General features: G+C 44.6%; 1 protein-coding gene and 3 non-coding genes across 6 annotated transcripts; 3 read left to right on the forward strand and 1 right to left on the reverse strand.

Moving 5' to 3' along the window:
• The first annotated feature begins 632 nt into the window (after window positions 1-632).
• LOC100090352 (neuropeptide Y receptor type 4-2-like) lies at window positions 633-37,289 on the forward strand. 3 transcript variants are annotated; one of them, XM_029059484.1, is made up of 5 exons: window positions 633-781; window positions 3,935-4,025; window positions 5,551-5,650; window positions 8,474-8,594; window positions 35,827-37,289. In XM_029059484.1, exon 5 carries the CDS (start codon window positions 35,930-35,932, stop codon window positions 37,067-37,069), a length of 1,140 nt encoding a protein of 379 aa, XP_028915317.1. In that variant the 5' UTR covers window positions 633-781; window positions 3,935-4,025; window positions 5,551-5,650; window positions 8,474-8,594; window positions 35,827-35,929; the 3' UTR covers window positions 37,070-37,289. The 3 variants fall into 3 exon arrangements, with proteins under 3 accessions (XP_028915317.1, XP_028915318.1, XP_028915319.1); XM_029059485.2 differs by lacking the exon at window positions 3,935-4,025 and having other exon boundaries at window positions 640-781; XM_029059486.2 differs by lacking the exons at window positions 633-781; window positions 3,935-4,025; window positions 5,551-5,650; window positions 8,474-8,594 and adding an exon at window positions 20,131-20,259.
• Window positions 37,290-51,774: 14,485 nt separating this feature from the next.
• Window positions 51,775-51,912, forward strand: LOC114810634. Its single transcript, XR_003758329.1, has one exon. It is a non-coding gene; the product is annotated as a small nucleolar RNA SNORA7 (small nucleolar RNA).
• An 8,111-nt stretch (window positions 51,913-60,023) lies between these two features.
• On the forward strand, window positions 60,024-60,161 carry LOC114810658. Its single transcript, XR_003758353.1, has one exon. It is a non-coding gene; the product is annotated as a small nucleolar RNA SNORA7 (small nucleolar RNA).
• Window positions 60,162-92,010: 31,849 nt separating this feature from the next.
• Window positions 92,011-92,148, reverse strand: LOC114810549. Its single transcript, XR_003758245.1, has one exon. It is a non-coding gene; the product is annotated as a small nucleolar RNA SNORA7 (small nucleolar RNA).
• Window positions 92,149-108,978: the final 16,830 nt, after the last annotated feature.

Consider the following 108,978-nt stretch of genomic DNA (forward strand, 5'->3'; position numbering starts at 1 on the left):
ACTTAACTTCTCTGTGCCTCAGTCACCTCATCTGTAAAATGGGGATTAAGACTGTGAGCCCCACATGGGACAACCTGATTCCCGTGTGTCTACCCCAGCACTTAGAACAGTGCTCTGCACATAGTAAGCGCTTAACAAATACCAACATTATTATTTTTAAGTCACTTCATTTCTCTGGGCCTCAGTTTCTCATCTGTAAAATGGAGATTAAGACTGTGAGCCTCATGTGGGACAACCTGATTACCCTGTATCTACCCCAGCGCTTAGAACAGTGTCTGGCACATAGTAAGCGCTTAACAAATACCAACATTATTAAATGGGCTTTCAAACATGGGAAAAAGAATTCCAGAAAAGAGAAAAACAAATGATCATGTAGACATGCTCTGTGTGTGTGTGTGTATGTGTGTGTGTGCGCAGGAACGCATATGCGAATCAGGAAAAAAAACAGTTAAGTGTGATTAACTGCCTGAGACAATATATTACGAGGAGTGATTCTCCACTCTGGTGGAAATGGCTGGAACACAATATTCTTGTTCTAATGACATCAAGGTTGTTCACTCCCACCAACCTCTTCCTTATTCTCTCTGTGATTGGCCAACCGAAACCTCCTCAAATGTGGTTTACAGTTGTTTCAGAATAATCTGATCATTTCAGTAGAACTCTTCCTTCCTCCTTCTCGCTTACAGATATTTTCCTCAGTCCCACAACAGGCTCTTAACTTCCATCAGCCACAAATTTCTAAACACTCGTCCTCAGGGAAGCACCAAACTATCTCAATATGGTAAGTCACCTATGGATTTCTTTGATAGAAGGGCTCAGGAATAGCCTTCAGCTTAAGTTTTGATACTCAGTGAATCATGCTATATATTGGGAGGAAGGGAGGAATCTGAAGATCGACAATCCTGTGGGAACGCTAATCTCTTTGAAGTATTTAGAAATCTCACTTGGCAATTGGATTAGAGATGAAGTGGGTTTTGTGGGTCTGAAATATGTTATACGTCTTCACGAGGAGGAATGAAGCGTGTCACAAAATCATTCTGGGAAACACAATTGAGAGGATTCAAATTTTTTTTGACAGAGGAATGCTCTGGGGTCATACTTGAGACTAAATGAGATTATGGGAATCTGGGAAGTCATAATAAATAGGGCTGAGTCAGTCGGTCAGTCGAGAGGAATGGAGATTCTTGAGGTATCTCTAGACTGTAAGCTCGTTGTGGGCAGGGAATGTGTCTGTTATATTGTTTTCTGGTGCTCTCCCTAGCATTGAGTTCAATCATTTATTCAATCATATTTATTGAGTGCTTACTATGTGCAAAACACTGTACAAAGTGCTTGGGAGAGTACAGTAATAATAATGATGATGTATTTGTTAAGCATTTACTATGTGCTGAGCACTGTTCTAAGCGCCGGGTTAGATACAAGCTTATCCCAAGTGGGGCAAACAGTCTTAATCTCTATTTTACAGATGATGTAACTGAGGCACAGAGAAGTTAAGTGACTTGCCCAAAGTCACACAGCTGACAAGTGCAGAGCGGGGATTAGAATACGTGACCTCTGACTCCCAAGCCCATGCTCTTTCCACTAAGCTACACTGCTTCTCAATACAATAATAATAATAATTATAATGATGGTTGTGGTATTTGTTAAGCACTTACTATGTGCCAGGCACTGTACTAGCTGCAGGGATGGATACAGGCAAATCGGGTTGGACACAGTCCCTGTCCCAAATGGGGCTCACAGTTTTAATCCCCTTTGTAAATTCCAAGCGCTTAGTGCAGTGCTCTGCACATAGTAAGCGCTCAATAAATACTATTGAATGAATTTTACAGATGAGGTAGCTGTGGCACAGAGAAGTGAAGTGACCTGTCCAAGGTTACACAGCAGTCAAGTAGCAGAGGCAGAAATAGAACCCATGACCCATAACTCCTAGGCCGTTGCTCTATCCACAACAAGCATATCCCCTGCCCACAATGAGTTACAGTGCCCTACACACAGTTAAGCGCTCAATATATATGATTGATTGAAGTACCATTCAAATGTTGAAAGCCAGTTCTAGAATTGAAATAGCACTAAGGGAAAAGTAAATACTGCAAATGTAGCACTAGGAGAAATTTGCAGAACCCTGTTACAAGGTGTCCAAAGAATTTGCAAAACGAGATGGACAAGTTTCGAAAGACAAATTTAGAGTCAGCAGACCTAGGTTCTGATCGGCTCTGTCAGTAACTGCTGTCACTTAACTTCTTTGTGCGTCGATTTCTTCCTTCCCAAAATGGGATGAAATACCTCTTCTCCCTATCATTCACTCATTTGTTCACTCACATTTATTGAGCGCTTACTGTGTGCAGAGCACTGTACTAAGCGCTTGGAGAGTACAATTCAGCAATAAAGACAATCCCTACACACACGAAGTTTACAGTATAGAGAGGTTTACACTCAATCAATTGGCGATATTTATTGAATGCTTACTGTGTGCAGAGCACTGCACTACGCTTATGGGAGGGTAACCATGAGATCTGTGTGGGACACAGATTATGTCTGACCTGATTGTCTTATATTTAATCCAGTGCTTTGTAGAGTCCTTGGCCCATACTAAGTGCTTAAAGAGCACAGTTATTATTAAAACTATTATTATTATCATGATTATTATTGGATCTCTACCAAGATTCAGAGGCTCAGAAAACCTCGAGGGATAAGGCAAAGTTTGGTTACTTGAATCGAGCTTGATCTTGGGTCAATTCTGGGATATCGCTGTCAGATGCCAGATCATTTAGGGAAGAAAGAATGGTGATAGAAGATGGTGAGAAGGAAATGGGAATGGAGGAGTGAAATGGGAAGAGAAGAATGAGTGTGGTGGCATTTGGGAAATATCAGGAACACTTTTTTCTCTTTTAATAATAATAATGTTAATGATGTTGGTATTTATTAAGCGCTTACTATGTGCAGAGCACTGTTCTAAGCGCGGGGCTAGATACACGGTAATCAGGTTGTCCCACATGAGGCTCACCGTCTTAATCCCCATTTTACAAATGAGGTAGCCGAGGCACAGAGAAGTTAAGTGACTTGCCCACAGTCACACAGCTGACAGATGGCAGATACGGGATACGAACCCATGACCTCTGGCTCCCAAGCCCGTGCTCTTTCCACTGAGCCATGCAGGTATCGGTTGAGCGCTTACTAGGTGCCAGACTATACTAAGCACTGGGGTAGACACAGTCCATATCCCACTTGGGGCTCACAGTCTTAATCCCCATTTTAACAGATGAGGTAACTCAGAGGAGTGACTTGCTTAAGTTCAAACAGTAAACATGTGGCAGAGACAGGATCAGAACCAAGATCCTCTGACTCACAGGTCTATGCTCTTTCCACTAGGCCAAACTGCCTCCAGGCAGTTTGTGTCCTCTAAGCTAAAGCTGTAAACAATAACAGTCACATTCCATGAATGGAAAGAAATATAGGCATAGTGGTTAGAGCATGGGCCTGGGAGTCAGAAAGACCTGTGTTCTAATCCCGGTTCTGCAATTTATTGGCTGCGTGACCTTGGGCAAGTCACTTAACTTCTCTGTGCCTCAGTTACCTCATCTATAAAATGGGGATTAAGACTGAGAACCCCATGTAGGAGAACATGATTACCTTGTATCTACCCCAACGTTTAGAACAGTGCTTGGCACATAGTAAGGACTTAACAAATACATTATTATTAGTAGTAGTAGTAGTAGTAGTAGTAGTACAGTGCCTGGCATGTAGTAAGCATTTAACAAATATTATTTTTTAAAATCCCTCCAAGTACAGTATTGCTGGGAGAAAAGGGTTCCAGTCTCTTTCTACCTTGGGTGTAATAATAGGAGCTTTATTATTTGAGTTTCTTATAATCCGCTTTCTGTATTAACATTTTTTCCATTTTAATCCCCATCTTCTTCATCCTCCTGGTCACTAGAAGCTCATTCTAGTTGTCTTTACTGTCTCCGTGAGAACCACCCCAGTATATCTAGGCTGCACCTTCCACCCCTTAAAGCTAAATCCAGCAGGTAAGAGCAGAAAATCTCATTCTCACAAGGGTGTCTACAATGTACTCTGCATGTGCTGGTTCAGCTTACCCATCGTCATCATTAACAGTATTTATTGAATCCTACTGTGTGCACAGCACTGTGGGTGGCCATTGGTCTACTTTCTAACAGTTTTGTTTTCAGCTGCTCTGTCTCCCTTCTGGTAGAGACATGGCATCAGTCACCATTATGGCCACGATTTTAATTTTAAACCCTCAGCCTCTCTCCTGTCATTGAGTTCCTTGCTTTGGAAGTGGCTCCCGTGTTAAACAGGAGCCTGGGAAGGGAATACAATTGTTCTGGAGCAACTGTGTTTGTGTGTGTGTTTGTGTGTGTGATGGGGATTGAGACTGGGAGCCCCATATGGGACAAAGACTGTGTCCAACCTAATTTTCTTGTATCCACCCCAGCGCTCAGTACAGTGCCTCACACATAGGAAGCACTTAATAAACGCCACTGTTATTATTATTATTATTATTATTACCTGTGGAACCAGGAATAACACACATGAAATTATGTGTAACTCCAATAATAATAATAATTATGATTCTTGTTAAACACTTGCTATGTGCCAGGCACTGTTCTAAGCACCGGAGTAGATACAAATCAATCAGGTTCATTCATTCAGTTGTATTTATTAAGTGCTTACTGTGCACAGAACACTCTACCAAACGCTTGGTAGAGTACAATACAACAATAAACAGACACATTCCCTACCCACAGTGAGCTTACAGTCTACAGGTTGGACAGGGACTCTGTCCCACATGTGGCTCACATTCTTAATATCCATTTTGCAGATGACAATAGCTGAGGGCCAGAGAAGTTAATTGACTTTTCCAAGGTCACTCAGCAGACATGTGGCAGAGCTAGGATTAGAACCCAGGTCCTTCTGACTCCTAGGCCCATGACCTATCCACTAAGCCACTCTGCCTCTCTATCTCCACGTCTCCTATCTTAGAATGACTGCACTGGCCATCCAAACTCTACCCTCTATCTGGGAATTTAAAGCAAAGTGAAAGTGCCTGCTCTCAAAAAGTCTTACAGTCTACTGGAAGAGATGAGTGGACATAAATGGGCCAACATTCATTTGGTATAAAGCAGAGATACCAATGATAAAAATAAAGGTAGGCAGTTACGTGAGTAATTAATTCAGTGAAATAAATAGATACACATATGAGTGCTAGGGCTGTGAGGAGAATTAAGCCCATTTTCAGGCCATGGCACCTGTTTACTGAGGCTGTTCTACCTGGGGAAGCAGCATGGCCTAGTAGATTGAGCACAGGCCGGGGAGTCGGAAAGACCTGGCTTCTAATCCCGGCTCCTCCACTTGTCTGCTATGTGACCTTAGGCAAATCACTTCACTTCTCTGGATCTCAGTTATCTCATCTGTAAAATGGGGATTGAGATTGTGAGCATCACACGGGACAGGGACTATATTCACCCCAGTGCTTAGTACTGTAAGTTCTTAACAAATACCACAATTATTAATATTATTTTTTGCATTTAGAATGTTTCAGTAATGGCAATCTATATACTTTGGGAGAAACTTGGATGCATGACTGCAACCTCTGTACATGTAATAAGGACAACGTGATTTGCTGCCCCAAGTAAGTTCTATAAACACTGAAATCTTGCATTTTTCTTTGGTAAAGTGGTTGTCAATTTTTATGCCCTTCAGCTCTGAGACAAAATTTTATGAGAAACAGTAGGCACAAAGAATCTTCTACCAGGAATCAATCAATGGTATTTATTTAGCACTTATGGTGTGCAGACCACTGTACGAAGCACCTGGGGGAATACACTATAATATATTTGAAAGATACGTTCCCTGTCCACAACGAGCTTACAGTCTAGAAGGGGACACAAACAGAATAAGCGATGGATATATACAAAATTGCCGTGAGGCTGAGGGTGGGGTGACTATCGAGCACTTAAAGGAAGCAGATCAAAGGGCATAGGCGACACAGAAGGGAGAGGGAGTAGGAGAAAAGAGGGTTAATTAGGGAAGACCTCTTGGAGAAGGTGTGGTTTGCTTAGTTAGGGAAGACCTAGGAGGAGGTGTGATTTTAATAAAGATTTAAAAGTGGGGAGAGTGATGGTCTGCTGGATATAAAGGGGAAGAAGTTTCAGGTCAGAGGTAGGACATGGGTGAGGAGTTGGCGGCGAGCTAGATGAGATCAAAGTAGAATGAGTAGGTTGGCATCAAAGGAGCCAAGTGAGCCTGCTGGAGTGTTGTGGGAAATCAGCAAAGTAAGGTAGGGTTGGGGAGAGCTTAAAGCTGATGGCGACGGGTTTCTGTTTGATGCGGAGGTGGTTGGGCAACCCCTGGAGGTTCTTAAAGAGTGGGGAGACATGGACTGAATGGTTCTGTAGAAAGATGTTCCAGGCAGACGGGGAATGAGCAAGGAGGCTGTGTGAACTTGGGCAGGTCACGTAATTTCTCTGGGCCTCAGTTACCTCATCTATAAAATGGGGATTGAGATTGTGAACCCCATGTGAGACATGGTCTGTGTCCAACCCAGTTAGCTTGTATCTACCCCAGTACTTAGAGCAGTTCTTGGCACATAGTAAGCACTTATCAAATACCATCACTGTTGTTATGGTGATGTTGCAAAAGTTGAGCTGACAGGATTTGGTGGCAGATTGAATAGGTGGGTTCAAAGAGAGAGATGGGTCGAGGATAAGGCCAAGGTTACAGGCTTGTGAGATAACACCACCGGGTGCTGTCTACAGTCATGGGAAAGTCAAGGGGAGGATAGGGTTTTGTCACGAGCCACCGTCTGGTACCGACCAGAACCTTCCCGGAACAGGGAGCCTCAATGACACATAGTAGAGTCAAATCACACCACCGACCACCATGGCTACTGCGGAAAGTTTCGTACTTAGTTTTACCAGTGTGCAAAGGAGTGACACGTACACACACTCGCTCACTCCACCAAGGGTCCGATACCAGTCTGTTGTCTTCTTTCTGCTTCCAAGTGCTGCTGCCTTCTGCTGCTCCTCCTGCTTTAATACTGCTTATGCTTTAATGCTACTCTCCTCCTTGCTTCTCTCCATGTGCTTCTTCATACGTCCATGCTACTTCAGCGCATGCCTCCTCGCGATTCAAAACGAGCATCTTTTATCCATCTTAGGCGTCCTAGCTGTGGCTCTACATGGCAGTCATTGGAGAAGCAGCGTGGCTCAGTGGAAAGAGCCCGGGCCTTGGAGTCAGAGGTCATGGGTTCGAATCCCGGCTCTGCCACTTGTCAGCTGTGTGACTGTGGGCAAGTCACTTCACTTCTCTGAGCCTCAGTGACCTCATCTGTGAAATGGGGATGAAGACTGTGAGCCCCACATGGGACGACCTGATCACCTTGTATCCCCCAGCGCTTAGAACAGTGCTTTGCACATAGTAAGCGCTTAACAAATACCAACATTATTATTATTATTAGTCCAGACCCATTATCGGGTAGAGCAGGGAGAGAAGGCCACTCCTCTCTCTGGCTTCTGCCCCCACAGGCTGATATCACCTGTCTCAGGTAGAATCTACGAGTGCCTTCGCTAGTCTCTTCCTTGTCATTCATGGGGTCATGGACAGTCACTAATAAGTCAGCTCGTTGCCGGGGGGGAGGATGCTGAGTTTAGTTTTGGACAGGTTAAGTTTGAGGTGTCAGTGGGCCATCCGGGGTATGAAGACAGGAGGAAATAGGAGACTGCAGAGAAGGAGAGAGATCAGGGCTGAAGAGGTAGATATGGGAATCCTCCACGTGGAGGCGGTAGTAGAATAATAATAATAATAATAATAATGTATCTGTTAATTGTTTCTATGTGCCAAGCACTAGCCATGGGCACGAATGAATTCTCCCAGGGAGTCGGTGTAGATGGAGAATATTTAGGCAAACATTTCTCTAACTCCCAACCATTCTTCTGATGGTGGATTCAGGAGTTGCCTAGTATTTTCCTGCAGAGTGCAGACTGCACAGTGAAGACTGTAGTATATAATATTTACCTTATTTCTGATATCTAGGGTGTTACTTTTGTAGTTTTGGACAGGTTTGACAAGCAGCGTGGCTCAGTGGAAAGAGCACGGGCTTGGGAGTCAGAGGTCGTGGGTTCTAATCCCGGCTCTGCTGCTTGTCAGCTGTGTGACTTGGGCCAAGTCACTTAACTTCTCTGTGCCTCAGTTACCTCAGCTGTAAAATGGGGATTAAGACTGTGAACCCCATGTGGGACAACCCAATTACCTTGTATCTAGCCAGCGCTTAGAACAGTGCTTGGCACATAGTAAACACTTAATACCAACATTATTAGTTATACATTGTTGTACTGATTGGCCTTGTTTGACAGTGACCTGATATGCTAACAGATATCTTACTGGAAATCAAGTTAGTGGTGTTTATTACTGAAAAATGCTCACCCTATTCACTTTTGAATTTTCTCCCCGACAGATACTCTGCACCCTCGAGTTTTGATGAAGAAATGTGTGAGCCTATTTTTAACACTATGACCTGCACTTTCAAAGTTGTGAAGAAAAACGACCATTCTAAAAACTGTCCATTCGAATCTAACGTAGGTTAAGGTTTCCAAATTTCTCTCATTTGATTAACCAATCATAAAATTTTTTTTAAAAAATTCAGTGAATCCTGATGCTTCTATTGCTGACATTGTTAAGGGCTTTATAGTTTAGCTCTGATTCTAAATGGCATGCATTTCACAACTTTCTTTTTCGATCCTATTAAAAAACCCAATTTTAATCAGCCGCTATCTTCCTTGGGCACTGGAACTTGGGGTTAAATAAATTAAGAAGCAACATCAAAAGCTTCTTGTCTCATACTTTAAGGACATAGCATTTGGATTTTTAAGGGGAGTGCTTAGTACACTCCTTTGCACACAGTAAGCACTCAATAAATACCATTGATTAAAATACTATTGATCAAATACGTCTTTCTAGGGTTTCATTCCTCTTTGGTTGAAGGGAAGACAGTGATAATAGCCCTAACAAAAATGATAGTAATAATTACAAGCTCACTGTAAGCAGGGGGCATGTTTAACAGTTGTGTTCTTTTGTACCCTGCCAAGTGCTTAGTACAGTGCTCTGCAAACAGTAAGCCCTCAATAAATACCATTGATTGATTGATTGATTAATGAATTGCTTCCTATATGATATACACGAATGAGGAGTGCGTTTGTGTATCTGTAAAGGCACTTTTAGGAAGGTTGATCACATTATTTTTATTTTAAACTGGACAACATCCCAAGTTTGTACAATTCTCACTTACCACCAGGTGAGAAAATGGATGTTAGGAATGTGGAACTAAATTCCTCCAGCATTTTGGAACGTGGGTACTGTGAGAAACAGCATGGCCAAGGGGAAAGGGCACAGGTTTGGGTCTCTGAAAACTTGGATTTTGATTCTAGCTCTGCCTCTTGCCTGTAGTGTGACCTTGAGAAAGTCAGGTAACATCTCTTGGCCTCTGTTTCTTCATCTGTAAATAAGAATTAAATACCTGTTTCCCCTCCCCCTTGCACAGTGAACCCCATGTGGAATGGGTGCTGCATCTGATCTGAATGTATTGTTTCTACTCATGCATTGAGCATAGAGCTTGGCACATAGGTCTTAACAAATGCCACAGTTATTATTATCATCATCATTATCATTGTCTCTCAGTTCCATGGTGGCTGCACTGAGAAGATTTCAACTGGACATCAAAGACCAAGCATTTGGACTGAGCAAGAGAGGATAGTTCAAGAGTGACTCACAAGTTTGATGGAGATAGTCCAAAATACTTCCCTTAAGGGGTAATTCACTTTCTCAATCAGTGGTAATTACTGAGAGCTTACTATGTTTAGAACACTGTTCTAAGAGCTTGGGGGAGTACAATACAACAGAATTAGCAAACATGTTTCCTAAAAATAATGACTTGACAGTCTCCCACATTAATCTGTAAAATCCTTGAGGGCAAAGGGTTTTATCTACCAACTCTATTGCACTGTACACTTCCAAGTGCTTAGTTCAGTGCTCTGCACATAGTAAGCACTCAACAAGTACTATTGATTTAGTGACCAGGGATATTTGTAAATTTTTCTAATATTATCCAGATTATTAACATAAAAAACTAGGTCTATCCTGAGTAAACCAGGGCATTTTTCCAGTCTATCCCCAGGTGCAAGAGAAGGTTTCCCTTACACTCCACTGACTGGACATAGTATAACTAAGGGTATACAGTGATGGAAAATATGTAAGTTCTAAGAGTGGCTACTGTGTTGATATGACCCAGAAGCAGCAGAAGCAGCGTGGCTCAGTGGAAAGAGCATGGGCTTTGGAGTCAGAGGTCATGAGTTCGAATCCCGGTTCTGCCACTTGTCAGCTGTGTGACTGTGGGCAAGTCACTTAACTTCTCTGTGCCTCAGTTACCTCATCTGTAAAATGGGGATTAAGACTGTGAGCCCCACGTGGGACAACCTGATTCCCCTGTGTCTACCCCAGTGCTTAGAACAGTGCTCTGCACATAGTAAGCGCTTAACAAATACCAACATTATTATTATTACCCAGGATAATGGATCAAAGATAGCTTCTTGGAGGAGGTGGGATTTCAGGAGGGTTTTGATGATGGGGGAAGATGCATAGTTCTGTTCCTCCCATGAGCCTTGCTGTTTTTTATGGTTTTTGTTAAATGCTCATGTGTCAACACTGTTCTAAGGGTTTGAGTAACTACAAGTGAATTAGGTTGGACACAGTCCCTGTCCTGCCAGGAGGTTAACAGTTTAAGCGGGAAGAAGAACAAGAGAACTGAGGCAGAGAGAAGGTAAGTGAGTTGCCCAAGGTCACACAGGAAGCATTTGGCAGAGGCAGAATTAGAACCCAGGTTCTCTGACTCCCAGGCACATGGTCTTTTCACCAAGCCATGCTGCTTCTTTGGGGGTATGTGTCAGGTGGTCGATGACTACAGTGGGTGGCCAGTACAAGTGGGAATTCATTTCTGTTGCAGTTGAACCCTTGACCGAGTAAATACTTGTCTTATGCTGTCGAGTTGTTTCCGACCCATAGCGATGCCAAGGACACATCTCTCCCCGAAAGCCCCACCTCCTTCTACAATCATTCTGGTAATGTGTCCTTAGAGTTTTCTTGGCCAAAATTCAGAAATGGTTTACCATTGCCTTCTTCCAAGTGGAAAACTTGAGTCTCCGCCCTCAGCTCTCTCCCATGCTGCTGCTGCCCAGCTAGGTGAGTTTTGACTTGTAGCAGATTGCCTGCCACTCGCTAGCCACCGCCCAATTGAGGAATGGAATGGACAGGCCTCTGCTTGACTCTCTCTCCCATGGTCGAGACTGGTAGGGTAGTGGAAACTCTCTAGGTGCAATCCTGAGACGTGAAGTGAGTACTAGTTTTCTCTTTGATGATGATGATGATGATGATGATGGTATTTGTTAAGCACTTACTCTGTGCCAGGCACTGTACTAAGCACTGGGGAGGATACAAGCCAATCAGGTTGGACACAGGCCCTGTCCCCCGTGTGGCTCATGATCTCAATTCCCATTTTACAGATGAGGTAACTGAAGCGAAAAGAAGTGAAGTGACTTGCTCACGCTCACACAGCAGACAAGCGGAGGAGCCAGGGTTAGAACCCATGACCTTCCGACTCCCAGGCCAGGGCTCTATCTACTATACCATGCTGTGCATGTGTGTGTGCCCGTGTATAATCTAAAAATTCAGAGTGACCTCTACCATAGGTAGGGCACTGGACATTCAGCATTCCCTCCCAAATTCAGCATCCAGCCCTTAAGGAGCCAGACCCTTAGATGAACCCCCAAATATGCCCCAGGTTCTATTCCCAGCATTGCCACTTGTCTGCTGAATTACTTTGGGCAAGTCACTTCACTTCTTTGGGCCTTAGTTTCCTGTTCAAGATGGCTTGGTCAATCCACCATCCTGGAAGCAGAAGACTGAAACAGATGATTGCATAGAGAGGGAGATGTCAGTCTCTGTGATTCAACAAACAGATTTCCAAGGAAAAGGGGCATTTTAAGAACGTCTGATGTCTAGACAACAGCTCTCCTCATCATCAAAGCCTCCTGAAATCCCAACTCCTTAAGGAACCTTAACAAATATTATTATATTATTGTTGTTATTACTGGGAGCAGGGGCTGTTGTCCAGGAGGGGAAAACAGGCAGTGGAAAGGAGCAGGTGAGGCTGGGATTGGGCAGTAGTGTAAAACTGGAAACTCTTAGGGGGGAGATTGGAATCGATAGATCAATGAATCAATCATAGCATTTACTGAGTGCTTACTGTGTGCAGAGCACTGTAGTAAGTGCCTGGGAAAATGCCTTAGTATAGTGCTCTGCACATAGTAAGTGCTCAATAAATACTATTGAATGAATCAATGAATACAACAGCCTGGGAGCCAGAGGGTCATGGGTTCTAATCCCAGATCTGCCACGTATCTGCTGTGTGATCTTGGATAAGTCACTTCACTTCTCTGGGCCTCAGTTACCTCATCTGTAAAATGGGGAACGAGACTGTGAGCCCTACATGGGACAGGGACTGTGTCCAACCCAATTTGCTTATATCTACTCAATGCTTAGTTCAGTGCCTGATACAGAGTAAGCATTTATCAAATACCATAATCATCATCAACAGAGTTGGTAGACATGACCCCTGACCATAAGGAGTTTACAGTTTACAGGAAATATGCTGGGATCTGAGGAAATTATGAGGACAAGAAGACTGTGTCTGGTCGGCTTCTACTGTATCAAACCCATTGCTTAATGCACTGCCTGGACCATAGTAAGTGCTTAATAAATAACATACAATAATTAAAAATAGAATTGCAGTGGGTTGCTCCAGGCATGATGTTTCTTCCCAGGCACTGTGTATTCAGGTGCCAAATAACTGATTTATCAATAGTATTTTTTGAGCTCCTATTTTGTGCAGAGCACTGTACAGTGTTTAGAATAACATAATACAGGAACAAGATGCAATCTCTGCTCTCAAGAAGTTGATGATCTAATTTAATGAGAGAAGGAAGACAATACTGAAAGATCGATGTGTGGATGACTCCGCGCTTCAACAGTAGAGTATGTTGATGTATGGAAATGCAGAAGTAAAGAAAACAAAACAACCACTGAGAAGCAGAGAAGCGGCATGTCCTAGTGGATAGAGCATGGGCCTGAGAGTCAGAGGACCTGAGTTCTAATTCCAGCTCTGCCATTTGCTTGTTGTGCGATCTTGGGTAAGTCACTTAACTTCTCTGTGCCTCACTTACCTCATCTGTAAAACGGGAATTAAGTCTGTGAGCACAATGTAGGACAGGGACTGTGTTCAACTTGATTATGTTTTATCTATCCTAATGCTTAGTACAGTGTCTGGAACATAGTAAGCGCTTAACAAATACCATAAATACACACACACGATTCTAATCCAGCTCTGCCCCTTGCTTGAAGTATGAACTCAGGCAACTCTCAACTTCTCTGTTCTTCATTTTCCTCATTTGTAAAACAGGGATTCAGTACCTGCTCTCCCACCCCTTTAAGACTGTGAGTCCAGTGATGGATAGAGATTGGGTCCAAGCTGATGAGCTTGTATCTAACCCCATGCTTAGTACAGTTCTTGGCACATAGTAAACACTTAAAAGATACCACAAGTAAAGGGAGCTTTTTACTGGCAGGGGTGAGAAGGAAAGGGAAGGCCCAGTAAGGCAGAGAGAGGGTGGTGGTTGTCGCTGTTATTCACAATTTTCTTCTCTACAGGATTGAGGACCGTCTGGTTCTCAGGTAACTTGGAACCAGTCCAGACCCCTGGGGTCTGTTACTGAGGGTAGACCACCCGGGAGATGAGGTGCGGGGAGGCTTTGGGGTCTACCAGTGAAAACAAGTCTTCTTTGTCTGCAAGGGAGGGACACAGAGCCAACAAATTTGCTGTTTCTGGCTCCTGGTCAGGCAATAGAATATGGGTGAGGGAGAACTGAGCCAGGGTTAGCTTCACTGCCTTAACTTGGGCAAAACAGGATATGTCCTTTCTATAATATTTGTCCTTTCTCCCAATCCTCTTCACTCTCACCCTTCCTTCTTCTGTTCTCTTCCTTGGTCCTTCTGTCCTGTCCCTCTTTTTTCTTTCATTCTACTGCCTGCTTTATTTATCTGTCTCCTGCAATTCTCCCTGGTCTCGGATGATAGCATTGCTATGGAATTTCTTTTTATATACCACATCCTCTTCTCCTTACCCAAAATATGAACAGAATCACCAGTATTTATTCTCCAGTGTCTCCTGGATACTTATAATGGGCATTTGGGATGTAGAAGAAGATGAAAACAGGGTGCTCATAATCTAACGGGGAAGAGAAGTAGACATAAACGGATAAATGTCTAGCAGTTAAGAGTAAAGGAGTAATGCTATAAATATTTAACAAGAGTGGATAAAAAATAATCCAGAAAAATACTGAAGAGTGGTGATTTGATCAAAGAGCTTATGCACATATCTGTAATTCATTTATTTATAACAATGTCTGTCTCCTACACCTCTAGGCAGTAAGCTCATTGTGGGCAGGGAATGTGTTTGTTTATAGTTGTACTGTAGTCTCCCAAGTGCTTAATATAGTGCTTTGCACACAGCAAGTGCTATAAATAGACATAAATGGATGCATGTCTAACACTTAAGAGTAAAGGAGTATAGCTATAAATATTAAACATGAATGGATAAAAAATAATCCAGAAAAATACTGGAGTGGTTATTTTACCAAAGAGCTTATGTACATATTTGTAATTCATTTACTTATAACAATGATCGTCTCCTGCGCCTCTAGACCGTAAGCTCGTTGTGGGCAGGGAATGTGTCTGTTTATGGTTGTATTGTATTCTCCCAAGGGCTTAGTAGAGTGCTCTGCACACAGGAAGTGCTCAATAAATACGACTGAATGAGTGAATGAATGCTTCTCATAATCATCACTATCATTATTATATTACTTATATCACTATTATTATTATTATTAACTGGATCAGTGGCCAACCAGTAAGTGGATGGAAGATACGCATTTTTGGATAGTGGAAAATGAGGTTCCCAAAAGTGAAGTGACTTATCCACTGGCATTCTATACACCAGGGGAGTTGATTTGATCCAAAAGATGATCCTTTTCTATTTCTCTAAGAGGCTAGTGCTAGGAAGCCAATGATACAATGCAAGATGGTTGAAACTTTTAGATGGCTTGGTTCATATGGTTGAACCTCCCTTGGAATCTGATGGTTACGAGAGGTGTATGGTTTTGAAAGGCTTAATTATCTGTGACTATATAGATCCATCTCTAGACTAGAGAAAAAGACCTACAATTCTATCAGAGCATCATCGATCACAGCGACATGCATCCAAGCTAACATCCACTTGTCTTGGGCAAGTCTTTTCTGTGCTTCAGTTACCACATCTGTAAAGTGGGGATTAAGACTTTGAGCCCCATAGGGGACTGTTTCCAACATGATTAGCTTGAATCTGACCCACTGTTTAGTAGTGTCTGGCACATAGTAAGTGCATAATAATAATATCAATGATAATAATGGTATTCAATGATAATAATGGTATTTGTTAAGCACTTATTATGTGACAGATACTGTACTAAGTGCTGGCGGGGATAGCACGGAGTAGTGGATAGAGCACAGGCCTGGGAGTCAGAAGGTCATGGGTTCCAATCTCAGCTCTGCCCCTTGTCTGCTTTGTGGCTTTAGTTACTTCATCTGTAAAATGGGAATTGAGACTGTGGGACAGGGACTGTGACCAATCCTATTTGTTTGTATAATAATAATGATAATTATGGTATTTGTTAAGTGCTTACTATGTGCCAGGCACTGTACTAAACACTGGGGTGGACACAAGCAAATCAGGTTGGACACCGTCCCTGTCCCCATACAGCTTTTAGAACAGTGCTTGGCACATAGTAAGTACTTAACAAATACCATAATTATTATTTTACAGATGAAGTAACTGAGGCACAGAGAAGTGAAGTCATTTGCCCAAGGTCACACAGCAGATAAGTGGCAGATCCAGGGGTAACAATAATAATAATAATAATGATGGTATTTGTTAAGCACTTACTATGTGCTAAGCACTGTTCTAAGCGCTGGGGGGGAATACAAGGTAATCAGGTTGTCCCACGTGGGGCTCACAGTCTTAATCCCCATTTTACAGATGAGGGAACTGAGGAACAGAGAAGTTAAGTGACTTGCCCAAAGTCACACAGCTGACAAGTGGTGGAGCTGGGATTAGAACCCATGACCTCTGATTCCCAAGCCCGTGCTCTTTCCACTGAGCCACGCTGCTTCTTAACAAATACCATAAAAAAGTACCTGAGACTTGGTTCGATGCCAAATGAATTAGGACTTCTACCTGAGTTCAGATGGCATGTTACATGTCATCATCATCACCATCAATCATCAGTATCCACCCGGAAAAATCCATAAACTGCTGAGGTCCTTGCAGTGAGATGTTGAGTCCAAAGTATTATTACTACGTAAAGGTAGAGAAATAGAATGTGCCCAAAGTGCCATCTCTGTCCAGTGGAAACGATTATAACCTAAGGATTTCTAGGCTCAAATTGATTTTTTCCCAAGTGAAAATGGTTCTGTAACCTAGGCACAGCCATGAGCTGAAGGGGAATATTGGCCTGTTCTTTTGAGGGAGATAGCAGAAACCTGTCTCTGCACTCTCTGTCTAGGAGATATTGCAGAGAAGATGAGAGGGGCACAGGTTGGCCCAAACCGGTACCTTTTTAATTCATATTTCTGCCTCTTTGTGAAGTGAGAGGATTTTCTTCTTTTGAAAATAAATGGAGACCTCCCCTTTTAGCCCTGGACTGTTGGATTTCTTAGGGCCCTTGCAATAAATCGTGTTCCGTCTTCTATACGATTTCTTCTTCCCTCGCTACTCACTTGCAGAAGTCAAAGTCATTTCTTGTCTCCTTCACCAAATCCTGAACTGGCATAAACCTAAATGAGCTATTTCTATCTTAGTACAGTCCTTAGTACAGCGATCTGCCCAAAGTAAGCACTCAATAAATACGATTGATTGATTGGTCGATCTGCATATTTTCTGCAGTTAGCCCGGTGCGATACAACAGGCTAACTACTTGGGAAGTTGAAAATACAGAAATAGAGAAATACAGAAAATACAGAAGTGGCCCAGGCCCAGTTCATAAACAGAAAAGGGAAAACAGGCAGAAAAATATTTACAAATGATCAGTGACAACAACGGCACAGGGATCAGTCTGTTCTATTAGATCACTTCACTTGTCTGTGCTTCAGTTCCCTCATCTGTAAAATGAGGGTTGAGACCGTGAGCCCCATGTGGAACAGGGACCGTGTCCAACCCGATTTACTTGTATCGTGTTCAACCCGATTTACTTGTATCCACCCCTGCACTTAGTACAGTGCCTGGCACATAATAAGCATTTAACAAATACCACAGTTATTATTATCATTATTATTAGATCCTTCTGGGCAGGAAATGATTCTATCAACTCTCTTGTATTGTTCTCTCCCCAGGTTTGAGTTCAGTGCTCTGTACACAGTAAGTGCTCAGTAAATATCATAAAAAATTGGTATTTGTTAACCACTTACTCTATGCCAGGCACTGTACTAAGTGCTGAAATAGATACAAGCTAGTCAGGTTGGACACAGTTTTACAAGGGACTCAAACTTTTAATCCCTATTTATAGATGAGGTAATTGAGACCCAAAGAAGTGAAGTGACTTGCTCAAAGTCAAACTGCAGACCAAGTGGCACAACTGTGACTAGAACCCAGGTCCTTCTGATGCCCAGGCCCATGCACTATTCATTGGGCAACACTACTTCTTTACTGAATGACTGATTAGTAATATTTATAATAATTATTATTATGATGGTATTTATTAAATTCTTACTATGTGCCAAGCACTGTTCTAAGCACTGTGGCAGATGTAAGTTAATCAGGTTGACCAGTCTTTGCCCCCCATGAGCCTCACAATCTACATAGGAGGGAAAACAGATATTGAATCCCCATTTTAAGCACTTAACAAATGCCATAATTAGCTTACAGATGAGGTAACTGAGTCACAGAGAAGTTAAGTGGCTTGCACTAGATCATGAAACAGACAAATGGTGGAGGTGGAATTAGAACCCAGGTCCTCTGAGTTCCAGACCTGTGTTCTTTCCACTAGACCGCAGTGCTTCCCACACTACTTGATTGCTCAGTTGCTCTTCTCTAGCAGCCTGGGCAAAATTGGATTTCCCAAAAGGCCAATTAAAGACCTATGTCAGGGGGTGAACACATCAACAGGACAAGAGACTACCCTTACGTGCAAACAATGTAGCATGGAATACTGATCAGACCCAGGAAAAGGTGAGGCCCACTGGTAAGAGCACGGATCTGGGAGTCGGAAGACTGGGATTCTAATCCTGCCTTCACCACTTGTCTCCCGTGTGTGACCCTGGGCAAATCAATTACCCGCTCTATGCCTCATTCGCTCATTCGTTCACTCGCTCACTCATTCGTTCACTCATTCGCTCCCCTGGCTTCAACTATCATCTCAATGTGGATGATTTTCAAATCTCCATACCTCATCTCTCTTCCTTCTGCAGTCTCGCATTTCCTCCTGTCTTCAAGACATCTCTACTTGGACATCCAGCCTTCACCTCAACTTAATGTGTCGCCAACAGCAGTCTTTCCACCCAAACCCTGCCCTCTCAGTGTCCCATCACTGCAGACAGCACCACCATCCTTCCTGTCTCAAAAGCCCGTAACCTCGCAGTTATTCTTGAGTCCTCTCTTTCATCCATCCACACAATCTAACATAAATCCTGTCAGTTCAACCTTCCCAACACCACTATAATCCACCCTTTTTTCTCCATCCAAAGTGCTTCCATCTTAATCTAAGCACTTTTCTTAACCCACCTTGATGACAAGATCAGCCTCCTTGCAGACCTCCCTGCCTCCTGCCTCTCCCCACTCCAGTCCATACTTCACTCTGCTCCCTGGATCATTTTTCTATAAAAACTTTCAGTCCACATCTCCCCACGCCTCAAGAACCTCCAGTGATTTTCCCTCCACTTCTATATCAAACAGAAACTCCTTACCACTGGCTTTAAAGCACTCAATCACCTTTCCCCCTCCTACCTTACCTTGCTACAACCCAGCCCACACACATTAATGACAATCCTCTAATGACAATCTACTCACTGTACCTTGAACTTGTCTATCTCACTGACGATCTCTTGCCCACATCCTGCCTCTGGCCAGGAATGGCCTCCTTCCTCATATCTGACAGACCATGACTCTCCCCACCTTCAAAGCTTTATGGAAATCACATCTCCTTCAAGAGGCCTTCCCTGACTTTCCCTCCTACTTCATCTCACTACTCGCCTACTACATAGATAACTAGCTACGTACAGACTGTAAGCTCCTTGTAAGCAGATATCATGTCTACCTACTCCTTTGAATTGCACTTTTACATTGTTCTGCACACAGTCAACATTCAATAAATCCCATTGATTATTCTTCCCCACTGCTTTTCCACTTTGTTCCTATAATAATAATTATTATTATTATGGCATTTGTTAAGCCCTTACATGTGCCAGGCACTGTACTAAGCACCGGCATGGATACAAATTAGGTTGGATACAGTCCCTGTCCCACGTGGGTTCACAGTCTCAATCCCCATTTTCCAGATGAAGTAAATGAGTCCCAGGGAAGTGAAGTGATTCTGCCAAGCAGATAGGTGGCAGAGCCAGGATTAGAACCCATGACCTTCTGACTCCCCGGCCCATGCTCTACCCACTAGGCATGCATGTTTCTCCCCGCGTGGACCTTGCACTGGTCCGCTATAGAGCTCGGTGCCCCGCATATAGAAGGCAGAAAATAAATACCAACGATCGATCCGATCGGTTGGGTTTATTGCCCTTCTTCTTCAAAACTTCATGCCTTATCTCTGCTGCTGTCGTTTGGCCGGACTGTGTGAAATACATATCAACAGAGGGAGCCAGAACTTCAAAGGTGAAATACAAGCAATGCCCCACTCAGCGTCTGAGAGAGAAAACGCTGTCCAAGCCACTTGTCGAAGCAGAGGGAGCAGAGCTGGTCACTGGCAACATGTAGCTCAGGCTCCAGGTTCCAGGCTCCAGGAGGGGGTCTTAGCGTCGCTTCAGGTTCCTGAGTAATCGTAGCCCACTCCAGAGGTGACCCATCCACCCTAGCTTATCCTGTGTTGCGGACGTGAGCCGGTAAGATTTTCTATTTCTTTGCAAGGTGTGGGTGGGAGAATGGCAGTATTTTCTCATTTTGATTTTTCTACTTGGAAAGGCTTTATTCTTGGAGGAATTTCGCGGTTTCACTGCCTGCCAAAAACCTACCTGTGAATTCACTTGAATCCATTCGTGTGGATTTATGGGTGCAACTCTGTCACCTTCCTTCTACAGAATTTAATAAGAACATCCTAATAATCAAATTAACTGCCACATGAGTTCCCACACTCATTGACGCACACGTACACATTTGTAAAAATTTAGGGAAATGGTAGCACAGAGGGACATTTTCTTTGGCTAGTATATTTAGACTGAATGTCATACAAAAGCTTTAATAACCTTGCTAGGAAATAAAATACTCCTAATGTTATCTTTCTGACCTGGCACTCAACTGTTACAACTGATCCTGAGAAAAATATTAACTAGTGAATTATTAGCAGTGATATGAATAATGATTCTAACAGCACAGACGAAGGATTGGAGCCTAAGTGTGTCTGTATTTTGATCCTCATGAAGGTTACCCTGGAAGGCAGCTACCCAACTGAAGTAGAATATGGAGAGATGGATGCTGGGCAGCATGGAGAGGTGGCTAGAGCACGGGCCTGGGAGTCAGAAGGTCATGGGTTCTAATCCCGTCTCCAACACTCGTCTGCTGCGTGACCTGGGGCAAGTCGCTTCACTTCTCTATGCCTCAGTCACCATATCTGTAAAATGGGGATCGAGACTGTGTGCCTCATGTGGGACAGGGACTGTGTTCAATCCAATTTGCTTGTGTCCACCCCAGCACTTAGTACAGTGCCTGGCATATAGTAAGCACTTAACAGATACCACAATTATCATCATCATTATTACCGCAGTCCATCCCCAGCCCTTCTGCCAGGTGCCTGGGAATTCTGCAAGCCCTGGGATAGCTTTCCCTGGTTTCCCCTTACGGTAGCTTCTCTACAGTAGGTTGAGGGGACATTTATCAAACAATGAATTGTATTTGTTGAGCACTTACTATGTGCAGAGCACTGTACTAAGTGCTTGGCAGAGCATGATCAAACACAATTAGCAGACACGTTCCCTGCCCATAATGAGCTTACGGACTAGAGGGGGAGACAGACATCAAAGTAAATACTTTATAATAGATAAATTAAATATATAAATTATATCTTTATAATAATAAATTATAAGTACAATTCCAAGTGCTGTGGGTTATGTTCGTATAATAATAACCCCAAATTCTGTGGGGTTGGGGCAAATATCAAATGTCCAAACCTTCCAGATCAAAGTGCATAAGTGATGCAAAAGGGAGAGGGAATGGGGGAAAAGAGGGCTTAATATTAATAGGGGGAGGATCTCTTGGAGGAGATGTGACCTTAGCAATGCTTTGAAAGTTGGAAGTGTGGTGGTCTGGCATATATGGAGAGGGAAGGAGTTGCAGGCTGGAGATGGGGGGCAGAGAATTATATTAATGCCTATCTCCTCCTCTAGACTCACTGTGGGCAGGGAAAATGCCTACCAAGTTGTACTCTTCCAAGCACTTAGTACATTACAGTGCACATAGTAAGCACTCAGTAAATATGTATGATTGATATTACATCACCAGTGGTCAGGAATATCATGTCCTGAGGAACCCAGGATTTATTAATTAATTATGGCACTTGTTAACGATAGCGGGAGAAGAACTGCTTGCATTATCTCCCGGGAAAATTCTAACGGGCCTCAGCACCAAGGAAGACAAACGGAGAAATCAAAACCCTGATGGAGATGTGACAAGGGAGACATATACTAGGACCTTCTTCCTTCAATAAACGTTATGCAATTAGGTAGCTCAGTAAACATTTGATCAATAAAGAGAAAGGTTGGAGCCTGCCCATTTGATCCTTTGTACTCACCAAAGTGTTTGCTCAACATTTATGACTTGGCAATGGTGCGTGTTGGGAAAATACAGAGACTAGTTTATTGGCTATTTATCTTGCATTTATACACTGTGATAATAGCACTGTGATAATCTGAAGCCAGCATTCTCCACGTGCCTCAGCTCCGCTCTGAGACTGGAGCAGCTCTTTGGAAACTTCACTGACTTCTAAAGATCACTAGGGCAATGATGAATCCCAGCAAGCCTTTGGGTCAGCTGGAGGTGTCTTCCTGGAAAGTGTTCCTTAGAGGGAAACATGCACCCCAGAAGAATATTTTGAATAGCTTATGAATAACCTTTGGAAATGATCCTCTTAGAAGTTGAACTGTCAGCTTGCTGGCTGCTTGGCTTCATCTTCTGCTCACTGCTAGCAGGCTGCCCTGCCAGATAGAAGATTGCATACTTGCTCTTACTCCAAGTGGAATTTCAGTGGCAGCAGGAAAACCCATTATTCCAAGGGAAGCACAACTCCTCCAAGAAGGCTTCCCTGACTAAACCCTCTTCTCCCATTCCCTTCTGTGCTGCTCTTATTTACTCCTTCATTCATCCTCTTTCCCATCCCCTCAAGCACATATGTATATATCTGTAATTTATTTAATTAATCTATTTGTTTCTTTATATTGATGTCTGTCTCCCCAAGACTGTAAGCTTTTTGTGGGTAGGAATATGCCTGTTGGTTGTTTTATTGTACTCTCCCAAGTGCTTAGTACAGTGCTTTGCCTACAGTAAGTGCTCAATAAATATGATTGATTGAAATATGATTGAATGAAGCCCTTATCCAGGACAGATAGAAATTTGTGTAAATTGCCCTCAAGACTGTAAGCTTCTTGTGGGCAGGGAACATTTCTACCAAGTCTACTAGAAGCAACACAGCCTAGCGGATAGAGCACAGGTCTGAAGTCAAAAGGTCCTGGGTTCTAATCCCTCTCTGCCACTTATCTGCTGTGTGACCTTGGGTAAGTCACTTAACTTCTCCGGGCTTCAGTTACCTCATCTGTAAAATGAGGTAAAATCTGTTAAACTCTTAGTAGAGTGTCCTGCACATAGTAAGCGCTCAATAAATACTACTGAATGAATGAATAAAATGGGGATTAAGACTGTGAGCCCCATGTGGGACAGGGACTGTGTCCAACATGATTATCTTGCATCCACCCCCGTGCTAATACAGTGCTTGGCATGTAGTAAGCGCTTAACAAATAACACACAAAAAAAGGTTGTGGAAGTTTGAAAAAAGCCCTTTGAAGTTTATCAAGATTTATAAGGTGAAATTTTGGACCACTGTACTTGTTTCTGGATGGGTCCCTGACATTTACCATCACCGAGTAGTATTTAGGGAAGCAGCATGGCCTAGTGGCAAAGGCACGGACTTGGGAGTCAGAGGACGTGGGTTCCAATTGCGGCTCTGTCATTCGTCTGCTGTGTGACCCTGGGAAAGTTACTTAAACTTCTCTGTGCCTCAGTTACCCCATCTGTAAAATGAGGATTAAGACCGTGAGCCCTATGTGGGACAGGGACTGTGTCCAACCTTATTACTTGTAGCTCTCCAAGTGCTTAGTGAATAGTAAGCACTTAAGAAATACCATAATAATAAGTATTGTTATTACTATTTATTGTAACAATAATAATAATGGCATTTGTTAAGTGCTTACTATGTGCAAAGCACTGTTCTAAGTGCTGGGGAGGATACAAGGTGATCAGGTCATCCCACGTGGGGCTCACAGTCTTAATCCCTATTTTACAGTTGAGGGAACTGAGGCACAGAGAAGTTAAGTGACTTGCTCAAAGTCACACAGCTGACAGGCGGTGGAGTCGAGATTTGAACCCATGACCTCTGACTCCCTAGCCCGTGCTCTTTCCACTGAGACACACTGCTTTTCTTGATCAGCTGGAAGTGTCTTCCTGGAAAGTGCTCCTTTGAGGGAAACATTCGCCCTGGAAGAATATTTTGTGTAACTTGTGAATCACCTTTGGAAGTGATCCTCCTAGAAGTTGTGATGGGAGGGCAGTGGTCTGAGGGATGTGAAAGAGGAGGGAGTTCCAGGCAGCAGGGAGAGCATCAGAAAGAGGTTGTCAGTGAGATAGAGGAGAGAGGGACTTAGTGGAGTCTTCGAAAGACAGTGGGAAGGCATAGCTAGAGAGTTAGGAGGGATGCCAGGAGAGGTCACTGCCACTGAAACCAAGTTTAGATAACATCTCCGGGAGAAGGGGGCAGTCCACCGTGTCAAAGGCAGTTGAGAGGTTGAAGAGCACTAGGTTAGAATAGAGGCCATTGGATTTGGCAAGAAGAGGACTGTCGAAGAGAAACAGTTTCCTGAGTGATCACTCTGTGTCACGCACTGTGCTAGGCACAGGCCTGATACAAGTTAATCAGGTTGAACACAGTTCCTGTCCCACGTGGGGCCCACAGCCCGAGCAGAAGTGGGATGAAGCATAGAATCCTCAGTTAAAGTTGTGGGACTTGAGGCACAGAAAAGTTAGGGGACTTGACTCATTCATTCATTCAATAGTATTTATTGAGCACTTACTTATGTGCAGAGCACTGTACTAAGCACTTGGAATGTACAATTCGGCAACAGATAGAGACCATCCCTGCCCAATGACGGACTCACAGTCTAATCTGGGCAGATAGACGGCAGAGCAAATAGAACGAAACAAAAACGTCACGCAGCAAGTTGTGGGCAGAGCTAGAATTAGAACCCAGGTTCTCTGACTCCTAGGCCTGTGCTCTTTCCAATAGAACAACCTGTTTCCCTTCCCAGAAGCAGCGTGGCTCAGTGGAAAGAGCCCAGGCTTGGGAGTCAGAGGTCATGGGTTCGAATCCTGGCTCCGTCCCTTGTCAGCTTACTGTGGGCAAGTCACTTCACTTCTCTGTGCCTCAGTTACCTCATCTGTAAAATGGGGATTAAAACTGTGAGCCCCACGTGGGACAACCTGATCACCCTGTGTCTACCCCAGCGCTTAGAACAGTGGTCTGCACATAGTAAGCACTTAACAAATACCAACATTATTATTATTATTATTCCCTGCTATATCATCTTGGGCAATGCTTAACTTCTCTGTGCCTCAGTCTCCTCATCTGTAAAAGGGAGATTCGATATCTGTTCTCCCTCCGACTTAAACAGTGAGCCCCCACTGTGTCTGACCTGACGCTCTTGTACCTATCCCAGCCCTTAGTACAGTGCTTGCCACACAGTACTTAATAAATACCATGATCATTATTAGTGAGTATATTTGCTTTTATCATTTTAAAAAGGAAGTCAGGGTTCGGGTCACCACTCAGATATAGAGAAGCAACGTGGCTCACTGGAAAGAGCACGGGCTTTGGAGTCAGAGGTCATGGGTTCGAACCCCGGCTCTACCACTTGTCAGCTGTGTGACTTTGGGCAAGTCACTTAACTTCTCGGTGCCTCAGTTACCTCATCTGTAAAATGGGGATTAAGACTGTGAGCCCCACGTGGGACAGCCTGATTCCCCTGTGTCTACCCCAGCGCTTAGAACAGTGCGCGGCACATAGTAAGCGCTTAACAAATACCAACATTATTACCTGGTTCCTAATAGTGAAGCTGTCCTTTCAGTACTTTTGCAGAGCAGAGAATTCTCCTGTGATCAGAGGCACCTCTGGGCTTCTTCTAATCCCTGTCTTTTTGTTGTCACGCTCAGTCAATCAATCGTATTTATTGAGCGCTGACTGTGTCCGAGTACTATACTAAATGCTTGGGAGAGTACAATAAACAGACATATTCCCTGGCCACAACGAGCTCTAGAGGGGGACACTGACAATAATATAAAGAAATAAATGACAGACATGGACATAAGTGATGTGGGGCTGGGACGGGGTGATGAATGAAGGGAGCAAGTCAGGGCGACGCAGAAGGAAGATGGAGAAGAGGAAAGGAGGGCTTAGTCAGGGAAGGCCTCTTAGAGGAGTTGCGCCTTCAATAACGCTTTGAAGGAGGAGAGAGTCATTGTCTGTAATCGGTCCATCGCCCTCCAGCTCTTCTCTCATATATCGTTGTCCTTGCCTCATATTTTTATGTTTTTGTATTAGGCATCTGGCACCAGCTCACTATCCCTCACTGTTTTCTTAAATCTCTCACCCTCTGACAGCCCCTTCCCTTCCTCCTTCGAGCACGCACAAGCCTCCTCCAGACGACATGCGCGCTCTCTCTCGATCCCAGCGGGGCTGCCAACCCTCCGTAAATTCTGGCAGCTGTGCCCGTCACAGCAGCTGCCAAAGGGGCTGGAGCTGAGTCCCCTACGGTTGCCAGACACCATGCAAATTCACCCACAGGCAGTAAAAAGGAGCTAACATTGATCAAGCAGCATGACTTAATGGTTAGAGCACCGGCCTGGGAGTCAGAAGGTATGGGTTCTAATCCCGGTCCCGCCACTAGTCTGCCATGTGGCCTTGGGCAAATCACTTAACATCTCTGGGCCTCAATTATCTCCTCCATAAAATGGGGATTGAGACTGTGAGCCCCTGGTGGGACAGGACTTTGTCCAACCTGATGTGCTTGTATCCATCCCAGCAATTAGTACAGTGCCTAGCACATAGTAAATGTGCTATTGATGCCTGTCTACTTGGTGTGTTTTGTTGTCTGTCACTCCCCTCTAGAGTGTGAGCCCATTGTTGGGTAGGGATTGTCTCTATTTGTTGCCAAATTGTACTTTCCAAGTGCTTAATACAGAGCTCTGCACACAGTAAAGCATTCAATAAATACGATTGAATGAATGAATGACTGAATGAAATGCTTAAAAAATACCATAATAATTATCAGGTCCATAAAACCTGTAGAAATATTTTTATTTCGGTGAATGCTGTGGCGGAGGGCATTTCACTGTGTCCCTGCACCGGCCTTGCCGGCCCAGATGTCAGAATTCAAGGAGGGTGGGCGGCTCTGCCAGAAAAAGGAGGAAGCAGCACATCGCTGCCTCTGCTAACGAGGTCCAGAGAGACTCTTGGGGCCAGGATGGGAGCCATTCCATAGGACACAGTTCCACTACTGCTTAGTTGATGATGATGATATTTGTTAAGCGCTTACTATGTGTCAAGATCTGTTCTAAGTGCCAGGGTAGACACGAGGTAATCAGGTTGGACACAGTCCCCACCCCACATGGGATGCCCAGTCTTCATCCCCATTTTACAGATGAGGAACTGAGGCACAGAGAAGTGAAGTGACTTGCCTAAGGTCACACAGCAAAGTGGCAGAGCCGGGATTAGAAACCAGGTCCTTCTGACTCTCGGGACTGTGCCCTATCCACTAGACCATGCTCTTTATCTTTTTTAAGGTTAGTCAGGGGGTTCCAGCTGCGTGATTTTCTTCGCTGGGAGACTAGAAACCAGATGATTTCCAAGCACCAAGCCGACCTCATACACTTCAAATTTATCCTTTCCTGCCTTAACTCTGCCCTCTCCTCCGCCAGGCAAAACTTCTTCTCCTCCCTCATCGACACCCATGCCCATCACCCCCGCCAATTGTTCCGGACCTTTAACTCTCTCCTTAGGCCCCCTGTTCCTCCCCCTCCCCCATCTCTCACCCCCAATGATCTGGCCACCTACTTCATCACAAAAATCAACACAATCAGGTCTGAGCTCCCCAAAGTCACCCCTCCGCCTCCCCCCTCTCCCCCCACCAACCCTCTCCCCTACTTTCCCATCTTTCCCTGCAGTATCCTCAGAGGAGATGTCCTCCCTCCTCGCAAGTACCACCCCCTCCACCTGCGCCTCGGACCCCATTCCCTCTCACCTTATTAAAACCATCGCCCCTGCCCTCCTCCCTTCCTTAACTTCTATTATTAACCACTCAATCTCCAATGGCTCCTTCCCCTCTGCCTTCAAACATGCCCACATCTCCCCATCCTAAAAACGCCTGATCTTGACCCCACTTCCCCTTCCAGTTATCGCCCTATCTCCCTACTACCCTTCCTTTCCAAAATCCTAGAACGAGTCGTCTACAATAGCTGCTTAGAATTCCTTAACTCCCATTCTCTCCTGAACCCCCTCCGATCTGGCTTCCGTCCCCTCCACTCTACCGAGACTGCTCTCTCTAAGGTCACCCGTGACCTACTTCTTGCCAAATCCAATGGCTCCTACTCCATTCTGATCCTCCTTGACCTCTCTGCTGCCTTTGACACTGTCGACCATCCCCTCCTCCTCCACACCTTATCTCACCTTGGCTTCTCGGACTCCGTCCTCTCCCGGTTCTCCTCTTACCTCTCTGGCCGGTCATTCTCGATCTCCTTCGCTGGCGCCTCCTCCCCCTCCCATCCTTTAACTGTTGGAGTTCCTCAAGGGTCAGTTCTTGGCCCTCTTCTGTTCTCCATTTACACTCACTCCCTCGGTGAACTCATTCGCTCTCACGGCTTCGACTACCATCTCTACGCAGATGACACGCAGATCTACATCTCTGCCCCTGTCCTCTCCCCCTCCCTTCAGGCTCGCATCTCCTCCCGCCTCCGGGACGTCTCCACCTGGATGTCGGCCCGCCACCTAAAACTCAACGTGAGCAAGACTGAGCTCCTCATCTTCCCTCCCAAACCCAGTCCTCTCCCAGACTTCTCTATCACCGTGGATGGCACGACCATCCTTCCCGTCTCTTGGGCCCACGATCTCGGTGTCATCCTTGACTCGTCTCTCTCGTTCACCCCACACATCCTATCCGTTACCAAGACCTGCCGGTTTCACCTTTACAATATCGCCAAGATCCGCCCTTTCCTCTCCACCCAAATGGCTACCTTACTGCTATGGGCTCTCGTTATATTCCGGCTAGACTACTGGGTCAGCCTTCTCTCTGACCTCCCTTCCTCCTCTCTCGCCCCGCTCCGGTCTATTCTTCACTCCGCTGCCCGGCTCATCTTCCTGCAGAAATGATCTGGGCATGTCATTCCCCTTCTTAAACACCTCCAGTGGTTGCCTATCGACCTCCGCTCCAAACAAAAACTCCTCACTCTAGGCTTCGAGGCTCTCCATCCCCTTGCCCCTTCCTACCTCTCCTCCCTTCTCTCTTTCTACCGCCCACCCCGCACGCTCCGCTCCTCCGCCGCCCACCTCCTCACCGTCCCTCGGTCTTGCCTATCCTGCCGTCGACCCCCGGGCCACGTCCCCCCGTGGTCCTGGAACACCCTCCCTCCTCACCTCCGCCAAACTGATTCTCTTCCCCTCTTCAAAACCCTACTTAAAACTCACCTCCTCTGAGAGGCCTTCCCAGACTGAGCTCCCCTTCTCCCTCTACTCCCTCTACCACTCCCCCTTCACCTCTCTGCAACTTAACCCTCTTATCCCCTCATTTCCCTCTGCTCCTCCCCCTCTCCCTTCCCATCCCCTCAGCACTGTACTCGTCCGCTTGACTGTATATATTTTCATTACCCTACTTATTTTGTTAATGAAATGTACATCGCCTCGATTCTATTTAGTTGCCATTGTTTTTACGAGATGTTCTTCCCCTCGACTCTATTTATTGCCATTGTTCTCATCTGTCCGTCTCCCCCGATTAGACTGTAAGCCTGTCAAATGGCAGGGACTGTCTCTATCTGTTGCTGACTTGTTCATTCCAAGCGCTTAGTACAGTGCTCTGCACATAGTAAGCGCTCAATAAATACTATTGAATGAATGAATGAATGAATGATTAAGGGTAATGGTGTGTTTATTATGGGGTTTTATTCTCCTTTACTAATAAAAAGATCTGTTGGGCCACATAATAATAATGACAATAATGATGGTATTTGTTAAGTGCTTACTATGTGTCAAGCACTGTTCTAAATGCTAAGGTAGATACATGCTAATCAGGTTGGACAGAGTCCCTGTCCCACATGGGGCTCAGACTCAATCCCCATTTTACAGTTGAGGGAACTGAGGCCCAGAGAAGTGAAGTGACTTGCCCAAGGTCACATAGCAGACAAGTGACAGAGCCGAGATTAGAACTCAGGTCTTTCTGACTCGAGTTCAACAGAAGGAGCTTGAAGTGAGCGGAAGTGAGCTTCTTGGCATCTTGTAGGCTCGTGCTGGGGGTGACTACCAAACTGAGCTGAGGACAAGAAATGTCCTGGGAGAAACACAAATTCAGATAATTTTCTCAGGTCTCCACTGAACTCTGCGGTGGGACTCAGATATATAACTGACTGGAAGAAGAGAGGCTGAGGTTAATGGTCTTCTCTTGGCACATCAGGTCTGACTTGGTACTCTCTTCTGTTGAAGTGAAACTATCAGGAAAAGGTAAAATCAAAGAGGAAGATACCAAACTAATACAAAGGAGGCAATCTTAGTGGGGAAGATGGGGTTTGGATGCATATCCAGTTTTGTAGCAGTATTATTAAGAGCTTATTGTGTGCAGAGCACTGTACTAAGCACTAAGAGAGACAACACAGGAAGGAATTAGACATGCTCCTGTATCTCAAAAAGGGAATTCTTAGTACAACAGATATTTGTAGAAGCAGCATGATGTGGAGGAACGAGCACAGGCCTGGGAGTCAGAAGGTCATGGGTTCTAATCCCAGCTCTACCAGTTGTCTGTTGTGTAACCTTGTCTGCTGTGCAAGTCACTTCACTTCTCTGGGCCTCAGTTCCCTCATCTGTAAAAGTGGGGATTGAGACCGTGAGCCCCACGTGGGACAGGGACTGTGTTCAATCCAATCTGCTTGTATCCACCCCAGCGCTTAGTACAGTGCCTGGCACATAGTTATGTGCTTAACAAATACCATAATTATTAATTATTATTATTTGTCCCTATATGACTAGTTTATTGGGAAATTTGGGCTTTTGTGCTGGTTTGCCACTGTTCTCCTAGCTGACCTGAACTAAGGAACTTCTTTCCTATGCCGAAGAGACCAAAACACAGAACACTTGCTAAATACCTTAGTGAGGTGGACAGCAAGAAAGAGAAGGGGAAAAGTCTGTCTCTCCAGAAAAGCCTTATAAAGAAAAGTTTGTGCAAATGAAATGATGTTTTCAAATTGCTTTGAGCTCTTGAGAAGACAGCTGCAGTAAGAACATCAAATGTAATCCTTTAATGTAATTGTCCAGAAAACAAAACAAAACAAAAATGTTCTCTTCACATTTAATATACTGAGATGTTGAGACAACGTCTTTATCAAATGGACTGACTCATTTCCCTTCTCTTTGAACGCTAGGACTGGACCTCTCGTGGGTTAAGTGGTGTGGAGACTGTGAGTTTCCAAACTCTTCTGGAGAGCAGGGGATGAGAGTGTCGGCTCAGGAAAATGAAGAAAAGAAAGGATGACACATGCGGTCATTTCAGTGAGGCTGTTTTCATTTCAGCCTTGGAAAAAAGTCACTATTTGAATCCCCACTCTTCAATTATCAATGCTGCTTTATCAAAGCCCTAATTGGAAACAATTCATCCGAGACGGACCCTGGGAGTCAGGAGGACTTGGGCTCTAATCTTGGCCCCGTCCCTTGTCTGCTGCATTAACTTGTGTCATTCACTTCACTTCTCTGTACCTTGATTACCTCATCTGCAAAATGGGGATTAAGACTTGTGAGCCCCCGTGGGACATGGGCTGTGTCCACCTAATTATCTTATATATATCCCAGAACTTAGTACAGTGCCTGGCACATAGTAAATGATTAACAAAGACCATAAAAAGGAGAATAAATAACTGTAATTGGCCTGGTCCTCTCAGCCACTATTGGTGTCATTATGGCTTATTTTATATGATAATAATAATGATGGTATTTGTTAATCACTTACTATGTGCCAAGCACTGTGCTAAGTGCTGGGATAGATACCAGTTAATCAGATTGTCCCATATGGGGTTCACAGTCTTAATCTCCAGTGTACAGATGAGGTAACTGAGGCACAGAGAAGTAAAGTGACTTGTCCAAGGTCACACAGCAGAAAAGTGGTGGAGCTGGGATTAGAACCCACAAACTCTGACTCCCAAGCCCATACTCTTTCCATTGAGCCACGCTGCTTCTCTAAATCCACCCGAATTAGATTTTGGAAGCCCCAACTCATAGATGTGCAGAAGAATGTGAGATGGGTACGGCCAAACCTGAGACTTATGTTGGTTTTATGGATTTATGTTGGTTGATTCAAGCTGTAAAGAAGAATCCAAACAAGGAATCTCAAAGAAGTGATTTTGGGGCTGGGAGAGTTAACCGGACCCAGTTCCCCTTTAGGTATCTAACACTGGTGGTGTTCTCTACCACCCATGTACTACTTTGATCTTCATTGTTTGCTGAACCATGAGGAACTTGGAGACTTTCTAGGATGAGACTCAGTCATCAGGAAGTAGATGAGGCAATAATTCCAGAAAGAGACATTCATTCTTTTTGCTGAAGTCCCCAGGACTACCCTCGTCACTCACAACTGGACAGTTGTTATCACTTGAATCGCTAGTCGCCCTGCGTCCATCCCTCTTTCCTCTTCCATGTATAATGTCTGTTTCGGCTAGGCTCACCTTCTTGAATCTTCGTTCACTCCACAGCTCCCTTCTCCACAAACCCTTCCAATAGTTTTCCATATCCTCTGCATCAGGCAGAAACTACTGATTGGCTTCAAAGTTCTACGCCAAGTCTTCCCTTACTTAACATCAGCTCCCTTCACATGCTTCTCTCACGTTTTCTCTTTCGTTCCTCCTAAGCCAACATTGTAGTGGTACATCACTCTTGACCACCCCTTTTCTCCCACCCCATCCTCTCACTCACTTTGTGCCCCCTGCCTGGAACTCTCCTAATCCTTCAGACAGCTTTTCTTTTTTCTTTTTTTAACCATATTTGCTAAGGGCTTACTATGTGCCAGGCACTGTACTAAGCATTGGGGTAGGTATATGCTAATCAGGTTAGATACAGTCCCTGCCTCACAGTCTTAATCCCCATTTTACAGATGAGGGAACTGAGGCAAAGAAAAGTGAAGTGACTTACCTAAAGTCACCCAGCGGACAAGTGATGAAGCTGGAATTAGAACCCAGGTCCTTTTGACTTTCAAAGCTCTCCTGAAATCCCACTGCTTTTAAAAAGCCTTCTCAATTACCTCCCCACACCTGAGTCTCATCACCCTATTAGACACCTCTAGCACTTAGATAATGCCTCATTTCTCTCTCATCACCCGTGTACATATTCAGGATTAACTGGTCAATTGATTCCGATAACCTCCTTTGTAAATATTTTTATGTTGATTTTCCCCATTAGAGTGTAAGCTCCTTGGGGGCAGGGGACATGCCTCATGCTTCTGTTGCATTTTTCCATCCACTTACTACATCATATTGCAATGATGAAGAAAATGATGATAATCTAATACTAAGAATGATATTTGTTAAGTGCTTATTATGGGCCAAGCCCTGGGGTAGACAGTGGCTAATCAGTTGGACACAGTCCCCGTACCCCATGGGGTTCACAGTCTAAGTAAGATCTTACTGAAACTGAATTTCCATTATACAGATGAGGAAACCGAGGCACGGAAGTTAAGTGACTCACCCAAGGTCACAACAGTAGGCCAGTGGCAGAGCTGGGATTAGAACTCAAGTTCCCTGTCTCCCAGGCTCATTCTCTCTCCACTAGATCAAGTTGCTTCCCAGTAAGTGCTCAATAAATAACTTTACTAGTTACTACTACTATTCATTCATTCACCCATATTTACTGAGTGCTTACTGTGTGTTCAGAGCACTGTACTGAGTGCTTGGGAAAGTACAACATAACGGTAAGCAGACACAATCCCTGCCCACAACAAGTTTACAGACTAGAGGGGGAGACAGACATTAATACAAATAAATAAATGACAGATATGGACATAAGTGCTGGGGGCTGGGAGGGGGGATGAATAAAGAGAGCAAGTCAGGGTGATGCAGAAAGAACAGTGAGGGAAAAGAGATAAAGAGAGCTTAGTCAGAAAAGACCTTTTGGAGGAGATGTGCCTTCAATAAGACATTGAAGAGGGGGAGAGTAACTGTCTGTTGGATTTGAGGAGGGAGGGCGTTCTAGTCCAGAGGTAGGACACGGGCCAGGGGTCGGCGGCAAGATAGATGAGATCGAGGTACAGAGCTTTGAGCCCTCTGGGATTAAGGGTTCATGTCTATATATCTCATCATGTAGTTTTTCCCTTATACTTAGTGCAGTGCTTTGCACCAGCATGCACTTAATAAACAATTTGAGGAGGGATGTCAATGGTAAAATATCCACTCAAACCAAAATTCCACCCTGTGGTTACACTGCGGAGTACTACTATACATGAACTGTGTCAGCATCGAAAGGCTGTGGGTATAGGTACAATAGATTCATTTCTATCTATTGAAAACTCACAAAAAAAGGAGCACTCCTCCTCTTTAAGAGTCTAACTCCATTCACAAGGAGCCCCACTTCTTGCATTAATATGCCCTGTGAAATGACAGATTAGATTCCTCTAGACTGCAAGATCCTTGTAGGCAGGGAACAGGTCTACCTGCTCTGTTACCCTTTACTCTCCCAGGTGCTTAGTACAGTGTTCTGCACCAATTAATAATAATAATAATAATAATAATAATAATGATGGTATTTGTTAAGCACTTACTTTGTGCCAAGCACTCTTCTAAATGCTGGGGTAGATACAAAGTAATCAGGTGGTCCCACGTGGGGCTCACAGTCTTAATCCCCATTTTACAGATGAGGTAACTGAGGCCCAGAGATGTAGAGAAATTAAATGACTCGCCCAAAGTCATACAGCCTATAAGTGGCGGACCATGGATTAGAATCCACGACTCCTGACTACCAAACGCGTACTCTTTCTACTAATCCAGGCTGCTTCTCCAATTGAGGACTCAATAAACATCACTGATTGATCGAATAAACTAAGGATTCAGTAAATACCGCTGATATGCCTAGCTAGGTATGAAAGACAGATTCACAGCCATTTAAGAAAGGAAGCTAGGGCTCTAAAAGGTTTGTCCCCGGCTGGGAGACCATTTCAAGAGAACCAAGGGAGTGAAACTCACAAGCAACATGTATAATAATATCTATTACATTATATTATTGCAATATATCATTATATAATATATAATCACCAAATAATGAGGGAATTATCCTCAGAAGCCAATTAAAAATTGGGGCAGGTAGCACTCCAGACTCTAAGCTCACTGTGGGCAGAGAATGTGCATACCAAATCTGTTTTATGTTTACTCTCCCAAGGTCTTAGTACTGTTCTCGGCACACAGAAAGTGCTCAATAAATACCACTAATTGAGCGATTGACGGCAGAGCAGCGAAAGACCACTCTCCCCACAGAAGACTTTTCCGGGGAAGACCCCCCGAATTTCCTAGTGTCACAAACTTCCCAATACAGGTAGTTCTTGCATCTGAGGCCTTGAATTTTAACTGCAACATTTCTTACCCAAACAATTTATTACTTTATAATGATTCCCTCGATTCATTTTACAAGGGGGAGAAAGAGAACTGAGGCACTACAAGGCTAAGGCAAAGGGAAACTAGAATAAGTTGAAACAAATGTTTTACACTTGTCTTCACCTGTGCTCCTGCTCAACTGGCATTTAAATAGATGGAAAGGTCCTTGAGGGCAGGGAATCTGGTTTTTCTGCTTCTGATGTACATTTCTAAGTACTTAGTACACTGCTGTGTGCCCAGTGGATGCTCAACAAATGGCCTTGATTACCGGATTTATTTTGAGATGTTGAACAATGATCTTCTTTGTCTTGCAGGGTGGCTCCCAGGTGACTTTTGAGATCATACTGAAGAACCTGAAATAGCTCAGAAGCTCACCTCTTCATAAAAGAATCTTTGCATTGGCTTTTTTTCTCCAGCATGAACAAGAACAACTTTTCAGACCTGCCCCTCCTGCTTCTGTCCCAGAAGCAGAACAAGAGTTTGCTAGAGAGCGTCGCCTCCAATTTTTCAGATCAGTGCCAGGGCTCGGTTGATCTGTCGATGTTTCTTGTCACTGCCTACAGCTTAGAAACCATCGTGGGCGTCCTGGGAAACATCTGTCTGATGGGCGTGATAGCCAGGCAGAAGGACAAAACCAACGTGACTAACACGCTCATCGGCAACCTGGCACTATCCGACTTGATCATGTGTCTCGTCTGCCTGCCTTTCACCGTTACCTACACCATCATGGACCACTGGGTCTTTGGCGAAGTGATGTGTAAAATGTCGGCCTTCATACAGTGTACTTCTGTGACAGTTTCCATCCTATCCCTCGTCCTCGTGGCCTTGGAAAGACATCAGCTGATCATCAATCCCACCGGTTGGAAACCCAGCATTTCCCAGGCTTACCTAGCGATCATGCTCATTTGGACTCTTGCTTGTCTCCTGTCCCTCCCTTTCCTAGCCAACAGTATTTTGACCGATGAGTTATACCAGAAGCTCTTCAAAATCACCGGCACTTCGGTGGAAAAGGTCATTTGCACAGAATCCTGGCCTTCCCGGGAGCACAGAATGATTTACGCGACCTTTCTGCTCCTCTTCCAATACTGCATCCCTCTGATCTTCATTCTGGTGTGCTACTTGAGGATCCATTTACGTCTTCAGCGGAGAAGAGACATGTTCCAGAAGAGTGAATACAGTTCCCGGCTGAATCAGATGAAGAGGATCAACATGGTGCTAGCCTCCATGGTTGCCGCCTTTGCAGTCTTCTGGTTGCCGCTGCACATTTTCAACAGCCTCGAGGATTGGTACAGTGAAGATATTTTCGTCTGCTACAACGATCTCATCTTCTCATTGTGCCACCTGATCGCCATGGCTTCCACCTGCATCAATCCTTTCATTTACGGGTTCCTGAACAGCAACTTCAAGAAGGAAGTGAAGTCGCTGATTTTCAATTGTCAGAGCCCACCCCCGGTGGAAGAATACGAGCACCTGCCCCTGTCCACCATGCACACAGAAGTTTCGAAAGCATCCCTAAGGCTGAGCAGCGGGGCCAACCCAATCGAGCTTGCTTCCTAGACTGACAAGAAAACTCATCTGTCCTTTTAGGATGTTAAAAGAAAAAAGCAGGACGTGCTATTTCACGGAGCAACCTGGGACACACAAAGCCCGAGAACAGAGAAATCCAACTGCTGGTGCTGTTATGACTCAGCTTGGAAGAAGAAGAGTGACAGTCAGTCAATCGTATTTATTGAGCTCTTATTCTGTGCTGAACCCTGTACTAAGTTCTTAGGGAAAGTAAAATATAACCATACAGGAGATGAATTCCCCATCCACAACGAGCTTACAGTCTAGAGAGACTGTAAGAGATTAATGTCTAGTCTAGACATTAATATAAATAAATTAAATTACAGTGTTGAGACCTACCTTCACCGATCTAGCTGATACCTGAAGCTGGGGTCAGAATACGGTTCAGGGCTCCTCACTGTAATGGTCCACCCTAGAAAGAATCACAAGAATCATAATACTTTGATATCTGTTAAGCACTTACCATATGACGAGCACTGAACTAAGCACTGAAGAAGATACAAAATAACCAGGTCAGACACAGTCCTTGTAACACAAGGGGATTATAGTCTAAGGGGGAGGGAAAATAGGCATTTAAACCTCATTTTACAGATAAGGAAACTGAGGCACGAAGAAATTAAGGGGCTTGCCCAAGACCATACAGCAAGCAAATGGTGAAGCTAGAATTAGATTCCAGGTGCCCTGGCTCCCAGGCCCATGCTCTTTCTACTAGACCACACTTCTTTCATGAAGAGGACTTGCATCCTATAGATCATAGAGTTTACTTTAACTGTGCCAACAATACTACATGTTGGATTTAGAGACCAGGACTGTTTTTTCTTCTCACAGTAATTTGTTCTTTAAGGGTGAGTATTCCTGGCTGTCGACAGCCTTGGAACGTCAGCAGATGGAGAGAGTATACCTTAAGTGACCCCTAATCCCTCACAAAAGGGCAAATATTAACATAGAGTACCTGCAATTTTAGGAATTGTCACTCAGATCTCTTTACTTTCAGATCCTTTAAACTGGACTCAAGGTAATAGCATTCCAGCAGAGGGATGTGAAATACCATAACAACAACATGTGAATCCCTAAAAGATTTTGGCCATAGGCTGGGTTTTTTTTAATAGCTTTTGTTAAGTGCTCACTGTGTGCCTGGCACTATACTAAGATGTGGAATAGATACAAGGTAATCAGGTTGGATACAGTCCATGTCTCACATGGGCTTCACTGTCTTAATCCCCATTTTACAAATGAAGTAACTGACACAGAGAAGTGATGTGACTTGTCTAAGGCCACTTAACAGACAAGTGGCGGAGCCAGATTAGAACCCAGGTCCTCCTGGCTCCCGGGCATGCTCTATTCAGTAGTTGACACTGCTTCTTAGATCCATCTACTTCTCAGATCCTTAGCCTTCTAGTCCTGAAGCAAATGAGGGTCAGGTTTGCTGCAGGGTAATATCAAGACGTCCTTTTCTGCTAGGCCAACACTCGAGAACCGAGGTAAATTCATAGGGCAGAATACCTTCTTCTCCTTCTGCTCATCAGGCGCTCTCGTCTGCCTCAACGACGTGATCTTTTCTACTTCCTTTACCGTGTTAACACCGGCAGTGAATACTCATGGAGTATATGACAGTCTTATAGGTGGTGATCTACATTAATTAAATTTACTAAATCAGATGCTCATTTATCTATACATATATGTATACAAACATGCACGGGAGCACACACACACAGCTGCTCGGACTAGACCTCTCCATCTTTGAACGTGAGAAAGGCATCGGCTCTCAACTGAATCACGGCTGGCCTTCGGGAGTGGGTTCCTGAAGACTTTGATGCTTTGATGGTCCATGCTGCTAATTTCTCTGACCCACCTACTAAGACTACTGGTTTTGATAAATTCTCCAGCTCCCTCGGGCCGGAGGATCAAACTTAGAGAAAATGCGTTTGATGTAACATAGCTGGGAAAAGGGACCAAAGAACTCCAACTCTCCAGGAAGGGTAAAGGAAGCAACCGTGATATTCTGCAAGGGTGGCATGGTGGTGGCTACAATGGCAGATGGGCAGAATAATTTTCCGTCTTTGATAAGATGCCAATTGGTAATAAAATGGGAACTGAGTATCTGAAACCTAGCCTCAGTGTAATGGGGGAAGGGAGAGAGAAAATTTACTCTACACAACTGAACTCTAGTCCAGCTGAGAGGGAACAATGCCAGAGTTGGGACTGATCAACTCCCCGACCCCTCCCGATGTTCTCTTTCCTGGGAAAAGCCAGGCTGCTGGGAGAGGGTTCACTGGGACAAAGCCTTGGAAAACTGCAGGCACCCCTGGGAATCTCGACAAAGACTGAGAGCTTCAGTGAAGAGCCTGAAAGTGGGAAGTTTTCAAATCAAAAAATGAAAATATATGTGGAGGAGTGATATTTATATCGCCCACACTTCTGATTTTGATCAGAACAAGATATGCGTATTATCGCTATTAACAAAAACAACAATAAATAATTTGGTATTTAAGCGCTTAGTACATGACGAACACAGGGGTAGATACAAACTAATGCGATTAGTTACTGTTCCTGTATCACAGTCAAAGAAGTAGGGAGGGTTTGCATCCCCATTTTACAAATAAGTAAACCGAGGCCTAGAGAGGTTAGGCTACTTAGTGATGGTCCAGTGTCAGGACTGGGGCTAGAACATGGGTCTCCTGACTCTGGGTTCCATATTCCCTCTCCCAGACCATACAAGCATCAAGATATACAGAGAAAAATATCATAAAACAGAAAGGGAAGCTTAATATTATAATGGCAAAAGTTTTCTCTATCATGAATTCATAACAACAGAGAGAAATGTGCTCATCATATCAACCAATAAATTAGTCGTATTTCTGTGTGCTTATGTGTGTGGAGCACTGTACTAAATGCTTGAGCGCGTCCAATATTACACATTCCCTGCCCATATGAGCCAATGATAACCTCAAAATCGTGAATTGCATCAATGCCTTTGTTTCCTATTGCTATAAGAAATGTTAGTGTTACCAGAACTGCTTTATATATCAACATATTTATTAAGCGCTTACTGTGTGCAGAGTCCTGTATTAAGCACTTGGGAGAATACAATATAACAGTGAAACAGATATATCCCATGCCCACGACAAACTTTGAGTCTAGAGGACTGTATGTGCGTGCACATATATTCTCTATAATAACGATAATAATGTTGATATTTGTTAAGCACTTACTATGTGCAGAGCACTGTTCTAAGCGCTGGGGTAGATACAGGGTAATCAGGTTGTCCCACGTGAGGCTCACAGCTAATCCCTATTTTACAGATGAGGTAACTGAGGCCCAGAGAAGTTAAGTGACTTGCCCACAGTTACACAGCTGACAAGTGACAGAGCTGGGATTCAAACCCATGACCTCTGACTCCCAAGTCTGGGCTCTTTCCACTGAGCCACGCTGCTTCTCAATGTGCATACACGCATAGATATAGTAGTTTACATAGACTGGTCTTTGGATTTAACTGTAAATAGCCAAAGAACCATTTATGGAGGGTGATGGGAAAAGACACATCCACTATTCTTGCAAAGTTTTTTTATCTTCTTCCTTGCTCATCCTCATAGGCAGTTTTCACTTCTGAGCAAGCAAGCAAGCTAGCAAGCAAGTAAGAAAGCAAGCAAGAGAGCAAGTGAGAAAGCAAGCAAGCTAAAGGGAGATGGGATTTATGAGGAAAACTCAGGTGGAAACTGTGCCCTGTGGCTGTCGTGGAATCAGCCGAGGAGTAAGTACTTGGATGGAGGTCGAACAGAGCAGAAGACCTATTGCTCTAGCTATAGGAGAGAACTTCCATCCTGATTGTTGTAAACTCTGCTTAGCTCAATATGAGAGTCCTTCTTTTACAGAAATATTGGCACATCGGGGTGTTTTCAAGACATACAAAAGAGGAGGTTGTGCTTACAGATGTTCAAGTGCACAATCTCTGGTTGAGGAAAGCAACTGCTTCACAAAAGAAAAGGAAAACTGAAGGTCTTATATAGCACCATGAAAGTTTAGTCAATTTTACACAATGGGCAGTCCAGACAAGTTCCCAGGCCTGGGATTTCTACCTATCCAAGCAGTTGTCCTAACCCATCTCGATTACTGCATCAGTCTCCTTACTGACCTCCCTGTCTCCTATCTCACCTCACTCCAGTACACATTTCACTCTCCTGCCCCGATCATTCTACAGAACCACTCAGTCCATGTTTCTACACTCCACAAGACCTTCCAGTTGATGCAAATCCACCTCCGCATCAAAGAAATACTCCGTACCATTGACTTTTAGGCATTCAATCACCTTGCCCCCTCCTACCTCACCTCACTGCTTTCCTACTACAACCCAGCCCACTCACTTCGCTCCTCTAATGCCAACCTAGTCACTGCACCTCAATCTGACCTGTCTTACTGCCGACCTCTCCCCCACATCCTGCCTCTGGCCTGGAATGCCCTCCCTCTTCATATCCAATGAAGATCACTCTCCCCACCTTCGAAACCTTATTAAAAGCACATCTGCTTAAAGAGGCCTTCCTTAACTAAGCCCTCATTTCCTCTGTACCCCTTCGCTTTTGTGCTGCTGTTGCACTTGAATTTGCACACTTTATTCACCCCTCCCTCAGCTGCACAACACCTATGTACATATCCATAATATTTTTTACTCATATTAAGGTCCATCTCCTCCTCTAAACTCTAAGCTCTTAGTGTCCAGGGAACGTTACTACCAACTCTGTTTATTGTAGTCGAGCACTTAGTACTTTCTTCTGCACACAGTAAGCACTTTATAAATATGATTGATTGACTGATGAATCGCATATACTTAGTCTTTATCTTTTGTCTTAATACTCTGCTGCTTCCCCAACTGTAAATATTTTAATGTCTGCCTCCCTTACCAGATTGTAAACTCCCTGTGGGCCGGAAATGCATCTACCAATTTGTCCTGTACTCTCCCAGTTGGTTAGTACAGTGCTTTACAAATATCATAAACAAAAATTAGGGTTTGAATGGTCCTTAATACATTAATGATGGGATTATTAAAGATGGAGAAGGAATAGGTAAGAGGTTAACAAAGATGATGTAACTCCAGACTGATGCTCAGGAAGGCAGTAATCAAGCTGTACCTCCAAGCATCTTGTTTACCCTATCAGAGACAGAACATCGAGATAGACTGAAATCCGGTCTGATCGAGTAATGACATTTCTTATGCATGTCATGAGCAGGAATGAACCCTTTGCCTTCAAGGCAGTTCCTGTCACTTCTCTTCATTTTTCTCTTAATGGGATTTGTTAAATGCTTACTATGTACCAGGCACTGTTCTCAGCGCTGGGGTAAATGCAAGGTCTGATCGAGTAATGACATTTCTTATGCATGTCATGAGCAGGAATGAACTCTTTGCCTTCAAGGCAGTTCCTGTCACTTCTCTTCATTTTTCTCTTAATGGGATTTGTTAAATGCTTACTATGTACCAGGCACTGTTCTCAGTGCTGGGGTAAATGCAAGGTAATCAGGTTGGGCACAGTCCATGTCCCACATGGGGCTCACAGTCTTAATCCCCATTTTTCAGATGAGGTAACTGAGTCCCAGAGGAGTTAAGTGTTTTGCTCAAGGTTCCACAGCAGACGAGTACTGGAGTGGGGATTAGAACCCAGGTTTTTCTGCCTCCCAGGTCCGTGTTCTATCCACTAGACCATGCTGCTTCATCTTCATCCTCCTTAGGGCTTTCTTCCAGTCTCAAAATGGCGGCAAAAGCATGTATAGGGGAGGTGATGATAGGCTGCAAGGCAGCAGAAAAGGTTGTATGATCCACCCTGCCTTCCTTGGCAGTCTGATCTTGGCCCTCCTATTCTCCAGTGAAAGTAGGTTAAGTTGCAAAGTGAACGTTAGGGGCTGTTTGGGGACAGCTTCACGAAAGATTCATGGAGGGTCCAATCCTCACTTTTCCCAGGTCAAGTCCTATTTTTCAGTGTCTACAGGATTATATGAACTATGAACTTCTTGGATGAAAACCAACTGCTATTCATTTGGGGATACTCTTCTCATAGAGCTGGAGTTTAGGTTCATTGACAATTACAACAGATAACCCAACTCCTCCTCAGAATCCTTGGGGATGCACTGGCCGACTCCACAGAAGAGTACCACTTGGTCAGAGTGGTCAGCATTCTTCCCAGAACGGAGGGGTGGGTTTTGTAACTAAGTATGTGAGAGTGCGTCGTTCCAAAGACAAAACTATTTGGAATCTGGGAGTTTGGTATTTCAGTTTTGCACTTCAACCTTTTGGTTCTCAAGTTCACTTACTCTTGGAAAAACACAGTCTTGTTTTGAATCAAAAGGCGTCTTAAACATCAAAACAGGTCCCAAAGAACAACATTTCAGTGATGTAAGAGGAGCTGGAATAGAAATATGTAGCCAAGAGATTAACTGCCCTGAAAATAAATACGTTTAAAAAAGAAGGCAAAAAAACCTATTTGAAGACAAATACACTTGGATTTGAAGAAAATGAAGACAGCTGGGGTCATTTTGTCAATTGCTAATATAGCAGGGATAGTCCCATTCTCATAATTGGGTAGTAGAAGAATCGAGAGAAGACCAGGGGGGCTTGAGAAAGAAAGATTGTGAGGCTCCTTCAAAACATCTAAAGCAGCATGAAAAGGAAAGCGGTCATAGAGTGGGTAAAGAAAGTGTTTATACTAATGATAATGATGGTGGTGCTTGTTAAGTGTTTACCATGTGCCAAGTACTCCACGAGCACTGGAGTAGATACTATATTAGCAGATCAGACACTATCGCTGTCCCACATGGTGCTCATAGAGTAACAGGGAGGGAGAAGAGGTAGTGGATCCTCATTTTACAGATGAGGGAACTGAGACACAGAGAAATTAAGTGACTTTCCTAAGGTTACACAGCAGACAAAGAGGAGAGCCAGAATTAGAACCTAGTCTACTGACTCCCAGGACCATTCTTTTTCCGCTAGGTAACGAAGGTGATCGATACTATTGAATGAATGAATGATTTGGTTTTTACAAAGAGGAAGCCCAAGATCTGGAACAGAATGAATAATAATGATAGCAGCAATAACAATTATGCAGCTTATTAAAATCTTACTATATGCCAAGGACCGGGGTACATGAAAGATTAAATTGGATTTACTGCATTGAATAGGGTTGGGAACAGAAGGGAATGTTGTTACTAATATTCAGGCTCCAAGCATGTCTAAAATTTAGTCCAAGGCAGTCAGTATTAAATAGCAAGGGGGTGGCCATACAATGAAGTTCCATAGTGTTTTCTGTTGATTCAAGATGCTACGAATGGAAGAAAGGAAGGTCCCTAATTGACCTGAAAACATTATTGATGACTCTCCCTTAACAGAAACCAAAGATAAATTCCCACTCTTTTCTCTCCAATCTCTTAATAGCAAAGGAGCTGGATCTAAAATCCAGAAAATGCCACTAATTCAAGGGATTGACATTGTTAAAACCCTTTCCAAAAAATACTGGGTAGGAAAAGGCATTCAAACACAAACATATTTTCCATTTGGATAAATATCATGAATGCATGAACCATCTGACGAAGAGCATGAGCATGTTTTCATATAAATTGTCCTTTGGGTTAAAACAGATTGCATTTTCAAATGTGATCTAACTGTTGGAAATAGCTCTGATATATAATTCATGTGAAGGAAGTTGCCATACTTTCATTTTGAGTGTAGGCGAATTTGGGGTGCTGCTCAGAACAAAAAGGACATCCATACAAGCACATAGGAAAAAAGGGGAGGGACTTTTCTGGAAACTGGGGCCCCTTTCCTGTGGCTTCTCCTCACTTCCAGGATTGCCCATTCCCTTCAGGAGTCAGGGAAGGGAGAAAGCCCCAGCTCCCAGTCATCCTCCATCTAGTATGCAGGAGCGAGGGATATTGATGTCTGTTGACTTGTTTTGATGTCTTTCTCCCCCCTTCGAGAATGTAAGCTTGGTGTGGGCAGAGATTGTCTCTCTTGATTGCTGAATTGTACTTTCCAAGTGCTTAGTACAGTGCTCTGCACACAGTAAGTGCTCAATATATAAGATTGAATTAATGAATGAATGAGGAATGAACCCTTCATGGCTGTCCACCATGCCCAAAAAGCTGTGGGTGCCAGTAGATTCATTCATTCATTCAGTCATATTTACTGAGCAGTTACTATGTACACAACACTGTACCAAGTGCTTGGGAAAGTACAATACAGCAATAAACAGTGACATCTTCTACCCAAAATGAGCTCACAGTCTAGCGGGGGGAGACAGACATCATTACAAATAAAATTACAGATATGTACATAAGTGCTTTGGGGTTGGGATGGGGGGCTAGAGAAGCATCATGGCTCAGTGGAAAGAGCCTGGGCTTGGGAGTCAGAGGCCGTGGGTTCTAATCCCAGCTCTGCTGCTTCCCAGCTGTGCGACTTTGGGCAAGTCACTTAACTTCTCTGGGCCTCAATTACCTCATCTGTGAAATGGGGATTAAAAGTGTGAGCCCCACGTGGGACAACCTGATCACTTTGTATGCCCCCAGCGCTTAGAACAGTGCTTTGCACATAGTAAGCACTTACCAAATACCACAATTATCATTATTATTGGGGAAGAGGAAAGGGAGCAAGTCAGGGTGATGCAGAAGGGAGTGGGAGATAAGGAAAAGTGGGGTTTAGACTGGGAAGACCTCTTGGAGGAGATGTGCCTTAAATAAAGCTTTGAAGGGGGGGAGAGTAATTGTCTGGTGGATTTGAGGAGGGAGGGCAATCCAGGCCAGAGGCAGGATGTCGGCTAGGGGTTGGTGGTGAGACAGGTGGTAACAGTAATGTTGGTATTTGTTAAGGGCTTACTATGTGCAGAGCACTGTTCTAAGCGCTGGGGGAGATACAGGGTAATCAGGTTGTCCCACGTGAGGCTCACAGTAGATCAAGGCACTATGAGAAGAATAGCCCTAGAGGAGTGAAGTTTGCAGTCTGGATCGTAGAAGAGGGGGAGCAAGGTGAGGTAGGTGGGGGCAGGGTGATGGAGTGTTTTAAAGACAATGGAGAGAAGTTTTTGTTTGATATGGAGGTGGATGGGCAACCACCGGAGTTTTTTGAGGAATGGGGTGATGTGTCCAGAATGTTTTTGTAAAAAAATGATCTGGGCAGCAGAGTGAACTATAGACTGGAGTGGGGAGAGACATGAGAAGCAGCGTGGCTCAGTGGAAAGAGCCTGGGCTTCGGAGTCAGAGGTCATGGGTTCGACTCCTGGCTATGCCACTTGTCAGCTGTGTGACTGTGGGCAAGTCACTTAACCTCTCAGTGCCTCAGTTACCTCATCTGTAAAATGGGGATTAAATGTGACCCTCATGTGGGACAACCTGATTACCCTGTATCTACCCCAGCGCTTAGAACAGTGCTCTGCACATAGTAAGCGCTTAACAAATACCAACATTATTTATGAGGTTGAGTGGTCAACAAGGAGGCTGATGCAGTAATCCAGGCGGGATAGGATGAGTGATTGTATTAACATGGCAGCAGAATGGATGAAGAAGAAAGGGTGGATTTCAGCGATGTTGTGAAGGTGAGACTGACAGGATTTGGTGAAGGATGGAATATGTGGATTGAATGAGAGAGAAGAGTCCAGGATAACACCGAGGTTGTGGGCTTGGGAGACAGGAAAGATGGTGATGCCATCTACAGTGATGGAAAAGTCATGGGGAGGACAGGGTTTGGGTGGGAAGATAAGGAGATCTATTGTGGACATGTTAGGTTTGAGATGGAAGGAGGACATCCAAGTAGAGATGTCTCGAATGCAGGAGGAGATGCGAGACTGGAGAGAGGGAGATAAGTCAGGGCTGGAGATGTAGATTTGGGTGTCACCTGCACAGAAGTGGTAGTTGAAGCTATGAGAGTGAATGAGTTCTCCAAGAGAGTGGATGTAAATGGAGATTAGAAGGGAACCCAGAACTGAACCTTGAGGGACCCCCACAATTAGGGGGTGGGAGGCAGAGGAGGAGTCCGTGAAGGAGACCAAGAATGAATGGTCAGAGAGCTAATAGGATATGTCCCCACATCCCAATGTGGGAAATCCTTCCTGGATGTACTCTGGATGTGATTACCCATTTTGCATCTGTCTCATAGGTGATACACTCACAAACTGATAAAATCCTCAGTGTCGACAGTACCAAACCTAGACAGTTCCACATTCCCCTGACTCTCACATCTTGCTGAACAGATCACTTATCTAGTTCTGAGAAAATGTCTGCTATAAAAGGACCTTTGGAACCTTAGAAACAAGCAAGGTCTGGAGGGGATCAGAGTTAAATTTTAGGATCTCTGTGACAAACTGAGAGATTTGGCTTAGAAATGGAAAACTTTGAAAGGATTTATATTTGCCTCTGGTGAATGAATGACTAAGCCATCCAGGGAAAATAGTGGCTTAAAAAAGATCTCCAGGGACATAAACTCTCCAACCTTCCTTGTTAGCCTAGTTCAACATTCTCTCACTGACTAAGTTCTTCTTTATGTCCAACCCAAATCTCTTCTGCTTTAATATAAGCCCATTTCCATTCATTTGGACCTCTGTGGACCCAACAAACAACTGATCAGCACCTTCTTCAAAAAATCCTTTATCTTCTCGAAGACACTTATTAAATCCCCTCCACTCTTCTTAGTGTTCACCAGACTAATCCATGTCAATTCCTTTAACCTTTCCTTAGGTGATCTGTTTTTCATCTCTTTCATCAGTTTTGTTCCTCTTCTTTGGTCTCTTTCCTATTCCCTCTCATCTTTTCTAAAGCACAATGACCAAAAGCAATTAATTGGTCACAGGTCTGGAATAAAACACCAAGGTCTACCAGAAAGAACACTGGACTGGAAGTCAGAGGCCTGGGTTCTAATGCCCACTCTGTGACTTGGACAAGTCACTTCACCTCTCTTCAATTCTGCAAAATGGGGAAAAATGTCAGTTCTCCATCCCTTATATCCTGTGAGCCTCATGTACGTTAGAGACTGTGTCTAATCTGATTGTTTATGCCGAACCCATGCTATGCATATAGCACACGCTTAATACACAATCATTACCATTCTTTGCTGGTAAACCTCTGGCTGACATATTTGGCTTTTTAAAAGAAGGTTAGGGTTGGCCGTTGTAATGGGATAATGATAATAATAATAACATCGTTGGTTTTTGTTAAGCGCTCTGCTAAGCGCTGGGGTAGATACGAGGCAATCAGGTTGTCCCACATGGGCTTACAGTCTTAATCCCCATTTTATAAGGTAACTGAGGCACAGAGAAGTTAAGTGACTTGACCAAAGTCACACAGCTGACAAGGGGCAGAGGCAGAATTAGAACCCATGACTTCTGACTCCTACACACATGTTCTTTCCACTAAACCACGCTGCTTCTCTACCAAGAAAAAGCAAGAAAGAGGAGTAGAGAGAAATTGGTAAGAACAGGAAGAGGAAGAGGCAGTCTGTCACCTCTCTGAGAGCCCTACAAACTTCTGGCCTATACACTCGGGAGACAATCATTGGTTCTTTGAGTGGCAGGGGAAAATCTTGCCACAAAATGTCAGGAGATCTAGGTTCTAATAGTATTCTACCTCTGTATGACTCTGGGGAACTGACTTCAACTTCTCTGTGTCTCAGTAAAATGGGGACTAAATACCTAAGCAGCGTGGTTCAGTGGAAAGAGCATGGGCTTAGGAGTCAGAGATCATGGGTTCGAATCCCAGCTCCACCACTTAGCTGTGTCACTTTGGGCAAATCACTTAATAATAATGTTGGTATTTGTTAAGCGCTTACTATGTGCAGAGCACTGTTCTAAGCCCTGGGGGAGATACAGGGTAATCAGGTCGTCCCACGGGAGGCTCACAGTTAATCCCCATTTTAGAGATGAGGTAACTGAGGCACTGAGAAGTTAAGTGACTTGCCCACAGTCACCCAGCAGACAAGTGGCAGAGCCAGGAGTCGAACCCATGACCTCTGACTCCGAAGCCCAGGCTCTTTCCACTGAGCCACGCTGCTTCCATAACCTCTTGGTGCCTCAGTTCCCTCATCTGTAAAATGGGGATTAAGACTGTGAGCCTCATGTGGGACGACCTGATTACCTTGTATCTACCCCAGCGCTTAGAACAGTGCTCGGCACATAGTAAGCGCTTAACAAATACCAACATTATTATTATTATTCTACCCACTTTTACTCTGAGCCCCATGGGATAGATTCTGTGTCTGAGCTGATTGTATCTGTGTCAATGCCTAGCCCAGTGTTCGGCACATAGTAAGCACTTAACAAGTATACTTCCTTCTTCATTTTCTTCCTTCTTCTCCTTCTTCTCTCTGATAATAGTAATGTTGGTATTTGTTAAGCGCTTACTATGTGCAGAGCACTGTTCTAAGTGCTGGGGTAGATACAGGGTAATCAGATTGTCCCACATGAGGCTCACAGTCTTAATCCCCATTTGACAGATGAAGTAACTCAGGCACAGAGAAGTTGAGTGACTTGCCCACAGTCACACAGCTGACAAGTGGCAGAGCCGGGATTCGAGCCCATGACTTCTGACTCCCAAGCCTGGGCTCTTTCCACTGAGCCACGCTGCTTCTCTAGGCTGTAAGCTCCGTTTTATGGCATTTGCAAAACACTCACTATGTCCCAGGTACTGTACTAAGCTCTGGGGTAGATACAAGATAATACTGTTTGGGCACAGTCCCTGTCTAACCTAGGTTTCACAATCTAATCTGCATTTTACAGATGAGGCAACTGAAACACAGAGAAGTTAAATGACTTGTCCAAGGTCACACTGCAGAAAAGTAGCAGAACCAGGATTGGGATCCAGGTCCTCTCACTCCCAGGCCCATGCTTTTTACCCTAGGCCATGCTGCTTCTCCTTGTGAGCAGGGAACATGTCTTCCATTCATTCATTCATTCATTCATTCATTCATTCATTCAATCTCTATATTGAGTGCTTACTATGTTCAGAGCACTGTTCTAAGCACTTTGAATGTACCAACTCTGTTGTACTCTCTCAAGCTCTTAGTATAGTGCTTTCACACAGCAAATGTTCAATCAATCCATCCATCACTTTTATTGAGCACTTGTGTGCAGAGCACCATACTAAGCACTTGGGAGATTACAATATAACAATATGACAGAGTCCCTGCCCAATCCCTTGATTGATTGATAAGTGAATTTAAATTTTCAATATGGAAAAGGCCAATCCCATGCTTTAAACTTCCTCCCTCACAGCTCTGCTCCATGGCCCAATATTGGGAAAAATTTCCTGGCTTTCTCTAAATTGGAAGTTGGGCAGGGAAAGATACAGAAGTGACTGGTAAGAAAATGAAACAGATTATGTCATCTTGTGGACAGGCAACTTGTCAATTTACCTTTCTGTTCTTTCCAAAACCTAGTAGAGTGCATGACACCAACTAGGCACTCAATAAACGCTACTGCTCCTCCTCCTCCTTCTCCTTCCCCTTTTCTCCTCCTCTTTCTCCTCCTCTTCTTCCTCCACTTCTTCTTAGGGATGATCCCCACATGAAACCCTTTCTGGGCAGGGAATGTGTCTGTTTATTGATATATTGTACTCCCCTGAGCGCTTAGTATGGTGCTTTGTACACAGAAAGCACTCAATAAATGTTTGAATGAATGAATAAATGAAGTCAAATGCCAGAGCTTAAAAATGCTCTTTCCATTTTACTAGTAGACTCCTGAAACAGATAAGGGTACAACTCAATAGTTTTTTCGATAACATTTCCTCGATATAAAACAAAATGATGACCTCGAATAAATACTACAAACCATGATAAAAAAAGTATCATTCTGTAAATAACTAGGAAACACATGCAGATAAAACAGGGTAGAGGTTCCCCATCAAGAAATAAAGGATTCTGAGCAGAAACAACTGGTTTGCTTAGATCACCTTCCCACCCGCTCTTTAGGTCTGACAACAAGCAAACTTAAGGGCTTGTAGATTGCAATGATTCTTCCCATCCTCCAAGTTACAGTGGATACTGCACCGAGAGGGTCACATTTGACTATTGCTTTCCATTTGATGGTTTTCTACTTCAGCTTTGAGCTTTAGGGGTGAATGTACCCCAGGATTTCAAAATCAATTAATGGTATTGACTGTGCACTTGTGTGTGTTGAACAGTGTAATAAGTCCTAGGAAGAGTACGGTGTAACAGAGTTGGTAGACATGACTTCTGCCCACAAGGAACTTTCTGATAATAATAGTAATGCTGATTGTATTCCATAAGGGCTTTCCATGCACTTGGATCTGTGACCTTTGGATATTTGCCCCACCCACCATCCCACAGCACTTATGTACGCATCTAAAAATTATATGTAATTCTAATATATATGTGCCCCAATCTCTACTGTAGGCTTCTGTAGGCTGATGATGGCATTTGTTAAGCACTTACTATGTGCCAAGCACTATTCTAAGTGCTAGGAGGGATACAAGGTAATCAGGTTGTCCCAGTTGGTGCTCACAGTCTTAAACCCCATTTTACAGATAAGGTAACTGAGGTACAAAGAAGTCGTGACTTGCCCAAAGTCACACAGCTGACAAGTGGCAGAGCTGGGATTAGAACCCGTGAACTCTGACTCCCAAGCTCTTTCCACAAGCTCTTTCCACTGAGCCATGCTGCTTCTGTTATTGGTAGGGAATGTGTCTACCTACTCTGCACTATTATATTCTCCCAAGAACCCCTCTCAGGGTCGCACCTGGAGAGTTTCCAGTACTCTATCAGTGTCGACTATGGGAGGGAAAGTCAAGGAGAGGCCTGTCCATTCCATTCCTAGCTTGGACAGTGGCTAGTGAGTGGAAGGCAATCTGCTACAAGTCAAAACCCACCTGTCCTGGGCACAGGGTCAAGGGAGAAGGCACAAGTTTACTACGTGAAGGCGGTAATGGTAAATCACTTCCGTATTTTTACCAAGAAAACTCTCTGGATCCAGTACCAGAACGACTGCAGATGGAGTTGGGACGTTCGGAGAGAGATGTGTCGATGGCGTTGCTATGGGTCGGAGACGACTCGACAGCATAAGACAAGAACCACTTAGAACAGTGCTCTACACACAGTAAGTGCTCAATAAATACCACTGATCATCATCATCACTGTTGAGATGAAAGTTCATCAAATTAGATCCAGCCCCTTACCCCGTATAGGATTCATAGTCCTATGAGGAGAAGAACATGCCATTTTGTCCTCGTTTCACAGACGAGGAAACTGAGATATGGAGAAGTTAAGTGATTTGTACCAGGTCACACACTAGACCAGTTAGACCTATCAATCAATCAATCAATCATATTTATAGAGCTCTTACTGTGTGCAGAGCACTGTACTAAGCAATTGAAAGAGTGCGATATAACAGAGTTGGGAGAAACGTTCTCTGTCACAGAGCTTACAGTTTAAAGACTCTCTCATTCATTCAATAGTATTTATTGAGCGCTTACTATGTGCAGAGCACTGTACTAAGCGCTTGGAATGTACAATTCAGCAACAGATAGAGACAATCCCTGCCCATTGACGGGCTTACAGTCTAATCGGGGGAGACAGACAAAAACAATAGCAATAAATAGAATCAAGGGGATGGACATCTCATTAACAAAATAAATAGGGTAATACAAATATATACAAATGAGTGGACGAGTACAGTGCTGAGGGGAGGGGAAGGGAGGGGGCAGGAGCAGAGGGAAATGGGGGGAAAAGAGGGGTAGCTGAGCTCCTGACCCCCAGTCCCGTGCTCCTTCTGCTAGGCTGCACTGTCTCCCAGCAAGCCCCACAACTTGATTTTCCAGGATTGTTTTCAGCTTTTCTGGTATTCCTCAGCAGCAGCAGCAAGAGTTCAGTGTGGGTTCCTCATCAATCAATCAATGGTATCTATTAAGCGCTTGCTCTGTGCAGAGCACTGTACTAAGACCTTGGAAGAATAGAGAAGCAGCATGGCTTAGGGGATAGAGCATGAGCCTCAAGTCAGAAGATCATATATTCTAATCCCGACTCCACCACTTGTCTGCTGTGTAACCTTGGGCAAGTCACTTCACTGCTCTGGTTCTCAGTTACCTCATCTGTAAAATGGGGATTGAAACCGTGAGGCCCAAGTGGGATAAGGACTAGCTCTTACTCAATTTGCTTGTATCCACTCCAGCTCTTTGTACAGTGCCTGGTACATAGTAAGCGCTTAACAAATACCATCGTTATTATTACAACAGAATTAGCAGCATGTTCTCTGCCCAGCACTTGGGAGGGTATTATTCATTCATTCATTCATTCAGTAGTATTTATTGAGCGCTTACTATGTGCAGAGCACTGTACTAAGTGCTTGGAATGTACAAATCGGCAACAGATAGAGACAGTCCCTGCCCTTTGATGGGCTCACAGTCTAATCGGGGGAGGTACAGTCTAATTATAGGGGTCCTTGACTCCCCATGTGAGGGAAGGCGAGTTTTCCCTGTTGTCCCTCTGTCCTATTGGCATCTCCCAGATTCCAAGCTCCTCCTGCTTCCAGAATCCTGTTCCAGAATGGCTAGAGGAAGCCAGCACGAGAATCAGGAACGGCACACAGCTATCTGTCAGTCATTTATATTTATTGAGCTCTTACTGTGTGCAGAGCACTGTACTAAGCTCTCCGGAGACCATGATAAAATAATAATAATAATAATGGCATTTATTAAGCTCTTACTATGTGCCAAACTCTGTTCTAAGCGCTGGGATAGATACAAGGGCACTAGGTTGTCCCACATGGAACTCACAGTCTTAATCCCCATTTCCAAGAGAGGTTAAGTGACTTGCCCAAAGTCACACAGCTGACAAGTGGCAGAGCTGGGATTAAAACCTATGACCTCTGATTCCCAAGCCCGTGCTCTTTCCACTAAGCCATGCTGCTTCTCTATATAACAATAAATAGACACATTTCCTCCCAAAGTGAGCTTCAATCCAACAGTCAATGGTACTTAATTGAGTGCTTATTATGTGTAGAGCACTGTACTAAATGCTTGGGAGAGTGAACTCCCTTTCCTCTAAGTTCATCAGAGAAGCAGTGTGACCCAGTGGATAGCTCTATTTATCTATTTTGATGCTACTGACGCTGCTTACTTGTTTTGTTTTCTGTCTCCCCCTTCTAGACTGTGAGCCCGTTGTTGGGTAGGGATTGTCTCTGTTGTCAAATTGTACTTTCTAAGCACTTAGTACACTACTCTGCACACAGTAAGTGCTCAATAAATACAACTGAATGAATGAATGAGTCAGAAGGACCAGAATTCTACTTGTCTGCTGTGTGACCTTGGGCAAGTCACTTCACTTCTCTTTACCTCAGTTATTTCATCTTTTAAATAGGGATTAAGACTTTGAATTCCATTTAGGGTGTGGCTCAGTGGAAAGAGCACGGGCTTTGGAGTCAGAGGTCATGAGTTCGAATCCCGGTTCTGCCACTTGTCAGCTGTGTGACTGTGGGCAGGTCACTTCACTTCTCTGTGCCTCCGTTACCTCATCTGTAAAATGGGGATTAAGACTGTGAGCCCCACGTGGGACAACCTGATTCCCCTGTGTCTACCCCAGCGCTTAGAACAGTGCTCTGCACATAGTAAGCGCTTAACAAATACCAACATTATTATTATTTAGGGCAGGCACTCTGTCCAACACGATTTGCTTGTATCCACCCCAGCACTTAGTACCGTGCCTAGCCTATAGTAAGTGCTTTACAAAATACCCCAATTATTATTATTATTTTTATGGGCAGGACATGCTTCTGCTAATTCTGTTACAGTGTTCTCTCCCAAGCAGTTAGTACAGTATTTTACTATAGTAAGTGCTCAATAAATACCACTAATTGATTGATTGATTACAATACAGCAGAGTTATCAGACATGTTCCCTGTCCATAGCCAGCTTACGGTCTAGAGAGGGAGAAAGACATTAATATAAATAAATAATTTATACAATACAATTTATAGAGATGTACATGAGAAGCAGCGTGGCTCAGTGGAAAGAGCATGGGCTTGGGAGTCAGAGGTCATGGGTTTGAATCCCAGCTCTGCCACTTGTCAGTTGTGTGACTGTGGGCAAGTCACTTAACTCCTCTGTGCCTCAGTTACCTCATCTGTCAAATGGGGATTAAGACTGTGAGCCTCATGTGGGACAACCTGATTACCCTGTATCTACCCCAGCGCTTAGAACAGTACTCTGCACATAGTAAGCGCTTAACAAATACCAACATTATTATTATTATAAGTGCTGTAGGGCTGAGGGTGGGGAGAATACCAAATGCCCAGTGGTCACAGATCCAAGCTCAAAGTAAAGCAGAAGGGGCCGGATTGTTTCTCCTCATTGAAATTGCTAAAGCAGTTGCCTTTGGGTGTTTATTTTATGGCTCTAAGTCAATCTGCCCTCTCAGGGTCACACCTGGAGTGTTTCCAGTACTCTACCACTCTTGACTTTGGGAGGGAGAGTCAAACAGAGGCCTACCCATTCCATACCTAGCTTGGCCAGTGGCTTGTGAGTGGAAGGTAATTTGCTAGAAGTCAAAACTCCCCTGCACTGGGCAGCAACAGCATGGCAGAGAGCTGAGGGCAGAGACTCGTATACTGCATGGAAGGCAGCAATGGTAAACCACTTCTGTATTTTTACCAAGAAAACTCTCTGGTTCCACTACCAGAACGATCACAGATGGAGAGCGGGGCGTTCTGGGAGAGATGTGACCTTGGCATCGCTATAGGTCGGACATGACTTGACAGCATAAGACAACAACAACAACAACTCGATCTGCCTGGACCGCAGACGTCATAGTGATTATAGGGAGCCGGACCTGGAGCCGGTAAGAAACCTTGTAATGAATTTTTAATGTAGTTGATTTTTATATTAACCAATTCTGTATCTGAGATGTTTCATGTTCCTCTGAAACAAGATAAATTGGGAATCTGTTGTTTGGACTTGAACAAAAAGCTTGCTTTGAAATTACAACTTCAGCCAGGTTTCACACACATCCAAGAGTAAAGCATGCGAAACTCTGCTGTCTGCTACTCTTTCAGAATCCCGGCTCTGCCACTTGTCAGCTGTGTGACTGTGGGCGAGTCACTTCACTTCTCTGGGCCTCAGTTACCCCATCTGTAAAATGGGGATCAAGTCTGTGAGCCCCACGTGGGACAACCTGATCACCTTGTAGCCTTCCCAGCGCTTAGAACAGTGCTCTGCACATAGTAAGCGCTTAACAAATACCAACATTATTATTATTATTTCACCATGAACTCTTCAGCCCTCTCCCTCTTACTTAAGACTGTGAGCCCCCACCTGGGCAGTCGGATTTACTTGTATCTACCCGGGCACTTAGATCAGGGCTTGACACAGAGTAAGGGCTTAACAAACACCACAAATACAAAAAAGCAAAAGAGCTGTGGCCTGACCTGCCCCATCCCTGAGGCTGCAGGGCCTGCTGTGTTCCAGGTAGCCAGTGGACCACTGACAGCACCACGTGCCCCTTCAGGTGGTCAGCGGGGCCCCAGGTCTGCCCCAGCTGCTCCTGCTCTTCGAGCCAGCCTGATGGAACCTCTGGCCCAGCCAGGCCACCTGTGGGTTCCTCTCCTTCCCACCACTCATTCATTCAATCACATTTATGGAGCGCTTACTGTGTGCAGAGCACTGGACTAAGTGCTTGGGAAGTACAAATAGGCAACAGAGACAATCCCTTCCCAACAATGGGCTCACAGTCCTGAAGGGGGGAGACAGACAACAAAACAAAAGAAGTAGAGAGGCATTAATAATAATAATAATGATGGCATTTGTCAAGCGCTTACTATGTGTGAAGCACTGTTCTAAGCGCTAAAAGCAACTGTCACCAGGTGGCAAGGGCCTGTGGGGCGCCCCTGATGCTGCCATTTTTGAATATTTGTTTCACCCCCACCACCCATGTCTGCCCCAGACACCCCCAGTCTTATCAGGATGACTATGATCCTGTTTTATACCTTTAATTAATAATAATAATAATAATGATAATTATGGAATTTGTTAAGCATTTACTATGTGCCGAGCACTGTTCTAAGCACTGGGGTAAATACAAGGTAATCAAGTTGTCCCATGTGAGGCTCACAGTCTTAATCCCCATTTTACAAATGTCGTAACTGAGGCACAGTTACTCCTTCAGACCCAAGGTCACACAACAGACAAGTGGCGTGGCTTAGTGGAAAGAGCATGGGCTTGGGAGTCAGAGGTTGTGGGTTCTAAATCCCGGCTCCTCCACTTCTCAGCTGTATGACTTTGGGCAAGTCACTTCACTTCTCCACGCCTCAGTTACCTCATCTGTAAAATGGGGCCTAAGACTGTGAGCCCATGTGGGACAACCTGATTCCCTTTTATCTACCCCAGCGCTTAGAAGAGTGCTTGATACATAGTAAGCGTTTAACAAATGCCATTATTATTAATAAGTGGCAGGGTTGGAATTAGAACCCACATCCTCTGACTCCCAAGCCCATGCTCTTTCCACTAAGTCACGCTGCTTCTCTGTTCATTCAGTCATATTTATTGAGTTTTTCCTGCATGCAGAGCACTGTACTGAGCACTTGGGAGAGTACAATATAACATTTAAAAGACACATTCCCTGCCCACAATGAGCTTCCAATCCAGTTTCACGCCCAACACCTGCCCCAGGCTTATGCGGACAGAGAAAACCAATCCTCCTTCAACCCACCGTGCCTTCCCCAGACGGTCCCCAGCTTTTCCCAAATGGCCACGATTTAGAGGTACCTTGCTCCCCCAACCTCAGACCCTCTTTGAGTCGAGTTTGAATTTCACCCTGTGAATGACCCAATAACTGGCATCATCTGCAGAACTGTTCTAGGGGTCTCTAGAGGCAAAACTCTGATGAAACTAGAGAGGGTTGTCAAATACATTGAGAAACCACTCTGGCTGCCTCGTTCGGTTTCAGTCATTTGGTAATGAATAAATATTGCTCTGTGTTCATGGAGAACCCATCTGCGGATCAGCTCCAAAAGCTTTTTAAATGTTAGCTGGTGGTAAAAGTCAAGAGAAGGCTATCAGTACCCAGAAATTAGGGAGTACTCTTCAGTACATAGGATTCCCTATACCGTCTTTGCCAGAGTTCTTTCTTTTTCCACTTCTTTAGGGAAATAGCATGGCTTAATGGAATGAAAAAATGGGCTGGGTCTGTCGAGACCTGGGTTCTAATTCCAACTCCATCACTTGGCTGTCGGGTGACCTTGGGCAAATCACTTAACTCCACTGGGCCTCAGCTTCTTCATTTGTAAAAAGGGGATTAAATTCCTGTTCTTGCTCTCTCTCAGAGTGGTGGTCCGTGTGGGATGTAGACTCTGTTCAGTCTGGTTAGCAGTTAGCAGAGTATTTGGCATAAAGTTCTTAATAAATATCACTGTTATTACAGAGCCAAATAGTGGATGAAAAGACTTAGTCAAACCTCAACCAACATCAGACCTAAGAATTAGAGAAGACCTGCTGATAAACTAGATTTAGAAAAGGTTCATGGGTTAGGCCAAGTTCCAGACAATTTATGAAGCTTTCTGGCCCTTCATTTTAGGAGAAAATGACCTCATTTCAGATCAACTTGCTTGTATCTCGGCAAATGAGTGGGGAGATGTGGACAGCAGAACACTTGAAGCCAGGAAGCTTTTAATCCGTGTGCCGCATTCTCCAGCTGTTTCTGTCTCTGTCTGGGTTGCTGTCACGCACCTTCCGTGGCCTGAAGTGACCGGCTCCTGGCATCGGGTGGGCTCGGGGTTCGGGAAACGAGCGAGGAATGATAAGCTCATGGTAAACGTCAAAGGAGGGCTATCGGTTATGATTTGTACTCTGAACTCAGGCTGCCCTAAGCCCTGTTGCCAAAGCTCTTTCTTTTTCCACTTCTTGGGAGAAGCAGAAAAGGGCACACAATAATTAGAGATTTCACAACTTGTGTTTATTTGCTCATGCAGATTACACTAAGCTTGCTTTTACCCACACGGTGTTGTGGATAATCACCTATAAGGAAAAAGAAAGGAAGTGGACCCGACCGTCTGGCCCCGCTCCGGCCCGGCCCTCTGGACGGGGCTCGGCGGAGAGGAGGCGTCCAACGGATGGGCCACGCTCATCTGTCTTCTCGGCTCCGGGGAGCCGACCTTCTTCTTCTCAACGGCTCCCTGAGGAACAATTCTATTATCGTTATTATTATCATTATTATTATCATCATTAGCTGCTAGCGCTATTATCATTACCATTAGCTCCACACGTGTTAATATTATTAGTATTGTTTTTTGTCTCCCCTGATTAGACTGTAAGCCCGTCAGTGGGCAGGGACTGTCTCTATCTATTGCCGATTTGTACATTCCAAGCGCTTAGTACAGTGCTCTGCACATAGTAACCGTTCAATAAATACTATTGAATGAATGAATGAAAGGAAAGAAAAACGGATCTAAGGATGGGATCCAAGTGGGCTCTTCTCAGCCAACCATACTTCTATAGCAGTTGCAGATACTAAGCATCAAGAGGCATGGCTTACCAAAATGACCTTTATTATTTATAATAATAAAAGAATGATAATTATAATTAAGGTATTTGTTAAGCATTTACTGTGCGCCAGGCACTGTACTAGGCAATGGGGAGGAACCAAGCAAATCAGGTTGGACACAGTCCCTCTCCCAGGTGGGGCTCACAGTCTCAATACCCATTTTACAAATGAGGTAAATGAGGCCCAGAGAAGCAAAGTGACTTGCCCACAGACACACAGTAGACATATGGTGGAGCTGGGATTAGAACCCATGACCTACTGACTCCCAGATCCGGGCTCTATCCACTGGATCCCCAAACTTTCAGGGCAAACAGTCAGACCATCAGCAATAGCTTCCAGTTTCTCTGGCTTCTCTTTTGCACCTTGGTGTGGTTCCAACCCACTTTGGAGACCATGAGCTCGCTGTGGGCAGGGAATGTGTCTGTTATATGGTATCCTCCCAAGTTCCTCTCAGGGTCGCACCTGGAGAGTTGCCAATACTCTATCAGTCTCGGCTACAGGACGGAGAGTCAAGCAGAGGCCGGTCCATTCCATTCCTAGTTTGGTCAGTGGCTAGAGAGTGGAAGACAATCTGCTACAAGTCAAAACTCTCCTGTGTTGGGCAGCAGCGGCACGGGAGAGAGTCGAGGGCAGAGGCTCAAGTTTACATGCGGAAGGAGGCAATGGTAAACCACCTCTTGATTTTTACCAAGGAAATTCTCTGGATCCGCTACCAGAACAATTACAGATGGAAGTGGGACGTTCTGGGAGAGACGTGTCCATGGTGTCGCTAAGGGTCAGACACAACTCGGCAGTATAAGACAACAACAATGAACTCTCCCAAGCACTTAGGACAGTGCTCTGCACAGAGTAATCACTCATTAAGTATGATTTACTGACTGACTGAATTTTTCTGAGCAATCCTCCGGCATGACTAAGTCATCCTAAATCAAGATCCCTTAGGCCAGTCAGTCTGGTGCAGTTATAATAATGATGATAATAATAACAATAATTGTGTTATTTGTTAAGTGCTTACTATTTGCCAGGCACTGTTCTAAGTGTAAACAAACAAATCAGGTTGGGCAACTTTCCTTGAGACTGTGAGCCCCAAGCCCCATTTTACAGATGAGGGAACTGAGGCCCAGAGAAGTGACATGACTTGCCCAAAGTCACACAGCAGAATAGTGGTGGAGCAGTGATTAGAACTCATGACCCTCTGACTCCCAGTCCCCTGATCTATCCACTACGTTATGCTGCTTCTCTGATTATCAGGGGTTGCAGGGCCCAGCTGCGGCCAGGTTGAGGAACCGCAGACTGTAAGCTCTTTATGCGCAGGGAGTGTGTCCGTTGATTGTTATATTGTACTCTCCCAAGTGCTTACTATAGTGCTTGGCACACAATAAGCGCTCAATAAATACAACTGAATGAATGAGTGAATGAAACACGGGACTTGTTTACACTCTCTGAGCCTGTTGTGGCTTGTCAGAACTTCCTCTGACTAGGGACAAGGAACATAGGATGGATGACCTTTTCAGATTCTGATCCAGGATAACTGGAACCAAAAGCTATCGACAGCCAGGGCAGGCAGAAGCAGAACTGAGTCTGGGCTGGATTGTGAGCATGGAGCAGCTTACCAGGATAGCAAGAATTCACCAAGGAAAGGAAAATGGAGCAGAGAAGAGAGGAGAGGACTCTGTCCACGCAGGCCGTGATAGGGTGTAAGATCCCATCCGGGTCAGCACCAGATGTGGCCGCTGTCGGCACTTGGGAACAGCAGACATGAGAGTCGAGTGCAAAGGGTAGGCCAGATAAAAATGGGTCATCTTAAGGAGCACTCTCTTTCTGCCAGATTTGGTCAGAGTGGGGGTCCAGAAAAGAAGTCCCATACCAGAGCCTGAGAATTTATGCCCTGGGATCCATTAGTTGAAGGTATTTATCAAGCGCCTCATTCATTCGATCATATTTATTGAGCGCTTACTGGGTGCAGAGCACTGTGTTGTGTGCAGAGCACCATATTAAGCATCTGGGAGAGTACAATACAGGGAATGTGTCTGTTGATTGTCATATTGTGCTCTCCCAACCATGTAGTACAGTGCTCTTTGCACAGTAAGCGCTCAATAAATACAACTGAATGAATGAACAGATTTGTTAGGCATGATCCCTGCCCTCGAGGAGTTGTCAATCTAGCAGAGAGGGAAAGGTTTTTGATCCTTATAAGTTCCAGGATTCAGGGGAATGATTTCTGGGTCAGGGGATGGGGAGGGTGGCTCGAGGATGGGCAGCATGGTCTAGTGGAAAATTACGGGCCTGGTAGTCGGAGGTCCTGGATTCGAATCCCAACTACCCCAGAGGCCTGCTGTGTGAACTTGGGCAAGTCACTTCCTAGTTCCCCAGTAACCTCACCTGTAAAATGGGGATTAAGACTGTGAGCGCCCAGTGGGACAGGGACTGTATCCAACCCAATTACCTTGTATCTACCTCAGTGCTTAGAGGAGTGCTTGGCACATAATAAGTGCTTAATAAGTTTTTAATTATTATTATGGGCTCGGTCACCATGCAGAGAACTGAAGTTCTCTGCATGAGAAGCAGTTTGGCTCAGTGGAAAGAGCACGGGCTTTGGAGTCAGAGGTCATGGGTTCGAATCCCGGCTCGGCCACTTGTCAGCTGTGTGACTTTGGGCGAGTCACTTCACTTCCGGTGCCTCAGTTACCTCATCTGTAAAATGGGGATGAAGACTGTGAGCCCCACGTGGGACAACCTGATTCCCCTGTGTCTACCCCAGCGCTTAGAACAGTGCTTGGCATAGAGTAAGCGCTTAACAAATACCAACATTATTATTATTAAGTTTCCGCTGCCTTGGGGCTGACATTTCCTCCCCCTCTCCTCAGAGATCAGCCCCTGGTTCCAGTTTCCTTCACCCCTTTCTCCCCCACCCCATGCCAGGAACAGTGGGTGGAGCTCAGGTCATCCCTCCCCATGTGCCTCCTTCCAATTTGGCTTCCCAGCACTTTGGAGTCTAACGGGGATCTGCCACCAGCCCCTCTCTCCACCCAGTTTTAAAAACTTGGATATAGGCCACGTAGCGGCAGCAAACCCATAAATAATAATCGTAACTGTGCTTATGTAGTTATTTAGTGCTGTCCCAGGCCCTGTACTAGCACTAGGGTGTTTACAAGTAAATAGGGTTGGATCCAGTCCCTGACCCACGTGGGGCTCAGAGTCTCAATCCCCATTCTAAAGACGATGTAACTGAGGCAAAGAGAAGTGAAGTGACTTCCCTAAGGTCACACAGCAGACAAGTGGCGGAGCCAAGTTCAGAGCCCATGACCTTCTGACTCCTAGACCCAAGCTCTATCTACTAGGCCATGCTGCTTCTCATCATGGCAGGGGCCGGTTTGCCCCACTAAAAGGAGCAGATTTCGATGGTGGTGACTGCTGACTGAGTGTGGGAATGGATTGATGGCCCAGCAACCAATGGAAGGCCATGGAGGATTTGCACTAGGGTGGGAATATGTAAATGAAAAAAGGAATAAACGCCAGATTTGCAGGCAACACATGCTCAGTTTCTGGACCCACCCCCTTGTTTTGGGACCTCCTGGTAGGGAGTGGGAATAAAGGCGCTTGAAATGAAACCAGCTGTGCTTCAACTCTCTGGGGAATAGTGCAGCTTTCTCCAACAATCCGTATACACCCCATATACACAGGCACTTTACTCTCAAGCTGTCCCAGCTGGAAGGGAGAAGTGGCCACTTTCACCTTGCCCTGAATGATGAATGCTTCCCACGTCCCCTACTCCACCCCACAACTGAGCCCACCAGAGCCTTATCCTTACCCAGCTCCTTAGAAGGAGCGAGGCTTAGTGGAAAGAGCACGGGCTTGGGAGTCATAGGTTGTGGGTTCAAATTCCGGCTCCGCCATTTGCCAGCTGTGTGACTTTGGGCAGGTCACTTAATTTCTCTGTGCCTCAGTTACCTCATCTGTAAAATGGGGATTAAGACTGTGAACCCCACGTGGGACTACCTGGTAACCTTGTATCTACCCCAGCGCTTAGAAGAGTGCTTGGCACTAAGCAAACGCTTAACAAATACCAAAATTATTATCATTATTATCCAGGCATATGAATGGAAGGAGCAGAGCTATAACCCACTATCATTTCCTTACATCTGGCAGAGAACTTAGTTCTCTTACCCAATACGGTTGGGTGACCTTTAGTTAAGAATCCATGTCATCACACTGACGGCTAAGCCTAGCTGGAAGGGAGCATTCTTGAAGCTACAGATCACATAAACCCTTCTGCCATTTCTGGGATTTATGTTTATATTTACCCTTGGTACTTACGTAATACATTTTTTCAATTTACAATTTAATCAGGTTATTGTGTACAGAGAAATGTGCTAAGTATTTAGGAAGGTGCTCTGCACAGTAAGCAGTTAATTAAAACTATTTTTACTTGAGAGATTACAATAGAGTAAGTAGAAAAGATCCCTGTCCTCCAGGAGCTTATAGTCTAGTCTACTGGTAGGGTTGCTCTCATGGTATTTTTTTATGTTATTTGTTACTATGTGCTAGACACTGTACTAAGCACTGGGGTAGATACAAGCTAATCAGGTTAGACACAGTTCCTATAATAATAATAATGAAGGTATTTGTTAAGCGCTTACTATGTGCCAAGCACTGTTCTAAGTGCTGGGGTAGATACAACGTTACTGGGTTGTCCCACATGGGGCTCACCATCTTAATCTCTATTTTACAGATGAAGTAACTGAGGCACAGAGAAGATAAATGATTTTTCTAAGGTCACACAGCAGCCAAGAGGCGGATCTGGGATTAGAACCCAAGTCCTTCTGACACCCCAGGCCCGGGCTCTATCCACGAGGCCACACCATTTCTTTCTCCTTATCTTTCCGGTTTGCCGATAGCAGCCGGAAGACCTCAAACTAACTTAGATTCTCCTCTCCCCACGTTATTCATTTATTCACTCATTCGATCATATTTATTGAGCACTTACTGGGTGCAAAGCACTGTACTAAGTGCACGGGAGAGTACAATAAAACACTAGACACATTCCCTGCTCACAACCAGCTTACGGTCTAGTGGGGGAGACAGACTTTAATATAAATACATAAATTACAGATTTTAATTATGTAATCACATAAGTGCTGTGAGGCTGGGAGGGGGATGAATAAAGGGCTCTGTCTCAGATGAGAGGAATGGATTGAAAAAAATAAGAGTCGAAAGAGACAGAAATGAGAAGGAAAGGAGAAAACAGGTGATAGATGAATTTGGACTGAGGTAGCTAAATTTTCTTAGAAGTGAAGAGTAGACTCAGTTCTTCTTTTATTTGGGGAGAGGGTGTTTCTGATGAACTCCGTGTGAAGGAAAATCATGCTGCAGTTAGAGCTCCTCGATCATCACAACACACTTGAGCACAACTATTTCTTTAGCAACACATTCTATCCTGGTAACTGTGGGTGGTTAGAAAAACACTGCCCTATTCCCTACCAATGTTCTTTCCAAAATGCAGATTGAAACCATGCTTTTTGAGGGAACATAGTGATTAGGATTTGAGACAAATTGATTTTCTCCATATTTGAGAGTGTATCGATTTAGGTCTACGCAATCATGTGGGGAAAAGATGTGGTCAGCTCAACCACAGGAAGAAAATGGCCGTATTCATTTCCGCTTCTGGATCTATGCAAATAAGTCCTTAGAAACAAACATTGAGCCACACTGCCACCTGAGCTCCCTCAAACCGGGATCCATTGAGCAGACAAACCCTGAGCTAACAGTGACTGGGTCCCCTCATTCACTCATTCTTTGAAATGCATTTTTTGAACACTCACTGTGTGCAAAGTACTGTACTAAGCACTTGGGAGAGTACCCTATAACAACAAACAGACACATTCCCTGACCACAACTAGCTCACAGTCTAGAGAGAGCTCACACTAAGTGTATAACTCTCGCATAGGGATCCGTCATGTGTCTCCTGCTAACCCTTCTCCACCCCTCTGTCTTTTTACTTTTTAGTACTGATGAAGGCCCATATCCTCCAAGAAGCCTTCCCAGTTACGCCCTCCCCCTTCCCTCATCTCCCACTCCCTTCTGCCTCACCTAAACTTGAGGAGAGAGGGAGCAGCGTGGCTCAGTGGAAAGAGCCTGGGCTTCGGAGTGAGAGATCATGGGTTCGATTCCCGGTTCTGCCACTTGTCAGCTGTGTGACTTTGGGCAAGTCACTTAAATTCTCTGTGCCTCAGTTACCTCATCTGTAAAATGGGGATTAACTGTGAGCCTCACGTGGGACAACCTGATTACCCTGTATCTACCCCAGCGCTTAGAATAGTGCTCTGCACATAGTAAGCGCTTAACAAATACCAACATTATTATTATTAAACTTGCTCCCTTTGGTCTTCCCCATTCCCAGCCCCACAGCACTTACGTGCATATCTATAATTTATTTGTATTGAAGTCTGTCTCCTTCCCTCTAGACTGTAAACTTGTTGTGGGCAGGGAACATGTCTGATTATTGTTGCATTTTACTCTCCCAAGCTCTTACTACAGCGCTCTGCACACAATAAGCACTCAATAAATAATGACTGAATGAATAAGGGAAGAGTATTCTAACTGGTTAACATGTTACCCTATTCGCTGCTTCGTATGAGATATATCAAAACAGTTTTGAGAGTGTAAGTTCATCGTGGGGAGGGAACGTATCTGCTAATTCTGTCATATTGTGCTCTCCCAGGTGCTTAGTACAGTGTTCTGAACATAGGAAGTGCTCAATAAATACCATCGATTGATTGATTGACTGTTTAGGGGGAAATTATCTCTCAGCTCTGTTGCATTGCACTCTCTCAGATGCTTAGTACAGTGCTCTGCACCCAGTGAGTACTCAGTAAATACCACTGATTGGTTTAGGAGAGAAAAAGTTGGAATGAATACAGGCTACATTAGTTAAGTGTGACAACAAAATAGAAGTAAGTAGATAAATAATATCCTAGCCCATTTGGCATTTATATTTGCTTTACAACTTGACCCACGTGACTTCCTCTTTGAAATTCCGATGAGATTTTGAGCAATAGTCTTCACAATCTGTCCCCTAGATCTAGGAATAAACAGTTTTTTCTAAATTGTTTTTTCATCCTCTCTCAGCATTAAGGAAGTTGAGCTCCATAAATTGTCATCATGGTGACCAGATTTAGAAACACTTGTGGTCTCATGGTTTGGTCAGTGACAGCTAGAATTTCATGTGGTTAACCCCTTTAGTGTAGAAGGGAGCATTAAAGGAGGTAACATAAATTCTGCTAGCAGGAACCTAGGAAGAATAGGCAATTTGTCCAGCTAGTTAGATTGAACTCATTCACCTTCTCTCAGAACTTGGTAGCTTCTATCCATCTATTAGCTTCTATAAGTCTTTAATTTAGTAACTTCCTTGGTGCTCCATTGTTGAGACACTGCCCACCACAATTCCTAAAGCCATGCTGGTCTTTGTTCAAGTCTGTTTCCTTTTTCTTGGACTCCAGGTGCATTAAATATTTGTTATCCGACAGACAATTACTCACTCCTCCTCTTCAAAGCCTTATTGAAGTCACATCTCCTCCAAAAGCCCTTCCCTGACTAAGCCCTCCTTTCCTCTTCTCCCACTTCCTTCTGCATCATTCTGACTTGTTCCCTTTATTCATTCCCTCTCCCAGCTGCACACTTATGTCCATATCTGTAATTTATTTATTTATATTCATGTCTCTCTTCCCCTTTAGACTGTAAGCTCACTGTGGGCAGGGAATGTGTCTGTTTATTGTTATATTTTACTCTCTCAAGTGCTTAGAATAGTGCACTGCAAACAGTAAGCACTCAATGAATATGACTGAATGACTGAATGAATGAATGAATGAAGAAGTGTCTTGCATTATAATTTTAACAAGTCAGTCACATTTATTGAGTACTTACTGTGTGCAGAACACTATACTACACACTTGGAAGAGTACAGTATAACAATAAAGAGACACATTCCTGCCCACAAGAAGTTTACAGTCTATCGTGTTTGTGGTACCTCTAGATATTTCCCATACACTCTGAACTTGGAGATAAAACTTTGCTTACTTACCAAGGACAGAAAAGAGGGAAACTAAGCCAGATCTATAGGCTTATACATCCCTAGATGTACAGGATTTATCACGATCTCCCGGCTCCTACCAACCAGGACTTTCCTGGCCCAGGGAAGCCTCAATGACATGAAGAGAATTAAACCATGCCACTAACCACCAAGGTTACTGTGGAAAGTTTGTTACTTAGTTTTATCAAGGGAGTGACATATACACATTCTCACTGCCCACTGCACCAAGGGTTCAGTACCAGTCTGCTGGTCAAGGGAGTCCATTCTGCCTATCTCACGGCAGAAGGTGGGAGAAGTTATTGGAGACATGGACTACTAACGTTGCAAGTCTCCTCTACTCGCTGCTTTTCCTCACGCCTCTTCCCTTCAAAAGCTGGTTCCCACCTAGAACGCTTCCTCTCTGCTTCTTGTGAGTGCTGCCTCCTCGTGATTCAAAGCAACCACCTTTTATCTGCCTTAGGTGTCAAGGTGGTGGCTCTACATAGCAGTCCTTGATTGATCCAGGCCCATTACTGGGTAAAGCAGGGAGAGAAGGCCAAATCTCTCTCTTTGCCCCGACCCCACGAGTCGGCAACTATCTGTCCTCAAGTAGAGCACATCGGTGCCTTCGCAAGTCTCTGCTTTGTTGTTGTCCAAAGATTCACAAACAGTCACTAGCAAAGCAATGTGTTGCGGGCTCACAAAGGACACAGTATATTCTACAAGCTATTATAACTTCCTTAGATAGGCAGAGAAAGTTTTGAGGTTGGCATTTGCAAGTCAGCACATGAGAGCAGGTAATTTCAGGAGGCTAGCAGAGTGTGACCCAATAGATAGGAAGAGAGAGCATGTCAAACAGGGCTTCCTGCCTTGAATTTAAAGAATCCTTGCACTTTGTTGATTGGCTCTCATTCTATAACTCTGGGAACTGATGGTCTCGGTTTCTGGCCAGTGTTGCTTTCAAGCAACATTTCCTACAAGAACATATTACTACTAAAAAGGCCTTCTCTTGATCCCACTGTGCCATCCAGCTATCTCTCCATTGCCCTATTGCCATTTAATCAATCAATCAATAGTAGTGATTAAGAGCTTACTGTGTGCAGAGCTCTGTAATAAGTGTTTGGGAGAGTACAATGGAATAATCTGTCCAAACTCCTGGAATATGTTGAATACACTGGCTGACTCTACTTCTCTTCCAATTTCCTTTTTGACTTACTTCCTTGTGGTTTCTTTCTCCTTCACTCCACTAAAACCCACTTCCCAAGGTCATTTTCAACCACTTCTTCATCATATCTAATGGTCTCTTCTGCTCCCTAAACTTCCTTGACAACTCAGTCGCCTTTGACACAGTGGACCACTCCTATCTCTTGTTACCACTATCTAATCTTGGTTTCAGGGGTTTCTCCTGGCTGTCTTTCTACTCCTCTGACCAATACTTCTCAGTCTCATTAGCTGGCTCTCCTCTCAATCTCTAACTTGGGTGTCCCTCAAGGCTCTGTTCTGTGTTTCCCACTATTCCCACTTTAAACTAATTCTCTGGGAGCTCAAGGATTTTTATGACTTCAATTCCCATGCCTCTTCTTTTATTTAATTTCCTCATTGATCCTCTGCAATCCTCTGTGCCTCTCAAACCCATAATCTTGACATCATCCTTGATTTTTCCCTCTGGTTCAACTGTTAGGTCCGGTCTGTTGCTAAATCCTGTGGGCTTGTCCCATGTGACATTTCACAGATCTGTTCTTTTTTCTCCTCCGAACAGTCACCATTCTGGTCCAGATACTTACTATGTCTCTGCTCGCCTACTGGATCAGCCTCCTCACTGGTCTCCCTGCCTCCAATCTCTCACCGCTTCAGTTTTTTCTTCACTTTACTGCTCAGATAATCTTTCTTAATACACCATTCTACACCCATCTCTCCATCCTAAAAAACCTCCAGTGGCTATTCATTATCTTTGCATCAACACTGATTCTGAGTCCTTTGGTCTGCTTGCCCCATCTGAACTATCCACTCTCTTCTACTCCACTTCAGCTTGCCCTCTCCATTCTGCCCAGATTCACCTTCTCCCATCATTTTTTAGTCCGATGCTTGACTGTCAGTGGAAGCTCAATAAATGTCATTACTATGCCTGACCCTCATGTTCAATTCTCCCATCTCCGACCCCCGGCTCACACCCTTCCTTCTGCCTGGAACTCCCACCCCCTTCAAATGCACCAGACCGAAGCTCTCCACATCTTCAAAATGTTTCTGAAATCCCAGGTTTACCTTGGTTAAATTTTTCTTCTCCAATCACAGCAGTTTTGTGTTCACTACTTCTGATTGCACTTTTGTACCTTTCTTTAAAAAAATGGTATTAATAATAATAGCAATAATAATAATGGCACTTCTTGAGCACTTACTATGTTCCAGGCACTGTATTAAGTGCTGGGGTGGATACTAGCAAATTGGGTTGGATACAGGCCCTGAACCCATGGGCCTCACAGTCTCAATCTCAATTTTACGGATGAAGTAAATGAGGCATAGAGAAATGAAATGACTTGATCTAAAGTCACACAGCAGACAAGTGGCAGAGCCGGAATTAGAACCCATTATCTTCTGACTCCCAGGCCCTTGGTGTATCTAAACGCTGGGGTAGATACCAGTTAATCCAGTTGGACACAGGTAGGTCCTGTTCCACATGGGGACCACAGTCTAAATTGGAATGAGATCCTCATCTTCCCTCCCAAACCCGGCCCTCTCCCAGACTTCCCGATCACCGTGGTTGGCACGACCATCCTTCCCATCTCTCAGGCCCGCAATCTCGGTGTCATCCTTGACTCGTCTCTCTCGTTCACCCCACACATCCTATCCGTTACCGAGACCTGCCGGTTTCACCTTTACAGTATCGCCAAGATCCGCCCTTTCCTCTGCACCCAAATGGCTACCTTACTGCTACGGGCTCTCGTTATATCCCGGCTAGACTACTGGGTCAGCCTTCTCTCTGACCTCCCTTCCTCTTCTCTCGCCCCGCTCCGGTCTATTCTTCACTCCGCTGCCCGGCTCATCTTCCTGCAGAAACGATCTGGGCATGTCACTCCCCTTCTTAAACAACTCCAGTGGTTGCCTATCGACCTCCGCTCCAAACAAAAACTCCTCACTCTAGACTTCGAGGCTCTCCGTCACCTTGCCCCTTCCTACCTCTCCTCCCTTCTCTCTTTCTACTGCCCACCCCGCACGCTCCGTTCCTCGGCCGCCCACCTCCTCACCGTCCCTCGGTCTCGCCTATCCCGCCGTCGACCCCCGGGCCACGTCCTCCCGCGGTCCCGGAACGCCCTCCCTCCTCACCTCCGCCAAACTGATTCTCTTCCCCTCTTCAAAACCCTATTTAAAACTCACCTCCTCCAAGAGGCCTTCCCAGACTGAGCTCCTCTTCTCCCTCTACTCCCTCTACCACCCCCCCTTCACCTCTCCGCAGCTTAACCCTCTTTTTCCCCCATTTCCCTCTGCTCCTCCCCCTCTCCCTTCCCCTCCCCTCAGCACTGTACTCCTCTGCTCAACTGTATATATTTTCTTTACCCTATTTATTTTGTTAATGAATTGTACATCGCTTCGATTCTATTTAGTTGCCATTGTTTTTACGAGATGTTCTCCCCCTTGACTCTATTTATTGCCATTGTTCTTGTCTGTCCGTCTCCCCCGATTAGACTGTAAGCTCGTCAAACGGCAGGGACTGTCTCTATCTGTTGCTGACTTGTTCATTCCAAGTGCTTAGTACAGTGCTCTGCACATAGTAAGCGCTCAATAAATACTATTGAATGAATGAGTGAAAGGGAGAATTATCTAAACTGCATTTTACAGAGGAGGTAACTGAGATATTGAGAACTTAAGTGACTTGTCCAAGGTCCCTCACAGGAAGCAGCATGGCTTAGTGGAAAGAGCTTGGGCTTGGGAGTCAGAAGGCAGGGGTTCTAATGACAGCTCTGCCACTTATCATCTGTGTGACTGCGGGCAAGTCACTTCACCTCTCTGTGCCTCAGTTACCTCATCTGTAAAATGGGGATGAAGACTGTGAGCCTCATGTGAGACAACCTGATTACTTTGTATCTACTCCAGAGCTTAGAACAGTGTTTGGCACATAGTAAGCACTTCACAGATATCCTCATCATCATCATTATTATTATTAAAAGGCAGAGCCAGGATTAGAACCCAAGTCCTCTGACACCCGTATTTGTGGTCTTTCACTAGGCCAAACTACTTATCTTTACCATTTGAGTTCACCTTCCTCCTATGTGTAAATTATGTTATGTCTGTTTTCCCCACTAGTAATAATAATGTTGGTATTTGTTAAGTGCTTACTATGTGCCAAGCACTGTTCTAAGCTCTGGAGTAGATACAAAGTAATCAGGTTGTCCCACGTGAGGCTCACAGTCTTCATCCCCATTTTACAGATGAGGTAACTGAGGCACAGAGAAGTTAAGTGACTTGCCCAAGGTCACACAGCTGACAAGCGACGGAGCCAGGATTAGAACCCATGACCTCTGACTCCCAAGCCCTGGCTCTTTCCACTAAGCCACAGCTCTTTGTAGAAAGGGATCAAGTCTTCAATTGTACTGATTCAGACGATCAACCAACAGTATTTACAGAGTAACTATTATGGGTTGAACATGGTACATGGTGCCTGGGGAAGTAGAGTGAAATTAGTAGAAATGATCAGAGAAGCAGCGTGGCTCAGTGGAAAGAGCACGGGCTTTGGAGTCAGGGCTCATGAGTTCGAATCCCAGATCTGCCACTTGTCGGCTGTGTGACTGTGGGCAAGTCACTTAACTTCTCTGTGCCTCAGTTCCCTCATCTGTAAAATGGGGATTAAGACTGTGAGCCCCACGTGGGACAACCTGATTCCCTTATGTCTACCCCAGCGCTTAGAACAGTGCTCGGCACATACTAAGCGCTTAACAAATACCAACATTATTATTATTATTATCCCTATCACCAAGGAGTTTACAATCTAGTCGGAGAGCGAGACACATGAAAATCAAAAGGAGCAAGTAGGAGACATAAGTGCTCCTGGGATGTGCGTACCCCAACACCTAAGGAACGCAGAGGAGCTGAACTGGCTGTTAGGGCAATACTGGATGAGGAGGTGAGATATTAGTTGGGGAAGACTTCTTGGAGGAGGCACGACTTCAGAAGGGTGTATTGCCATTGTTCTTGTCTGTCCGTCTCCCCCGATTAGACTGTAAGCCCGTCAAACGGCAGGGACTGTCTCTATCTGTTGCTGACTTGTTCATCCCAAGCGCTTAGTACAGTGCTCTGCACATAGTAAGCACTCAATAAATAAAATAAATACTATTGAAAAGAGAATCAGCATGGCCTAGTGGATAAGGCATGAGCCTGGGAATCAGAAGGACCTGGGTTCTAATTCTGACTCCATCACTTGTCTGCTGTGTGACCTTGGGCAAGGCAATTCATTCATTCATTCATTCATTCAATAGTATTTATTGAGTGCTTACTATGTGCAGAGCACTGTACTAAGCGCTTGGAATGTACAAACTGGTAACAGATAGAGACAGTCCCTGCCCTTTAACGGGCTTACAGTCTAATCAGGGGAGACAGACAGACAAAAACAATTGCAATAAATAGAATCTCTGTGCCACAGTTACTTCGTCTGTAAAATGGGGATTAATACGGTGAGCCAATATGGGATATGGACCATGTCCAGCCTGATTGCCTGTATCTACACCATGGCTGGCACATAGGCACAAATCCCCATTTGATAGTGCTTATCAAATACCATTAAAAAAAGAAAAAGATGGGGAGAGCAATGATCTGTCAGATATGCATGCATTCATTCAATCATATTTATTGAGCGCTTACTATGTGCAGAGCACTGTATGTAGCGCTTGAAAAGTACAATTCAGCAATAGAGAGAGATAATCCCTGCCCACACTGGGCTTACAGTCTAGAGATAGTTGTAATGATATTTATTAAGTGCTTACTCTGTGCACCGCACTGTACTAAGTGCTTGGAGAAAATACACAACTAGACTTACTTTGTGGTATTGTATTTTCTCAAGCGCAAATATAGTGCTCTGCACACAGTATGTGCTCAACAGATACCATTGCTTGACTGGATTTTGGCAAGAATGTAACTGCCGAGTTTTAGGAGAACGGGGTGTACACCTTGGAAATGAAAGACATAGAAGGGGCAAAGGGACAATCCACTTTTTTCCCCAACAACAACAAGGAATAAAGTTTGACACTAATTTTTTTCAGTAGAAAATTTTGTTTGGGCTAAAGCATCACCCAAGCCCCCTTTTTCCTCTGCTCCTCCTCCCCTCCCCTTCGCCCCGACTCTCTCCCTCTGTTCTACCCCCCTCCATGCCCCACAGCACCTGTGTATATATGTAAATATTATTCTATTTATTTTATTAATGATGTGTATATATCTGTATTTATAATTATTTACATTGATGCTATTGATGCCTCTGTACTTGTTTTGATGTCTCTCTCCCCACTTCTAAACTGTGAGCCCATTGTTGGGTAGGGATTGTCTCTATTTGTTGCAGAATTGTACTTTCCAAGTGCTTAGTACAGTGCTCTGCACACAGTAAGTGCTTAATAAATACAATTGAATGAATGAGTGAATGAAATCCTGACTCACATGGCCTAACAAATGTTTAGTGTGAAAGAGGGGAAGCAGTGTGATCTGGTGGAAAGAATACAGGCCTGGGGATCAGAGGACCTGGGTTCTAATCCTGACTCTTCCACTTTCCTTTCAATAGTATTTATTGAGCGCTTACTATGTGCAGAGCACTGTACTAAGCGCTTGGGATGAACAAGTCGGCAACAGATACAGTCCCTGCCGTTTGACGGGCTTACAGTCTAATTGGGGGAGATGGACAGACAAGAACGATGGCAATAAATAGAGTCAAGGGGAAGAACATCTCGTAAAAACAATGGCAACTAAATAGAATCAAGGCGATGTACAATTCATTAACAAAATAAATAGGGTAATGGAAATATATACAGTTGAGCGGATGAGTACAGTGCTGTGGGGATGGGAAGGGAGAGGTGGAGGAGCAGAGGGAAAAGGGGAAAAAGAGGGTTTAGCTGCAGAGAGGTAAAGGGGGGGTGGCAGAGGGAGTAGAGGGAGAAGAGGAGCTCAGTCTGGGAACGCCTCTCGGAGGAGGTGAGTTTTAAGTAGGGTTTTGAAGAGGGGAAGAGAATCCGTTTGGCGGAGGTGAGGAGGGAGGGCGTTCCGGGACCGTGGGAGGACGTGGCCCGGGGGTCGACGGCGGGATAGGCGAGACCGAGGGATGGTGAGGAGGTGGGCGGCAGAGGAGCGGAGCGTGCGGGGTGGGCGGTAGAAAGAGAGAAGGGAGGAGAGGTAGGAAGGGGCAAGGTGATGGAGAGCCTTGAAGCCTAGAGTGAGGAGTTTTTGTTTGGAGCGGAGGTTGATAGGCAACCACTGGAGGTGTTTAAGAAGGGGAGTGACATGCCCAGATCGTTTCCGCAGGAAGATGAGCCGGGCAGCGGAGTGAAGAATAGACTGGAGTGGGGCGAGAGCGGAGGAAGGGAGGTGACTTTGGGGAAATCATTTAATTTCTCTGGACCTCACATTCCTCATCCTCAAGATAGGGATTAAGTGCTTGTTCTCCCTTCCAGTTAGACTGCAACCCCGATGTGGGAAAGGGACTGTGACAGACCTCATTATCTTCTATCTACCCATCAATCGGTTCTATTTACTGAGTGTTTTCTACTTGCAGAGCATTGTACTAAGTGCTTGGGAGTGTACAATATAACAGAATTAGTGGACATGTTTCCTGCCCGTACCAAGCTTACAATCTAGAAAGGTAGAAAGACATTAATGTGAAAGACAGACATATGATAATCACAGTGCTTAATTCTGTGCTTGGCACATAGTAAGTGCTTAACATATACCATAGTTATCATATTAAAGAGTTATTAGTAGTGGAAAAGTCTGTCAATGCTAGACTCATTTTAGATCCCCACCCTAGTGGTCTTCAATTCAGCAGTCAGTTGATTGCATTTATTGCGTGCTTACTATGTGCAGAGGAGCATACTAAGCACTCGATACAGTACAATACAACAGACTCGGTAGACACATTCCCCGCCCACAAGGAGCTCAGAGTCTAGAAGAGGAGCTCACAGTCTAGAGGAGCATCTTACAGTCTAGAGGCACAGTCTAGAGGAAAAGCTCACAGTCTCAAGGAGGAGCTCACAGTCTAGTGGAGCATCTTACAGTCTAGAGGCACAGTCTAGAGGAAAAGCTCACAGTCTGGAGGAAGAGCTCTCAGTCTAGAGGAGCATCTTACAGTATAGAGGAGCATCTTACAGTCTAGAGGAAGAGCTCATGGTCTAGAGGAGGAGCTCAGAGCCTAGAGGAAAAGCTCACAGTCTAGAGGAAAAGCTCACAGCCTAGAGGAGAAGCTCATAGTCTAGAGGAAGAGCTCACAGTTAGAGGAGGGTCTCACAGTCTCAAGGAGCATCTTACAGTCTAGAGGAGGAGCTCACAATCTAGAGGAGAAGGTCACAGTCTGGAGGAGGAGCTCACAGTCTGGAGGAGGAGCTCACAGATTAGAGGAACAGCTTATGGTTTAGAGGAGCTCATGGTCTAAAGGAAGAGCTTGCGGTCTAGAGGGGTCAACGTCCTTCAAAAGCGATACTTCCCCCCCCCCCCCCGCCCACCTTGAGGAATTAGAAATAGGTCTGGGAAGGCTATAGCTGTTAAGCTTCAGGCAGGACGTGCTCAGATGTTTTTTGTTTTGACTTGCTTTGCAATGCGCCAGGCGGAGTCACGATAACAGTTCCAAACCACTCTATTTTGGTTTCCCCCACAAACATTGCTTCCCAGAAGTCAGGAACTTCAGGAGCTCTTTTCATTGGATATGCTTTTTGGGCCAGGAAAATGAGCCTATTCGGAGAGGGTGCATATGATCAGGGGAAAATGGAGGGTTTGTAGGGGGGTTAGGGGCCTGGGGTCTTAGGGCCAGGTGATTGTGACAGTGGAGGAAAGCTGTATTTGAAGGAGGGGTGCTTTCATCATCAACATCCTCACAGTGATTAGTGCCTTCAGAGGTCCAGAGTCCAGAGATTTACAATTTTCATATATTTATTCATACATTCAATCATATTTATTAAGCGCTTTCTGTGTGCAGAGCACTGTACTAAGACCTTGGGAAAGTACAATACAACAATAAACAGTTACAATCCCTGCCCACAGTGAGCTCACAGTCTAGATCAACTTGCAAGTTCTGGAGGAAGTGTCACCCTCCTGAACTGGAAAAGAGAAAGGAGCAATCCAAGTTACCTATTATGCTGCAGATTTTGCCCATTTCTAGGCAGGAAATTATCTGGATGCCATGAAATGTTACCCTCCCTGCTACACAGCTTTAGAAGGTGGTAGAGGGTGGGAAAAGGCATTCTAGCTGCCCATTTTTTTAATGGTATTTGTTAACTGTTCACTATGTGCCAGGCACTGTACTAAGCACTAGGGTAGATACAAGATGATCAGGTTGGACACAGTACATGCCACTCATGAGTCTCACAGTTTTAATCTTTCCCGTCTCTCAGGCCCGCAATCTCGGTGTCATCCTTGACTCGTCTCTCTCGTTCACCCCACACATCCTATCCGTTACCAAGACCTGCCGGTTTCACCTATACAATATCGCCAAGATCCGCCCTTTCCTCTCCACCCAAACGGCTACCTTACTGCTACAGGCTCTCGTTATATCCCGGCTAGACTACTGGGTCAGCCTTCTCTCTGACCTCCCTTCCTCCTCTCTCGCCCCGCTCCGGTCTATTCTTCACTCCGCTGCCCGGCTCATCTTCCTGCAGAAACGATCTGGGCATGTCACTCCCCTTCTTAAACAACTCCAGTGGTTGCCTATCGACCTCCGCTCCAAACAAAAACTCCTCACTCTAGGCTTCAAGGCTCTCCATCACCTTGCCCCTTCCTACCTCTCCTCCCTTCTCTCTTTCTACCACCCACCCCGCACGCTCCGCTCCTCTGCCGCCCACCTCCTCACCGTCCCTCGGTCTCGCCCGTCCCGCCGACCTCCGGGCCACGTCCTCCCGCGGTCCTGGAACGCCCTCCCTCCTCACCTCCGCCAAACGGATTCTCTTCCCCTCTTCAAAATCCTACTTAAAACTCACCTCCTCCAAGAGGCCTTCCCAGACTGAGCTCCTCTTCTCCCTCTACTCCCTCTGCCACCCCCCCTTCACCTCTCCGCAGCTAAACCCTCTTTTTCCCCTTTTCCCTCTGCTCCTCCACCTCTCCCTTCCCATCCCCACAGCACTGTACTCGTCCGCTCAACTGTATATATTTCCATTACCCTATTTATTTTGTTAATGAATTGTACATCGCCTTGATTCTATTTAGTTGCCATTGTTTTTACGAGATGTTCTTCCCCTTGACTCTATTTATTGCCATCGTTCTCGTCTGTCCATCTCCCCCGATTAGACTGTAAGCCCGTCAAACGGCAGGGACTGTCTCTATCTGTTGCCGACTTGTTCATCCCAAGCGCTTAGTACAGTGCTCTGCACATAGTAAGCGCTCAATAAATACTATTGAATGAATGAATAATCCCCATTTTACCGATGAAAATACTGAGACACAAGAAGTTGAGCGATTTGCCCAAGGTCACAACAGCAGTTAGCAGCAGAGTTGGGATTAGTAACAAGGTCCTTTGATTCCCAGACCCTTGCTCTTGCCACTAGACCCTTAATATTGCATTCATTCATTTATTTATTCAGTCGCATTTATTGAGCATTTACTGTGTGCAGAGCATTATACTAAGCGCTTGGAATGTACAATTTGGCAACAGATAGAGACAATCTCTGCCCAACAGTGGGCTCACAGTCTAAAAGGGGGAGACAGGCAACAAACAAGTAGTCAGGCATCAATACCATCAAAATATATGAATACAATCATGTATATATATATATATACACATCATTAATAAAATAGAGAAATAATATATATAAATATACACATGTGCTGTGGGGAGGGGAAGGAGGTAGAAACAAGGGAGGGAGTCGGGGGAGTGGGGAAGGGAGGAGGGGCAGAGGGAAAGGGAGGGCTCAGTTTGGGAAGGCCTCCTGGAGAAGGTGAGCTCTCAGTAAGGCTTTGAAGAGGCGAAGAGAGTTAGTCTGGGGGATGTGAGGAGGAAGGGCATTCCAGGTCAGTGGTAGGTAGGACGTGGGCCAGGGGTCAATGGCGGGACAGGAGAGAATGAGACACCGTGAAGAGGTTAGCGGCAGAGGAGCAGAGTGTGCAGAGTGGGTTGTAGAAGGAGAGAAGGGAGGTGAGGTAAGAGAGGGCAAGGGGATGGAGAGCTTTGAAGCCAAGACTCAGGAGTTTCTGTTTCATGCGAAGTTTGATAGGCAACCACTGGAGGTTTTTGAGGAGGGGAGTGACATGCCCAGAGTGTTTCTGTAGAAAGATAATCCGTGCAGGGAAGTGAAGTATAGGCTGAAGCGGGCTGAGACAGGAGGATAGGAGATCGTAGAGGAGGCTGATGCAATAATCCAGTCGGGATATTATGAGAAATTGTACCAGCAAGGTAGCAGTTTGGATGGAGAGGAAAGGGCAGATCTTGGCAATGTTGTGAGGGTGAGAGAGAGAGTCAAAGATGACACCAAGGCTGCGGGCTTGTGAGACGGGAAGGTTAGTAGTGCCTCCCACAGGGATGTCATCCACAGTGAAGGGAAAGTCAGGGAGAGGAAGGAGGGAAGATGAGGAGCTCAGTCTATGCATCACCATCATCATCATCAACAACATAATAGTATATATAAGCACATACTATGTGCCCGAAAATACGCTAAATGCTGGGAAAGATCTAAAATAATCAGATTGGATGCAGCGGTAGTCCTGCCTCTGGCCCAGAATACCCTCCCTCCTCATATCCAACAGACAGTTACTCTCTCTGTCTTCAAAGGCTTACTGAAGGCATATCTCCCCCAGGAGGACTTCCCTGACTAAGCCCTCCTTTCTTCTTCTCCCACTCCTTTCTGCATCGGCCTGACTTGTTCCCTTTATTCATTCTCTCTCCCAGCCCCACAGCACACATGTCCATATCTGCAATTTATTTATTTTTATTCCTGTCTGTCTCCCGTTCTAGACTGTATGCTCATTTGGGCAGGGAGTGCGTATGTTTATTCTAATACTGTACTCTCCTAACCATTAAGATGGTGATCTGCACACAATAAACACTCAAATACATTTGACTGAGATTAGTGGTAATACTATTCATTAAGCACTGTGTGCAGAGCACTGTACTAATCTTGAGAGAGAATATACAGGTGGAATTAAGCTTGTCATGGGCAGAGAACGTGTCTGCCAACTATGCTGGCCACTTTATCAAAATGCTTGCACCCTCTCTTTTTCCCTCCCCGATCACCATCTTCAAGTGTTCACTCTTCAGTAGTTTCTTCACCACTGTTTTCAAACAAGCTCATGTCTCTCCTAACCTAAAAAAAATCCTCCCTTATCCCCTCTGCTCCCTCCAGTTACTGCACCATCTCCCTCCTATCATTCCTCTCCTAACTCCTTGAGTGTGTTGTCTACACCCACTGCCTCTACTTCCTCTCCTCCAATTATTTCCTCAACCCCCTCCAATCTGGCTTCTTCCTCCTTCACTCCACCAAAATTGCCCTCTCAGGTCATCAAAGATCTCCTTTTTGCCAAATCCAATGGCCTCTGCTCCATCCTAATCCTCCTCCACCTCTCAGCTGCTTTTGATGCTGTCAACTACCCCCTTCTCCTGGAATCATAATCTAATCTTGACTTCACTGACCCTGTCCTCTCCTGGATGTCATCCTACCTCTCTAGCCACTCATTTTCTCTTTTACACAGGTCCTCCTCTATTTCCCATCCCCTAATTGTGGAAGTCCCTCAAGGCTCAGTTCTGGATGCCCTTCTAACCTCCATCTATACCAACTTTCTTGGAGAACTCATTCGCTCCCATGATTTCAACTACCATCTCTGTGTAGATGATTCCCAAATCTAAATCTCCAGCCCTGATCTCTCATTCTGCAGCTTCACATTTCCTCCTGGCTTCAAGAAATCTCCACTTGGATGTCCCAGTGACACCTCAAACTAAACATATCCAAAACAGAACTCCTCATCTTCCCTCCCAAATACTTTCCTCCCTGTGACTTTCCCATCACTGTATACAGTACCACCACCTGTCTCACAAGCCTGTAACCTCGGGATTTTCCTCAACAGCTCCTTCATTCAGCCTACATATTCAATCTGCCACCAAATCCTGTCAGTTCAACCCCTTTCCCCTCCCCACAGCACTTGTTTATATTTGTACATATATATTACTCTATTTTATTAATGATGTGTATCTATCTATGATTCTATTTATCTATCTTGATGGTATTGATGCCTGTCTACTTGTTTTGTTTTGTTGTTGGTCTCCCCCTTCTAGACTGTGAGCCCTTTGTTGGGTAAGGTTTGTCTCTATCAGTTGCCAAACTGTACTTTCCAAGCAGTTAATACAGTGCTCTGCATACAGTAAGCGCTCAATAAATATGATTGAATGAATGAACTTTCACAAATTGCTAAAATACACCCTTTCCTCTCTAACCAAACTGCTATCACATTAATCCAAGCACTTATTTTATTCTCCTTGATTACTGCATCAGCTTCCTTGTTGACTTCCCTGCCTCCTGTCTATCCCACTCCAGTCCATGCTTCACTCTGCTACATGGATCATCTTTCTACAAAAGTGTTCAGTCCAAGTTTTCCAACTCCTCAGCTACCTCCAGTGGTTGCCCATCCACCTCTGCATCAAATAGAAACTCCTTACTCTAAGTTTTAAAGCACTCTATCACCTTGGCATCCTTCCGACCTCAGCTCCCTGATTTCCTACTCCAACCCAGAATACACATTTCAGTCCTCTAATGCCAACCTATTCATTATACCTTGATCTCATCTATCTCACCACTGACTTTTCACCCATGTCCTTACCCTTTCTCTTCATATCTGATAATCACTCTCACCCCCTTCAAAGCCTAATTAAAAGCCCATCTCCTCCAAGAGGCTTCCCTGACTTAAGCCCTCATTTCCTCTTCTCCCTCTCCATTCTGCATCAACCTTGCACTTGGATTTGAACTCTTTACTCAGCCCTCCCTGAGCCCCATAGCTCTTATGGACAGATCCATAACTTATTTACTTATTTTAACATCTGTCTCGCCCTCTAGAATATAAATTCATTGTGGGCAGGAAACATGTCTACCAATTCTGTTGTGTTGTACCCCTCCAAGCACTTAGTACAGTGTTTTTGATTAGTCTAACCCTGCCTCTGCCCCTTACCTGCTTGGTTACCTTTGGCAAGGCCCTTCATTTCTCAGTGAGAAATGAGATGGCAATTTAATGTTCGCTCTCCCTTCTGTGAGCCCCATGTGGGGCAAGAACTTTTTCTGCCCTGTTAATCTTATATTGTCCCCAGTTCTTAGTACAGTGTTTGGCACGTAGTAAGCATTTGATGTTTATCATAATTATTTTTCACTTTATTTTTATGCAGAGTTCCCGAGAGGCAGCCCAACAGCTGACTTGTGAGAGGAGAGGCCCTTGTTACTCCCCTCTGAAGAGCTGGAGGGGATCCAAGGATCAAATAGAAGTCACTATGTTCAGAGTGCTGTATTATGTGCTTGGAAGATTACAATAGAGTAATAATAATAATAATTAAGCACTTACTATGTGTCAAGCACTGTTCTAAGTTTAGGGGTAGATTCAAGCAAATCAGGTTGGACACAGTCCCTGTCCCACATGGTGCTCACAGTCTCAATTCCCATTTTATAGATGAAGTAAGTAAGGCTCAGAAAAGTGAAGTGACTCACCCAAGGTCATACAGCAGACAAGTGGTGGAGCTGGGTGATCCCAGTCCTCAGGGAATTTACAGTCTCGTGGGGAGGCAGAGGCACCAAATGGGCCCCAACAACTGGTAAGAGCTATGGGGCTCAGAGAGGGGTGAATTAAGAGTTCAAACCCAAGTGACAGGGTGATACAAAATGGAATGGGAGAAGAGGAAATGAGGGTTTAATCGGGGAAGACCTCTTGGAGGAGATATGCTTTTAATAAGGCTTTGTTGAGGGTGAGAATATGAAGTATGAAGAGGAAGAGTGTTCCAGGACAGTGGCAGGAAGTGGACGAGGGGTAGGTGGTGAGATAGATGAGACTGAGGTGCAGTGAGAAAATTGGAGGTAGAGGAGTCTAGTATGCAAATTGGGTTAATAGTAGAAAATCAGGGAGTTAGGGTAGGAGGGGGGCAAGGTGATTGAGTGCTTTAAAGCTTATGGTGAGGAGTTTCTGCTTGATGCAATAGTGGATGGGCAAATCACAACATTAAATTACAATGTCATTTTCATCCCTGGAAACTTTAGGTGGACTGACATTGAGCTGGTCAGGAGTTGCTCATCTCCCTTGATGCAGGAGAGAAGGACTGAGTTTTTCCTGTAATGCTCTTAGCTCTACTTTTTGGGACACATCATTGCCTAACAGGCGGATGGGAGCCAAGGTCTTCCAGGGGTGCCTAAATCAACTTGCCCACTATTAGGGCCAGGCAAGGATTTTGCAAAACAAAATGTTCCTGGCACGCTTATCGGCTGTTCAATTTCTGTAGTTTCTATTGTATACACAGGCTCCATACCCTAACAGAGTCTTGAGTGAATCACTGGTGATTTTAAAAGCTGAATAATTAGACCAGAACAAAGAGCCTTGAGGAGAACACCTCCATGTCGAATGAATTCCCGATAATTAGTGGTCCAGCCTCATTGCCCAAGGATGTATTGAGAGGCCTAATTGAATGACCCATTTGAGTCATAAAAGCCATGAGTAGTTTTACCAGATATTTTTAGGATACATCCTGGGTATTTTAGCTGTTGGAGATATAACTAAAGAGGAGCAGTATGGCCTTGTGGAAAGAGCATGGGCTGGGAATCAAAGGACCTGGGTTCCCTATAATGTAAGCTCATTATGGGCAGGGAATGTCTGCTAATTCTGTTGCATGGTACTCTCCCAAGTGGTCAGTACAGTGCTCTGCACATCATAAGTGAAGCAGAAGAGAAGCAGCGTGGCTCAGTGGAAAGAGCACGGGCTTTGGAGTCAGGGCTCATGAGTTCGAATCCCAGCTCTGCCACTTGGCTGTGTGACTGTGGGCAAGTCACTTAACTTCTCTGTGCCTCAGTTCCCTCATCTGTAAAATGGGGATAAGACTGTGAGGCCCACAAGGGACAACCTAATTCCCCTATGTCTACCCCAGCGCTTAGAACAGTGCTCGGCACATAGTAAGCGCTTAACAAATACCAACATTATAAGTGTTCAGTAAATATCATTCATTATTTTATTGATTAATCCCACTTCTGCCGCTTGCCTGTTGTGTGACCTTGGGCAGGTCACTTAATGCTCTGGGCCTCCATTTTCTCCCCTCTAAAATGGGGATTCCAGTGTGGTTTAGTAGATAGAGCACAAGCCTGGGAGTCAGAAGGACCTGGGATCTAATGCCGGCTGCACCACATGTCTGCTGTATGACCTTGGACAAGTCACAACTCCTCTGGGCCTCAGTTCCCTCATCTGTAAAATGAAGATTAAGAGTGGGAGCCCCATGTGGGACAGGGACTGTGTCCAACCTGATTAACTTCTATCAACCCAGTGCTTAGAACAGTTCTTGGCACACAGTAAGTACTTTACAAGTTCCATAATTATTATTATAAATACTGTTCACCCTCCCATTTAGATTTTGAGCCTCCTTTGGTGCAAAGACTGCATCCAACCTGATTGACTTGTATCTACCCAAGTTCTTCAAACAGCGTTTGACTCATATGAGCTTAATAACAACAACAACTAGGCTCCTCCTTCATATAGTTAGAAAACCCCAAAACTATTATGGGGTATGACCATATACAAATAAGCAAATACACTCAGGCCTTGCACACCATGCAACACTCAGGCATTGCATATCATGCAATGCTAATGTAACAATAATAATAATAATGATAATAATAATACTAATTGTGGTATTTGTTAAGCATTTAATATGCACCAAAAACTATAATAAGCACTGGGGTAGATACAAGCAAATCGGGTTGGACACAGTCCCTGTCCCACATAGGGCGTAGAGTCTCAATTCCCGTTTTACAGATGAGGTAACTGAGGCACAAAGAAGTGACGTGACTTGCCCCAGGTCACACAGACTGTGAGCCAGTTGTTGGGCAGGGATTGTCTCTATCTGTTGCCTAATTGTGCAATCCAAGCAGTCTGCACATAGTAAGCGCTCAATAAATACGATTGAATGAATGAATGAATAAATGAATGAATAGCGGACGAGTGGCGGAGCCAGATTTGGAACCCATGACCTGACTGTAGTCTCTTCGGGGTTAGAACACTATCATTCTTCCATAATGAGCACCAACATATAGCAGGAACAGGCCCAAGTGGAAGCAACAACTGTCTGGTATACAGACAACGTAGGAGTGTGGAATGGAAATCCTGTCATAATTGGCTCAGGACCAAGGAGTGTGAGCTGTCATCCTATTTTGTACATTGAGGGAAGTTCATTCATTCAATCAGTTCATTCGTTTTCATTCATTCAATCATATTTATTGAGCGCTGTGTGCAGAGCACTATACGAAGTGCTTGGAATGTACAATTTGGCAACAGAAAGAGACAATCCCTGCCCAACAGCAGGTTCACAGTATTAAAGGGCGAGACAGACAACAAAACAAAACAAGGAGCCAGGCATCAATGCCATCAAGATAAATAGAATCATAGATAGGTATCGATTTAACGCTTACTGTGTATAAAGCACGGTACTAAGCACTTGGAAGCGTACGATACAATAAACGGACACATTCCCCGCCCACTTAGAGTCTAGAAAAGTTGAATAGCCAGAACAGGCCAGGAGGAGATCTCACCAAGACAGAGATTCAGTCTGTAGCTTCCCTTCGTGGCCACCCACATCATTTTTGGTGGCAGTACTGCGGGCTTCACTCACGACACCACAAACCTCCCCCACACTCTGCTGGGGAGGAGAGCGGGAGCCATTTCCCGCCTCACTATATCATTTTGGCTTCCTTTCCCCTTCGGGGACCCCTCTTCCTCTCAGCCAAATTTGCTGAAGCAGCCCTCTTGGTCAGAAGCTTCGCGAGTCAAACACTGTTGGCAATTGTCTCGCGGGACTCAGGGCCATGGGTCTCTTTCCACAAGTGAAAACACCAGTTAGGTTTCCGAAGACCCAGATCGACTTAGAAAGAGTCCGGGGATGGGGAAATAGTAAGGCCTAGTGGAAAGAGCACAGGCCTGGTAGAGGACCTGGGTTTTAATCCTGCCTCCTACATTTACCTCCTTATGTGGCCTTGGGTGAGTCACTCACTTCACTTCTCTGTGCCCCAGTTCTCTCATCTGTAATATTGTGGATTCAAAACCAGTTCTCCCTCCTACTTAGACTGAAAGTCCCATGTGGGGTCTGATTATTCTTGTACTTACCCCAGTGCTTAATCTAGTACTTGATGCATAGTAAGCACTTCAATACCACTATTACTATTATGATTGGCATTCCTCCCCACACGCATCACCCTACAACTTTCCTATTACTATTATCATTATTATTGAATTATTCATTCACTCATTCAATAGTATTTATTGAGTGCTTACTATGTGCAGAGCACTGTACTAAGCGCTTAGAATGTACAATTTGGCAACAGATAATAGACAATCCCTGTCCAATAACGGCCTCACAGTCTAAACGGGGGAGACAGGCAGCAAAGCAAAACAGAACAAATCAAAACAAGCAGTCTGGCGTAGATATCACCAAGATAAATAGAATCATAGATATGCACATCATTAACAAAACAAATAGAGTAATAAATAATATATGCAAATATGCACAGTGCTGAGGGGAGGGGAAGGGGAAGAGCAGAGGGCGGGAGAAGGGGTAATGGGGAGGGGAGGAGGAGCAGAGGGAAAGGGAGGGCTCAGTCTGGGAAGACCTCCTGGAGGAGGTGAGTTCTCAGTAGGGCTTTGAAGAGGGGAAGAGAGTTAGTTTGGCAGATGTGAGGAGGGAGGGCATTCCAGGACAATGGTAGAATGTGGGCCAGGGATCGACAGCGGGACAGACGCGAACGGGGGACTGTGACGAGGTGAGCAGCAGAGAAGCGGAGTGCATGAGATGGGCAGTAGAAAGAGAGAAGGGAGGAGAGGTAGGAGGGGGCAAGGGGATGGAGAGCTTTGAAGCCAAGAGTGAGGAGTTTTTGTTTCGTGCGGAGGTTGATAGGCAAACACAGGAGGTTTTTGAGGAGGGGAGTGACATGCCCAGAGCGTTTCTGCAGGAAGATGAGCCGGGCAGCGGAATGAAGAATAGACTGGAGAGAGGAGAGACAGGAGGAAGGGAGATCAGAGAGGAGGCTGACAATAATCCAGTCAGATATTAGGAGAACTTGTACCAGCATGGTAGTAGTTTGGATGGAGATGAAAGCAGTGTAGCCTAGTGGAAAGAGCAGGAACACAGGAGTTAGAGGACCTGGGTTCTCATCATGGCTCTGAAACATGCCTACTGTATGACCTTGGGAAAGTCATTTAATTTCTCTGTGCCTCAGTTATCGGCAAAATGGGGATTCCATACCTGTTCTCCTTCCTTCTTAGATTGTGAGGCCTGTGTGGGACAGGGACTGTGTGGGGCTTGATTACCTTGTGTCTTCTTCAGCACTTAGAACTGGGCTTGCCACATGGTAAATGCTTAATAAATACCATTATTATTATTATTATTGTTAAGTGCTAACTAATGCATTAGGGCCCACAATTCCCTTTACAACTTTTCAGTTCTCTTTTGCTTTCTGTTGCCTAATTATCTCTGCTGGTGGAGATTTAATTAATGTTATCAACATGGAATTAACTGCTTGCATCACCAGGCTCAACCACTATTGCAAAATATAATTTAATTGGCTCCAAATGAATGTGGCATAAAATTAAAAGATACCCAAAGACATCTCCAACAATTGAATGGCTTTGGTTTGGTTGATTACATTTTGAGTTCAATTAGATTTCTCCGGCTTCCCCTCCCTTCTCTTTCTCCTCCTCCCCAAAATATCAATCCAGATTCTGGCCATAGAGTACTAAAACTTGGAAGTTTATTATTGTTGAGTTGACTCTGTTTAGATTATACTCCCATATTAGAATCAGATGAAAAAAAACAGTCCAGTGCAGGTCATTAGAGTTTGACAGCAATGTGAGGTTGTTTCAACCAGCAGATTTCCAATGTAAAGGGAAAGTTTCCAAAAAATGTACTCTATTAAAAATGTTTTTCAACTATTATTGCACAACCATGAATTTTATTTGAGCAGCTCCTGGCAAAAATGAAAATGCAAAAGATATACCCTCTGCTTTGCTAATCCTGTACCTCTATACATAACTTTCTTTGGAAAAGAGACAACTTCAGCTTGAAGGTTTGAAAACACAAGCTAGTATTCCTCTCCTTCCATTCCATCAGAAGGACACATGACAACTGTGGTACTTGTTAAGCACATACTATGTGCTAAGACCACACTCAATGCTGGGGTAGACCCAAGACAATTAAGTTGGACACAGTCCCTGTCCCACCTGGGGCTCGTAGTCTAAGCGGGAAGGAGAAGAGGTATTTCGTCTCCATTTTACAGATGAGGTAACTGAGGCACAGAGAAGCTAAGTGACTTGCCCAAGGGCAAACAGCAGGCAAATGGTAGAGTTGGAATTAGAACCCAGGCCTTTTGAATCCCTGACCCGTATTTTTTTCTCTAGGCCACACTTCTTCTCCAGAGGAAGATTTTCCTGGGAAGAAGCTTTGAGAATTGCTGAAAAGAAACAAGCATTTGAAGGCCTAGGGTTGGGAAATACATCTATAAAGAGCATGTTGAGCAAGGTGGTGGAGGAAAGGGAATGGGGGGGTGTTGTCAGAGTGTGGGGGAGGAAGGATTTACTCCTGCTAGACCACCTGACCAGACCACCACTTTTTTCACCTTTACAGCCCTATTGAAATCACAGCTTCTCTAAAGAGGCCTTCTCCAAGTAAGTCCCTTTCTCCTCAATTCTCTCTCCCTTCTGCATCATCTATGAACTAGGATTTATTCCCTTTAGATATTTGATATTCATCCCACCCTCAGCCTCATAGCATCCATTTAGATATATATTAATTAGTTATTGATATTAATGACTGTCTCACCCTCTAGACTGTAAGCTCACTGAGGGTAGGAAATGTGTCTACAACTCTGTTCTATTGTTCCCTCCCAAGCTCTTAGTACGGCACTCTGCATACAGTAAGTGGCTCAATAAATATCATTAATTGATTGTTTGCTGAGACAAAGGGAAACACTGGGAAATTCCAATTCTGAGAAAGCCCTCAATTCCTGGGAAAACCCATGCTGGTAAATTTTCCAGACAGTGATCCAGCTAGGGCACACCTGGTTATTGTTGTCCTCCATCTGACTGGGTTTTAAATTAAAAATGGGGCTTTGAGTGAGGGCACCATTTTCATTCATCCATCCACTTGTATTTATTGAGCACCTACTGTGTGCAGATCACTGTACTAAGCACTTGAGAGAGTACAATATAACCATAAACAGACATATTCCCTACCCACAATGAGTTTACAGTCTAGAGCTGGGGAGACCGACATCAGTACAAATAAACCAATTACAGATATGTCCATAAGTGCTGTGGGGCGGGGAAGGGAGAATGAATAAAGGAAAAAAGACAGGGTGATGCAGAAGGGAGTGGCAGAAGAGGAAAGGAGGGCTAAGCCAGGGAAGGCCTCTTGAAGGAAATGCACCTTCTATAAAGTTTGGAAGGTCGGGGGAGAGTCACCATCTGTTAACATTTTCAACTACCATATCTGCCTGTTGTCCCTTCTCCCATGGGACAAGGACTGTGATCAGACTAATTGTAACTATCCCAGCTCTTAGTATAGGGTTTGGTATATAAGCATGCGCTTAGCTAATACAATTATTGTTAGCATTAGCAGTAGTGAGGACTGAACTTTTAATGCTGCTGCAGAGCTCCACAATGACTGGCTCACATTTCCCAAGATGGGAACTTCAGGGGCAAAAATCTCACAGCCAGATCATCCCTGAGGGTGAAATATTAAATTGGAGAATAATAGTCTGAAAGGTTCTGGCAGTTTCACATGAGCCTGGAAGAAATCACTTCCTCTCCAAATGCTTGGTGCCAAGCCTCTGCTTTTGCAAATTCACCAGGAAAATGGTCCCTCCCATTTTCCTCCACCCCTTCCAAGACACGTTTTCATGGATTTCAGCTTGCCTGGCCCCTCCCGCCCCAGTGAATCAATGGCATTTGCTGAATACCTGTGTGCAGATCACTGGGCTAATGCTTGGGAGAGTACAATGGGACGAGTAGACATGAGTCCTTCCTTAAGGTAATTATAATCTAGCTGACTGCAAATTCATCCACGACTTCAAACTTTTCCTCTTATTCTCCATCCCTCTACTATCTTCCTTATTCTTTAACTCACAGCTACTATAAAGGAAAAGTTCCTCTCTCTGCTGCTTCTCGCCCATTAGGAAAGGGCATGGCCAAGTGGAAAGAGCACTTGTTGGGGAATCAGTGGAATTGGGTTCTAATCCTGCTCTGCCAAATTTTTGCTATGTGATCGTGGGCAAGTCACTTAACTTCTCAGTTCTTCTGTTTTCTCTCCTACTAAGACTGTGAGCTCCATGAGGGACAGGGACTCTGTCCAACCTCATTAGAGAAGCAGCGTGGCTCAGTGGAAAGAGCACGGGCTTCGGAATCAGAGGTCATGGGTTCGAATTCCGGCTCTGCCACTTGTCAGCTGTGTGACTGTGGGCAAGTTACTTCACTTCTCAGTGCCTCAATTACCTCATCTGTAAAATGGGGATTAACTGTGAGCCTCACGTGGGACAAGCTGATTATCTTGTAATAATAATAATAATGTTGGTATTTGTTAAGCACTTACTATGTGCAGAGCACTGTTCTAAGCGCTGGGGTAGATACAGGGTAATCAGGTTGTCCCACGTGAGGCTCACAGTTAATCCCCATTTTACAGATGAGGTAACTGAGGCACAGAGAAGTCAAGTGACTTGCCCACACAGTCACTCAGCTGACAAGTGGCAGAGCCGGGAGTCGAACCCATGACCTCTGACTCCGAAGCCCAGGCTCTTTCCATTGAGCCACGCTGCTTCTCCCAGCCACATTTAGAACAGTGCTCTGCACATAGTAAGCACTTAACAAATATCAACATTATTAACTTGTATCTACCCCACTGCTTTAGATCATTGTTTGACTCACAGTAAGCACTTAAATATCATTAAAAAAAATTCTTCAGATTATGATGTTGGAGTTGAGAAAGTTGGATGAGCCTTGGTTCTGAGTTTTCTGGACTGAGCCCCCGTGTGTAGAATTGATTATTCTGTTCCCGGTTTGTGATAGAATTTCCTCTTCCCTGTCAGCTGGGTTCTGCCGGGGGCACAGAGTTGTGCAACGAGCTAGTAGACGGGAAGGGACATAACACCCTGCAAAGTACAATGTGCAGGACCCATTTGCGGCCTAAGTCACAGCCAATATTGCAGCGTGGCTCAGTGGAAAGAGCACGGGCTAGCGTGGCTCAGTGGAAAGAGCACGGGCTTTGGAGTCAGAGGTCATGGTTTCGAATTCCGGCTCTGCCACTTGTCAGCTGTGTGACTGTGGGCAAGTCACTTCACTTCTCTGTGCCTCAGTTACCTCATCTGTAAAATGGGGATTAAGACTGTGAACCCCACGTGGGACAACCTGTTTCCCTTGTGTCTACCTCAGCACTTAGAACAGTGCTCTGCACATAGTAAGCGCTTAACAAATACTATTATTATTATATTGAGCCGTGGCACTTGGCTCAGGAGGCCATTGTGTTGGTAGCCGTTGAGTCTTCTTTAGCCAGCGTTCAAGCTCCTCATGGGCAGAGATCGTGTCTACCACCTCTTTTGTGTTTTACCAAGTGCTTAGTATAGTGCTCTGCACACTGAAAGCCATCAATCTTTTGACTGATGCATAGGTCTTAAAACTGGGTTGCTTCCCCTACTTATAGTGTATTTAAATGCCTTTTCCCACCACTGGGTTGTAAGAACCCTGATGGCAGGGACTGGGTTTACTTACTCCATTGTTGGCTTTTATCTTATGCCATGGGGTCGGGTCTAGCGACACCATGGACATGCCTCTCCCAGAACACTCCACTTCCATCTGCAAGTGTTCTGGTAATGTGTCCATAGAGTTTTCTCAGTAAAAATATGAAAGTGGTTTACCATTGCCTCCTTCCACGCAGTAAGCAAGTCTCTGCCCTCGACTCTGTCCCATGCCGCTGCTGCCCAGCATAGGGCAGTTTTGACTTGTAGCAGATTGCCTTCCACTCACTAGCTACTGCCCAAGCTAGGAATGGAATGGTTAAGCCTCTGCTTGACTCTCCCTTCTGTAGCCAAGACTGGTTGAGTACTGGAAACTCTCCAGGTGTGATCCTGAGAGGGGTATTTACTCCACTGGACTCTCCCAAATGCTTAGTACAAGGCCTAGAACAGAATAAGTGCTCAGTAAAAGCCACTGATTGATTGAATGGTTGTTCGAGTGCTCAGGGCTCTAGTGGGCCTTTCCACCTAACACAACAGCCCAAGGGGCTCTTCAATCAATCAGTGGTATTTATTGAGCATTTACTATACGCAGAGCAATAATAGAAGCAATAATAATTGTATTTGTTAAGCACCTAATATGTGCCAGGTACTGTTCTACGTGCTCGACTTAGTCCCTGTCCCACATGGGGCTCCCAGTCTTAATCTCCATTTTACAGATGAGGGAACCCTGGCACAGAGGAGTGAAGTGGCTTGCCCAGGATCACATAGCAGACAGGTGGTGGAGCTGGAATTAGAACTTAGGTCATTCTGACTCCCAGACTGTCGGTCTGTCCATTAGGCTACAGTGCTTCACTGTAGTAAGCACTTTGGAGAGCACAATAGAAAAGAATTGGCAGACACATTCCCTGTCCACAACTACCTCTATCCCCAATATGATTGCCCCACCAGCAGAATTGAGTCACCTATCAAAACAGTGTTTTTTGTCCTGGACCAACAGAAGATACACAAATATTAGAAGCAGTGTGGCCAATTGGAAAGAGTCCAGGCCTGGGAGTCAGAAGACCCGGGTTCTAACCTCAACTCTGCTGCACACCTGTTGGGTGACTTTGGGCAAATCACTGAATTCCTCTTCCTCATCTATAAAATCGGGATTAAATATCTGTTCTCCCACTCTGGACCAATGGTTCTGAGCCTTCTGGAATGAGCCCCCATGTGTAGGAATTGATTATTCTGTTCCCGGTTTGTGTTAGGATTTCCTCTTCCCTGTCAGCTGGGGTCTCCCAGGAGCACAGAGTGTGCAATGAGCTAGTAGACGGGCAGGGACATACCCTGCAAAGTACAATGTGCAGGACCCATTTGCGGCCTAAGTCACAGGAACAGAGTGCCAATATTGAGCCGTGGCACTTGGTTTCCTCATCTATAAAATCGGGATTAAACTCTGTTCTCCCCCTCTTCACAGACTGTGAGCCACATGTGGGACAGGAACTGATTCCAAGTGGATTATCTGGTATCTATCCTAGTCCTTAGTACAGTTTCTGGCCCGTAGCAAGGGTTTAAACACCACAATTAATACTATTAGGTAACGATCACTGAAGAACTTGTCTGGAGATACACAGAGCAGTGCTTGGAGTTATAGAGGGAGATTGGGATACTGTTCCTTCAGCTGAAACAGAGGGACCCAAAATGCTGGCTTAGCTCCCAATTCTTCCCAACCAGTCCATAGGGAGAGCTGGCTTTTCCTTTATTTGTACTGGGAGCAAAGCCAGCTCCTACTCTCCAGCCACTAGCCACAAACAGGCTTGGCCAGCATTCTCCCTCTGGGGAGGCATGGGGCCAGAGCTAGTTCTGTCAGCGATCCCGCTTCAGCTGAATAATCGGCAGAAGAGGAGAAAGGGCTTCTGGGAGGGGATTCCAATGGCTTAAATAGATGGGTGAGGGTGCAGGTCGCCCTTGCCACTCTAACTTGCCACTATAGGATGGAGAGATTGAAACCATCCGAGGAGAACTCACGTCCGTTCTGTCTCTGCTCTCGGGAGTTCCTTTAGGGTGGTTTGTCCATGCAGGGCCGGATCCCAAATATAGCATCTGCTGAGAGCAAAGGGACAGTTCAGGTGCCAGTGGAATTGGTTTAGTCATTTGAGTTATGACAAGAGGAAAACCATACCCACTTTTCTCATGATAAAGTTATTTTGTGGATCTTAATATGTGCTTCTTTCACTCTTAAAATAGCTAAAGCTATAAACATTAAAGTTGGCACCACTGAAGCCCTTCTCAGACAGAGGGATATTAAACATTTCAGGGTTACACAATGTAAGTGGCTGTCAGGACAGAAGAGCAGACACTGGCCCTAGCTTCAGCTAGATCTGAAGAAGTCAGTTTATGGAAAACCTACCTGAAAAGAATCACTAAAAGTCTGAGATGATCAGACTTCTATCGGGATGATTTGCCGCTCTCTCTTTGACCTTCCAAGACCTTGTCTTGATGCAGGAATTTGCAGGAAATTGAGAAACAGTGGGGCCTAATGGGTAGAGCACAGGCCTGGAGTCAGCAGGACCTGGGTTCTAATGAGGACTCCACCATATATCTGCTGCATGAGCTTGGGCAAGTCACTTCACTTCTCTGGGTCTCAGTTACCACATCTATAAAATGGGGATTGAGACGGTGAGCCCTGTGAGGAAGAGGGACTGCATCCAAATTGATTAACTTGTCCCGACCCCAGCTCTTAGTACAGTGTTTGGCACATAGTAACCACTTCACAAATACCACAAAGAAGAAGGTTGTCAGCTGCCTCCCTAGCCACTAAGATGTCCAGTACAGATAGGTCTTTATACATTCACAGTGATGTTAGAAATGATGATCCCTTTATCCAGATGCAAGAGTTAAAGATGTTTTATTGTGTATGTCATCAGGATATTAATGCTAAGAAACTTCTTTTCCCGTATGCTCTGATTTGAAAATCTTAATACATGGGAAAAATTCCAATTTTCATCTTGATCCATCATCAACAGCATTGAGCATCTACTGGCTGCCAAGTTCTGAACTAGATGCCTGCCTTGAGAAATTTACAATAGCATAAAGAAACCAAGAAACAGTTTACAAAGATACAACAAAGAATTCGTATAGAGTGAGTATGTATATGCTCTTTTTATAGATATATGCACACTTTTTTAGTTTTTGTCTTTTCTGTGTGAATATAGATTTATGATAAAAAGAACTAAATTATAAAAACTAAAATAGGCCAATAAATAAAAGACAGAAATTCATAACCATGCTCGGCATAGCCCATGAGATAGTGTAAGTAGAAAGATGAGAATTCATCCGGGAATGTCTCCGGAGAAAGAACACTTTCAAACAGACTTGATTTAACAGATTTGAATGGAGATGAAATTCCATGTAGAGAGAAAGATATGAGTAATGGGGCCAGGAATGGGAGAGAAAGGAGCAAGGAGCAGTCAGAAGGTTGCTTACAAAAAGAGTGAAAAGTGCCAGTTGAGGTATCCAACCTGATTTGCTTGTATCTATCTCAGTGCTTAGGACAGTTCCTGGCATATAGTAAGTGCTTAACAAATACCACAGAGGGTTTTTGCTGAATACAGACACAACAGCAAGAGGTGAAGGAGGAATCCTTTTTCGTGACTGACTCCGATATCTTCCTCCCAAGTTCTGACCTCTCTCAATCTCTACAATCTCACATCTTCTCCTGTCTATAGGACATCTCTACATGGAGGCTCCCCTGACACCTCAATGGTAATGGCATTTATTGAGCATTTCCTGTGTGCAGAGCATCGTATTATGGAGTATAGTGTACTTTACTGCTGGAGAAGCAGCATGGCATAGTGGATAGAGCACGGGCTCAGGAGACAGAAGGTCCTGGGTTCTAATCCCAGCTCCACCCCTTGTCTACAGTATGACCTTGGGCAAGTCACTTCACTTCTCTGGATCTCAGTTCCCTCATCTATAAAATGACGATTGAGACTGTGAGCCCACATAGGACAGGGACCATGTCCAACCCGATTTGCTTGAATCCACCCAGCACTTAGTACGCACATAACACATGACAAGTGTATGGCACATAAGTTCTTAACAAGTATCATAATCGTTATTATTACTAAATGCTTGGGAAGCGTACAATACAACAGAGATGGTGGACACATTCCCTACCCAAAATGAGCTTACAATCCAGAGGAAGTTCAAGTTCAACAAATAGAAAGCTCAACTCTCTGTCTTCTCTAATAATGTGTTGTGGAGATCTCTGAGCATAAAGAATACTAAGGCTGGAACCTGGGAAGGAGAGGAAAAATTAATTGGGGAAAGCCTCCTGGAAAAGGTGGGATTTCAGAAGGGTTTTGGAGAGTTCATGTTTTGGTAGATTTGAAAGGGGAGGGAGTTCCAAGGAGGTAGGAGGTGATGAGTAAGGGGCCAGAGGTGGGAGAGGCGAGAACAAGTGACAGTGGAAAAGATTCAGTTGGGGGGAAAAAAGTAAAAAATTCAGTCCATCGATGGTATTTATGGAGCACTTGCAACATCCGAAGAACTGCATTAAGTCCTTAAGACAGCATATGTTGGACCTGCCCACCTAAGTGAACATCCTAAATGACTCTTCAGTCAGAAACCACTACTCCTTACATCATAACCCTGCGAGACAGAACTGGGACTGGAAAGAAGCTCTTCTTCTCAGAATAGTGTTCTTTCCACTGGACCAGAGTTGGTAGAAATGATCGCTAGCTGCTGGAGAACCTTGAGGCTGAGAGTCAGGATATTTTTTCTTGAGAAAGAGAGAAATGGGTAGTGATCGAAGGATTGAGGGAGGGTGAACAGCTAGTGGAACACTGTTTTAGGATGGTGATGTGGACGGCAGTGTATAGTTTTGAGAGAAGAGGTTGGGTTTGGAGGGTAGTAGTTCAGTCAGGTTAGGAGAACTTGAGTCAGGATGAGGAAAAGAATAGGGGATCCAACAAATAGGGAGAAAGAACCAGTAGAACCAGTAGGATTTTATAAAAAAGGTTTTTTATGGTATTTAAATGCTTACCACATGTTAAGCATTGTTCTAAGACCCTCATGGGGCTCACCATCAAGCAGGAGGGAGAAAAAGTATTGAGGAAATTGCAAAATGTGAGGGAAAACATTGAAAATGAGGGGAAAAGGAGAGAGAAGAATCAAAGATGACATTAAGGTTATACATTTCTCTCAATCAATCGATGGTATTTAGGGTGTTTACTATTTATGGAACACTGTGCTAAGCTCTTGGGAGGGTACAATAGGGTTGGTACAGACAATCCCTACCTTTGAAGAGCTATCTAGTGAGACAGAGAGGAGTGTTGCAGAAGGAGATGGGAAAGCTAGGAGGAGGAGTGGCTTATTAGACATGTCTAGTTTAAGGCCCAGGAGGGACATCCTCAGGGACATTTCCTGTTCAATCTGCCTCAGTCTTAGGGCTGGGATCTATGTATGTGGAACGCCATCTTACTGTGAAATCTAGAAGCTTCTCCTGCTCTGAGTAGCCTCCCTCCCATCACCATGAGTGTCCAGTCCCCACTTCCCCCAGCCTTTCCAATTCCAGGAGCGGGGAGCCAGAAACAGCTGCTCTTCCCAACTGTACGAATATTGTCCCCTCCCTCAGCCCTCCAACATTACGTATCTCCCTATTTTGAGCTTTATATTTTATTTCTTGTATTTTTAAATCCTCCTATTGTCCATAATTTTTCTAAATATTCAGTAGGTCTGGCCTCCTCGGCCTAGATTGTGAGCTCTGTGTGGGAGAGGGATGAAGTCAGCTGTGTGACCTTGGGCAAGTCACTTAACTTTTCTGTGCCTCAGCTTCCTCATCTGTAAAATGAAGATTAAGACTGTGAGCCCTTCATGGGACAACCTGATAACCTTTTATCTACCCCAGCACTTACAGCAGTGCTTGGCACTTAGTAAGCGCTTAACAAATACCGTCATTATCATTATTTATTATTAACTCCACTATTTTCCTTGTATTCAGCCATGGTTCAATAATAATAATGATGGTATCTGTTAAGCGCTTACTATACGCCAAGCACTGTGCTAAGCGCTGGGGTAGACACAACGTAATGAGATTGTACCACACTGGGCTCACAGTCTTAATCCCCATTTTGCAGATGAGGTGACTGAGGCACAGAGAAGTTAAGTAACTTGCCCAGAGTCACATATCTGACAAGTGGCAGAGATGGGATTAGAACCCACGACCCCTGATTCCCAATTCCAGGCACTTTCCGCTAAACCATGCTGCTTCTCACACACACTCAGTGACTGGCACAGAGTAAATTCCTGATAAATACCACAACTAATCCTTTCCTTCTTTCTTGTAGTTAGTCATCAGGGAGCAGAATAAGCTTCCCTCATTCTTACCCCTTCTCTATTTTTCCCCTCTTTCCCCCTTATCTCCCCTTCCTTCTTCTCCTTCACACTTCCCACCTGCCTCGCATGGATTTAACCTGCTTTTATAAACAGATGGGAGAAGGTTGTTTCTGTTTTTTTTTTAAATCACTATGTGTCAATTACTGCTCAAAGCTCTTGGGTAGATGTAAGTCAATCAGGCTGGATACAGTCCTGTCCCACATGGGGCTCACAGTGCCTTGACCTTGCATTAGGACTAGATGATAATCCAATTAGACACTTTTTCTTGGAACAGATTTTCTGGAATATTCTAGCCCAAGATGCTTGAATATGTACATTCATATGTAATCTCTCTGGGTAGGACACTGCAATCTTTGTCTCAGGAACTTGTTTGGTTTGTAACTCAATTCCACAATTTGTCAACATTTGTAACCCTGCATAGCCATCTTAACAGAAACACTAAATTGAATTATCCAGTGAGATTGCCTCCCTGGCTATTTATCACCAGACAAGCTACACATCCTGTTCATCATTTTGTCAACAAGCCACTGGCACCAGATCCTCTAGGGAACCTCGATTTATTTCTCGTAGGAGGAATTGGTTTCTTCCCCAAGTCTCCAATCAACTCTGATAGATGTTTAGCAACAAAACTTTATAAGGGTGATTCTGTTTCACCCTTAACTGAGTTATGGAGCTATGCAAGCAGTAATTCCACCATTTTGGCTAATTTTTATCTGTGCATAATGGGTACTCATTAAATGTTGTTGTCAGACTACATTAATGTTAGTTTAAAAATTCAACTCAGGTTCTAATTACCAGCCAGAAGGATGTTACACTGAAGATGAGGGAAGAACTGGGGAGCAATCCAATAAGGCCTGGTCAGCCGTGGTGCTTAAAATGATAATTCTGATGCATGGCTTAGCGGCAAGAGCACTGGCTTGGGAGTCAGAGGACGTGGGTTCTAATTCCAGCTCTGCCACTTGTCTGCTGTGTGACCCTGGGCAAGCCACTTAACTTCTTTGTATCTCAGTGACCTCAACTGTATAATGGGGATGAAGATTGTGTGCCCCTATGTGGGACAAACTGATTACATTGTATCTACCCCAGAGCCTAGAACAGTGCTTGGCACATAAGTAAGTGCTTAACAAATACCACCATCATTATTATTATTATTCTTTATTAGCCACTTATATGACTAACATTACCTAAACATTAGGGTAGATGCAAGATAATCAGATCATATATAGACATCATTTAACATGGGGTTCAGAGCCCAAGAAGGAGATAGTGTTTTAATTTCCATTTTATGATTGAGGAAACTGCAGCACAGAGAAGTTAAGTGGTTATTCAGCAGGCCAAAAGGGAAAGCTGGGACTAGAACCCAGGTCTTATTTAGAAGAATTTTATAGCTGGGGCACTTAGCTTGCTTGACTAAGCAGCAGAGGAACCTCTACACTGTAAGCTCATTGTGGTCAGGGAAAATGCCTAATTATTATTGTACTGTATTCTCCCAAGTGCTTAGTACAGTACTCTGCCCATAGTAAGCTCTCAATAAATACGATTGAATAAATGAACACCTCCACATCTGTGAGTGCTAACCCACATTCTCCCAGATTTGGGGAGGGGTCTATGTTTTCCTCAGCCGTTCTGGCCTACCTTTCCATGACTATGTTTCCAGGCTGCAAATGGGCTCATGAAAGACAGTTTAGTGAGACTTTTCATTATCAGTGCTATGCTAATTAATAGTACTTAATCGGTGCAGAGCACTGCACTAAGCAGTTGGGACAGTTCATTAAGAGAAACAGCGTAGCTTAGTGGATAGAGCAGTGGCTTGGGAGTCAGAAGGACCTGGGTTCTAATCCTGGCTCTGCTGTGTGATCTTGGGTCAAGTCACTTAACTTCTCTGGGCCTCAATTATCTCATTTGTAAAATGGAGATTAAGAGTGTGAGCCCCATGGAGGTAGGGACTGGGTCCAACCTGATTAACTTGTATCTACCCTAATGCTTAGAACAGTGCTTGACACACAGTGTTTATCAAGTATCATTATTATTACTAGTAGCACAATATAGATAGTAGACAATAAGAGCGTTGACCACAGGGATCTTACACTCTAGTGGGGGAATAATGAAAAGAGTCAATTTGTAATTTGTAATTGTTTTAATGAGATGTTCATCCCCTAGATTCTATTTATTGCTATTGTTCTTGTCTGTCCGTCTCCCCCGATTAGACTGTAAGCCCGTCAAAGGGCAAGGACTATCTCTATCTGTTACCAATTTGTACATTCCAAGCGCTTAGTACAGTGCTCTGCACATAGTAAGCGCTCAATAAATACTATTGAATGAATGAATAATCTCTTCTGGTATTGAAAGAGTAGAGATTCCACAATTTTTGTTGATTCATTATATTCCCAGCCTAGGAAACTAGAGACTTCTCCTTACCTTTTTTCTTAAAAATAGATTGGTTAGCTAGCATTGCAGTAATTCCTTCATATGGAATAGAGATGCAGTGTGGCCTAGTGGACAGAGCACAAGCCTGGCAGTCAGAAGGACCTGGGTTCTAATTCTGACTCTGCCATATGTCTGCTGTGTGAACCGGGGCAAGTCATTTAACTTCTCTGGGCCTCTGTAACCTCATCTGTAAAATGGGAATACGACTGGGAGCACCATGTGGGACAGGGACTGTGACCAACCTGATTAGGTTGTATTGACCCCAGCGATTAGCACAGTGCCTGGCATATAGTAAGTGCTTAACAAATACCACAAAAAAAATAGTAGGTTCAACACAGAAAGAAATGCATCTTCTACTCAGATTTTTTGAGACACAGTTGCAAGCACAGAAAGGATATCTTGGTCTGTATTGGTACTGACCAGAAGCTTAGAACAGTGCTCTGCAATCAATCCATGGTATTTATTGAGCACTTACCGTGTGCAGAGCACTGCAAACGGTAAGTACTCAATAGTATTGATTCTCATGTATATTATCATGCAAGAGTTTAATCAGCACACAGTAGTTCCTGAATGACTGACTCAAATATTTTTAAGGATACCCATTGACCTAGAAAAGCTTCCCGATGAATTGGAATATATTCTGACTTCAGCTGCCAGATCCAGTATTGCATACTCACTCAAGCATGCTGTGATCACGCTGTCTTGGTCAAGCCCTCCAGTTCTTCTAATGCACGTTTTGGGGGCTGATCAGTCCTTCCCAAGTCCCTGCACCTCAATAACTGCCAACATCCTATAACTAAAAGCCAGGAATCTCCCCAAAGGTAGAAGGATCCTATGAGGGTTTAGTACAGTGCTCTCTGCATATAGTAAGCACTCAATAAATACTGAACAAATAGTCTATCACCCCTCTCCTAGGGCTGGCTGCAGGAAGCTTATAGAAAAAGAGGTCCCCATCTGGAGACTCTCCAAATCCATGTTTCTCCCCAGAACCTGGGACTTTTTCTCCAACCCTTTACCGCAGGCAGACACCAAGAGCTGAGATTGTCAAGAAATTATTAAATATTGTACCTATGTAAATAAATCCACTTCAAACTGCCTTTTCCTGGGTCTAATACTTTCCCTCTCAGCACCCTCTGCTTTTCCCTGTAAGCATTCTGAGGCTTAGGTTTCTCAGGTCTTTCCCCCTCTTCTCTTGAGGTTCCAGTCTCACTATCTGCCAGTCATTCAATTGTAGTATTTGTTAAGCACTTACTGTGTGCCAGGCACTGTGCTGGGGTGGATACAAGAAAATTGGGTTGGACAGAGTCCCGTTCTCACGTAGGACTCAGTCTCAATCCCCATTTTATAGATGAGGTAACTGAGGCACAGAGAAGTGAAGTGATTTATCCAAGGTCACACAGTATATAAGCGGGGGAGCTGGAATTAGAACTCATGACCTTCTGATTCTCAAGCCCTTGCTCTATTACACCATACTGCTTCTCGAGAACGGGGTGTCCTTTTGTTCAAGGGCAGGAGGCTTCTTCCTCTGGAATTCTAGCCACCGAACTATGAACTTCCAGAATATCCAAATCCTAATCTGGTGATTCTCTCAATCCCTCCCTGTGTGGGTGTGGGTGTGTTTAAATTGGTATTTGTTCATTCATTCATTCAATAGAATTTGTTCAGTGCTTACTATGTGCAGAGCACTCTACTAAGTGCTTATAATGTACAATTCGGCAAAAGATAGAGACAATCCCTGCCCACTGACGGGTTTACAGTCTATTTGTTAAACTCTTTCTATGTGCATGGCACTGTTCTAAACTCTGGGGTAGATACAAGCTATCAGTTTGGCCACAGTTCCTGATCTATATGGGGCTTGCAGTTTTAATTCTCATTTTATAGATGAGGTAACTGAAGCACAGAGCAGTTAAATGATTTGCCCAAAGTCAGATAGCAGACAAGTGGCAGAAGTGGGTTTTAGAATCCAGGTCCTTCTGCATTCCAGGCCTGTGATTAAAGCATTAGGCCACGCTCTTGCCTGAGCTTTCCTTGTGTCCCGCTCTCCCATGCGCAGAGCTCACCAAACTCTTGCCTCTAAGATAGGTGAGGGTCTCCTTCCCCAACAATTTGGCCCCCTTACTTCTTTCCCAATCCTCACTAATTGGTTTGGCTCAATCTTTTCACTTCTCTAAGGGAGGGGCCATAGTGGAGTAACTCTTCAAAGGGTCCCTCTTCTAAGTGCAGGGTCCCAGTGAAACTGTTCATGGTAGAAAGTTAGGAGAACAGTACAAACTAAGGGTTAATTCATTTATTAAATCATATATCTTAAGCCCTTACTGTGTGCAAAGCACTGTACTAAGCACTTGGGAAAGTACAATACAACAATAAACAGTGAAATTCCCTGCCCTCAAAGAGCTCGCAGTCTAGAGGGGTTAGGCACAAGTAGGGTCGAAATGACCAAAGGTCTTTGGTAACCGTGACCAGATCAGTAGCTCCCCTCAAGACTATCCAGTGAGTTTCCCTTTCTCTTTGCCTGAAAAGAAAACTTCTAAACATTGGGTCTAAGGCTCACCAGTGGATAATATAATCCCATAAACCCTCCTAGCCATGGTCAGGGTAAAGGAATTTCTTGTGGCTACTGATGTTTTAGGTCACTTACCTAGATCTTTGAGCTGAATTCCAGGATTTGGAGACAAAAGGCAGAGTCTACAAAAGCAGCTGGTCACCTGGATAAGCTGAGCTGGAGATTCAGGGTTGTCGATCCCTCACCCTTCCACTGAGTGGTATACATTCAGGACAAAACACTTAATATTAGGGCTCTGCTCACAGCAGATCCATATAAATACTGGGGCTAGATTGATCACAGCTACAACATCAATTCACCTGGACAGGGTACAAAAGCCCAGAACCAACCTCCAGTTTAAGCTGGCCTATTACAGAAGCAAAAGTAGGAAGTATCCACCAGCTAGTTCAACCCAACCTTGGGAAATCAACCCTCCTTTGTTTCCAACCAACAATTCCTCTATTACAGCCACCTGCTCCTACAGCCCACTACATTATCACCCCACCTGCTCCCCAAATTCACTTTGCTTATTTCTACTCAATTCTGGTAGGACCCATCTACCTAGTTCCAAATCACTTGAAGTGACTAATTTCCCCCCCTCACTTTGAAGTTCTCTTAATCCCTCTTTTTCAGGGACCCAGCCCACTTTTTTTGACTTCCTTATACAGAGATAACAGTGTATTATCTCTGAGCCTGTTACCCTTTGATGTGAGCAAAATGATAGTATGCAAATCAGTGTCTGCATGTGAGAGCCAAAGCCAGCCATGCAGGCAATCCAGGTGAGGGCTCGGTTCAGTCGCTACCCACCCCCTTGCAAGTCCTCCTATAATGTGGCACAAATTCACTTGCTCTTCAGCAGTGACACACATTGAAGCATTGGACTTCACAAGGCTTCAAAACTGAGTGGTATGCTTAAACATGATCTGTGGTAATCTTTTTTTCCCCTGGGGTTATTAAAATCAGCTCTTCCTACCTGAGCCAACCCATTTTCACTCTATTTCTAAAGAGACATTAGTCATTCTGTCAATTATGTCGGGGAAGCAGTGTGGTGTAGTGGATAGAGCATGACGGGCCTGGGAGTCGGAAGGTCATGGATTCTTATCCTGGTTCCACCACTTGTCTTGTGTGGCTTTGGGCAAGTCACTTCACCTCTCTGGGCCTCAGTTACTTCATCTGTAAAATGGCAATTGAGACTGTGAGCCCCATATGAGGCGGGGACTAGGTCCAAAGCAATTTGCTTGTAACCACCCCAGAGCCTAGTACAGTGCCTGGCACAGAGAGTAAGCAATTAACAAATACCACAGTCATTATTTATTAAGCATATACTGTGTGCAGAGCACTGCACTAAATGATTGGGAGAGTACAATGTAACAATAACCTGACACATTCCCTGCCCACAATGAGCTTATGGTCTAGAGGGGGAGACAGACATTATTCAATCGTATTTCATGCAATAATATTTATAAAGCACTTACTGTGTGCAGACCATTATGCTAAGTTCTTGGGAAATAAATTATAGATAAATGCTGTGGGGCTTGGAGTAGGGATGAATATCAGCCTTCTCCCCTGCTAAAACAATTGAAGTCATAAAAATGGTGGCATTCGTCCTGCACTTACTCTGGGCCAAGTACTGCACTAAATGCTGGGATAGATTCGAGATAATCACATCAGACACAGTCTCCGTCCCACACGGGGCTCACCGTTTAAGTGGTTGGGAACCAAATGGAAAAACGCTATATGGCTCAACTGAATCCAAATGTCAACTTCAGACAAACTTCTGAATTGAAAAATAGGAGTATTGGGTCACAGATCAAGTAAAATAAAGTACATTCAGGTTTAGCCTACCTGCCCAGCTCTTCCTCTTCAGTCTCACTTCAGGGTTGCGTGTGCTAGACGCAGTGCCTCAATATCGAGAGGAAGGATTTTGTGGAAGTTTTCCACAAGATGGTGCTGTGACAACAGACTTTTTCCCAGTGACTTTGTGTTTTGAGGGGTGGTTGGAAAGGGATAGGCTGACTGGGGTCAAATCTAGGCAGACAGTGGATTTAGGTTATAGGAACTTAAATGTAGGAGACGGAGTGAAGCCCTTGCTTTTTGACCTCTCCCCTCTTGCCGTTGACCTTTTCTTGCTAACACCTTCCTCTGTGCCTTTTGATGGAGATAAACTGCAGACCTTTCTGGAATATGAGGTGTCTGAAACTCAAATCCACCAGATTTAGGGCCACTAGAGCACTGTACAGTTTACTGGATGGGTTCTGGTGCCTGCCAGGGGATTTTCACATCCCACACTAGAGGCCAGGAAGTTAGCTTCCATCCCTGGAAAACCTGAACCCTGAGAAGCAGCGTGCACTAACGGATGGAACGGAGGCCTGAGATTCAGAGGAGCTGGGCTCTAATCCCAGCTCTGCCAATTGTCTGCTGTGTGACTTCGGGCAAGTCACTTCACTTCTCTGGGCCTCAGTTTCCTGATCTGTAAAATGAGGGTTAAGACTGTGAACCCCACATGAGACATGAACTGTGGCTAACCTGATTAGCTTATATCTACCCCAGATCATAGAGCAGTGCTCAACACATAGTAAGCATTTAATAAACATTATTATTATTACTATTTTGGCTTCTGGGCAATCCTGATAGTATCACCGTGATCATTAAAAGCTTTGGAAGGGGAGGTAGAAGGACTTTTCTCCTCTCCCTGTCCACAGCCCAATCCCTCCCACGGCCATGCTCCTTGGGAGGAGAGAAAAAGAGAGGAAAGACAGACTGAGGGAGGTAGGTTGATGAACTGAGAAATGGGAGGAGAGAAGTTTGAGGTAACTTCTGGCCATTTAGCTTCAAGGCATTCAATAGACTCTCTCTCTTGTTTATTAATTATTCTCCTATTACACACAGTTTACACTCATAATTCTTCTCATTTTCATTTTTTGCATTCTATTATTTCATCTTTCGTTATGGGTGTGTTGCCCATTCCGTCTTCCCTTTATTTTTAGACCCCGGGGGCCAGAGGTTAAATCTTTTCTCACCCAACTATTTTATCCCAGGATTTAGTCCAGTGCTTTGAAACAGTACTAAATAACTACTATTACCACTGCTAATCTATGTATTTTATTCTTGTCTCCCTTCCTCTGACTGCTTGCTCACCGGATCCCTGAAGTATTACTGGCATTTTGAACTATAATCCGTTTATTTGGCAAAGGCCTCCAAGGGACCAAATAACCTGCTACAGTATCAAGCTACCTAATCCACTGCCTAAGCAGTCTTCCTCCCTCTTTCTGGGGTAGTGGGGGTGGATATAATAATAATAATGATAATGATGATGGTATTTGTTAAGTGCTTACTATATGCCTAGCACTGTTCTAAGCACTGGGGGAGATACAAGGTAATCATCTTGTCAAGCTTGGAGCTCATAGTCCTAATCCCAATTTTACAGATGAGGCAACTGAGGCACAGAGGAGTTAAGTGACTTACCCGAAGTCTTCTCCTTTCCCGTGGGGGTGGCGGCTGCAGACATGGCACCCTCAGCCACTGTGTGGCTCAGTGGAAAGAGGACAGGGTTGGGAGTCAGAGTTCATGGGTTCTAATCCCGGGTCTGCCGTTTCTCAGCTGTGTGACTTTGGGCAAGTCACTTAACTTCTCTGTGCCTCAGTTACCTCATCTGTAAAATGAGGATTAAGACTGTGAGCACCGCGTGGAACAACCTGATCACCTTGTATCCCTCCCAGTGCTTAGAACAGTACTTCACACATAGTAAGCACTTAACAAATGTCACCCTTATTATCTCACTCTTGGTTTCAAAGCTCTCCATCACCTTGCCTCCTTCTACCTCGCCTCCCTTCTCTCTTTCTACTGCCCAACGTGTACACTCTGCTCTTCTGCCCCTCATCTCCTTACTGTCCCCTGTTCACCCCTATCCCGCCGTCAATCCCTGGACCACGTCCTACCGCTGTCCTGGAATGCCCTCCCTCCTCACCTCCGCCAAACTAACTCTCTTCCCCTCTTTAAAGTCCTACTGAGAGCTCACCTCCTCCAAGAGGCCTTCCCAGACTGAGCCCCCTTTCCCTCTGCTCCCCTTCTTCCCCCTCCCCCTCCCACTCTCTGCTCTTCCCCCTTCCCTTCCCCTCAGCACTGTGCTTATTTGTATATATTATTTATTACCCTATTTATTTTGTTAATGAGGTGTATATCTCATTGTTTCTATTTATCTTGATGATGTCTTTTTGCTCTGTTTTGCTTTGCTGTCTGTCTCCCCCATTTAGACTATGGGCAGGCATTGTCTCTATCTGTTGCCGAATTGTACATTCCAAGCGCTTAGTACAGTGCTCTGCACGTAGTAAGCACTCAATAAATACCATTGAATAAATGAATAAAAGCTTCTCCCACCCCCAGTTCCAGAGGAATAACACAAAGGAATAGCTTGGAGAGGTGTGACTGCAAATTCTTTGTGGGCAAAGAATGAGTCTACCAACTCCGTTCAATTGTACAATCCCAAATGCAACATTGCTTAGTGGATAGAGCACAGACTGAGAGTCAGAAGGACCTGATTTCTAATCCCAACTCCATCACATGCCTGTTGTGTAACCTTGGGCAAGTCACTTCACTTCCCTGGGCCTCAGTGCCCTTATCTGAAAGACAGGGATGAAGACTTTGAGCCCCATGTGGGACAATGACTCAGAACAACCTGATTAATTTTTTTCTAACCAAGTGCTTAGGGCAGTGCGTGGCAAATAATAATAATAATAATAATAAGAATAATAATAATAATAATAATGGCATTTGCTAAGCACTTACTATGTGCAAAGCACTGTTCTAAGCGCTGGGGAGGATACAAGGTGATCAGGTTGTCCCATGTGGGGCTCACAGTCTTAATCCCCATTTTACAGATGAGGTACCTGAGGCACAGAGAAGTTAAGTGACCTGCCCAAAGTCACACAGCTGACAAGTGGCAGAGCTGGGATTAGAACCCATGACCTCTGACTCCCAAGCCCAGGCTCTTTCCACTGAGACACGCTCCCTTAATAAATACCATAATTATTATTAGTAGTAGTAATACAGTACACTGCATACAGTAAGCATAGAATGAATATCACTGAACTGGTACTGAGAGGCTTAGAGGGGGCAGTTCATATATTGAGAAGCAGCATGATGTAGTGTCTTCCCCAGCGCTTAGAACAGTGCTCTGCACACAGTAAGCGCTTAACAAATACCAACATTATTATTATTAGTGGATAGAGCATTGGCCTGGGAGTCAGAAGGTCATGGGTACCAATCCCATCTCTGTCACTTGTCTGCTGTGTGGCCTTGGGCAAGTAAATTTCCTTCTCTGTGCCTCAGTTACCTCATCTGTAAAATGGGCATTGAGACTGTGAGCCATATGTGGGACAGGGACTGTGTCCAACCCAATTTGCCCTAGCCAACCCAGAGCTTAGTATAATAATAATGGTGGTATTTGTTAAGCTCTGTTCTTAATGCTGGGGTAGATACAAGACAATCAGGTTCTCCCTTATAGGGCTCACAGTCTTAATCACCATTTTACAGATGAGGTCACTGAGGCCCAGAGAAGTTAAGTGACTTGCTGAAAGTCACAGAGCTGATCAGTGGCAGGCTAGGATTAGAACCCATGACCTCTGACTCTCAAGCCTGGGCTCTTTCCACTAAGCCATGCTGCTTCTCTAGTAGAGTCCCTGGTACGTAGTAAGCACCGAACAAATACCACAGTTATTATTATTATTATTACATTTTCATTTAATGTCTGACAAGAACAATGGGAGAGAAAAATTTTGTGTCTGTGGCAGATAAATCAGATCCTATATGTAGAAACCAATCAGAGGGTGCAGTGCCTTAGCATGATGAAAATCAAGCTCTTCAACTGGGTGTGGTATGATC

The sequence above is a fragment of the Ornithorhynchus anatinus genome, chromosome 3 (genome assembly GCF_004115215.2).
Source record: "Ornithorhynchus anatinus isolate Pmale09 chromosome 3, mOrnAna1.pri.v4, whole genome shotgun sequence".
NCBI lineage: Eukaryota > Metazoa > Chordata > Mammalia > Monotremata > Ornithorhynchidae > Ornithorhynchus > Ornithorhynchus anatinus.

Excerpts from the sequence above, each read along its gene's own strand:
- LOC100090352 (XM_029059484.1), top strand. The coding sequence starts at position 35,930 with ATGAACAAGAACAACTTTTCAGACCTGCCCCTCCTGCTTCTGTCCCAG.